Below are 143,738 nucleotides of genomic sequence, written 5' to 3'. Positions count from 1 at the left end.
GCCCAGACCAGACACTCTGACTGAGTTCTGTACTTCTGAAGCTGTCTTAATTACTAGTTTTAGTAAAATTGACAGTTTCAGTTCCCTTTCACACACATTGTGTAGATTGTACACTTCAGTAAAACTGTGTTGTTTCCTGTAGTTCAGAATTTATGATTGTTTGAAATTAAGGATACACTTAACCATCATTTATTTTCCCATTCCATAGTTCACTGTGCTTTTTAATAATCTCACTATGCTTTTAATGTTTGGTGCATTTAAATGCACTTAACTATACATTTATGATGGTATACCACTGTAAAGGGAGTTTTAAATGCACCCAGAATAATAGAGGGCGGTTCTGAAATGCTTTCACTGCATAAAAACATTTCACACAACCTGTTCTTTTCGCTTCCATTGCTGCTTAATAAACAACTTCATCTATTCTTCAATTGAGCTATTGTCTTCAGGGCATTATGGCACTGTACCAATTTAAAAACCACATTCTATCATAATACACCTTTTAAAAAACGGGTATAACAACTTGTAGTGCTTTACTGTGCAACCTCTGGTGACTATGATGCAAGAGGAATTACTCTTAGACTTCTTGATATGGCAAAGTCTGATTGGCCCGCCACTGATGACTTGTCACTTTAGTACAGGCTTTTGAAAGCTCACAGAACGGTTGTTCTATGATATAGTATCTACATACAATCAGAAGTGAGCGTGGACTAATTCTCGCTCCCTTTGCACATGAACCAGCTCTACTGGGGTTCTTTCTGGCAGTGTGCTAACATTTAATAAACGTTGCGTTTTAATGTTTCATTAATATTAATAGCAGTAGCCTATTTATAAAACTATAAAGGCATGGCTTTGCTTCTCTGTTTTTTTTCTAGTAAGATAATTCAACCTTTCATAATTAGTTTTACAGTGAGTTATTTTATTATCTAACCTACAAAAATGAACAGCTTTTGCTAACATGTTAGTAAGCTAGCTGTTAAGAATTAATACATTTTTTTTTTTAAAAACTGCACGAAATTAAAGTATGACTGAATTTGGTTGAATTGTGTATCAGGCTGTGGAATATATGATACAATATATTTGGTGGACAGTGACTGCTCAATTAAGTAACCTCACTTCAGCATGGGCTGAAGTTATTATTTTGTCTCCTAAACAACTTTATTCACAGTATAGTAATTGCAAGGTGTCAAGGTAAACATTATATATTTACATTTCTACAAATCAAATAGATTTCCCTTCCTTTAAAAAATGTATTTGTTTTGTTTATATTCTGACCCTTTTATAGTCTCTGGTTTCGTTCATCAGATAGCTTTCTGTATCTCACTCCTTTATGTTGTTTCCCAGGGTTAACATATCACTGGAAACAACTATCTTTCTCTTCAGCTGTCTGTAGCTTTCCCTAACTTTGTATTGCAATTTTACTTTGCCATGTAAATGTCTTTATTGATCCTGGAAACAAGGCATATGACACTGTGTGATCCCCATTCTATTTTTCTATTTTGTATTTGTTTAAAGTGAATGTTCCACAGTGATTAAACATTAGCTCTTTATCAGAGGGAGGGGACAAAGCTCACAGTTAAACTAACATGAAAAGTAATGCATGAATGGGGTTTAACTGTGAGAGTAAAAGGATTTCAAGCACAATTCGCTGGAACAGCATTTGGGCAGACTGGACAAACTGGGGTTTCTCTGGCGAAAGTGACTGTCCAGGTACACCTGCGATTCAGCAGTGAAAAAGGAAGCAGTGTAGGGGAGAGAAATAGAGACAACTTTTAATTCACAACAGGCTGGTTTACAATTTGGAGCTACTGGAAAAGCTTGCATCTTGCCTTGTATAAAAGTTGAGGTAAACTGAAATGTATTTAGAGAACCCAAATCTGACGGACATTCCTTAACACAAGTTATTTGCTGTCTGTCTCTCTGTCTATATTACACACTTCCCACTTGAACATTTTTACACACTGTGCACACTTTCTGATCGCTCTCATTTTGAATTTACAGCCATTCAGGGCGTGAATGACACTGATATTCTTGTCGCATTGACATCTCCATCATCAATAACAAATGTAGATTTTTAACAGAAGCCATGCAAAGTTTCCAGATGACTTTATATTCACACTGATATTTATTATTCTGTGAATTGCACTTTTAGGCAATGGAAGGGCCGTAAACAATATAGTTTGTTTGTTTATACCAGAACCTTCTAAAACAGACAGTATATCATGTGGTTTCCAGGGAAATCATTTGGTAGGTTACATTATTTGTTCTCTTTTCTCTGTCATGCAGGCCATTTAGATTATATCTGCCTTTGTACATTGAATCCACATTTAAACCTAATTTATACCAATTTTATTTTTAACCTTGGCCTTCTTACACCAGATTGACACAGCACTGCTAATGAATGGTGGCGATACCTCCCACGATATCTGGAGAATGGAGGGAGTTCTGTATATTTATAGGAGCCTTCAAAATGAGAAGGCCGGAGAAAAAAATAACCGTTACCATGCCGACTGTGCTTGGCTACTCTGTTCTAATTCATTACAGATATTTTTTTTTTAATATGCATTTGTGTGAAGTGTTGCTCAACTGCCTTCCAACAAATGGGGCATTCAAACAAAGAACTCTGAAAAATTCATTCAAAGTTTAAGTGCTTTAAATAAGTACTGTAAAGTATAAGAATAATTTTAACCCTCTGCAGTTTAGTTTAGTTTAGTTTAGTTTAGTTTAGTTTAGTTTAGTTTATTCACTTTGTGCCCACAGGCCAGCACAAGCAGAAGTGGCATATATCCACCAGATGGAGTACAAATGGAGTTCTGTCTCAAAAAAAGTTTTAAACCGTAAAGATGAACTTTTATAGCACTTCTAGAACTATATGCTTCCTGTACAGTGTATATGGTTTGTGGCTGTCAAGTTAAATTTCTGCACTGGTATCCTGTCAGAATGCAAATAGCGCTTCAGTCAGTGATCCTCATGCAAAACACAGACAAGCCATGCAAATCTACCCCACTTAATACAATACTCCTTTTATACACAGACTGGCTGTGTCTGATTCAACTGAACTCGTGAGGTTCCCAAGAAAACAGCAGGGAATCAGCCCCATAACACGATTACAGGTGTAAAGGCTCTGCAGCAATATCCTGTAAAATGATTATTTGTTCAAGCTAAATCTGTCTATAACTGGAATGTAAACTCGTCATGTATAGATTTAGTGATGTGAGGACTAAACTGCAGTAAATCTACATCAGTTTGGGCATTGTGGGACCCTAATTTAGGAAATAAATGAAAACTTTAGTTACCAAATTAAAAAAGCACCAACATTTTTAAAAACAAAATGTAATACAGGGTTATATTATTTGGAATGTGCGTGTTTCTCCATTCCTGTTAATTTTCTACACTCCATTACTTATCTCAGCGTAACTCACTGAAATTCAACTGTTGTCTTTTTCACATGTGATCATTTTTAGGAGTTCCACTAATTCCAAAACAAGGGCTGTGTTAAACAAATCTTGCTTAATGACAGATACAAAGATTTATGTTTCAGCAGGCTCTCAGAACAGCTCTCTCACTCTCCACCCTAATTACAGAGTCAATGATTTTAATCTATGGTTTGAAACATTCTTATCTGAAGCTTCTTGTCAAACAGCATTCTTTTATAACAGATGTGTGGTTTTCACTTTATCTGATGTATTAGTCGTCATTTGCCCATAATCTAAGGCTCAATTATGCTGAAGTTGACTTTGGCCATGCTGCAAGACCAATACATTTGCAGTGTTATAATGAACACATCAGCATTGCCAGCAGCATTTGTTTCTTCTGCTTCCTGTTCTCCTGATTCAAATGATTCCTGTACATGATTCAGTTACCATCACCAGTTTAACAAGGTCCTAAACGCTCTGAACAGAACCAGTTTCTCACATATACCGTATTATAAAACAGCAGCTCTCTGCAGTAGAACAAACATCATTATCAGTGCAGTCACCTGGGGTTAGTTGAGTGGAAACAATGTGAAGTATTTTGTATTGGTTTTAATGGTTTTTGACCTGGGGCATTCCATTCTCAAACCACAATCTGAACACTATTGTCTCAGGTGCCTCTTCTTTAGCACTGATTGATGATGTAAAAAATACATTTAAAAAAGTACTGGATGTGTCTTTGTATTTATAAGACCAGATTTTCCACCATTGACAAATTCCCTACATTACCACGGAATGGACAGTTTGCCTAGGTATAATGTGTTTGAATTTTCTGATTTCATCTCAGTATAGTTTGACACTTTTATGCATGAATTGTTCACAGGTTTGTTTAGAGCAGTTCCTTCTTGTTCATTCTTCATATTTTCGAAATTATATTTATTTAAAACTAATACAAAGCATTCAAAATTAAAAGAGTATTTTTCTGCCGGTATTTTGGATGTATTCTTCTGTTCGACGGTATGCAATTGAATTTGAGTGGACATTTCAAAGACGATCCTAAATAACACCCACAAAAACTCATCTCTATAAACCTTATGCATCTACTTACAGGACTTGAATACTATATGGAGAGTTATCTGTTGTATTTGGTTGCTAAAGATAAGGATATCGTCAAACGGATTGACATACTTGATTATGGCCAAGGTTGTAAGGAGCGGTACAAACACGCAATTACATTGGGAGCTCAACGATTGCAATGGATTACACTGTTGATTAAGCAATCACCTGTGGCTCCGCCTCAAATTCACAAAATGTTAGTCAAGAGATTTTATGGTCGTTGCATCAGCCGATCCACACGTGTAAGTCTGACGCTAACGGTTCAAATTATTTTGTGCTTTTTAAAATTTCATCACGTTATTTTGAGAAATAAATTCAGTCTCCAGGCGTCCTGCAATACTGTGCTGTTCATGAAGTCTGTCGGCTGGGTGTTGCTACAGTAATTGTATTCTCATTATGTACCATTCACCAAGTCAAAATTATTTACATTAAAAAAAACAACATTTACTCCATTTGCGTATGCATATTGACTCTGAAATACGTGCTTGCTTATTTGATATTCAAAACACATGTCTAGGAAGCTGTTGGCAAAAGAGTTTAAATTAATATTATATAAGTGCCTTGATAGGAAAAAGTAATCCAAACCTATATTATAGTACAAACTCCCCAGCTCCAGTTGTACTGCTTTCCTTGAAAAAGGGTCACATTTCGGGGGACCATTCTACTTGTGAAATGTTTTGCTCATTAAAATATTTAGGATATTTTTAAAGAGGCGACGATTCTCTATTCAGAGATACCAGGGTATTTTGAAAGGGGTCTGAGTGAGGAAAAATGGGCTATACACTCCCCAAACCTAGTCCTTCTGTAAATAATTTGGTTTTTTTCCATACTTTATACCAGCTGTAAATAATATACATATTATAATAAAACAGTCTTTCACCTGGCATCATATTATCACAAACGGTACAACAGAGCATATTAGCCTTTAGAGAAGTCTAGAATGGTGTCAAGCTTAGAGCTCCGTCTACTGGACACTGCTATTATTGCAGCATGTGTCCGACCAGTTGCTCTGTCTGACTGGCAGTTCCAAACACTTGGGACCCCTTTCACTGTGGCTACATGTCTGCTGCTGTGGAAAACAGACATATATGTAGACAGTTATTTGTTCCCAGTTTCCAGACCCCAGGCTCATGATTTAGACGGAGGTGTATCCACCAAGAGTGCCTTTATATTCGCGTCACAGAGCTAGATTGTGCTCACTTAAAAGGCCAGACATGGAAGGTTTCCGTCTATAGCTAGTGCAATAATTCCATAAATCTTTGCTGCCATAGACTTCCATTCGCTATGCAAGTCTCATGTGTGCAGTATGGAAAACATGTATTTTTTATACTGTCTGCATTATAGTTTAATTAACCAGGATACACTTTTTGAAAGCCTTGAAAATATTCCTTCGTCTTTACTGAATCGTGAGCGGATTCAACGCAGGTAACACAGGCGTTTTCTTGAGCAGGCGTTTGCCGCGTTGTAAGCCTGCATACAAATATTTCAATAGCATCTACTTTTTAAAACAGCTTACGGTTTTTGTCTCACGCAAGCATTATAATGCAATGAAGGCAAAGCCTTAAAAACTGCTTTCCTTTTAATGAGAGAATAACATTTACCAAACCCCTTTGAACAGAGTGTAACTGAAGGACTGGGTCCCAGTGGACAGCAGTCCACATCTGGATAAACAAGCACGCTGTGGGAGGGCCCATTAGTCGTGCAGTATCACAATCTATGCTGTGTTCTTTTGCATCATGGACAAATTGCCTAATACATTACCACAGAATGGGCAGTTTGCCTAGGTATTGTTTAGAGCATGCAGCATATTTTTTGAATTATATTTAATTTAAACTAATAAAAAATAATTCAAAATTAAGAGTATTTTTCTGCTGCTATTTTATATCTAATTGTTCTGTTCCAAGGTATGTAGCCCTTTGAATGTTTATAGAATGATCTATTAAAGGGGAGTGGCAGCATGGACAGTATATTGTGTCTAAGGATGATATATGGTCATCGACTGGTATACAGTTGTTAGGTTATGTGTGATGGGATTTTGTTTATAATGCTTTTAATGCCATTGCAAAATGAATATGAAATAAACAGAATCCTTGTGAAATGAGAAAGTCGAACTTTTTTATAAACAGGATTCTTGAAAACGAGCCGTGTGTTCATCTAAACATCGATTTATTTTGTATTGTCGAAATCAGATATTTTTTAAAATCTGCAGCTTCTTTACCTATCTTCCCGAAACTCTGATTCAATGCGATCAGTTTTAGTGATGAAGGACAAACAGTAAAACTGTTGAAGTGCACAGTATAGCAGCCCTATACATTTGCAATAAAGGGATCATGTGGACTTCGCTCAAATTAAGAGTAGGGGGTTACTATTTCAGGAGGCTAACAAGTTATTTGTTTGTGATGCATTACGGTTCCAATGAAAGGTATGGGTTAGTTTCTCTCTGTTCATCCAGACCAAGGTTATGCACAGAGAATAAAATCAAGACTAAACTCATTTACTCCCAAAAGACACAAATATACAAAACATACAAATAAAACCCCATGGTAGATTTGTAATGGATCCAGTCTGGACACTTTATTGTAGTCAAATAAAGTCTGGAAACTGTTCTCCAGGCTACACAGAATAAGTAGCAAAAACAGACAAGAGACAAATTAAAAAATCTATATTTTTTTTTAAAAAAAGGAGAAAAAAAGGGTTTATGGGTAAATAACATTGCACAGCTACAAGTAACCACTTGATTGGTCCCATTTCTACTGGCTATGACACTCACCGACATGTACCCAGCCAATCACAAACACTGTTACTGAATCAGGGCCAGAAAAGCCCAATATCTAGTTGCCTTGACACCTAACTCTTTCAATAGCCATGACCCGTCTGGTATTTTACTGCTTGATTACACACTGGATAACCCTAAATTCAATTAACTTTTTAGCTGGAGGGTTAAGATTTTGTGACAAACAAAAACATGGAGAAATCCTTTAAATGAGCTGCAATTGCACAGCACATTTACTTTGTTTCTCGTTCTTAATGTTTCTCTCCTATCAAAACATTAAATCGAATTGGGCTCCAAAAGTTGCCATAGGCTACAAGAACATTTCCTTCCTTTTTTACGTTTTGCTGGCCCTGGTGATGGCACTGTAGTTTTTGTATTCTATTTCAAAGGCTGTAAGAGATCTACAGAAATTAATGACACTGCTATTAGGGAAAGGTGCAAGGAAGTTGTCCTAGATTTTCTGTATCAAATACTAATCCATAAGAGGCAAGTGTTGGTGTGTGTTTTATTAAACAATAGGTCTTAACTCATGTAAGGCATCTTTATGCCCCGCTATAGTATTCCGTTAGTCTGAACAGACACAGTAAGCCCCTTTGGTGAATGGGAACTAATCCAGTTCCCATTTCTGAAATCTGAAGGCATGGTTTTTCAAGGCGCAGAGGAGTTTGAAAATAAAAAGGGGATACTGCTTATTTGATGAGAAAAAAAAAAGACATATAAAATGAAGCAGGCACATTCATTTACACAAATGTTATGACATACTATATATTTTCTTCTGGTCCATTCAATACAACACTAGGTTTCAAAAGAGCATCTTCAAAAGGCCCTGCATGCAGTATTTATAACATCTTCCAAACTGAAGTTTTCAGTCCAAACACCCTACTTTGAATCCTTGCTTTTTTATTACAGATAACAGTGCAATGACTTGCATGTCTTAATTTCCCCCTTCTTAATAAGCTTCAGCTTCGAGATGTTATTCTGTATACAGTTCCTTTAAGAAAACACCCTCCCCCAAAAAAGACCATAGGCGTTTTACTCCAGCTCAGCAGCGTGACTTTAATCAACAGGTTAAATGCCGACTCAGGAATGTGGCATCCACCAGTAGTGATCTCCTCTTCCACCCTCTTTAATTAACATGTTAGCAGGTGTCAGCCCACATTAAGCAGCTAATAAAAGAATAAAATACATCCAGGTGACATGGTTGACTTTTGTAGAATTATCAGCTCTCAAAAGCAGGGAAGAAAGTCTCTCCCATTAATCTCTTTCTTATCACAATTATTATATAATCTTTAAACTGGTACAGGTTCCACAATACTGCATTAGTTACTTAATTTGGGCTGGCACTGTTCATTTGCAGTCAGATCAACAGGAAACTCAATATATGCAAGTAGTCTACATGATTATTATTATTTTTGCATTTGTTTTTCTTGTTTTTTTCACAACAGTAATCATCATTAACATTAAGGCAACATGGTTAAAAAATGTAATTGGTTTAATTGGATTATTTTAAGAAAACTGCCTCTAAATCTAACTGTACACACATATATATATATATATATATATATATATATATATATATATATATATATATATAATATACTTGTTGATATCAGACTGGGACAATATTTTAAAGAGACTGAAAAAAATCCTCCAGAACTGCAAGGCAAACTGCAAATAGAATACTGTATTTACAGCATCTTACCAGCTACAGAAAATATAGGACTGGGTCCCAATCTCACTGGAACAGCAGGTAAGGAAAAAAAAAACAGTATACACAAAAATGCAGTCTCAAATGCTCAATATACATGCATATGAAACTACTATGTCTTTCAATTTGATACAGTTTGCTTTGATAGAGTTTGCCTAGCAGTATGGAAAAGCCTTTTCCTTCTCTCTGCGGGGGAAAAAAAAATACATATCTAATACTCCTCTCATGGTTCTTTAACTGATAACTTCAGAAGGCAGCTCTCGGTAAAACAGAACCTAAACAAAACAAACAAACGGGGGTGGGGGGGGGTGGGGATGAAAACAATGAAGGGAGACGAACACAAATAGCCATGCCATCATTTTCTTTTTAAACAAACATTGGATTTTACAACTGTTTCTCTCGCCAGCCATGATGTTCTTACTCTGCAGTACAAATTCATTAATTTTGGATGGTGATGCTGTTCTTTCGTAAAAAAAGGAAAAGTTGTGGTATCACTTTGGTACAGTAGGGGGCGTAGTAGTCGTAGGTGGTGTACTGTATAGCTGCTGATTCGGCCTCTCCTAATGTGAGGGTGATGCTGCTGGCCGGATTAATCCTTCCACTCCTTCTTGATGTTGAGGTTCCACTCCCAGGACAGATGGTCGTGTTTGTCGTCGTCTGTGAATTTCGATTTGATGTTGTAGGTGCCCCTGGCCAGCATGCCCTTGGGCGCTTCCTCCAGCGGCGTCAGAAACTCGTACTCTTCGGGGCGCGGCCCGTAGCTGCCAACCATGTAGTCCGTCTTGTCAACTGCATCAAAGCGAAATACAAAAAATGTAGCAATACATTAGAGCTAGGACAGACAAATTGCACATATTATAATGTAGACACAGAACAGGGGTCCTCTCCTGCTTTTCAGTAACTTTGTGAGGAGTTTTATTGCGGAGACATTTCTCAGCTGGAATCGCGTGCTACATATTACACCAACTAATTAAAAAAAAACAACGTTCCATCTGAATTTCTAAAGCAACACAAACTTGCTTGGCCTCATGTAAAGTATTTGGAACTCAAAAAGGGAAAGAAAGGAGACGGACAGGAAACAGCAGCTGGTAGTTAACAGAGCGCTACGATTCCTTCAAATTACAATGTGGTACAAACTGATTTGCTTTCAGAAATGAGCTACTGTTGGAAAGTCTTGTTTGCTTACTTAAAACAAAACAAAAAACAACACAGAACTGGGACAGACTGCTGAGTGAGAATGGACTGAGACAGTATTTTTCTTTCTGTTGCCGAAACACACAAACGGATGAGAACGTTTTAAGTGCAGGGTAGATTCTGGTGAGCAAGAAGCCAAACTCTACTGGGTTGAGGCTGTGTACATATGGACGACAGGATCCTTTCAATGAAAATGTGCATGTTGGTAGTTTTAGGTTTTTAGCTGAATGTAAATGGTAAAATTGTAAGAAATTGTGTGCCTGCTATCCTCTCAATGGTTAGATCCTGGAGGACAAAGTTTAAAATTAAAAAATAAAAAAAACAAATTAATATAAAACATAACTGCACTTTTGATGGATTTAAGTTTTTGATTGCAGCTTTTCTAGATCGTTCAAAACCTACAACCTATTAATCAAATTCAAGTTTCTTATAAAATAAATTAAAAAAACACTTAAGTAACTCATTAGTCAAAGCTTTGTGGATAGGGCGTGACAGAGGCAATGTAACAAGGCACTCACTCTTAACTCCTTTCCTGTAGGTCTGTTGGACGTACTTCAAGCCTGAGACAATATCTCTGTTAACCTGTAAAGAAACATATATTGGGTCACAATACACAATCTTGAGAACTGCTTATGTTACTGTGATACTGTATTCTCTTTAGCTCAAGTTCACTGTACGATCTAGGGTTCTATGGATTTGCCTGTATGTATGCATGTCACACTTACATTTGTACATATATTTAATGAAACTTGAAAGTTACTATGTGGAACAGAATATAAAGATACAGGATATGTTTTTTACTTGCACATACTGTATAAAGTAGTCCAAATTTGGAATTTACAAATATGGCAGGGGACATCACTTCTAATTATCCCCAACCATTGAGCTTGTGAACTAGAAAGTAGAAATTAGTGACAGAGGACTGAATTGTGGATAATTAATGATTAATTAATGATGCGTTCCGAACTGTACTGGGTGCTAAGATTGCAATGGAAGGGCACTGTCCACTTCCTTACCTTAAAACTGATTTTAATCTTGTACTCCACGCCCTCCTTCAGGACAAATGACTGCTTCTTAAAGCCTTCCAGATCACCTGCAAACACAGACACCTTATTGAGAAGCTCCAAGAACTCAGCTATATCTTTTACCTCCCAGGAGTACAGCACTTGCGCTCCATTATGACCTACAAGGTGCCATATATTGAAGAGCAAAATCTAATTTGAGAAAAGGAGCAGTTCAATTATTGTAGCGCCTTGTTAGTTTAAACACTCCATTATTGCTTTTTGCGCTTGCTTTAAAACAAGGCTGCATGAAGTCGCTTTAGGGAAATCCATTTCTATAATGCTTTGCAGTTCTTCCAAAGAGTTCATTTTTTTAGGCGATAAATTGACATCCGAGCCAGCTTACTAGGCAGTTTTACTTTGGGCGAAGCTTGCATTAATAGCTTAAAACAACTAAATAAACTAACATAAGCTTAGTCTTAAATTGTCCCTGTTCCAAGTTAAAATCATTGTGCAGATTTTTGGATCTGGGGCAGTTTGACCAGCATTCTTTAACTGGGTGTTTATGTAATGAAGAGTTGGCCAGGATATTATAAAGTGAGGTAGAGAAAAAAATAATTAGCAGCTGCCTCCCACAATACATAAATCAGAGTGAGTACAATGAACAGGATCTAGGAGCAGCTTGTTTGTGCTGCACTGCATGTTGTTGAGAAATGAGACAAAATCCTCAACAAATCAATTACATAAAAATGCCCTTTGACTAGGAGTTTTAATAATCTAATTCCAATTCCCAAGTTTACACCTTGTTAACCAAACCTCAAAAGTGTTTATTATAATTACAATTTGTGTGTTATTTCCTTGATCCATCTTTTAGAACAATTAATATAAATACACAAATACAGCAATAATCAGGGCAGATGCTGCACTTTCTGAAAAGGTCTTCAGACTGTTGCGAAGCTAGAGCACACCTGGATGTCAGCATGTTGACTTTTCTAAGGCAGCACACTGACATGAATGTTCAGACATTTAAATGGTGTGCCAGGGCTCAATACAATGACATGCCAATCCACCATTTAGTCTACAGCTATCAAATGTCATGTTTGACATTGTGCAGGCATAACAAAGCTACAGCTTAAAAATCGGGGTAACGGATACCATTGTATTGCAGCTAATGTATGATCTAAACTAGTCACACCTGAGCTTATTTAGACTTATTCACAAGCCCACAGACCAATATATAATTCACACTTTAATGCACAATCATCACGTTTTGAAAACATAAGTGACACAAGTGAAATCACATGGTTTCAACATGTGTTGATCATGCACCATTTAGCAAGTGTGCCATATGGTGTTAATGAACAGTAAGGCTGGAAATGACGAACTACAGCTCAGGTTTGGCTAATGAAGATGATGCATGCAATGCACTGGTAGACTTATCCATTACGCCGATTAAGAAATCTGTCAGCCGACATCTGGTGGTTGTAGGATTAAACAGTGGACGGGCAGGTGCTAATGCAAGCCCTGTGTGCTCTGGGCAGATTCCCAGCAGGATGAAGAAATCCTCAGCAAATTAAGCATATGCTCTGGCAATTACACAATAGACAACACGTCTGCTGTTTCTTTAATCTATAGTATCTAGTGCAGATTTGTTTTATTGAAAGTTTTTTTTTTTTTAAAGAATCTAGATATAAAGAATTCTCTGAAAGAGGCAGTAGCAAACTTTGTATTGCAAAGCAATGACTGGCCTTTATTGTTTCCACACTGTTTCACTAGGCCATTACTTCATTCTGCCACAGGGGGGAGGTGCTGCGGTTCTTTGACTGGTTTAAATCACAATGTAGGCTACTAATGGGGGCTGAAGTTAAAAGGCTTGGTTCTTATTCTCTTAAATACAAGCAGAATCAAGCACACTCCACCCTTATTTAAAAAATAAATAAATAAAAATACTGCCAAAAAAGGTTAATTTCTGTCACATTTAACAGAATCATCAAGCACAGTTGTGTACAAAGCCTGTATCTCAAAGTGTTCGGTCTTTATCATACAAAACATCAAATAGTCTATGATCAGTGTCTGTCATAGAAATAAAAATTCACTTTATAACCAATACATGTGTGTCCGGTCATTGTAATCAAAGCAGCCTTTTTACGTTAAGTTACACTTATTTGTATTCAAGTGTCAGATCCAAGATATGTTCTTCGAACACATACCTGTTCAGATCTCAACTGTAAATGTGTATTTGCTCACCTGTCAGGTCCAGGGTGAGAGGCAGAGGAGCAGTTTCACACACCAACGTCAGCTTTGTCACCTGTACATTTGGGGCATTAGGGTCAGCTGGAAAAACAACAAGAACATGCAGAAACACACATTATAAAGAATTTCTAATACAAGTGGTTCTCTGGATACAAGAAAAGATGTACGTGTAATATACGTACATGTACGTAAAAAGACACCTCCTTATAGCCCCAGGGTTTGACATGCCCAATAACTTGTGCTTAAAAGAATGTTTCCGAGTGGCGTATCTGGTAAAGGGGCTCCGCAGGGAGAGCAGGATACGCCCTATAGCCTGGAGGTCTATTCCACTGCTGAACGTGGACGGGAGTTCCCAGGGGACGGCGCACGACGGCCCACCATGCACCAGCGACCCCTGGCCCACCAGTGACTGGCCAGGCGGCTGCATGGTCCTCCAACGCTGTAGCTCTGAGGTGGCTGGCCTGCAGAGCGAAAAGAAGCGGACGGCTGGCGGCACACGTTTCGGAGAACGCGTGTGTCCGTCTTCGTCTCTCCCGAGTCAGCGCGGGGGTGGCAGCGGTGAGCCAGGTTAACATAAAAGAATTGGGCTTTCCAAATTGGGGAGAAAAAAATAATAATTGGCGATTCCAAATTAAGAAAAAATAATAAAAAAAAAGAATGTTTCATATCACTTGGATAAGCGGCTCCTCAACTACTGGGTGCTAAAGTGAAACAAAAGATAGCACAAACGTTGCTAAACCTTTCAAGTCAGGCATCCATTATCTGCTGTGAGTAACAGACGACAGAGAACCATGCCACTGTGCATGATGGATTGCAAACATCAGCTGCACTCACTCACACCCCTATTGTGATTTCTCTGCATTGCCAACAGAGCTACCCTCCTGACCTCAGCTCGCACTGGCTAGATGCTGTTCTCGCAACAAGACAATTTTGCACACTTAATTTGAGCTTCAAATAGGAATGTACTGTCATCGCCCAAGTTGACGGCAGCTTGCAAAACCCAAACTACTTCTAATAACTGGAGCGCCATATAAGAAATCACCAGTTTTCCTGTGTGTGTGTGTGTGTGTGTGTGTGTGTGTGTGTGTGTGCAGGGTCCTGTTGAGGCTGGGGTTGTTACAGAATGACAAGGCCATTGAATTACAAGAGTTGTATAGCAGTCCAAATGTTACCAATCACTGCCTCAGATCAGCTTGAAGAGTTTCCAATTGATGTTCGCCTGACATTGACTACAGAATTGAAGCTTTGCAAAGTAAACTACAGTAAGACAAGGATGTAACGGTATGGAGTACAGTGCGTTCCTGGTTCTCATCAGTATCTCAGCTTGTGCAAATCACATTAACTGTGCTCAGATGAAGGCTTGCTGGCACACATGGGCACATGCTATTTCAATGCAGTCGCTTTTGATCTGATTTTGTTATCAAAAACAAGATTGTTTAGATAGTGCCAACTGCTGCCTTTTAAGGCCTATTTCACGAGAGCATTTGTGTAATCCGATCTTATCAAAACCTACTGTACACATGCGGCGCCTAATGAGTCCAACTCCCTCTCTTCCCCACTCCACACACACTTTATAGCTTTGAAATCAAAGCAGTGTACCATAGTTACAGTACACAAACAAGTAGAATGGTTTCTTTCAAATTGACAGCAAGACTAAACCATTAGTACTGTACTTCTTATGAATTGTTAGTTTCTTCAGCTAATTACTGCTGCGTTAGACCAGACGTTCTCAATCTGTAGTTCAGAATACCCACAAAACAGAACAAATATTTAGCTTTAGATCATGATTACATTTAAATGTTTTTTTAATGCATCCTGAACACGAGTGTCAGCTTTGTTTTTACTATTACTATTCAATTCAAAAGCAGATGAGTATAAAAAGTACAGTAAACTAAAGCGAGTCTTGCAATGCAACACCAGGTAGGTTGTTGACAAGCCCTTTGTTATTCTTCAAAGTAGTTCAGCCTGCTCATGCAAAGTGCAGGTTTCCGCCAGCAATGACCATCAAATTCTTTGGTTGCATTTTTCTTTTTTTAACTGGTACACAGGCTACATTTGTTTAAATGGCATTTTTAAATGTATTTTCCTATCGCATTAGTTGATTGCTGACAACTCTTGACATCAAAGGCTGAGCTAAGGCAGGAGTGGAATTAACCTCACAATTAAAGTACGTATGACAAGCACTAAACATGTGACCCAGTGTGAACAAACCTGCCATCTCTAGTCTCAGATATTATTGGGGGGGGGTTATGGGCAAAAGATTCAATGAGATAAAATACAAGCAAACATAATTTGCAGGACAATTTCATTTGCTGTTTACACAAGTAAGCCTGTCCGCACAGTCAGTGACTTAAAAAGCACTATTAAAAACCACGCCTTCTACAAAAATGCAAGCGCTCCTGTGACGCTTTGTCACCCAGTGACCTCATGGTCTATGAATTTGATTTGGATGCCTCAATGTTAAAGAGTGCGTTTGAACTGTGCTCATCCCATCCGAGACGATGCACAGTTCCCAGAGAGCACTGGTAAGGCAGATTCCTACAGAGTAACATGAGAGCTGGCTTGAAAACCAGGCCAAGGGGTTTGGCTGCAAGCCCACTGATGATCAGGCTCACAGAAATATTCTGATTCCAGCAAGAGGAAGCTGCCTTCAAGGCAGAGAAGGGAAAATGAAAGGATCATATTTCTCCTGTATCTAAATAAAAACAGGATTCTGATGGATCCCAAGCCTTTTTTTAATGCATTTATTGTGCTGGGTGACCAGGAGGATTTTACTATGAAATTTACAAAAGAACATATTTAATATAATATCTACAAATTACATACTACGAGTCATTTTTGCCCAATCACTACTTTTATATATAATAAAAAAATAAAATTAAAAAAAACCCAACAACAACACAAACACAACACTTTAGTCCTGCTATCCTGTACAAATTAGCCTGCAGACTATAACAGCATGACAAAAAGTAATAAAGAAAAAACCCTGCGGAGGCCACTCTTCTAAGTAAAGGCCCTGCAGCTGTTAATGAAGGTTTGACTTTGCAGCTTGCAGCACAATGTTGCTCCTCAGTCCCACCCCGCAAAGGGTTCCAGGAAACGCAACAGCAGAGCTGCAGTGAACCACACAGCTGCAGCATGGCCGGCTTCTGAGCACAGGTGCAGAGAAGGCTCAATATTCACTCTCTTCTGAGAGGAGCACACAATCTCTCGGTTGGATTTTTAAAGGACTATTTGCTATCCCAGTCAGGTATTTAGGATTAGTCACCCGCACTCGTTTTATTTTTGTGATCTTTAGCTGTGCCTCACACTGGGTTTGCTCTCTCTCAAGGTTTCAATGCAGAGACTGATACATTATCAAAAGCATAGTGAATTCAATTAAAAGAGATGGTGGCAAAATCTAGGATTCAGGTTCCTGTTCCCGTTACAGTAACAATTTAGTAGATGCACTTGAACTGAATTAAGCTAATTGTAAGATTTTTAACCAATATATGTGTGTTTTAACATCAGTTTATTTAGTATCCAAGGTAGAGAACCACAGAGAAATGGTTATTGGCAATACATTCTTGAATACTGAAAATACATAAATCTAAAAATACATATTTCCACTCTGCACCTGCCTCCTATTTCTTTAAAGAAGCATGTTCTAGCACACATGTATTTGAATTTGAAATCATGATATCTGGTAGCACTTCAGAAACTCTCTTTCTATGGCTTATTCTCGGGTTATCCGTTTCCACTTGTACTCCCCGGGTCATTTCACCTCAGTAGCGTCTTCTGGGTCAAAGCATGTTACTGGCTAAAAGCATGTCGGTCAACTGGGAAGCAGCTGATTGGTTATTGACTTAAAAGAAGCCAGTGAAAACGGTGGGGGACAATTTCACTCTCCAGGTGAAATGCCCTTTCTGCCCATTAATGTGAGTGATAGTGATAAATACTGTACTTGTGAATTCTACAAGCCAATCTAAATCTCTGATTAGGTGAGATTCTGCTGTCGATTTACTCAAATTTCAGGAAAATGGTATTGAAGGAGTTAGGAAAGAGCCAGCTGTGGATATTGATACCAGCTGAAAATAATGAATATCCACTGCCTCCAAGTGAAGGTAACGCAAGGTAAATAAATATACTACAGGTAGCATTTGCAGCAACAGTATACATTTGCGTTCTTTTGGCAATACTGTATATTTATGGTAAAACTTAAGACAAAACGTTGAAAAACACAAGACCAGTTTGTTCAGTTGTCTCAAATCCAACACATTTTTTGGTTTAGCACAGTTTATTATTTTTACTTTCCTTGTAACACCATGCAGAATTTTTTTTTCTTTCCATTTTCTTTTGTTTTCCCAAAAATGCATTTTTCTATTGAAAAATATGACGTTGGAAAAATACTCATGGACGGACAGCTATTTGTGCACTGTGAACATAGATGATCACACGCAGAATGCAATCAACTTCAATAGATCAACATTTTAATAATGTACCATCATTATTACCTTGGTCAACTCATACTATATGCTAAAACCCACAATATATTTTAGATGTTACTTTTTTCTGTTTATTTTGGTTAAGCGTCTCAATTCCTAGCAAAATATTTAAATAGTCTTTAATTATAAGCAAATTATCATTTCAGTACCCAAAATGTTTCCAGGAGAGAAGAATCTGTGATGCTGTTGAAGGAAATGTCACATATAAACCCATTACTTATCCCTCAAGCAATTCTTATTCAGATTCACGTTAATTATATTTCACATCTGGATATAGTGCCCTTAAGGAAACTTGTTCACAAGTTGTCTCCCTAAGAACAGCCATCACTGTTATTCCATTCGAGTCAAATGATATTAGAATGCCGTATCCAGGGTTTCACAACCTGCCTGGTGCACTCTGATGTCTCTAGTGCTGCAAGAGACAAAAGCTTGTCGAGCTGAGTTGTGCTTTTTCAAAAATCGTCCACAGAGCAGCGAGCAAATGAAACAGCCAAAAAACAAAACATCCTGCTAGAAGAGAAACTGGCAGCACAAAAAGTAGTTTCCCACCTGCTCAAACCCACAAGCAGATTGAGGAGGTGCTCAGGCCAGGCAATCTGTGACAGTATGATCCGATCATAACCTAATAAGGAAAACACATACAGCCACTCACACGCATCACCTCCTGTCTGCTGCGAAGTTAGAAACTGACAGGGATGTCTGACATCAAGTTTCAGAGAACTCTCCATTCTAGAGCAGCTTACCATTAAATAACCTGGTGTCAGTGTGTTCATTACACACATAGGCACCACAACTTAATTTAGGGTCAGTATGCGTAGTGGATAGTGAATCTTGAAACAATTACTAATCTTGTTGATTAATCTACCTATTTATTCTTTTTTTTTTTGTAAAATTAACTAAATAAAACTCAATGGCAAGTTTGCATATTTTATTTTAACCAATACATAATCTGGTTGTGTGAACCCGATACGATTTCAGCACAACGAAAAAAGAATACAAGGATATAATGGCCTATTGTATCCCCTTTGGGCAAACCACAGGCAATTTTCCCAGAGTGGAAAATCAGGCTCATTAAGTACTAAAAATCCTTAGAATCCTTGCCAAGCCAAAAATAATAATTCTAATTAGGGGGTGGGGGTGGGGAAGCAGTACAAAATGTATTTTACAAACTTCACTCCCAGTGAAATGACAAGACTACTGGTGATTTTTATTTTTTGTAAAGAGGGAGATCAATTGAATGCATGATAAAAATATGACTTGATGACTGCAATGTATGATGAAGATTATTTCAGATAATTGCTATAATGCTATTGTTAACCATAAAGGTTACTTGGCTCCTGTATTAAATCTGCAGCAACTATGACACACTTGTGAAAGCTGTTCAACAGTTACATCTCTGGGACCACGGATGAAGTACCAATAAATAAAAACAGGTCTATTGCTCCAGAAAAAAAAAAAGCTTTTAATGCCTTCACAAGAAAAAATCAATTGGAAGTGAAAATGTCTTCTTATGGCTATCGATTTCCAACTGCTGACCTTTGTGATCTATTGGTTGACTGTCCACGTCACTTTGGGAGGCAGCAGTAAATGCACATTCTGGTTTGTGTGTCTCAGTTAAGCTGGTTCTTATCTGAATTCTTAATTTGGTGCTTGTATTTGTGTAATTCGTAATTAATTGCAATTACAGTTAAGCAGGTGTACCTTGGTCCATCTGCTTAACTAATTATACCATATAACATTTAAAAATGTATAAACTCTAAAGAAGTGGTTAGACATTGAATAATATGCTCGATGTATAACTGGTCATGTGACAAATTTCACCTTTTTCTTAATGTATTAAAGTAATTTATCATCATATACAGCAGTCCGTCACTTATCTGACAGCTGTGGTGCCACAGCAAGGGAGGATATTATAAAAAGGAAAGGGTTTGGCAATTGCCTAATTGGTGCAACAAAAAAGATCGACACTGGGTAAATTTCAGTTGATCTGGCGTTTCACTGGTGCACTCTGTGTTCAAGCTGTAGTGGGCGTGGTATGGTTCAGTCCACACGGGATAAGAAAAGCGTTTGACGTTTGTTATATATTTTAATAAAATCGCATCTCTAAACAAAGGAATGAGGCAAAGCCACATTTGGAATTATTTTGAGGAACCGGACGAGAAAACCGTGGTATATAAATTATGCCAAACAAAAAATTGCTGTACAACAAAAACACAAGTTAAATGCTTCATCATTTGAAATGAAAACATTCAGAATTACTGAGGATGGAGTTACTGAATGCAGTAAAAAGCAAACATCTATAAAAAATAGAACGCTCTAGATGGCAACTGTGAATACATACAACACAATTTTAAAAGGAAGTTTTTTTTCAATATTAATTCACAGAATGCATAAGTGTAAATAAATTATGTATAGGCTTTAATTTACCAGTACACATTTAAGCAAATCATTTGTTTAAAAAAAAAAATTCCCGTTTGTGGCACCAATCCCTGAACAGTAGAGTTAATATAACAATGTACTGGAATATCTGCATTTGATAGACTCCGTAACACATGTAAGCTGTGTTTTGTTTTTAATTATTATTAGTTTTGTTTTGTTCTTTGAATATAATATAATAGTTTAAAAAAAAAAAAAAAAAGTTTAGTTTATTCAGTTTGTGCCCACAGGGCCAGAACAGCTACATCTCAATAACGCAGTACAAATACAAACGCTTTTAAAAAGACCAAATAACCATTGGGCTGCTTTTTTTTTTTTGTTTGTTTTGTTTTTGTTAGTATTACATGCAGAAGCGCTCTATAAGATCGTTACCTTTATAAAAAATGTGCACGGATGAATCTACCGGTTAAATCAACTAATGCCCATAAATTAACTGACCAAAAAATTGAATTGATTCAATTTCAATTTCAATGTAAACTTGGGTGTGTTTGTGGGTTGTTTTTTTTTTTGTTAAACTTTGCAGTTAAGTCTTTGTGATGTTAAAACGTTACTTGCTTGTTTAGGGGTTCTTTGCTTGGGAAATACTAACCAGGGCTGTCACTATACATCAGAATGCAATATAAAGTGTGTGTGTGAAGAAATGGTTTAAACACCAACACCTGCATAGCATTTAAAATGTTCATAAAAATGATTCTTGTATTCAACCAATAATTCTAACTAATAGTAATTGAACAAAATAGCATAGTAATGTCAGCAAACAATGCTGCTGTGATTGCAATTGTAATTATACATTATAACAGACCACAGGCTGGACAACAGCACATTACCTCTTCCTTGTAAAGCAAAACAGATGCAGAAAAAACCAACACATCTAGGAGAGTGAAAACCTTAATGAACAGCCCATTATCTACTGTATCCTGTTTCCCAGGCTTATTTATAGCTTCCCTGTAATATTTCCAGCCTGTTCTCCAGGTACGTCAATAATCCTGGCATAAAGAAGGTATTCTGTGGACACGCAGGATAGAAGCGCCTTGCATTATATCGATTATCATATGAATACCTCAGATGCAATGAAGGTAGATATGTTCCTGTGGCTGAGGGAATGCAGGAGTGTGGAGACTAATCAGCTTGTCTGGTCTCTTTAATTGCACACTGTTGGAGGTGGCAAATTGATTTTTATTTCCTTGCACCCATGTGTAGAATCTGTCAGCAGCAGTGGGATGCTCAGTAATTGATATTAAAACTGCAGCTAATGTGTGAAATACAGCCAACAGGGTCAGGTTAAAACAGGAATGCTGTAAAAAATACATTATAATTTTTTTTTTTTTAATGGTTACAAATATGTTGTTAATAATTCAACCATGCATAATTTCATTACATGTTTCAGCAGTAAGATTAAAATGGGATCCCACACCCCTGATCCTTTTGCAATAGAACGCAGATCACTGGGACTGGACAGAATTGATCGAGCATGGTTTCCAAAACAGGCTGTGTGTAGTGCAGACTCCATGCCACTGTAGATACGGGACTCACTCACCCACTGTGGTGCTGACGTTTCCCAGCAGTGCCTCCTTGTACTTGCGCAGGCTCTCATCATCCTGGTCCAGCTGCTGGATCTCCTGCAGGGTTTTCTGCGCTGGCGGCTTGTAGTTCACTGAGGTCACTCCTTCCTGGTTCTCTGCCGCGATCGCTGCCAGCTGCTCAGGGGTGGGATCCTGCTCTGCCATCGTCCGCTAAAAACCTGGAAAAAGAAAAACAGACCCGTCAAGCCCGACTGTGTGATTTAAAAAACAGTTCTAGAAGTACCTTATTTTCAAATTCATGGGAAAACGCTTTGTCAATGCTATAAAGTTCTAAATCTGGCAGTCAGTTTTAAATCATGTTTTCAAATGGTGCAGAACAGCCGTTACCAAATGCATATAGAAGAGGAAGGGTACATAAATACAAACAGTACAACCAGATTATTTTAGTTCTGCACTGTGTAGTATTCATCACATTTTTGGTGCAATATATGCAGTTTTATCCTGGAGATGAAGGGTAGACTAGCATCAAATAATTCTTTAAAAGAAGCAGCTACTGTAGTCATTGTGCACTGTAACTCCTTTGACAAAAATAGATCTAATTCCGCACTGTTCTACATGCAATGAAAGTCTAACTAATAGTCTGCTTATTCTATTTAACAATCCAGTGTTCATGTAACATGCAAAACATGTACAATACATTTAATCTCACAGGCTGTATCCTAAAACGGAAATTCTCTAAAACAGTGCCCTTTTGCTATCTCCAAAACCACTGGGCGACAACTTGTAAGAAATGCAATATATTCACAACTTTTACAATGCTTTCACGTGAAAAAACAGGAACCCAGATGAATCACTCGCAGACAGAGAAGAAAGCCACAGCTATGAGCCATCCTCCTACATGTTCACTGCAGGATCCAGAATTGAATTGAAGGCTGGGAGCACTGCTGCCACACAAACATGAAGCATCCTGCCATCCCGACAATAAGGGATTCAGCCACAGCTGCATGGTTTAAATACAGGGAATGACTTCTATTCCTATAATGCAAGATGAGAAAGAAAGCTTATCTCTGACAAGCTTTAGGGGGGGTGGGTCTATATCCAAGTTGAAATAGGTTTTAGTACAGGAGATGGTTTGACTATCTCTACGGTGAATTACGTGTAAGCATTTCAAAAATCAACGAAATCTAAAGTAATACAGCATCTGCGTTTTAAGATAAAGTAGAGCAACACAGGGATCAGGTACAACAGGATTGGTTAGCCTTTCTAAAATAATGGATCATCAAGTAACCCAGGCAATCAAATTTAGGAACTAATGACTACATCCATATATACCACACACCAAGTACAACGCTAATAGGAATGTGTAAACGTTGTATGAAGATGAACTGCAGAAAGCCCCAGTGTGATGTTCCAACTCCGCCTCTGCCCTGCCGAACAATTATCCTGAGGAAATGAACCAATTAGCTCTAGCTAATCGGCTGCCAAAAGAACCCATACGGTCCATCGATTCTGGCAGCTTGGTCATTTAGCTGCACTGACTGCATGCATTGTACACACCAGCTCAGATCACTAGAACCTGCTATGCAGTTCATTAAAACAAAGATCTACGGATTAAGCAGGAATACTTTTACAATATATTTACTGTACCTGCTCACCAAGCTCCAATTCACAAGGTTGTCTTGATTTAAAAGATACAAATTAGTGTGACAGTTCTGTCATTTCGAACTGCAGAACGTGTTATCTGTTCATTTATAAGCAGCCCAAGAAAATGCTTCCCCTGAACACTGCAAGGCAGCTACCTTTAATGTCAACTTTCAGAATGAATCCTATAAATACAAAACTGACAGCTATAATCTTCCACGCTCTTATTGAATCCAACTCCAACAGCTGCGACTTCAAAAGGTGAAACCTGTCTTTGATGCAGAAACAAAGAAGTGAGCTGTCTGTGCCATGAACCAAATTGCTTTCAGAAAATGACTTGCAGGCTTTGCAGCAATATATTTTGTATGACAGAGAGCGAGAGAGCGAGAGAGAGAGAGAGCGAGAGAGAGAGATTGTTAAATGGTGTAGAAAGATGCATAGTTGGTAGCTACAGCAACAGACAAGATATTGCAAGCAATAAACCAAAGAGCCTTCCCAAATTGATAAACTACCAGTGAACACCAGGTAATTAACTTGTAAACTCCTACAGGTACTGCAATCTGCAGCATGGCTCTCCAAACATTCCATTGTCCCTCAGCCTCAAGGGCGTGTAAGTTATTGCTAGTTACAGTATAACTGGCCTGGGAAGCATGTATAAAGGCAGTAGATAAAAATGTCACACTGCAAAAAAAAAAAAAAACGCTGCTTCGACTGTACTACTAAATAAAACCAGAAATTTAAAAAAGTGCAAGCATACATAAAATTGCCAACAGATAAGAAATTATAAAAATATACATCAATATTGTTTTCAGTAACCTAACAGAATTGTCATTATACAATATGAAAAGGCATTTAACATACAATTTACATATAACATGTACCTTGACCTGCATTCAGAGCATGAAAAACAGGGTCCTAACATATAACCTTCATCGGCCCAACCAAAGCATACATGTAATAATAAGTACAGTTTCATCATGTAGTAATAATAGTTTTTGTATAAAAATACCTACACGTATACATTTGAACAGATACCTCTCCCAGCAGAAAATATATAAATAAACAAGTATGACAGTTAGAATGAATCTAAGAAGTTTTTTAATGCCAGTTAGGGTGACGAAATGCCACAAATTTGCTTACCGTTTATGCAAATACAGATGGCAAAACAGCTACAGTTTCAACAGCAGCAGGCCTTGGTGAAGCAAGAATTTGTACCAACTGCTTGTTTTAATTGGCAGGCAGAGAATGGTGTTCAGTAACTGCAATTTCCCTCTGCACCAGAATATATCTATGAAGCGAGTCTGAGTCACCGGTTACAAAACAGTGGTTTGAACAGGAACTGAGATGCTGGTCTTTAGCATCCCGCTTAAGAGAAACAAACAAAAAAAAAAAAAAAAAAAAAGCTTAACGTTGCTTAAAAAGAATACAAAAAAAATTTATAAAGAATATAATGCATCTGTCTAAATAAAATGATGATATCATAATTTTGTATTGGGTACATTGTGACAAGTACCTAGAAACACTAAACTGCACAAAATCATACCAAACTGATCATGTGTTGAATGGACAACCAAATGTTTTCAAGACGTCACTTACTGTTTCAGTCACACAGTCCCTTTTTCTTGATTGCATCAGTGTTTAATAATGGAGTTCACTTGAGCTGAAATCGTCTTTACGTTTAGTTTTTGATGCCATACCCAGATTACAATCGCCTGGGGATTTAAATGACTGTTGCTCACCTGATGGCGCCTATGTCTACTGCGTTTGATCTGCAGTTATTTTTCCCACACCTGCAGTGTGTTGAAGTTGAAAAACATTTTTTGGAGGAGGAAATCGGCTAGAATTAAAACTGCGAAATTCATATCAAGTGAATAACACATTCCTGCAGTTACAAGTGTGGCTAGCTTTGACAAGGCACAGAGAAGACTTCTACTACATAGTTTAAAACTACAGTTTGGCTACTACACCCTCAAAAAGAAGTAAACGAAAAAATAAGCCACCAGCCCCAATAAAACCAGGCTGCATCTGTGAATATTAAAACAGAGATCACTTCCTGCAATGTCAGGAGGATTCCGTTTTCTAGTGGTCCACATACAGCCTGGGCATTCTCCCAAAGCATGGGATCAGGGTATAAAAGTAGAAGGTGATCAGTCATGTGGAAAGTGGTAGTCAGAAAAACTGGAACTTTCTTGGGAAGTACCTCATGGCTCAACAGGATTAGCGCTGTTCTACTTTAATTACAAGCATATCATCATCCGCATACTTTATGTCCAGTTGGCATTGCGATTTACAGTTTTGTTTGCCAAGGCCTTCTGGCTTTGAGAATTGGAAACTTCAATCTCTTTCCCTAGCTGGCATTTCACAACTGTAAAAACTCTGTAGCCAACCCGTTTAAAATATATATATTTTTGTCCTCCTTTGAACTTGGGTGGTCTCCAATCTAGCTGCATTAGATAAACTGATATACTAAACAGGATTTAATGCGATATACTGAGAATGTGTTGTAGCCAGAGACACAACTATAGCTCTGTTTATGCTATACAGGATTCCCATTTAAACTGAAGGAGACTGGTGTTACCTGAGATACTGAGTTTAGTTCATATCAAGTGAACAGCAGTTCAATCCAGTCGATTGCTGCAAAGCACTAGTTCCAATAACAAGGTGCAAGGAATGGAGTGTTCACCTAGATTGTCCAAGAAAAATAAGAAGGCAACCTTTTTTCAAGATGGAAAATGTAAAGTTTACTCTACAGTACAAATAAACAAAGATGAGAAGGGAAGTAACTGTAATTGGGTAAAACTGGACATGGTTACTAACACTGAAGACCAACACAAAAATGACCTACCAAAATACTGTGAAGCAGCTGTGAAGTCATTTTGTTGGGTATTTGTCTAGCATTTACCAACGCTGTGCAACTATGGGGGTGTGACAGAGAAAGAATGAATCTTGGTTATAAATCTTCCTCCCGACCTGTGAGGGCGCTGTGTAAAGGGAACAGAGTGCCCTGGACTGGATGGCCTGACAATTAATTCCCAGGGTTAGGTGGAAGTCAGCCATCTAGAAAGGGGGTGGAGCTGCGGTACACCAAGTTATCAACCCGGAAGGGAAGCGATCTGGCAACCGCGGATTGGAGGACAAACGGTTGCACTCGCTAACCAAGGGGGTGTGACTGATGGTACATAAGGGGACGTAGCGAGGTGATCTGTTCCTTTGTTATGGTTAAGCTGAAACCGGAAAGGAGTACTGTGAAATTACCGGGAGTGTTTTGTTTGTTTTGTCGTGTCTAAAAATCTACTTGTTTGTTATTATTAGACAGCTAACACGATCCTGAGCAGTCACTACAGGCCAGCACTGCACCATTGTACACAAATAAATTGTATTTCACCACGAGCACTATAGCACTCGCTCTGGACTTGTTAACGTGTGTGTCTTTGTGTGTGTTCTACTGTGTTTATTATTTACGAACTGTGTATTATTGTGGGACTGCAACCCGTTGTTTTGGAACAGTGCAATACATATTGCTGTGTATTGCCTGGGATTATTCTTTGTGGTCGCCACACCAGGTTTACAAAATAAAATCTGTTTGGATCGTGAACTTTGTTGTCTGTCTTCTGTTTTCTAATCACATCACCACTACACCTGCACACTGCAAACCACTTTGCCACAGGGGGTCACAAATATGTGTAACAATACCAAGGGCTACTAATCCTTCTGGCAGTTGATCTAAAAAGTGCAGCAACTTCAAAAAGCTATGCAAATTATTATTCTTCCAGTACAGTTTACTGTGAGAAGCCCAATTTGTCAAATAAACAGACTACTTTATCCCAATCTGTTTTCTCATCACAGGCAACAGAAATCACACAGCACTGGACTACCAAGATCATGGCTAACAAGGATACATGTTTGCGGTCAGGATTTAATTTAGCACCCTAGAAGTAGGATTCTCCATGTGGGATTCATATTCAAATGGTTTTGATGTTTCTGGATACGACAGCTACTTTTTCTGAAACTTTTTCAAAAAACATGTGTTTTGTCAAATAGGGAGCTGACAATTTACAAAAACTTACATTGAAAGACAGATGTTAGTTAATAACTATCATAACATCAGTGTAACAAATTATTACACGTCACGCCAAATCTATTCATGTATTACACCACTCCAAGTCTTACTGAGAAAGAAGGAAATGGAGTAGGTTTCAGTGATCAATAAGTTCTTGAAATGTTTCATGTTGTAGATGATTTGTTCCAGTAAGAGTATACAGAGTTCTTCTATCATACTCCATCTGCAAACTGTTCAAACAGATCTAGTCCTTTCCCTACAAGGCATATTACATGATCTGTAAACCATGGTAACAGCACTCAATTCACACAAGCAGAGGAGGCTGATGGGAAATACATCAAGATCAACAGAACTGATAGCTCAAAACAAAATTATTATACCAACTACAGTACCTTCTGTTTATAAGCCTGGCAGCAATGAAATAATGAACTCAAGAAATCAGTCTGTAATTCACTTCAATAATTACTGAGAAACCAGCAACTTCCTTAATTAAATTGCAATTCTGCGTCCCTTAAGCATTATTCAACCGTCAGCTAAAGATGACCAGGAAATCAAGATGGTTCAGCGTGGGGAGGTTCAACGTTACCCTGGTATCAGTAAAGACATTAGACTCATGCACTGAAGCATAATGTTGATCAGCTCCTTACTTTTGGTCTTGAATTTGAAAGGGAACCAAATCTGCTGTTGGGATTTTTTGTTAAATCCTTGCGAGGTCTATGGTCTTTAAAATGTGCAGAACTAATTAACGTTGTCAGCTGCTGGCTCCATAATGGAGCACACTTGTTTACTTGGGTATGGAATCTTGCTCAGGGCAAAACCCTGCACATGTTTCCATCGACCCAAACTCCAGCAGGGACATATTGTATTGCTGGGCACCATTTACTATTGATCTCACAGCACTCACACTAAGAAGGGAGGTACAAACATTACACTACTCTTTGTAAAAAAAACAACAGAATATAGAATATGAATCACAAAGTGCAATAATCAATTAAGTTTACATTTAAAAAGTATCCTATTCTGAGATATGGCCACAGGAAGCTTTCCAATAAAACAAGTAAACAAAGTGAGTTAACTAAAATGATGCAGTAATTATGCACTGTTAAATTTCATTTTTTAAGTGAGCTTTGATTTATTTTATTTTGTATTTTTTTTTAAACATGTACAATTAGGTATTGAGACAGTCACACAATTTTTTGTTTTCCATTATTTTCTTTTCATTCACGTGTGGTTTCTGTTTGGAAAAGATTGAGCAATAAGAACAACAGGGAAAATGAACCTACAGCCCACAGTAATGTCCCGCCCCAACGTCTGTCATCCCAAGATTCTGAAGCGGTTGCTTGGTTACATACGCATTGCTCAACATTAGTGCACTGCACAGTTCCATAGCAGGTGGTGTACAACTATTCATTACAAGCTTAAATTCCAATATCATTTTTTTCCAAAGTTTGCGTGATTTTGGCATTTAAGAGATACCAATATTTTAGGTTGGTTGTGGCTGGGGCCTTGTGACCAACAGATAAATGGAGCCTTGCGGACAGATGTCTTTTCTTTGACAAACCCAATCCCTTTCCTGCCTCCACCTTGAAGCAGAACTGGGTTCAACTATAGTAAGTGTAGAAGGTTTGCTGAAATTACAAAGATATTTTGTTCAATTACAATTAGTTACAATTATGCTGTTGTAAAATCACAATTATAACTACAATTGCACCAAAAAGTAACAAAATAGCTACACACATTACTATATTACTTATTTTTCAAACAAAGTGGGTCACTAAAAGTGGTTGAAAATGGAAAGGTGTGTAATTGACCAACTATACAGTATTACAAATTACAATTACACAGGTTTGCCAAGGTTCAACTACAATTACATTGTAATTACAAATTATACACAATTGTAATTGAGACCAGGTCTACCTCACAGTCGGCTCGCTCAGGGAAGACAGGCACCACCTGTCCTGACAGCTGGTATTTATAAACTTCTGTATTTTCATTTATATTATCTGTCTATTTCTTTGTATAATCTGCTTATTTTTTAGCGCAGAGAGAGAGAGTGAGGAACAACTACTGTTTGTATTCTCCAGGATAGGGGAGTGAGCCAGAGTAATTCAATAAATAAAAATCTATTTTGGTTTGCGGGAGTTTTCACTTCTAAAAAAAAAAAGTTATCAAATCAGATTTTTTACTAATATATTAAAATACATGAAAATGTCAACATGCTGCTTGACCCTTACGCATTAATGAGAATCTCTGAATGAGAATGCAGTGTGCTGCAGTTCCATTAACCCTGGGTGCCACACAGCCCACCAGGAGCTTAATAGAATGAGTCAGACCTCCTTTTGTACTCAAATAAACGGTTTGAATTCCCAGCCAAGCACAGGTCAGGGATTAAACATCTGTGTATGGAGCAACACCCTCACACACCTGTGCTTCTACCATATGGCATATTCAAAGACAGCTTTAACCGAAACATTTGTCTGTATGACCTAACTTGTACAGCTGTAGTTAAGGCAGTTTTACTGCCACTATGACAAGTACTGTGAACAAACATTTTGGCAAAACATGTGTCCACTTGATTAGTTTCTTGTAATCATGGGTGACAGCTCAGGACCTTGACAAAACACTAAGCTACGCATCCATTGTTTTCGTTGTCAAGGTATTGCACGATTGGTTTACCACAGTGCAGTATCTTCCATCAGAAAGCATAGCTTTTGATTTTTCAACAACAAAAGGAAATTAAAATGGGGGGAAAAAAAATTACATTTCAGCACTTTCAGTTGACAGGCCTTCTGAATTTAGACATACCTGATCAGAAGGCACAGTTTATTTAGAAGGGAGTTACTTTTGCAAGCTCATGGATTTTGTTTTATTTATTTCAAATTATTTCAAGGACAGCCAAGACCTACAATTAGGTTGTTCAACAAGACAAGGTTGTTGTCAAAAAAGTGAGTTATAAAATCGAATGACGGAAATAAAGTTATAAAAACTAAAGCACCAATTAGTCACAACAGTTTACATACTGTACATCATATGTCCATGATGCAGCTTGGCTTTTTTCAATTTTATTTGAATTTCAATTTTTTTACCACAGTACTACTAAACAGTTTCCAAAACCGTTCTGAAAATGAATTCAGACTGTCAGGTGATACCCACAGAAGTTAATTAAAAACACATATGCTAAAAGACAAATCATTCACTTAACTCAAAAGACAGACGTTCTAGATCTCCAAAAAGGGTCTTAACTGCATTAAAATTACAAACAATCATATATAGACTACACTGACATCAAAACAGTGCAAGCTGAATGATACTGTAAAGAAAACACTTCAATCAGAATAAAGGGAATGTATCTCAGTACAGTAGGTCCCAAAAGCATCACATTTTCATAGACGCTAGACTAGACAAAGCAGGCCCCAGGGATAGTACGACAATAAATGAAAAATTGTGCATTCAGTGCACGCTTGTGAAAATGGAACAGCTGAGGACTGAACATACAAAACAGGCAATATCGACAGAGCTTCTCCTTGAACCTCAATTTAGGTTACCCCCACCTTCACTTCCTAGGGCTGCCCACATTGTTACTTGCTCGGGTTTATCAGCTTGAAGCACGCCTACAGTTTCCTGTCTCTTACAATGGCTTGAAGTCCTCTGCTGCAGGGAGGACCCGTTCCTTTGTTAAAGCACAGCCAAGTTCAACACGATTCTCAAGAAGACAACAATCTTAGAGGGATCTGCTGAACATTCACGCGAAAACAAATATATAAATATATCCGTTTGGTCAGTCTTAAAATGGAGTGGGACTGTGTTAGAAAAGCTCACACAACAGCTATGTGAGAAATCCTAGAAATAATAAAAAAAAGCAATCTGCATTACTCCAGCCCAGCCCAGTCCCTGCGGCAAAGCTTGAATTAAAGTAGATAATCATGTAACATGGTTTACATGAAAGCTGGGTTTAGAGTGCATGTTGCGGGAGAAGGTGGTCTCCGATTCAGGGGCAAGGAATGAAAGGATGGCATGCTTGTAATCTTAATTAAAATCAGTCAACGTGTACAGCAGGGGACTCTGACAACTGAGCCGCATCAGCAGGGACAGGAGTCAGGCAGAGACATCCATCATAACAGCACTGCGGCCCGTTCACCACAGTGGTAGCCTGGAGTGCCAATTAAATATCAACAGTGCTTGTGATACTGGTGGACATTCTCTGCAGGATAGCTAACCTCCCCAGCAACAAAGAGCATGGTGCAAGAAACAGGCAGGGGCTAGACACCCCCCCCCCCCCCTCAAAATAAAAAAAACCTACAATCTTCAGTACTAAGCAATAATAATGGACATTCAGGTGAGGTCCACTCTCTCGTTACGACCTCCATGCCAGGCATTTGGTTACAGCACTGGGAGAGACTGTGGATATCTTGTCTGAGAGCTAAAAATCAAACCAAGCATCAGTGTATTCAAGCCCTATGGCTCAACAATATTTTTCAAAGCCAGGCTGACTGTACTCATTGTTCCCTGCACAGAAATCTGTAAAGTTGGATGTGAATATCATCGTGTGGTTTCAATCGTTTAAGCAAATTGCACTGCAGAATAAAAAAAAAAATCAATATTAAAATGAGGTCATTCTGGATACAGGAGTAAATGTTTAGATGGAGTGACTGTATATTGCAAGGTTCCACGAGACAAACAAACATGATACACATTAACAAACACTTTTTCCATAGTCACGCAGTGCTTCCCTTTCACAAGAGGATGGGTAAATACCAAGGCTTGAAAGTGCAGAGTACCATTAACTTTACTGGGAACAAGCATTTTCACATGCCCTATATGAGTTAAAAAGGAAGCTTTCAATACCCAAGGCTAGCAAGTTGCTATTATGTTGTTCTCTGTTAAAACTCGACTCTGGGGTTCATCCACACTAAAAATCCACGGAAAAATCTACATAGAAGATGTAGGCAAATGTTTTCACAAACGCGTTTATTGGTGTCCCCCGGCAAGATCTTAGAAAGGTAGATACAAAAGAAACTGGCGCAAAGGGAAAGGAATTGCGTTCCTCCAAGTTCTAGGAAATTCAGATTTTTGTTTGAAGTTTCAGTCTGTATTGCTTCCCAAATACTTTGCTTTAGCTGCCACACAAAGTCTGAGATTTCAAACGGTCACAGTGATTGCCTTATAGTAGGCCTCCATTCTATGTACTTGAGGTCTGGGGATCAGACCCCCTGGCACTGATCCAGACAAGTACACATCAGCTCAGTACTCCTGAATGGCAGACCAGCTGCTCTGATGAATTCTCCATGGACACGACGCCAGCCAGCTGGCCCCCAGGAAGGCTCCAAGAGCCAGCTTGAGCTCTGAGTGCAGCTTTCCTGGGGGCTGAGAGGGACCTCAAATGAAGGAATGTGGCTCAGCAGGTCCTGGCTCAGTCAACATGTGTCCAGGGGGGGTTCAATTCGGAATCAAAAGGGCTGATTAACCCCTGAACATTCAGCTGTCCGACTGTGATTACTGAGATCTGGAGTATAAAGACTTGCATGTTTTGAGAAAATAAATATTTTTGTTAGAAATCTGTCTGCTTGCTGCTACATAATGTAGTTCGTACATCGTTCACTCAATGTGTTTTTTTTTTTGTTTGTTTGTTTTTTCCTGGTGCATGTATTAGGCAACGTTGCTTTCTGTTGCAACCGTCCTCTAAACTTACAGTATGAACTTCTCTTTTTTGGTCTTTCTGGTTCTGAACCTTCCCCAGATAAACTAACTGTTATTTTGACTCTTTGTACCAGTTTTACTACAGTACCCTATAACAGTGTACATTATTTATTTATTTTAAACTTTCATCTTGGTCGAATTGCTACTCGACTACAATATTACATCATAGCTTTTAGGTATTTAATTCTGAAAGGCTTTCTTTTTTTTTTTCACAAACCTTCTCTCCCAGCATCCTGTCATAACCTCCACAGCACTGCGGTAACTGTTGCTTTCCAAAGGTCATAGTATACAATGACCTTCCTTCTGAATATACTGTAGAAATTAGGCGTAGATATGAAGAAAAAAAAAAAAAGTCCTGAAGAATGCACCCAAACGCTTAAATACATTTGTTAACTATGAAGAACAGTTAAACAAACTGCCAACTAAGGAAGTGTAAATTCATGTTTATATATATTGTGAAAAGGTCAGGGCACTACAGCCAAAAGAATAATATCTTCTCAAATGTCAGCATTCTACTTTGATGGGGGTTGCTTTATAGATAAGACCTCTGATCTAGTAAATATCCTAGCTCTAACCAGGCGGAAACAAGATCAAAAGAAACTGTGCTGGATCATGGAGGTGTCCGAGCACTGAAACCCATCTTCAGTGGTACCAACTTGTGGATCTACCGGGTCAAAATCACGTTCGGACCTGGGTTCAATTAAACAAGAGTTGCAGGTTGGACCGGATTCCTGGACTAGAAAGACGTATATACAGCAACTGTAGCTTACAAACCAACAGCAACAACAGCGATCAGCTGAGAGCCAGGAAACAAAGGCATCACTAAACAGTAATAAATGGGGTCAGCAGGGCAAAAGATGTGACCACATCACGTGACTTGATTTTTCTGCTATAGGCTCTAAAAGAAGAGCACCACAATGAAAGGGATTTGTTTTAAAATTGTGGTTTGGCAAGGAACTTGCTTTCGTTTTTAAATGGCAGATGGCTATAGTATAGCTGCATGGGCCTGTAGATTCAGCTTACAGTGTGTAATTTAACTTTATAACATATTATATAAACATGTGACATATTTTATTTTGGATTCCACTCAAATATAAGCAGTGGGAAGGTGTGGAGCATTGTCGACACGTTACTAGGATAGTGGGTAATATTCAAAGCTTATGTCATGGGAACTAGTCATGGGAAGAGGTTATCTGAATTCACTTCATCCATCCTCCAAAAACATGAAAAGATCCAAGGCAATGGCTACAACCTAATGAATGGATCCAATTCAGAGTCACAAAAGAAAAAGATAATGTTCTAAACACCCTTCAGCTAGCAAGTCCATTACAGCTAACCAGATCTCAAGGCTTGTGTTATTTTACACATTTTTGTTCCCCCCTCCTACAATACCTTTACTTCTGGAGGAGAGGGACGCACAGGGGTGTCATCAGTTGACTGGACCCAGTCTATAGTGCTGAAACAAGGTAAGTAAGCAGCAGCTCCCCAGTCAAAAATAAAACCACAACATTACAGGGGCCAAAATATCCTTCAACTAGACACCTTGTCTTTAACTCAGCATGCAGAACAACAGGTTTCATCACAAGCTGATGTGGCACTTAACGCAATGTGTCGGTCTTTAAGAACATTCATTCCCAGGGGGAGAAATTCGAAGGCACAACACTAAAAACTCTCCAATTGTGGCATCCAGACGCTTACATAGGTTTCTTCTGAGTTAACAAGTGTTTTTATTCAAAGTTTAAAAGTACAGCTGAATGAGACAGCTACTTAAAAATTGTTACCATTATTTTTGGAAAGATGGCATTTAATGAATATATAAGCAATAGTACTATGTACAACTGAATCACCAAAAGTTGTATTTTGCCATCTGCACTCACTGTTAATTTAAAGTGCTCAGTTCATTCTCAATGGATCTTCTAGTACTTTACCTATAAGCACCATCAATAAGCAGGAAACGCCCTGATTAACGCAGATCTTCAGCTTAGCACTCTGATCAGATAAAAGTCTGGCTTGCTTGATCAAGCGACAAGACAGAATCTTTGACCACCTGTGGTCTCAAATCACAAACCCGAAATAGAAATGATAAAAAAAGCTACCAGAAGGAGAACACAAAGATCTTGATAAAGGCAGCACTCTGAAAGTGTCTACTGCTCAGAATCAAATACCAAACCATGGCCAAGAAAGACTTGGCTCAAGCCATGCAGGGATAACACTTGACTTAGCCAGTGCTATTGCATCTTAGAAGGCAGACGCAGCATGGTACAGGAAGGGGGAAGCAACAAAAGGTTTTCTTTCTATGGTCTTTAACTTTAGTGCATTGTATAGTAGATGATGATGTAAAGTCTTGTAGGCTGAATGTACTTTTTAAATGATCATGGGTAATCAGAAAGAATCTACATCAAGCTGCTGTAATCATTCAAGAGCTGTTGTGAATGGCACTGAAAATGCTGCATTTTGCGATTTGTAATGCATTTTTAAAGGGAACCTTCTCTTCAACAATGAATGCCCTACCAATTACTTTATAATGACTTTTGCATATTGCAAAGTGTCTTATTGACTTCATAACCCCCCAAAATCTGTCTGCTGTATTTTAGTTTGTCATTTAATTCCACATAGAAAGTCCACACTAGTACACTGTAGAATTTATTCTGAATCATAGCACACAAGGAAGTAAAACTAAAATACTAAGAATCTCAATAACTTACACAAGACTGTTTGAGGAATACTAGAGTATTTTATACTCAGCTCTTTAATTCACAAAATACAGCTCCAAAAAACTAGTTTAGCAAAGACCAGCAAAATGAGCCAATAATTAAATTTTGATTGCAAGGAACATGATCGTAAACCTGTTTTCACTTCTAGTTCGCTGCATTTTTGTTTCTCGTTAAAACCGAGATGTGCATCACCCAGATGGCCTGGGTGCCAATACGCTGCTCCAAGCTGCATTGACTTTAACAAGAAACAGACTCCAGAAAATTAAGAAATTGCCTGCCAAATTTCCAGATATTCCCTTTTACAAACACAGGACTGCTCAAACAGGCCCAGGCAGACAGTGATTGCTGCTGCTGCTGGGTAAAAGACAGAAGCAGCTTAATCTCAAATCAGAGGAGTGAAAACAGCAAAATCTTACATAGATTTAGCAGTTCTGCAAAATTACTACACAGTAAAAATCTTTATTAAAAGATAGTCTGAACAAACAAGGCACATCAATACCATACAGATCCTCAGCCAGGGAAATAAAATACAGGATTCAGCAACCCGAAAGGGAGGTCAGCCATGACCTACATTCATGCACATGTAAAACTGCACCTGTTAACGCTGCAGCATAAATACAGCAAACTGATCAACATCCAACATGGGATCAGGTGTCAGAAAACATTTCTTCCATTAGCAAAAGTGCAAAATCGGTCATCCTATTCCAATAACAAAGAGAAAGCAAATAATGTATGTACAGTACAACCCCACCCTAGCCCCTGGTATATTAAACACCAAGCCTTCTATGCATTAAGCCTTCTATGATTTTGTTTCAGACTAAACTGCTGTCACAGGAAACAAAGCCAATATTCTTTCATAGCTAGAGCCAGGACATCCGTAAGCTAGTAAAGCATGCGTCAGTATAATATTACTGCTGTTCTGAACACACACAAGGTCGGCCAGGGTGTCCTCGGCTCACCGCGCACCAGCGACCCCTATAGACTGGCCGGGCGCCTGCGGGCTTGCCCGTAAGCTGCCCAGGGCTATGTTGTCCTACGATGCTGTAGCTCTGGGTTGTCTGCACTGCAGTACAAACATACAAGAATCTTTAACTTGGCTAACTTGAAAATAATTTGCCAAGACTACAATAAGAAAACAGCTGCAGGATTCATATTTGTGATCTATTTGGAAACAACAAGACACCATATTGGTGATGATCTACATTCCAAGAACCCTTGCTTGTCTAAGAGCAGAAAAAAAAAACCTCCCTGCAATACATGACATGGCTCATACAGGTCACCATGCAATGTACCCAAGTCTCTTATGTCCAAAAACTCCCCCCCCCCCGCTCTTGTAATAGCCCACTCTGTTAAATGCAAAGTTAATTATATACACTGCCAATGTTATACTTTTATTTCCTCGTTTTTTAATCAGACAAATAGGAAATATGATAACAAGGTTTGAGAAATCCGTCTTTTAGTGTTGAGCGGCGGTTTAGGAGCCTGGCGTTCAGGAGGTGTCACATCAGACATTTACCCCCCCCCCCCCCCCCCCCCGGTCTGTGGAGGATGAACTAGAACGACCGTCGTGATTCTGAGACTGGACGAGGCGACAATGTAAACGCTAAATCTAAAGCAAAGGCAGACACCAGGAAAATGATCAACGCCACCTTCAGAAATTCGATTTTTTAAAAGGCCATATGCCTTCACAATACACGTTTGTCCATTCTGCATTACAATAACAAATACCCTGCAGTGAAATATTGAAGTTTTTATTTATTTATTTTTTAAGATGTATGTAAAGCAGGTGACGCCCACCCACTAAAAGCACACACGTGTTAGCTACTGAAAAGAACAAAGATCACAAAGGATCTTGCCATCCATTCATACCTGTATTTGTTATTATTATATCGATTTCATAGCTGCTCGATTCACATATCAAACAATGATATGTATCTGCGTGACAATACTATACTAATAGCATCCAGACATGCATTCATTAGAACATGTAGTATTAAATGAATCGCTCTTCTCTGCTTAGTCGATCATACCCGCAGTCTCCTGGAACAATCTTAAAATACTCATTAAAATAAGTGATCCTCGCATAGTCTTAAAACCAATATCTTTACATTACTCCCTTAAACCATAACAGCCTAAGACAAGGGGCACTATCAGTTAGTATATCTGATCTTGACACCACGGAACAGGAAATGCACCAGGTCCAAGTAAGTAGTCACATTTCATAAATTACAGATTATATCTACCGAGGAAAAAAAAGAAATACATTAAACTGAATAGATAAGAGAATTCTGATTTTAACGATCGTTATATTAATAAAAATCAGATTAATTAAAATTGCAGGGAATGTAGCATCTACTAACTTTCATGTAATTTAGCAATCTACTTAAAAGTACTACAGTACTTGGATACTGGTGTGCAAGCATAGCATTATTAGATTACATATATAAACTAGTTTAGTTATGTTGCCCGGAGATGATCACTTTTTTTTTTTTTTTTTTTTGCAAATTATCATGTACTACGAGACATATGTGCAAATGTCGAATAGAAAAAACTAAAAACTGAAATCAAATACATTAAAAAATTTGTATTTTTCATAACAAAAGCTATTGATAAGTATTTTACTCTACAATATAAACTGGACTTATATACAAATGGTGTTCAAAAATACGGTAACTTAGCCATAAAAAACAAATATACTGCCCAAAAAAAAAAATTGGGATGTATTCACCCCGAAATCTTCATCAATTGGAAGCCCCTTGCTGACAACAATGATCCAGGTATGGCTGTACTCCGACCTTACCTTTCTAAAACACTTTTATTTGAATATTTCTGAGCGTCTCAGTCCCCACGCTACCAGCTCGCTTCCCCAAGCAAGAATGGCGAACAAGGAGTGGAGCACCCGCCCGACACGCTTCCGGGACCTAGCCGCCGCGCAAGGGGAGGGGCGAGCGAGAACAAGCAGGGGCGCATGCGCGGCCTTGAGACGCCCGAGGAAGCGCGCAAGGAGTGGAAACGGTGACGTCAAAATGTTACGTGCAACTTTTTTTTTTAACGTCTTCATAAATAATATACACAATACTACATTAGACAACTTAACAATTGTACAAAGAGACTCAATTTAGGTAAACAACAACTGACTCTACATTAGAATACCACTAAGTATTAAATCTGCTGTTATTTCTAAGGCATTTGCTGAATAGCATTCATAATTTATTAAGAAAAATAGCCACTGGGTAGTATAATGCATCAACATTGCCTGGGGAGAGCACTTGGGTGTGGAAGATAAAAGATCTTCATGAATAACAGAGGCTGTCAACTGGTTTAAAATGTTTGGTCTGTGCACCTTTTAGTTTAATTAGAGACAACCAAGGGAAACATCTAGCCACAACATGGCAGGTGTGCCTATATTGCAAAAACAGTTATAACAGACTGTCTCTTCTGACTATTATGCTCATTTCAAATGTTTTGAAATATGAAAACGCAGTTAATTCTGGAATACATGACCAGCACTATAAAATGTCTTTGTTCAATACAGGTATGGCACAAGTCATTCTATAGCAGACAATATTATGGGCATATGTCTATAAAAGGATACAGAGGACTTGCACTAAACAGCCATTTTCTCCGATACAATGGCTATGTAGTATATTAGTAAAAGAAACATTTTGGACTTAAAGACCTATGAACAACTGAAATGATGTGAAGTTGTATACACATTCATAACGCCAGAAACATGTACAATTGCAGATTATTACAACACAGCGTTACCCCAAAACACTCACCAACAGGAATAGATCTCTGATGATTATCAATAACATTTTAGCAGATCATGATTAACAAACATTATTCAAACTCTCACCCGAGACCACATCTACTTCCCAGCATGTCATTTAAAGAAATGCCCCCCCCCCCTCGTTCAAGACTACCACATGGCTGCACTAAAGTAAAGCAGCAGAAATTAGAAGATCACAATTAACCAAACCATGCAGAACACAAGCTCTGTTGTAAAAGTCTGTCCCACTTGGTGGTTGTAATTGTATTTCCAGTCAAGTCATTCTCACCATGTCAACATGGGATCCAAAGATAAATGGAGTCTGGCTCAGATTGATGTGGTTTTATTGAAACAGGTATTCCTGCCCTGATAAGTGTTAAGTGTAAATGTTAGACATGCTTTTACAATAGCAGAAGACAGCAAGCCAATAAAAAATAAAAAAGGAATTCCTTTTACGTCAAGGAATTTAAATACACACTTTAAAAACCTGTATTTTAAATCGTAACAAAGTAGATTGATCTTTTGATCTTACAGAAAGCAGTTAACATCTGGAGATACAAAGTACTTTAATCACCCCCCCCCCCCCAAAAAAGAAGTCTGAGGCAGTTGTGTTTGGTTAATATACACTGTAGGTTTATTACAATGAGTGGGAGCAAGCATACCCCCTATACACTTCCCACAGTAGCAGGCAACCAATAAAATCCCCCCCCCCCCCAAAAAATAAATTCAGTACAAAACTTTAAAAAAAAAAAAAAAAAAAAAAAAAAGAAGAAGAGGACAACTACATGAGTTTAAAACCTATTCAAAAAACAGCTACATGTACAACAAATTTGCCACTCCGTGTCCAATTGACGCACCGATCTTGTGTCTGAAGTTGTTAGGTGGTGTCCATCTAAAAAAACAACACAAGATTAAATAAATAAAAGCTTGACTTGGATACCCTATTGTGCATTAGAATCACATTTAGAGTCATATTGGCAACTTTCAAAAGGGGTCTCGTATGAAAAAGTAGAAATGAGCCACAATTGTTGAAGCACATCAGAATTATAAACTAGGCCAGTTTTTTGTATCCAGCTTCAAACTCACCCTTGCATTGTAAGCATCCAGCTGTGCATCCAGCTCCTCTGCAGACAGCGGCTGTTTTTCACTTCTGCCTCCCCTTCCTCTGCCTCCTCTTCCTCTGCCTCTAGAACCACCACGTCTATTAGGGCCTCCAAAGCCACCGGCAACAGCACCCACTCTGTTTCTGTTCATGCCACCACCACTGCCACCTCTGCTTAAACTGGGGAGGGGGGAAAAGAAAGTCAAAATCCTTGTCACTATCATGAGCGACTATAATATACATTACACACACACACACAAAATAAGGCTGGTCAGAGAAAGTAGAATGCCTTCAATCATTAGCAGACGCCATACAGCTGTATACAAAAAAAAAAAAAAAATTACCGTACAATTAAGAGCAAGACCCCCCCCCCCCATGAAGTCTGTATATTCGATGTATACGGACGCACTAAAAAAGGACCTTATTGGATTAATAATCCAGGTAAAATAATGGATGGTGGGGGGGGGGGGGGGAGAGCATAAATATCCTTTTGCCAAATAGTCCCATGTATAACTCTGAATTACACACCAAGTTAAGGAGTACATTCAATTAAAAACATGTAAAAGAAAAGAAAAGTCATTCAATAGTGTGCACATTTCCATTAATTAACTGGGGACGGAGTTGAGACAGCACATTTAAAGTTTTTTATCCCCCCCCCCCCCCCCTCCCCTCAGTGGAGACACACCGAACAGAAATAAGGAATAAAAAATAAAATTCAACGACATCTCGGATTTCAGTAATTTGTTCAAGATCTGTGTCTACTTACTACTTTGGGATTTTTTGCAGGTAATTGGTCTCTCAGTTTCACAGTTACAGCTATTATCTGCAAGGGAGTGTAAGCAAGCTGGCTACCGATATTTAGTTAATTCTATGAGGGAGCGCAGTGATTTAGAATATGCAACAAGGCTCCAACTGTCCCCATCCATCCAATATACGGACAGCTGACATTCCATTACGATCCCTGGATTTTTATATATATATATATATATATATGAAATCAGTGATACACACAAAAAAAGCGGTTTCCATACACACACACGTCCTGTATCTTACCTTTGGACTGGTGGTCTTCTCTGTGTGTCTATCTGTGACGTGACTAGCTGAATATTCATTGAGCGACCTTTATAAAAATAAATAAAATAAAATTAGTCCAATGTAACTAAGACAGAACACCTCAGTCATGCTAGTGTAGCCAGACTAATCCTCAACTTGCTCATTTATGAATTTCAAAAGTATCAAGCCAGGTTCTGGAAATGTAACAATAACTTACCATCAAGAGGGACCCCGTTATACTGTTTCATTGCTTTTAATGCATCTGCTTTCCTCTCAAAGTGTACATCTGCTGTCCCTAAACTCCGTCCCGACCGGTCGTAATGTACTGCTGCTTTCTTTAGGGTGCCAAACTCTGCAAACAACTCCTGGAACAAAAGTCCAAACTGTTAAAACTTTATCCTAAAGACAACTTAATTCGGCTTCAAGTTTGCTAAACGTAAAGCCAGGACAGGATTCAAAACAAAGTGAGGTTATATTAAAATGGGCAAATATTAAAACGTATGGTTTAAAAGAGACAAATCAGTTCCTGCAACAGAGAACCTTTCAGAAAGGCCCTTGTATACAAGCAAAACCATATGTTTCAATAGAAAAGTTGGTTTACATAAAAACCTACCTGGATATCCGCATCAGAAACACCAAAGTCAAGGTTGGAAACCAAAAGCTTCCCACCAGTCTCTACTCCAGCACCGCCGCCACCTCCACCTCCTCCGCTGCTGAATCCATTGTCAAACATGTCATGTTGCCATTTGTCTGGAAGCTGCTTTGGCTGCAAGAAAACAGAGATAAGGACCTTGCTGACTTCCAACTTTAGTCTTTCTGCAAATATCCCATTGCTTCCAAGTTCTAAAAATGTAAGACTATGAAAATAGAGTAAGTGAAGTTTCAATAAAACAAGTGCATGGGATACTACATGAAAAGGAAATGTAGCACAATGGCACTTGCATGTTCTCAGACAATGCAACTACATGAACATCAGATCACTTCCCATGCAGATACCACTGAAACAAAATTTCTGGCACAAGAAAAATAAATAAACTTGTGTTGAGTGGAATCACGTTTCACTTTGGGTGCCACATTAAGTTGCACAAGTTTGACTTTAGAAAAGTGAAAACCATCCCCATGTATAACAAAGCCAATATAAAACGTGGTTTTGTGCATGGTGTATTACAATAAAACCACTTTATAAAAATTAAATATTTCAAAAGATTTGTACCGCTTACAATTTGGAACAAAGTGAACACAAACACTAGATATTGCTTCATGTTTTGCTTTTCCCCCCTACTACTCTATTTAAGTGGGAACAGTAAAATGGATTAGTGTAGATCAGGGCTCCCCAACCCTGGTCCAGGGTATCCATGTGTTGTGGTTCTCATTGCAAACAAGCTCTCAATTAAGCAAATAATTTGCAAAATAGTCCTTTAATTGTTCCTTAGTTGCATAATTCAAGTTTACTTATAAAAATAAAAAAAAAAGTTAGCTAATTTGAAACTGCAACTGTTTAAAGTGAAAAATAAAACAGGGTCTAATAAGGCAAGTTAGTTCAATTGGGGGTTTAGTTAAATCACCGAGTCCAGTTGTAATGAAAACCAGAAGACACAGGGGTTCCCCAGGCCCAGGTGTAGTGTATTGGTTTTGTGCATTAAGCCTACTGCGTAATCCTACCCAGTCGTTGCCCCAGCCAATCCTCCCTCCCTTGTTAGAAATCAACTTTCAGTTTACGCGTTCACACAGCTGCAGCGGGTATGCCCCCAGTGCAAAACAGCCGTTCTCTGCATCTCCCAGCAAAAATCAGCAGGTGCGGCCATATCCACATTGAGCAGAGTGCTGAGAGATCTTGCGTTATCTTCAACGTTTTCTTCTAGGTGTTAGTCGTTGCAGCACGTCCCCGGAGACAATGGTCAAACATCGAGTGGCTCACGTCGTCGTCGGTGATATTGATGTGTTCTCCTTAATGTTGATATTGATGTGTTCTCCTTAATGTTGCTTTGCACTCGAATAAAGTCACTTTAATAGTTGCATCACTTGGGCCTTTAATAAGGCAGGGCCCAATCAAACGTGTTTCTGACGTTTGTAATACTAGTTAGGTCCACGAGGTTTGTTGTTTTCATGCTAAACCCATGCTGTTTTGCAATTTAGCTCGATACTGTAGTAGATAGAAGCAGAGAACAGTGGAAAAAAAGAGAGTTTATGGTTTTGTTATCGTCTCAATTGTAATGTCCATCGTACCAAGCCAGGCTGGTTCTCCTTGGCGCCTCGTTAAGCTTCCATTTTGTAGCTGCGCCATTTTCTCCTTCACTGTGTTATTCCGGAGTCTCAACTTTTACACTGTCAAAGTCTTTAATTTATACCCAGTTGAAACAAATAAATCACTGCCCATTGGAGAAGCACATGCAGGCCGTTTTGCTGAGAGGAGATTGTGTTCGGCGTCCACGGTTGCTTGTATGGCTGCAAACAAAGAGATCCCTTTCTTTCTTCCTCGGTGCCTCGAGAGAGAAAAAAAAAAGCCACACCAACTTCCCCTCACGCACTCTTCATTTCCCGATCTTACACAAAACGCCTCTCGTTGGTTATAAATACTCTTATTTTTCTACAGCGAGTTAGACCTAAAACGGGTTATACATTTAGGGCATTTTTCACTCGACAATTAAACGAAGATGGCGCCATATCCGCCCGCTTTTCCTCTTCTTCGACTTGGTTAAAAGAATGGGACGGGTTAAACCGCTATCAAAAAACAAAATAAACGCATTCGTTACGACTTCCTCCTTACACAAGAATTTTTGAACTTTCCCCAATCAACATTTTGCTTCATTTACGCTTCCAGACAGACTCCAGGATTATTAGCTACCACGTTTAAAATAAAAAAAAAAGAAACTTGTATGTGAAAGAAGACCAAGCGTTTCAGGTGCCATGATTTTCTCTGCCCATCTTTCTTTTTCTCCTACCCTGCTGTACGGTGTAGGTCTGCTGCTTCTTCCCCGGCTGAGATTCTGACGACTCCGCATTGGGCCCGATCCGCCGCCGCCGCCGCCTCCGCGTCCCCCAAAGCCGCTTCCCCCGAGTCGGCCTGCTCCAGCACCGCGGCCTCCGCCAGATCCTCCCCGACCCCCGCCTCTCCCGCCACGGCCTCCACCGCGTTGCCGGTTCTGCTTGATGATATCGTCCAAGGACATATCCATTTTATCAGCCATCGTATGACGTGCCCGGATTCAAATTAACAATTCAAATGACAGCTCTCAAATTTTACAGACACAAGAGCAGTTCAGAGTGAAGAAATGGAGCAATGGTATCTTCTTATGTAGCCAGGCTGTGACTCCGTTGTTAGTGACGTCCTACACTACACAGGGCATGCGTTGCTACTGATTGGTCTGTTGGGAATTGTAGTTTTTGTAAACCTGTAGGACACTACGCTATATAATCTAATATACAGTATTCTAAAACTGTACCATATTTTTATACGGTAGCCTACTATGTGTTTTGTAATCCTAATGTTTACTAGTTTGAAATATTCTGATTACATTACAAAAAATACAACTGATAAATAATTTGATTACACGTAATTTACTTCACCACTGTGTCACACTGGTAAATAATGAGACATTGGGTATATTCTTAAATAAAGGAACGTTGTACACTCCCCTGGGTGTGATGGAATATCATGTCTTGCGATTGTGCCTACAGCAATAATCTTAACAATACTTGCAATACATGTAGCATATTTTTCCATTTTAATACAGAATTTTTGTGGGCGTTCTAGAACAAGGGGTATGGGTTTAGTAAGGGGTTACTTAGTTTTAAGTGTTCTGTTTAGATTTATATAGCATGTTGTTCAGCATATAGGAATGGATCTTCAGTGTATTGGAATGGGTTTTTATAAAACTTAAATGTGCTAGACGATGTCTCATCCATATGTGATCATTTTATACTGAAAAAAAAAATCTGTCATAATAATAGCTAAACATAATAAAATAATAGCCGTTTATTTTAAGTGCATTTCATTCGCTAATATGAAGTACCGGTATTTTCAACACAGTGCTTAAGTGAAAAGTTTGCACATTTGTAAAAGAAAAATACAATGCAAATTATGAAATGAATCAAGTGTGAGTCCAGGCTTTGTGAAATGGGGGAGTCTTGCACTGCATTGATTGGCAATTCTAAGAAGATACATAGCTACCTGTCTGTCAGTCCATTCAGCTCAATGGACCATGCCTGGGGAGAGGGTGTAACACGGGGAAACAAAGAGCAAGTGCGAATGGGCTGGCAAGTGCTGGTATGCAATAACACGAACTTAAAGTGGGACAGAGAGTCATGTTTTTACATGAAACATGTATAATATTTACTTTGAAATATACCACTTTCTAGATTAATCTCGAGTCCTAAACTGTAAAACACAATTACAAAAAACCGAAATATTTCGGGGACTAGTATTCACAAAATTTTAACTCACGATTTCCACTGATTGCTACATGTGTTTCCACAGAAACCGCTGGAGTTTACTTTACGCAACATTAATGCAATTTACAATTTTCTATACTTACAATTTTACAGAATACCAGAAAAAAAAGGATTTAATTTCAAATCTGTTGCTCGGTAATCGATTCCATAGCCGAGGATAAACAGAAACTCGAGTAGTCGATTAAATAGTCTCAGAGCAAATGACTATATCATCGACTCAGAACTGCTAAGGTAAATGTGGGTAATGTATCTGTTTGTATCGTTAACGTATAGAAGTGCCAATTGCTCGGCGTGGTTGATTATTATAGACTATACGCGTAGCCTGTTATACTAAAATCAACGTCCATATTATTATTTAGTTATAGGTTACTGTGCAGCAACTGTGGCCTGACACATGCCTTTCAAACAAATCTATTTATACAAAGTATAAAGGTTGACACAACAATCGGGCTCGGGTAGATAGCCAGATACGATTTTTAATGCAATAAGGTTTTCAAATCTCTTTGTTTAGATGCAGTGCCATTTTCACTGCAACAACTCTGAAGGTGCAAATAGATCAAATACATGTATTTGTGCAATCCAACTTGACTGACACATTGATGTTCAATAAATCTACCCAGCGTAGAGCATATGGGGACTAGCACATACTAAATCATTAAACAGTCCTAGTGGAGTTTGGCTGTGGCAAAGGCAACTCAAGTGAATTCATGTCAGGCAAATAGATTTGAAAACCCTTGAGACCATCATGATTCATTGATTAATCCTGTTATAATGAGAGGTAAGGTGCCGGGAGACGATTGCCCGCTGGTATGGGAGCAGTGTCCCATGTGCTGGCAGGACCCCACGGTGCCAGGGGTTACTGCTTGGGACTCTCCTAGCAGCGTCCACACTTTCCAGCTTCAACTGGGACTGCTGGAACTAAGCTTCACCCAAAATACACTGTGCTTTAATCAATAAAGGATTTTGCCTTCAAACATAGTCAGACTGGCACAAATTCCTGGGCAAATGACACCTTATATCATAATACTAGTTCAAAGGCCCTAACATTTTGGATATCATTTTCAATTTGAATAGTCAAGACAAATACCCATGGGGTTTAAATTGGAAATATGGCATCGTTGTCCTTATAGTCAGGTTTGTTGTTTGTTTAGAATTCTTCTTTTAAATTTAGGATAGTGGTGCCATAGTCTTTAGGATTAGTTATAGAATGAAAACACCTGTCATCATTTTATAACCAGTTCGTTTTTATAGTACAGTACACTTGTTTTAAGCCACTAGTCTGTCACATATATGTATTTCTCAAGCCTTAGTCTGATTCTGCAAGTGCTTTTATAATCGGTTCCACTACCACAGCTGTTTTTTGTAGTTGGCTAAAATGGTCATTCAATCCAAAAACCTGTTGATTTTAATACTTTTTCATTTCCATGTGAAATGTATTTGTTGCAGATTTATAGCTGCTGAAACAATGCTATCACAGCACAGCTAAAAAGAAAATGACACTGGATATTGGCTTATATTTATTGTACAGGATATACATATATACAAATATATATATACAAAGTGCTCTTGTGTTATCAATAATAAAACAAACTCACTCTACCAACCGGTATTACTGTCTTCTGTGTATATAGAGACTTATTGGTTACTGTTAAATATAAACTCCATTCAAATATATGTATGTTAATATATAATGCTACAGTAAGTGCTGTTATGCCATTTATAGTGCTTTTAGGATAAGTTAGTAAAATATTTTAAAGCGGCAAAATACTACTGAGGTAATATACATTGTATATACACATGAAGACACTGAAAGATATCTCGTCAAATAGTTTAACTAGTTTCTTTTGAAGACTTCATATACGTAACTGTAGAATGTCTACATATATTTTAGCTTCAGTGGCTGTATTCAGCGTCAATCAGTTCAACACAACGGACACCAGGGGGCAGTCAGTGCAACAGCACATGCAGACATAATAACCACTGTAAGAACTATCCCTTTTGCAAATTTAGGCAGCTTTTATCAACTGGGAGGCGTTCCAGTAATTCATTTCAATAACCTTTAGACTTCTAGTCAATATAATTACTTAAATAATACAAATATTGTGATATAAAAATGACCAAATCCCTGACAGGTTGTATACTCTATATATAGACATTACATATAATACAATATTATTCAATTCACATTCACGTCTAATTATAAACTGAACAGGTGTAGACACCTTGAAAAACTGTCAGTTTTTCCTCTCAAAGGTTTTTTTTTTTTTCTTAAATCTTCACCGGAGGTCTTGTTCGATCCAGACAATCTTTTTTTGTTCTTTGGCGACAGCAGCTTTCACGCAGCTGATAAGCGACTCCATGTCGCTCCAGGTCTCTGAGGAAATGGTTCTGGTCAAACAGGGCAGTTTATCCAGAAGTGTCTCCGCTGCTTTATAACATTCTAACAGATGCTCTTCTGAAGATCCCTGTTTCTGTAACTTTTTCCTGCAAAAGGAAGGAAAAAACAAGTTGCAATTAGTAATAAAAATGTTTGTACAGCCTTTGATACCAAACAAATATTTTACAGACTCTTGTTAATCAATTTGGGAATGTAATGTGTACCATACTAAAAATGCCTTGTCTAGATTTATGTTTTTGACGCTTATTACAATGTTTCAGATAATTATTAATTACTCTGTAATCCCTGTAAATCGTGGCCTATTTAATATGAAGGGAGATGAAAATTGTGTGTCAACTAGATGTTGTCCCTTGTGTTAAGATACAGTAAGCTACCATGCTCAGTCTCGTTCCGAGTGTTTATCTTGCTGCGTACCTGAGCTTCCTTGCACTCTTCTCCGAGGTCACGATGAAGATAATGATGGGGAAGATTTCAGCTTTGTGCATGCGCCTCACACAGTCCAACTCCACCTCTAGCAGGCAGTGGGCATTCTGAGAAAGAGGCACAGAAGCATGGCAGACAACACATTTATTTATTTTTACATCCGTTTGTCTGCTTGATTACAGGTTGATTTTATAAACCTATACCCTGCTGGTGGACCACAGCTGGGTTTTATTAGAGCATTTTAAAGCACTGGAAAATTACCCTAGATTGCACCTGCTTATCCTGGGATTACTACACAAAATACTGTAAGTGTTTGATGTAATCCGGATGGGTTCCCTGGTACTGTAAAATGTTCAAAAAATACAGCTGTATCTTAAACCAGCAGAGTAAAGGCAGAACCAGTGTTAAATAATACTATACCCCCACACCAAGAGTGCTGTGATCTTACTAAGTATGTTTGCAGTGGTGTGTGAGCCACCAAATGAAAGGGAAGAAAAGTTCAATTCAATTATTGTAGGATTGTACTAGAATAGAAAGCTATACTGTTTTCTTTATTATTAATATTTTATTTAAATAATTTAGGCATCTGAAGTCAGCTGTGTATTTATTTACAAGTACTAGTGAACTGCCCTGAAGTATCGCTTTGACAAGTCTCCAGGGACATATTTTTCATTGATATTATTACCTTTTCCATGATGGCTTCCACTGCTTGTTTTGTGTAGCAATTGTAAGTGTTCTGTCTTTCTTTCACCCCCAGTATGTCTCCAAGCTTCAGTCTCTCTGCAAACTCACTGTCTGAGAGAAGCTCTGCAAAACGAGAGGAAGGCAATGAGAATCACGTTGCATGAAACTTTATATTGTTTAGTCCATTTTACTATTGGTAACTATCCTGGCTGTACACAATAAATGGCTTGTGTTTTCCACATAGAGAAATACAATTTGTGTACATGCTCCATCTTATTATTTATTTCTTAGCAGACGCCCTTATCCAGGGCGACTTACAACTGTTACAAGATATCACATTATACATTAATGTGATATCTGATCCATCTCCTAGCACCTGCAAACAGGGTTGCCACCACACTCTACAATTGTAGGTAACCGATAATGTAGATGTCCCTTTTCAAGGTGATATGCCAAAGGAATTGGAACATGCTTGCTGTGTATTTTCTGATCCAGCATGACAAGTTAAAAACCTGTACTAACACAACCAATGCAATTTGGGCTTTTCAATTGTATTGCCAACCCTACTATAAGCAAATTCCTTCAAACATCCTTTTCTTGATCTGTTATGATATTTGCAATAATACCATGTATATTACAGAAGAAGGTGGAGTTAAAAGGAATGTTCTGGAATCTGGAAGCAAAGACAACGGCCAAGCGAACACACACACCAAAAGCCAAGTTAGGACATTTATAGAGATTACGACTTAGAACTCACGAAACATCATAAAAGGTAAATGTAAATACAAAAGAAATCAAATTACATTTGAAGCCATTTATCCTTTATAACTTCTATGGTGTAGGCCTGTTATTCTCCAGCAGAGGGCACCCTACCTGACTGACACAGTTGGAATTCCTGATACTCTTGGAGCCGTTCATTGAGGAGATGGCCAAGAATGTTGGGAAGGATGAGGATCGGGCGCTTGGAGGGAGGGCGACGAGGTGTCACCAAGGTGTATGGCATGAGAGTGATACAGCTACCCAGTGCAGCACACCCCACACTGCCCCCTGCAGGTGAGAGTACAAACAACAGAAGTTAGCAAGGGAAAGGATTGAGTATAGGGGCACAAATAACTCAGAGACAAAATTAACTGGCTGGTTTTAATGGGCCATTTATATGGAACTTACATGTAGAGCAACAAAACACCAAAAATGGATCACCGCATGCTAGGACACCCACTAGAGGTCATGGTGTTGGCATTGGTTGATGTTTAACTACTTCATCACCTGCACTTATATGTTCTGGTGTTTTTCCAGCATGTCCCAAATATGGAACTCTAAGTTTCTACAATGAACCAATTATCCCCCACCACTTATTTCAAACAGAGACACTTGCCTTGCCCATTGCCCTGCTCATTGCCTTCACAGTCATTGGAGAACCAGAGTGGATTTCGTTGTGTCCTGCCAGTGCTCACAATCCTGACTGCCTTCTTCTTCCCTGCCACCTGATTCTTGTCCAGCTGCAAGGAAGAGTGCAGGGGATCAGCGCTACCAGCAGACCACACAATGCACTACCGTTACTCAGGGGCTGTACTCATGCTCAACCTTGGCTCTGAGATCCGAACCAAGGTGTAAATGACAGTACCTGAACAAGATCCCTAGATTCTTACCTTTCTGGTGATGTTATGTTGAAGACACATGTTCTCAATCGCTTTGATCAACAGCATCTGAGCTCTGGAGAGGGGAACCAAAGACACTGTCATTCTTGGTATCAGTTTTATAGCTATCTTATTCTTATGACTGTTTCATTTCCTTTTACAAAACTGGTGTAAATTGAACACTGGAGGGAAAAATCTTTCATTAGCTTATTTGCATGCTATTGAAATAAAACCAACCCCCAAATCTCTAAATACCTAAATCTCTACATATGAGTCCATCTTGTGACAGACAGCGAATGAATCCTAGTCAACAATCTCCCTCCCGACCTGTGAGGGTGCTGTATAACAGGAACAGAGTGCCTCGTACTGGTTGGTCTGGCAGTTCATTCCAGGGTCAGTCGGAAGCCAGCCATCCAGGAAAGGGGCAGAGTCACAATGCCCAATGTCATCGCCCTAAAGCGGTACACGATGTGTCAGTCATGGATTGGAAGAGACGTGACTGAACTAGCCATTGCAGGGGGCGTGACTAAGGGTACAATTGGGGATGTGACGAAGTAATCTGTTCCTTTGATGTGGTTATGAGAATGACCGAGAAAGGAAACGGACTGTGATAAGCGTATCGTGAGTGTTAAGTGTTTTGTTTGTTTCTAACTGTCTGTGCTTGTCATTATAGAAGGCTAACCTCCGGGAGCTGTAGCTAAACCGGCAGCAATTAAACCCGCACTCCACTTCATCATTGTACACGAATAAACCTGTAAATCACCACCTTCACTAAGAGCAAAGAGCACTCACTCTGGACTTGTGACCGTGTTGTGTTTGTGTGTGTCTTGTTAAGTGTATTATTATTTCAGGACTGAACCCCGTGGTTTGCCTGAGCGATACACACTGTTGTGTAGAGCCAGGTAGTATTATTTGTCAGCAAATAAAGAGCTGCTTTTTCACCATGAACTGTCTTGTGTCTATCATTCCTGAGCACCGCATCACCACTGCACCTGTGCACTACTGTGACAGAGATCGAATGAGTCTTAGTGTTAGATCTCCCTCTCGACCTGTGAGAGCACGGTATACGAGGAACAGAGTACCCTTAATGAAATGGCACGACAATTTATTCCGTAGGGTAGATGGAAGTCGGTCAGTTCGGAAGGGGGCGGAGCCATGGCACCCGAGCTCAGTGACCCAGACGGTAAGCGGCGTGGCATCCGAGGACTGGAGGAGCGGATGCGCTCGTTAACCTCGGGGTCATGGGCGAGGGTATAAATAGGGGGCATGGCTTGAGTGATCTGTTCCTTTGCATATGGTTAAGTTAAATAACCGAGAAGGAGCCCGTACTGTGAGGAAACCGTGAGTGTTCTGTGTCTGTGTATTAACACTGTGTGTCTTGTGTGTTATTTGTCACAGAGGATTACTGAGCACGATCCGGAGCTGCAGCCGCAGGCCAGCGAAAAACCCGGACTTCACCACTCACCTTTCACTACCAACTGTCTTTGTGTTTGCACCTTTTAGCACTTGAATCACGCACTGTCTTTTGTGTTCGTGTTTAGTGTGGGTGTCGGAACGGGACTTTGGGGTTGCGGGTCAAACCCGCGGGATTATAAATTAGAAGTGATACACGCCGCTGTATCACTTCCAGCACTATTATCATTTACAGGTTTTGCCTTGAGGCTCTGGACATTTACAAAAATAAATAAACACCCTTGCACCTGTACCAACGTCTGTCTGTGTGATTCTTCTGCACTGCACTCACCTGCACGTCATTACCACTTTGCCACAACTACTTACCACTTTGCCACACATCTATACACAGGATTAGGTATCTCAATAATTTTAGAGGCCAGTGTATTTTCTCATGTCTATAAAAGTGGTCTTTTGATCCATAACCTTTAAGTCACGTAGCCACAAACCTTCTGAAAGCCTTTGACATGAAGCCTGTGTCCTACCTGTAGTAGTTGGGGATGGTCCCTGTGTCCAGGTCCTGCATGCTCAAGGGGTCGGTGCGGCAGGCATTCCACTGCCCCACTCCCCCGTACAGAGTGTCTGTGATGTGAAGGATCTCGTTACACTGGACCTGCAGCCCAGCTCCACTCCTCTTCTCTATCGACAGGTTCACACGGATATAGAACGAGTCCCCAGAACTCACCCCCCTGCTCTCCAGCTTACTCAGCAGCTTCTGGTAGCCTGGGTGTGGGGCACAGAGATCCGGTATAAGAAGGGGTCCCCTCCATGCTTCTCAAAGTTTCATTGAATGGGATAAGTGATTCCCAATATAGACTCATCAGCCCACACAATCAGATAGCAAAAGATTAGATTCTGATAGCTTCAAGAAACTAGTGCCAACCCAATTACCATGAGCTCCAGCACTGTGTCCCTGCTCCATATCCCTGTTAACAATAAATACATGTTCAGTTAGCATGGAATAATGAATGAGAAGAAAGCATTTCCCTCACCATCCATGTTGGGTCGGATGGTCAAGCAACAGAATCCCTGGACCTGCCTGAGGGCCCACATCGCCTCCTCAAGGGTGCTCTCCTCCAGGACAGCTTTGAACGTGTGCTGCTGGAGCTCATACTCAACCTGCAGGAGGAGGAGGAACAAGATCAGGATGAGAACATTCATCTATGATGATAAAAAATGGGTAGAATATGTAGATATGCTAAAAGAAACTTAAAATCATTTGACAGACGTTTGGTCTACAAATCAATGAATAGCATTATCTGAACTGCATTGTTCTTATTCAGTCACAGAACAGCTCCAGCATTTCTATGTAAAAGATTATTGTGGTGGAATCTTTACCACATGTCAGTGCATGTGGAAGAACCTTCTGGAAACTCACAGCGGACTCAGAAAGTGTATATCTAACAGTGATCAGTGTTCTGTACAGTGCTGAAGCTGTCTCAACTGAATGATGTGTAGACAACAAGAAAAGTCCTGTTAAAAAGCAATTTTATTCATATGAGTGTTGCAGAAACTAGAGCGACTCAAATTGCAAGGTGGTTTTACAAAAGAAAGAGCCTAGCTCGTTGTCTGGTTATATAAAGCCATTTGGTCAGGAGTGATTTAAAGGCGGGATGTGATGCACTCACAGCCAGGATCTGGGAGCCCGGGCTGAGCCCCATCTCATCAGCAGCAGACCCCTTGGAGACAGAGTGCACAAAGATCCCCGTCTCGTTCCCGCCCACCACCCGGATCTGCCCCAGCAGCAACCCCCCCTGGAAGGCGATGGTCATCACGCGGCTCTTGATGCGCTGGGCTCTGGGTTGCTTGGGCAACAGAAACACCCTGCACACAAACCGAGGATAGCAACAGACAATGAAACAGTGACCGTGCACAGAGGGGATAGCATGCAAGGAAGGAAGAAAGAGAGAGAAGTTAAGGGAATGAATAAATCATTGCTCAACATTCCTTTATTTCCGCACTATATGATATTCTTATCAAACCCACAATGGAATGGTGTGTTTAAAAGAAGCAATCTTTGCCTGGTTTGACTTACCCACTGTTGGGGTCACAGGTTCCAGTTGATGGAGGGGGTGGGACTGTAGCATCTGTTAGATCTACAACCAAGAAAGACACAGATGTCTCTTTAGACCCTTACAATTAAGATGGGGATTTTGACATCAAGACCATAGTTTTTAAGGGCAGAGGGCTAGCTAGTGACCTAACGCAAATAAAAGTGTGTCACTGGTGTCTCAGCCCTACGAAAATACTTCTGACTCCTTTAATTACCAGCACTAGCGTTGATCCTGAAAATACCATATACTGCACCTGCACAGCAGGGGGCACTACATCACAGGCAGCCACAAATTTAAAATATGCAACTACGTATACATCACTGTCCATTTGCAAATCTATCTGTATATTTTATCATAAGGCCTACCAAAAAAACTATACTGTGTACCACCATAGGTACACTTTGGGATTATTCTGTGTCTTGTAGAGAATGTATTGCATTAGTCTCCCCATGTAACCTTTGGTAACTGGACGTTTAGTATCACATCTCTTCTGCGAACTGTCGAAGCACACTACCTTTGTTCACCAACACAAACTCATTATCTGAGTCCACCAGTGAGTGGCTTGAATCACAGTCTCGAAGCACTTGGCGGCTGTAATTCAGACAAACAGAGAGTCTACAGTTAGAAAAATGACAGCCAGGGTCAACGATGAAGCTCGTTAGATTACAGGGCATGATTAGACATTTAAATAATGCCGCCCCCCTCAGCCCTATACCTCAGTGACATTCCATCCAGATAGCCTTCTACATCCCTCTGACTGATGGACTCGCGGCTCGGTGGCTCCACCATGCTCGACTTGAAACTGTTGAACTCCTCGGAGCTCCAGTCCTTGACTCTACCGAGAGCGCAGTACTGCACAGAGAAAAAAAAACCCATCACTGTCACAGGCTGCAGCAACTAGAGTGTACACCTATATATTTATATCAGGAGGTTCCAGCTACATTGGAGACACCACCACTGTCTTTTGCAGTCTGGTCAAGTTTTAATCTGTCTTAATTCACAAGCCAATGGAAGTTTGGCCTAATAGTCTAACCCATAATGCCACACAGTTTGGGATCAACACTTTGAAAAGGTGCCCTCTTAGTTCTTTTTTTTTACTGCAGTGTTTCTGTTTGTGTCTGTGGTATAGAGGCGAAAGCTCCTTTCCAGTTCATCTAGCAGTAGATCCCAGGATGGCTCTTACCTCATTGCTCTCCATGCTGCCCTCACAGTCACTGAAGGAAGATGAGGGAGCAATGGCCTGCATTCTCCTCAGCTTTGGGCGCTTCCATTTCAATTCCTCTGTCTCAGTTTCACTGCCGTCCCTTGACTATCAGAAAGAAAGGTATAAATACAGGAGCTGTGAATGTGTCTAATCTGAGTTTATCCACCTAAAACCATGCTACGTGAGGTGGGATATGTTTGTAGTTTATAGCCAGCACTGAAGCCAGACTGAAAACTAAACCTTGTCGGTGCAGATCTACCAAACTATTATAAACCAGGTAGGAGGTTTATTCTGAGAATCTGAACAATACCAAATAATCTTCAACCCCAATGCAATGATTACATATTGGTAAAGGTAGCCTGACAGCTAGTGCGATTACCAAATACCTAATGTATCACAATGGTATAAACCGAAAGACAGTGGTAATCCATTGCAGTTGCCATATCAAACAACACATAGTATTTTCTGATACTTTTGTGGGAGGGGTATTATTTTAAAGTAACACTCAAAGATGTCATTTCTATCACAAAGTATTATGCAGGCGCTAAAAAAAGTGTGTTTCATGACATAAATCAGGACTTTCCATGTACCAATGTATAGTTGTTTATAAATGTTTATTAAGTGTCAGGTATAGCAAACAAACAAAACAGAGAAGCATTGTAAATGTATAGTATAAGCACAGGGAAATGACTGTTCTAATTGAGTGTGCTGGGCTTACCTCCTGCCGCTCCATTTGTCCCTTCATCTGCGTCGCCTGCTTGCGCAGCTCAAAGATCTGTCCTTGGAGCTCCATGACCTGCAGCCGCATCGAATCCTTCTCAGACAAGCTCTGTGAGATGCCGGATTGCGCCTCGTCACGAGCCAAATATGCCTAACAGCAAGCAGAGGCAGCGAAACTGTTTTATCAAACTTTTTTATCAAACTGAACAGAGGCAAAGGCCCAGAGTAGTGTCAGTCAGACTAACCTGGTCTCTCTCCTTCTGCAGCTCTCTCAGCTGCACTTGAAAGGCTGCTGTCTTCTCCTGGTACATCTCGCAGTCCAGACGCAGCTTCTGACACTCCAGAAGCAGAGCCTCCTTCTCCTCAAAGTGCTGAAGGACAGAGTCGATAGCCCAGTTAGTGTATGAAAAGCATGTATCACAAAAAGATTGGCGATAAGACTCCCATTACACAACAGTTTGAGATGGTTTTTCCAGGCTCCTTTAGGTCCACTGTCACCTGCTAATGCAGGGGTGTCCAATCACGGCTCAATTAAACCATTTAGAACAGGGTTGGAACAAAGACCAGGAGTGGAAGAGCCAATTTTGGACACCCCTGCACTAATGGTATAAAAGAACCTGTCTCAAGCTGCTGCTGGTAGGTGGCTATGGAAAGGTGTCCCCTGGCCCCTCTCACCTCGTCCCGCTCACACATGGCCTTCTCAGCCTCCTCGCGCAGGGATTGAATTTGCTCCATCAGCTCCAGCTTGCTGTCCTGCTCCTCCACCAGGTTCTGCACCAGGATGTCCTCTCTTGCCTGTGAGTCACATGACATGGGTGTGAGCTTTGAGGTCAGCTTTCAAAACATTTTTTAAACAATGTAAGTTGTGCCATTTTTAAAAAATGTTTTAACAAAATATATCTGTAATGTTATTTGTCTCGCGATTCCAGTTTCTTTACAGGTTTCCAATGAGAAGTTTTGAAAGAAAGAAAAAGTGCATTTTCATTTTACTCTACTTGCTGGGTTTTTTTTACTGTTTCACTTTCTAGGTCATTTTGCCTGAGCAGTGTCTTCTGGGTCAATGCATATGACCAAGGGGGAAAACAATTTGTTGGCTAATGACAGGAAAGGGGGAGGGTGAATCATACACTAAAAAGTGTGTGTGTGTGTGGGGGGGGGGGGGTGCACAGATACCTCTGCAGTGCCTTAGTTTAAAGGTGCTGTGCAGTCTAGTATTTGCAGTGCTATCCCTGCTCTCACCGGGTCAAACTGCAGCAGCTTGTGGTTCAGGCTCTCAATCTCCTCTTTGAGCTCCACTGCCTCACTCCGACGCCGCAAATCCACTGATTTCTTCCTCTCAAACTCCGACTCTGACTTGGCCTTCTTCAACTCGAACTTCATCTGGTAGAGCTGGAGAGAAAGAGGCAGGTTAAACCAATGAGCAGTTTGCCAACAGCTATGCTTTCACCAGTGTTATGCCACTGAAAACTAAAGAGCTGCCCTGAACTATGAAAGTATTTCAGAGCTTGAAAGCAATCTGGTGTAAATGATACCATAACAGGCATTCACTTACAATCTCTCGGATTCAAAAATGCGTCTTGTGCAGATGTACCAAAACTCTGAGTTACTTTACCTCGAGCTGCAGATCACGGCAGCGTGAGGCCATTAAGGAGCTCTCCTCCACGGCGCTGGTGTAGCGCATGCATAGATTGCACTTCTCGTCCTTCACCCGCAGCAGCTCCTGGTAGCGGAGGTTGAATTCTCTCTGGAGACGCTTAAACTCTGCGTCCAAGTTTCCCAGCTCCTCCACTCGCCGTTTGGCCTCGGTCAGCTCTGCCTCCAGCTGGAAGCAGCGATTCTCCATCAACAACGCCTTGCTCTTCTCCTGGCTCTGGACCTGCTGCATCTCTGTCATCGCCTTCACCAGGTACTCTGTCAGCTCTGAGTGCTTCATCACACCTGCAGCGGCAGTACACAGCACAGCTCAGTCCAGAACAAATATACTATAGGATGGTTACAGTAGGGTTTTTTCCCCAAATAGTGTATTGTTCTGTAGTTTGAAGGAAGTAAAAATGATCAGGATACTAGAACATTACATATTTACATCCCTATAATTAAATTTTTGGGTAGTGGGATGCATTTTCTGCTGTTACATATACATATACATATCCAGAAATCCCTGTATAATTTTACAAAAGGGTCAACAGTTGTTCCTTTTTGGTAGGCCAGATTGACTAACCATTTACTCTTACCATAACTTACAAAAAGACATTGAGAACGAAACATTGACACTTATACCCGATCTTATAAAGCACGTATATATTTCTTATTTAAAAAACCTTGTGTTTTCAAGCTCTAACTTGGTCCAAAAAAGTTTTCAATTTCCACATTGTTTCTTTTTTTCTCACCTTGATACAGCTAACAAAACACTAGCTTCTTTTAGTGTTTTTACATTGCTTTAGTCCTGCACCAGTCAGTGATTCTTACCGCTAGAGTGCTCCATGGTGGGCTCCTTGCCTGTCACCTGGGTGTACAGCTTTGGGAAGTGGATCATCAAGCTCTCCAGGAAGGCAATGGCCCCATTCTTACCACGGGTTTTCAGAATATCCAGCATGTAACCTAAAATACAGAGCATTAGTGAGTGAATCCTTACAAAAAAAAATATCAGAAGGTCCCAACTGGTGTCTCCCCCAATGAACATGATTCCACATCACAACACAATTCTTCATGCTTTCATTGTCCATTGGCCGCACTCTCAACACCAGCGGACTGACTCACCAGTCCTCATGCAGCGGTTGATGTTCTTCGGGCAGTGCAGGATCTCTTCTTCATCCAGGTCGCTGAGCACGCAAGCCTGTCGCAGGTATGCAGTCAGCATACATGGCTTCACTCCCAGGGTGATCTTGTCCCGGTGGTTATTGATCAGCTCCCAGAGTTCCTCTTCATCCAGGTCGTTCAGCTCCTTGCCAGACAGGTCTACCCCCCCAGCCATCACTAGCCCAGGCTGAGGAACGAGAGTAAGAGAGAGAGTTAGAGGATGAAAACAACACTCTGTACTGTATCCCCATAAATAACCTTTTTTTTTTGCTCTTGCTCTTGTTGTGGCGTTAGGCTAGGAAGGTCCCTTTTTAAAAGTACTTAAGTGTTGAGAGGTTTTTCTTTGGGGGTCTTTCAATCGGGCCCGGAGCACCCTTGGCACGGCACTGCTTAAGATATCTGAAAAATTTTAATCTGTCAGCTGATGCTTGTAACACATACTTGATTACACTCTTAGCCACGCCACCTCTACGTTGCAGATAAGCTGCATTATTTTTCTGTGTTGTTAAAAGGTGATTTGTTTTAATATAGAATGCACTTCCTTGTGCTGGAGACTATATTTCCCAGAAAAAAAGAGCTAAAAATAATTCTGATGAGTCATATGACAGTGTTGTTTATATTCTGGTGGAATCTCCTTGGAAACTGCACAGAACAATTAGACGGGGAAATAAAACACTAATGGTGTGCAAACAATTCAGTGGTGTAGTTTTGCAGTATTATCTACCATCCTTTATTCAATAACAGTTACTAAACTGAATGAAATGACTCTGGTTACATTTTTCTTATTATTTAAGAATTGAGGCCTCATGAGAGCTGAGGGACATTGCATTGGTTACTGTATGGAACGGTGCTACAGGCACTACAAGTTTCCTATTGCAAGTGCATCTCAATACTGACCTGGACACCCTGACACTCGAGTTGTGTGGGGGTTATGTAGATACATTTCCACTGTACTGCATGGGCAGCAGTATGGAGTAGTGGTTAGGGCTCTGGACTCTTGACCGGAGGGTCGTGGGTTCAATCCCCAGTGGGGGACACTGCTGCTGTACCTTTGAGCAAGGTGCTTTACCTAGATTGCTCCAGTAAAAACCCAACTGTATAAATGGGTAATTGTATGTAAAAATAATGTGTAAAAAAAAAAAAATGTACTTGTATGTAAAAATAATGTGATATCTTGTAACAATTGTAAGTCACCCTGGATAAGGGCGTCTGCTAAGAAATAAATAATAATAATAATAATAATACTGAAATTCTCTCCGGAGATGGAGAGGGCATTTTAAGGTTGGGGGGCTGATTCACTAGCCTTTCATGGTGCCTTCAACCCCCCAGAAGTCAAGGTTTAAGTCTTGACTGGTGTCTCCCTCATTGAATACTGATCTATACAACCACCACATAATCTGACCAAACTAATTTAAAACTCAAGGCACTTCAGGCAAGGTATGAAGCCTTCAGACTCGCCATTTAAGCCACTTACCTGCAAGCCCCCTAAGCATGGCGTATAAACATAATTTTTTATTTTATTTTTTATCTTAAACGTTGTGACGAGACAGGCAGTTTAAAAAAAAAAAAGTACACTTACCGTGCTCAATCCAGGAAGCGCAGCAGTACTAACATTCAATGCTGTCAACGTATTTTCAGACAGTTTGTTTATTTAGTGTCAGAAACAGACAGCCTGTATCAGAAGGTCCCAACTCATTACTCATTTTTTCCCTCTAGATTCTGTGTTATCAGAAGAAAGATTTTTTTTTTTTCAAGGCTTCAATCAAACTGCTTGTATGCGAGGCCACACTTATGAAGCTGACATTTTGTAAATCAATGGTACACACAGTGCATAACGCGAGTACAGCTGCAAGACTTTAGTAACTGTGGTAGGTACCATTCTACTTATGGCTTTGCCCATGTTCTACCATTGTTTCCTGAGCACAGCAGCACTGCATTGAAAACAATGCAGATAAAATGGCAGCAAATTGGTGAAGTCGAACTGCCAAAAGAAAGAAATATGACATCCCTTGGGGTGAATTGCTTAGATAACACAGCACTCGAGCCTGGACTTTATACTTTCCAGAAAGCTATTAATAGCACTTCAGTGATATCTCCAACACACAAGTACACACTTAAAACAATAAATCATGACATTGTAAACACAATACCATTAAGTAGACTGCTGTACTCACACTAATTCTTAGACTATCCAGCTGTCAAACTATATCCACAGAATCAAGCATAGCCCTCTATACAATTACAGTTACATTATTATCCAGACTGTCATTTCTACCTGGTGATCCTTTCCAATAAGCCAGTCCTTGTTGTGTAGAGATGTTACGGTGGTGTAATATCCAGACTGCCACACGGGACACTGTCAGTGCCTCTACTATTTGTTAATCTAATCCTTTTTCTCACACACAAACACACTGCTAGGTACTTTCCCTGCAAGTGCATTAAATACAAAGTCCAAACACGCACGGTCATTCCATGAGGAAACAAACAAGGAAATAGCCCGCTATCAGCTTCAGCTAGAGAAGCATTGAACTTGTTGCTTTAGTCAAGGGTAAAAATATAAAGGTGGAATAGCTATCTCCTCACACTCTACCAAACCTTGGCATACATAATACTGGCACTGTAGCAATACGGGAGCATACAGTTAAAACACACGTCAGGTTGGAGATTCTAAACACATGTTTTCAAATACAAGCTCATTGACTTCTGTCAACATTTGACTCCCTTTAACCCTTTAATGAATGCTTTATAACTCCTACATGTCCTAATATTTTTGACCTGTTTAAATATCCAGTTATTAAAGTTCTGAAGTGATGGATGAGGGAAAACTTATTAGTGTTGCACTGTGCACTAAATCCCATAGGTGAAGTGCAGCACAAAGTAATATCCACTAGAAACTGTCCTCAGGGCATCCGATGGTTCTAGGGCATTTGTCCAGCACTCCCTCCTTTCACTTCCAGAGCAGTGCACCTCTCCGACATCAACCCTAACCTTAACCAACCCTAAACTTAACCCTTTAGAATCATTTGATGCCCTGACGACAGTTTCTAGTACATATGACTTTGTGCTGCTGGGTAAAGCATTGTTCACTGATTCCTGTACAACACTTAGATGCTACCCCACATCACTTCTGAGAATAAGAGTCAAGCCTTTTCAGAAGCAATTGTTTCTGAATTAGTTAGTACTCCTGACAAATGAAGGTCTACGCAGAAACGACAACAGAGCAGGCTTGAGAACACACATACTAGGATGTTAAACAGACAAAAATGAAATAGGAAGAAAATGAAGATGGTACAGAACTCCTTCAATTCCTGAGGTTGGTTCTCTACTTGCTTGATTACATGTGGCCCTACACCTGTAAAACCTATGAAGATTTTAAAAAGGATCAGCAAGTAAAACTATGTGTGGTGCGTGAGACAGATGGAGAAACAGAAGAAAGTGGTGCTCCCCTTGCTGTCAGTACTTCTGCTTTACATTTAGATCATGCCTCTGTTCTTTATTTGTATGCAGCATTTAAAGTTATCTCGATCTCAGATAAGCTTGATCTCACATAAGAATCTGAAAGAATCTGAAAAGGAATTTTCTTTACAGGAACAGCTTGGCATACCAGTAACAGTTTCAAGAACCCCAACAACACAGTGTCTTCTGTCACGGTATGAAATGTCACAGCAACTTAGCTAATGTATCCTCCTTGTAGTTTAGAATCATATAATCTGCTTCACATCACTGCATCCTGGTGGCTTTTAAAGAAGACTCAATGCTGGCTCTACAGAGTTCTTAGAAACATATATTATCCCTAAGATAGGGTTGCCACCATAGGCAGGATTACAAGATGCCTTCTTAAACGTGTTGATCTAGGCTTGCACATACTGTACTCCTTTTAAGAAGTGATATCAATATTGAAACATTCAAAACTATGTTGCCGGAGATAGGTTGATAGGTGTATTGGTCATCACTCCACTTCAGGAATTACACCTAAAGAAAAACAGTATACATTTTTGGAACAGTTAACTTTGATTATTAGTAGGCTTTGTAAATACTGTAGTAAATAGACAATAACACTGTCTTTAGTGCTGTCCATGTTTTCCAAGACGATTTTGAGAAAGGTGTCCCAGGAATTCAATATGCCTTCTCAGACACTAAATGCCAGTACCATAAATTGAGCACAAGTTAAATATATCAGGATACAATATTACTGCAACAGACAATTGGTTGTCAATACTGTAGTAGTGATATTATCAATGTTTCCTATTAGATTTCTAAACAGAGTTTAAAATTTTCACAACCCCCCTTCCATTCGGAGGTCCTGGTTTTTGAGGAGGCAACCCTACCCCAAGAACAGCTGGTACACTCTGGCCCCTTGTGGATTGTGTGATATTTGTAACTGAAGTATTTCTTACATTCACTGTGGACAGTGTTGCAGGGGACAGGTTGTTGCTTACACTCTGGTGTATTCAGAGCTGTTTAAAGCTCTGTAAAGACATAGGGGAGCTTTCAACTTCTGAGTTTGACTGCAAAGTCACCTGGATTTATTTCAAGCCCACACCAACATTCTTCCTTTAATGGAAATAATGATCTGAAATTATCTAACCTAAAGTATGAACCTCAATTGGTCAATGAATAACAAATCCAATTCCTGTATTATTCACCATTACCAGTAACAACCTGTGAAATCATGACATTCACTACATAATTGCAATTCCACAGGCTTAATCATTAAGATCTTATGTGTAGCTTTGCTTTCAGTTTTTACAGATTTGTAGTTAAAAATTCCCCACCCAGAATTTGGTACATTTAAACATAAGGAGGTACCTAAATAAGGCCTAAATAATACGTTTAATGCAATACCTAAAGCATGTACCCTACAATCCCTTAACGTAACTATAGATAACTAAGGGGCAGATAATCCCTTAATGGGCTATTGCCACCTACCATGCAGCTTTAGGGTACAATAATGACTAGGTTTACACATCAGACTCTACTTTTACCTATCCTTCCGCATACCTGTATCCTTGACTACCTTTCCACATCATACAAACACCGAAAAACCTAAAGGGGTTTTCCAATTCAAATCAAATATTTAAGTAGGAGACACAAATTCAAGTTTTAAGATTTCGGTTATTTTTTCTTAGTTGGTTTTGACCGGTAATAATTGACCAACTTTATTTTAAAATTATCTTAGTCTTTGTCAGAGTATTTAAAAAGACTATACTAACTATATTTGATTATTTTAAACAAGGCATTCAAAGTACTAATTAAAAAAGGAGAGACTAACACTAATAACTAGATTAGAACTCAGGAAATAATTATAACTGATTGCTCAACACTGGCTTTGATAATTACTTAACCTCTGATATGGGCAATCCTCAAAAGAATACCATTATCATTATAATAGCAGTGTGTTATGTTAGCTTAGAAACCTTGGCAAAACAGCAATGGCACTAAAATGGACTTGGGACCAATACTGAACAGTGGTCCGGATACGGTACCATATCCTTTGACAATGCAAATGGCACATACTGTGATAGCTGCCCTAGACCACCACCTTTTAGTACAGCCCCATTACATTGTCATCGTTGTATAAGGTCCCAAAGAGTCATGGAAATTCCCATTGCTGAGAACCAATGGAAAGCGAGACTGAGCCAAACTAGACATTTGTCTTTTTGTGAACAACAATAAAGCATGCCCCAGGATGCATAGCATAACTTAAATGCCATCTACTTAATTGTGACGGTACTGGAACAAGAGATTAACTGGTAACTAGATATCCACGTTAACTTGTTGTTTTGCTTGGGGGGGGAGGGGGGGGGGGGGGGTGGCTACAATCTCAGTTAAAGTAGCTACGTTGTTTTGCAGGTATGAGTGTTACATGGTCTAGGATTATCATATTAGAAAAACAACACTGTGTGGTACAGGGCACTACCATGGAACCACAAAGGCACTGTTTTACAAGCTTCTTATCACAATACAGTCATGATTGGAGGGTATTTGTAAAATGAACATGTGTTTTTGTTTTATTAAAAATTACAGATTGGGATAAACATTCAGAGAATGCTCACCCCTTAAATATACCACCATTATATTATTATTTATTTCTTAGCAGACGCCCTTATCCAGAGTGACTTACAATTGTTACAAGATATCACATTATCTTTACATACAATTACCCATTTATACAGTTGGATTCTTACTGGATCAATCTAGGTAAAGTACCTTGCTCAGGGGTACAGCAGGAGTGTCTCCCACCTGGGATTGAACCCACGACCCTCCGGTCAAGAGTCCAGAGCCCTAACCACTACTCCACACTGCTGCCCCTACATGCCTGAAGAAACCCTAGAATAATACATTATACAGCCACCAGGAAACAGTGGATTTGGTACTGATACAATAGCACACATGTACTGCTATGGCACTGTAATAATTACTGTTGTGCTACTGGTTCACTAGCATGTCAAAATATACAAATGTTACCCTGCTTACCATTCTACCAATATCAACCATGGTAGCTAACAAGCTACCTTTTAATACAGAGCTACCGCATTGTCATTGTAGTGTCACTCACACTGTCCTAAATAAATCCCACAAATCCTTGCAGTAAATAAAGCATCTTGCACGTGAACATTGTGAACTACACCGTAGGGATTCTGCTGTAAACCAAAACAAAATGTCCAAACTTACTTTTATAGTACGCTAAGAAGCCTTGATGATTGTGCACAGCTCAAAAGAAACGTTATCCAACACTGCTCAAAGAGCGCTTCAGAAAGTCAGAGACGCATATTCAACTAAAATGAAATCACAAGACTGCAATCCTGTACAGCGGACAAGAAAAACTGGTTAGTCTGGCTAATCAGAAGGAGGAGTTTTGATTATAGAGAAAATTGTTTTACGCCTGTGATGCAATGTTCAACCATAAACTCACAACAACAATGATTGAGCTATTTTCCTGTCAAATACAGAATCCTAACAACATTGATAATGATTTCAGAGGAAATATTAAACTCGTTTCGTTCTCTACATCCCCAGTTTCATTACAGCAGCTTGCCTACTTCATCTTGCTAACCCCACCTTCCATGGCAAGGGTCCTGTAAGAAAAGCAAATAAAATGCCTGTTTCAATGAGTAGTTTGTATTGAACTCTCTTTAGCATTGATTGTATTTATATTCACTAATAAATTTAGATGCTATTCAAAATAAAGTTTTTTTTGTTTGTTTTTTTACACATCCCTAATTATTCACTTCGAAGTTGTGGGGCAGGAACATTTTGTATAAAAGGACTGTGATTTAATATAAGAACATAAGAACATAAGAAAGTTTACAAACGAGAGGAGGCCATTCAGCCCATCTTGCTCGTTTGGTTGTTAGTAGCTTATTAATCCCAGAATCTCATCAAGCAGCTTCTTGAAGGATCCCAGGTTGTCAGCTTCAACAACACTACTGGGGAGTTGGTTCCAGACCCTCACAATTCTCTGTGTAAAAAAGTGCCTCCTATTTTCTGTTCTGAACGCCCCTTTATCTAATCTCCATTTGTGACCCCTGGTCCTTGTTTCTTTGTTCATATAACCAGTAATCATGAATGTATGACACTACACTTATGAGGCGAGGAACCAGCTACTGTATGCATTCAATTGCATCTGTAAATCAAAAGACAAACAGTGTACATACATATTGATAGCAGTGCAAATAAAAACACAATTAAACATAAATGAAAACATTATTGGAAACGCATCAGACAGGGAAGCAGGAATGTCCCTTTGTATGATTCATTGTATAATTCTTTAAATAGAATTTAAATAATATCATACTGAATTTCATGAAGTTATTCATAAACAACGCCCCACAGAACAAAACAAACATGGTTACAAAACAGGAGCTCATACAGTGTTGATGAAAGCAAACTGCACCTTGTGCAGCAGAGGCCTTCCAGGAAAGGCACACAGACAAGCGAAAGCCAAGACACCCAACAGGGACTGTAGTTCAAATTACCATGGCAGAGCTCAATTTCAACTGTGATCTTCTTTTTCCCTTATAACAGTTTAACACCGTAAAAGTGCATGACCATTTTGCTTTATTACACTTTGCTATGCTGTTCCAACTTTTAGAAGAGTTATTATGGGGTGTTCTTCAATACCCACCTTGTTTTAATGTTTTTGTTCAATGATATTTTTACAGACACTGTTTCTACTACCTCCAGTGCAAGGATTAATAGCTCCCCCACAATAAAGTGGATTTCTGCAGTATGGAACAGCTCAAGGGTTTGTTCCACCACAAGGTGATTTGCAGAACTCTTTCATTCAGCACAGTTCAGAGTGGTCACACCGAGTTCTTTTATCATGCAGAGTGGTGTCTAGCTCCTGGCTCTCTCACTCACACCTCACTTTTCACACCTGTGCTGGCCTAGGTTGTGGAAAAGATTTAGTATGAGACAGTTTGCTACCACAGATTACTTCTGTTTTTGTATAATAAACAAACAAAAGAAATATTTTTAAGACCGTAAATAAGGCAAGTTTCCCAGGATAGTTTTAAGCTGTTGTGTATTACCATTCAATATAGCATTCAATGTAACATTAAACCTTTACTTTATATAGGTTTCCAGAAAAAAAAAGAATGAAACGGGTTTCACAGTAACATGTTAAGTGACAGTATTTAACAGCAGTTAGAACTGTTAGGGTAATATAAAGTGACCATTTTAAAAACATATTTAACATACAGTATATGGTGTATTTGTTTCTCACCCGATTTCTAGGACAGGTTTCACAAGCAACATTCCTTAAAATAAATTAAGACATCACAGCTTGGGTGACAAGGCTGCCCGAAAACACTGACTCATTGTTTTCATAAATCTGTGCCTGTGCATTTCAAATGTTTCCGTAAAACTGAGTTCAGTTTGAAATAAACTACAAAGAAAGTGTATTAAGGCCTAATCCTAATTTGAAAATGATTTGGTACCATCAGCCAATCAGCTTCCAGTTCTAGAAGTTTGAAATTGAAAAAAAAAATGGGAGTGAGTCTGACCTACAGCACATGGAATTATAATAACCAGCAGTTGCAATGTTTCCTAACCTATAGTGTTGTATTGCTAATGCTGCTAAAGTTAATAAAGAGACCATCTTTCAGAAGTTTGAAATGAAAGCTTCTTAAATCAAGCTCTGACAGTGTGATGGGGCTTCTCAGAAGTCTTGGCTCTCTATTTGAAATACATTATATTGGAAATGTGAATGACCCCTAGAATAACAAGGCAACAACCCAAAGGACAATATATGATGGCAATGCTCCAAAGCGCTGTGGTCAAGAAGCTGAGTATGATGCACCTGGTTTCCTGAAAACTTGTGCTTCTTCTTCTGGGAAAATAATGAGTAGCATAGTGATGATGGAATTCCAGAGCATTCTGCTGCTGCTATGTACTCATTGGAATTTGTATTAACAAACCCTTGATGGAAAAAAACTAATTTACATCACCTTGTTTAAAGTGTTTATTGTGCTTTGTTCTGCGTGTGTGGGAGGACAGGTGTATATGATTTTGTTTCAATAACAGGGAAGGGTGTGCAGGGAAATCTAATTTATATGTGAAGACCAAGCCTTCAAAAAAACGCCCATTTCTCATTGTATATCAACATTGTTAAAAAGCCCACCATTGTTTTCACCATTGAACTGCTCACGTGAAGACTATTTATTCTGCCATGCTTGGGATTCCTCCCCATTCACTGGTGTGTTACATGCAATAGGGCCCCATCTGACACCACATACTGCCCTATGTGCAGCTAAAAAGGTGAGTTTATAACTCTGGGAAGGGTCCTTTTCCTGTGACACAGGAAGGGAACCTATAGTGTTATAGCAGGGCAAAGTGACAATCAAGACTGTAAAACAAACGCAGCCAAACAATATGGAATGGTTCTTATACAGTATCTACCCCTATTCAATAAACCATTAGCTGTGAAAAAGAAAAACATAACATAAAGTGGAGAAGTGTGTACTTTGATTCAATTAATGCATCATCAATGACCAATCAAAAAACATTTTCCCTGTGATAAAAAATGAGGTTCTTTGTGAACATTTTTTTCCTAGAACACTAACCACAATTCTTTAAACAAAGGCAAACAGTGTGAGATTAGGTTTGGATGCAACGTCTTTAGGTTTTTGATCACGTGTACAAATCAAAGTAAGCAAAAGTAAAGTAAAAAAAATCGGTATGCCAACATTTCTACACTATGGGATATTACATATATCATTGAGCTTTCGAAGCCGTTTGTAACTACAAGCACACCCTCATTGTCAGTGTTTTGATATCACTCTCTGCATTGAGTAAAGCATATGAGCTGCACACACGCTCACAGGAGAAATTGTTTTATTTTTTTATTTTTCATGAAATAAAATAATTGTGAGTGATCACAAAAGAGAAACACAGGTTTGACTATCGAAATAAGTCTGGAATATCCAGCATTGCCATTTAAATCATAATACCAGATATACAATTATTTTGAGAAATAATGAACTAGGCAGCTTCATTTGCGTATAGCTGCCTTATAATTACAGTTTTCATCCTTAACATTGAATCTAATGCTATGTATCAGTGTAGTAGATTTCTATTAGCATTATATCTTTATAGAGAAACATATCCACACAGATTTGTCAAGTGGGGTTTTACGCAAAAATACCAGTATTTTCAAGTACTATTAAATATCAGGTACTAATAATTTCCCTAAGGATTAGTTCATAAAGCATTAACATGCAAGTTCATGTTTTGCAGTCCTATTTAGTTACCGGCGTACATCGTAAATAAATCTCTGAATTATTCAATTCCATGGGCCTGATTTTTCAAATAGTTTTCATTGTGCAGCTTGGGATGGTGTCAATCACAGTAACTGGATTAAACCACTTGACAAAAGCACTGATAACTGCAATCAGTTTAACTAACTACCCACAGCAATCACAGCCGTCAATATGCAAAGTGGCCACTGCATAACAAAGCAATGGCGTTTTTTTTTTAAATGCATCAAAACAGGACCGGCTGGGGAAGTTCAGGTATCAAATGCTGCAGCTCAGAGAGCACAAAGAGCAGACTGCCCTGTCTGCTGGTGCACACACTCCCAGAGATGTCTTCAACAGAGCGGAAGAAACGAAAAGCTTATTCTGTCACTGAAAAGCTGGACGCAGTGGCGCTGGTGTCTGGTGGAACCCCACAGAGGCAGGCTGCGAAGGACTTGGGGATCCCAAAGGAAACCCTCCGGGGCTGGCTAAAGATTCAGAAGAAGCTGCAAGCCAGCCTGGACCAACAACAGATGCAGGAAGAGATGAAGCGGAAGAGAACGCGGCCCTCTTACAACGATCTGCTGGACAGCACGGTGTACGCATGGTACCAACAGCAGAGGCAGATCGGCGCTCCTCTCTCAGGTTCCATTGTGAAGCAGACAGCCAGACACTTTGCCAGAGCCATGGACCCCGACAGCAGTTTTGCTGCCAGCAAAGGTTGGCTGTGGAGATGGCAAAAGCGTCACGGTGTGGGTCAGCTGGCCCGGAAAGAGGGAATCTGTTCCCAGGAGCGCAACACAGAGGCAGAGTTCCCAGTTCAACAAATTGCTGAGGATGGGAGCTACCTTGAAGAGGACAAGCCCAGGACTGAGGTGAAGAACCAGTCCCCAGATGTCCCAGCAAAGGAGGATCAAGAATGGGAAGCCGTGGATGAAATCTCTGTTTATGAACGTTCGCATGATCTTAACATTGTCCAAGACATTACTGTGAAGAAGGAGGTCTGCACCCAGGCAGGCCTTCCTCAGCTGTCTGAAATCATCTCCTCTTTGGAGACTGCCCTGCGCTGGTTTAAAACGCAACGCAAGCTGGAACCGGAGAGGCTGTTACAGTTCAAGTCCATGATTGACTTTGCTCGGAAGAAGAGAAACGACAGCATAAACCAGAGAACCATTTCAGACTTTTTTTGCTAAGGAATATCCTGTGCAGGTGATGTGATGCATGTTGCAGCAAAGTTCTGTGTAAAAATGTTCAGCTCCAATGTTTTGCTTCCCAAAAATAAACTTATATAGCTCTTTTTTCTTGTGTCCCTGTGCATCTGGAGTGTTTTCAGAATGAACAGATTGACCTAATTGTAATAGGAACCTCAATTAATTTAATGATTTCCCCTATCAGGCATCGAGGCGTAATACATTACAGTGTCAGTAACATAAAAGGTGCTGGGATAAGTCACAGCTGGATTTTTACAGCATTTTACAGCAAAGGATTCCACATGGATCAACCATATGTGGGACAGTTAAAATCCAGGGTGATTCCTCAGAGATCTAAAATGCTATAAAAAGTCAGCTGTTTCTTATCTTGATCAAATTACCAGTAGTATCCATTTTTATGATTTTGATATTTTCATTACAAGAACAGTTTGGGAATGATAAAAGGCCATTCGGCCCATTCAGGCTCACCCCTTGTTCGCACCCCATTCTGCCCTACTGGGGAGATTTCATTTAAAAGCACAGAATCGAGTCTTTTTTAAGTTCCCAGTGTTTTAGATCCTAAGTCACCTGGGAGGCTATTTATAATTCTCTGTATACCTTCTTACCTTTACTTAGCTTCCATTTATTACCTTTTGTTCTACTCTCTGTACTAAATTTATAGTGTCTTGAGCTAGCTTCATCTGCACCATTTATGATTTTATAGACGTCAATCAAGTCTGCTCTTTCCTTCTTTTTGTCTAGGCTGAAGAGATTAAATTCTTTTAACCTTTCCTCATAGCTCATGTCATTAAGTCCTGAGATAAGCCTGGTTGTCCTTCTCTGTACCTTCGAGTGCAATGGTGCCTTTTTTTAGTGAGGTAACCAAAATGGCATACATTATTCTATGTGGGGTCTAACTAGGGCATTGTATAACCTTAGCATAACCTCTCTAGACTTCTACGCCTTTCGCTATATAACCTAATATGATTATATTGGTTCTTTAGGTGTAATTAAGTGGAGACACCAAGCATTCCTTAACTCATTATTACCTGTTCCAGCAGGTTTCTGATGCTCATAAATTGTAATTCATCTTTATCTAGAAGTGATTGTGGTTATCGCCACAGGATTGTAAAGCTTTCTCCCATTGTTAAAGATACTTTGGACAAACTCAGGACCTGTACAGGAGAAAAAAGAAAATGTGATGTCATGTGTGTCAATACACACACAGATACTGCACAAGAAGCAAATCTGACAAGCAGTTTTACAGGCACTACAGTGTGACGCTGCTCAGATTTTTAAGCATACAGCTTCATAACAACTTTACAGCCAGATTTGAATTCACAAAAAGTATTCATTTCTCTGCACACCACGTGGAGGGATATTATACAATACACTGTATAAGGAGAAGACTGTGCCCATTAACAAGGAGGAGGGGATACTCCAAATACCCAGGCCTGCTCCAGCTGGAGCCCATCAATCGCACTGCTCAGGGTGAGAGGCTCGCTCACCAGCATGTTCTGTGGTTAAATTCACAGGTTTTCATTGGGGGCAATTCACACCAGGAGCAGTGTAAGAAGTGGTGTCACTACTGTTCTTACCGGGAAGTGTAAGGTGTGATTCAAGCACAGTACATAACTGTGAAGTTTAACTTAAATCATCATCAAAGCTGCGAAAGGTGGTAGACAACAATGCTGTTTCCTCCTCTCAGGCTTTTACACACTAGCCTTGTAACTGAGGGTAATGTTTGGTGTGCAGTGTAATGGTGGAGGTGCTGTTTGTACCAGTTGGATGGATTTATTGTGGAGGGGGGGGCAGTGACTCACTCGATTGACAAGGAAGAGGAATGTAGTCTCCCGTCTCGAAGGTCTGCAGGCTGTCTCTGTCATCCCAGAACAGCTCCCCCGGGGCAGAGCCCTCCCCGGACAGTGCCACCATCAGGCAGAAAGGGTTACTGTGGGACTGCAAGGTTGTAAATCCTGGAACCTGAGGGGTAACACACACAACACGCAGCTTAAAGCAAAAAGAAGCTCATTTCTGCCTATTAAACAAGCTACTAACGTAATCTTGCTCTGTCTATATCAGTGTCCATTGTTTCTGATCATTTTCCTCTATTATTGAATTGAGCAGCCCACAGCCTTGTTCCAGCCAGGTCTCACTGTTTAAGTGAACCTACATTTTCAATTCGGTGATTAAGGCTGGAACAAAATCCTGGACTGGAATAGACTGACAGAGCCCCAAGTGAGGAACACGGGTCTATATGATAAGTCTGCACTCACTTGCTGTGGTACGATCTGTCCTTCCTGTACATGGATGTTGATAGTGTATAAAGGTGCTGGTAGAATCAGGTACTGTCTCTTACTGTAGATAGCAGAGCCATACAGAAGATCCAAAGCAAAGTTCAGATGAAACGATACACAGGCCGTGTATAAACTGTGATCTTAATGTGCAAAGCGACCCCTTTTTCACCATAATACTGATTTGCATCAATATTTAAGACATTAACAATTATCAGATGGTTCAATGAATCATCATGGCAAACCTATTTCAGTAAACATTTCAAATATAGTATTTTGAAAGATTCAGTGGTACACCTAAAATAGTGTGACTAGCTCCCTCTATTGGTGAAAGGCTGTAAAGTCTTCAGCTCACAGGGCCTCCTGTTAAAAAGCACCCGTAAAATGACATGTGGTAATATTACACTGCATTACAGTAGCAAATGCCCTTATAACCACTGTCAGGAAAACCTCATTACCCTGTACTAAACTTGGTCTTATATTTAAACATGCCCCACATCCCGCTACATGCAAAACCATTGCTTACGTCATGCAGGTTGTACCATGTCGAGGGGGGTAGATAGACAGTCAGTTCTGTCACATTGGACTCCAACACTGGACTAATGAGCAGAGCCTCCCCTCACATGAACTGACGGTCCACTGTGTGGGAATTTGCATCCGTTTTTAACAGTACAGGTAAACGTGTCTATCTTTGGACAGCTTTATAGGAGAGGTGGGCCTGGCGACAGTCTGGGCAGTGAGACGTGCGCTCTGTGAAACAGTGTGTACAAGAACGGCAGGAGAGTGCCAAATTTGGGGATGTGTTTTGGGGACAGATAAGGTCCTAATACATCTTTCTAGGGTGGGTATGTCATAAGCAATGTGGTAAAATAAAAAAAAAATTAGAGGCTGTTTTTCATGTAATATACCTGAAATTAATATTTTAAAAAGTTAGTTGTGGTGGTAAGACAAATGGCAGTAACTAGAGTTTTACACATTGGATTAATACAAAAGTGGTATCATTGCATTGAACAAGACCTGTGTTTTCATTGACTATGTAACAGTGTGGGGTAATATGATCACGTGACATATTCAGAGGTCAAAGGGCACATAGTCATGTTTTTACCTGTTTTTACTTTTTGAGTTCAAATGGCTGAAGAATGTGTTTCACCTGAACTAGAAGTGTTTAACATACTAGAAGGATGTATTAGGGCCTTGCCTGTCCCAAAAACACAGAAATAATTACCTCTACCGGGGGTTGAGCTTTTTCAATTGAGATGACAGACCATAGCACAAGACCACAGCTTTTCTCATTGCGTCCTAGGCCTTCTCGCTGGACACAAACAGCTCCTGGGGCTACAAAAAAAACAACAACCGATTATCCAGTCTGCTGCCTATCGTGTTGGGCTGGTCATTGTGGTTCCTCATAAAGGGGTAGAAGGCCCCCAGTTGTGTCCAGCGCACGCAGAGCTCCTCCAAGGTGTTACCCCCGAACCTGCAGATATCAGCCCTGACCAGGGGCACCCCATACAGGTTAAAGAGCAGCACGTCTGAAAGAGAGGCGCACTATCACTGTGCTTTCACAGCAAAATTCAGATCCACTTCCAATGTTATACTAATGAGGTGAAACTGCAGATGAACTGTTCTGTTACACTGCAGTTCCAAGGTAAATACAGCGTTCCAAATATAAATTATTTGCTACAATTTACATCACACACACACACTAGCCAGCCAAGTACAGTTTCATTGGGCACAGCCAGTTCTGCTTTAAACATTTTTGGGCAGGATAAACAGAAAACATGATTGTTTCTGCATCGGTAACACTAAAATAAATCCTCAATTTCTTACTATTTTTGTAACAGATACAAAATGATTTGTACAAATCAACAGTGCAAACTAAAGAAAAGCCTGATTGAAAACATATGTTTATTATTATTATTATTATTTATTTCTTAGCAGACGCCCTTATCCAGGGCGACTTACAATCGTAAGCAAATACATTTCAAGTATCACAGTACAAGTAATAATACAATTAAGAGCAAGATAAATACAATGACTTTGGTTCAAGCAAGTACAAGTGTGACAAATACAATTCAATAATACAGCAGATAACAGTGTCAGTGATAGTTACATCAGGATATGATTAAATACAAAATACTACAGATTAAACACTTGGCAGATTACAGTACTCTGAAGTACAGGATTAAATGCAGTAAAATAGGGGGCAGATAAGAGCAAGTAAAGCACATTTAAGGAAGGGTGATAAGTGTCCCAGGGGAAAAACAGAGGAGTTCTACAGGTGCTGTCTGAAGAGGTGAGTCTTAAGGAGGCGCCGGAATGTGGTCAGGGACTGGGCAGTCCTGACATCTGTAGGAAGGTCATTCCACCACTGCAGAGTGAGGGTGGAGAAGGAGCGGGCTTTGGAGGGCTCTGGAGATATGTCTTTATCTTATCCTTCAACAGGGAATTGACGCTGCACTTTAGACAGGCAAAAGTTGTTGCATATGATGAATAAACACCCTGGCACCACATCTCTTAATAGAGATCTAGGGACGACCAAAAGGCCAGACGGCATTTGCGGAATCCAAACTACGACAAGGCAGATCTCTCAGATACGACAGGCAGTGTAAGCTTAGAAACAAGAGGCAGCAAAACTTTACTGGTAGCCTCTCCACAACGCTGCAGGTCACTTTGGTGAAAGAGTAACCCCAACGACAGAGATGGAAACCCAGTCCCCAATACGGGGGCATCAGGGGGTACCCTGAAAAAATATTCAGCGTCAGAATGCACAGAAGAAACAATTAAGATACACCCTACGCCATGCAGAGTAAATATTCATGAATCTTGACACACACACTCCACAGTCTCAAACTGGAGCACCTACCTATAACATCCAGATACTGCCTGGATAACACTCTTTGGATCGGGCCCCAGAAATACATAAAAGTCAAATATCCCCCTGATGGTCCTCCAGGGCCGGGGCAGGCTGGAGAACAACATCTTTTTAATACAGAAGAGCTCAATAAATGTCACGTGTCACATTCCTGTGATTAATTATTGCTGATGCACAGGACTATAACCCTCTGTCTGTGTAGCCTCTACAGCATGCAGGGTTGGTACTAGTTGCAGAACTGAGTTTTGTTTTTAAGATTCACACGATTCAGAACCGGTAAACGGGAAGTAAATGTTTTCAAAGCTATTCTCTGTTCGGTCAAAGTAAAATACATTGCAGGCTGAAGATTGACACAGCATATGAAAGCTCACTATTCTACAGTGTTTATAAATTCTCAGTTCAGTGCTTCCTCAACAAACGTAATAATCCGGAAAGCACGCAAACCGTCTCTTTCATTAAATTACTGCTGAACACATCCCGTGTCACAACGATGCATGTATTAAAAACTGACAAATATATCTACACTCGCTAGACGTTTTACAAAAGCTAATTCACCGAGAGATCAAATTGCAGATTTTACATTTCTATAAAGGACACTTCCATATAAACCACAAAGGTTAATAGGGTTCAACTAATGACCATACATTAGTGAGGATGTTATTTCGTCTTATAATTGTGGCTTAAGTACAGTATGTGTATGTTAGTGTGATAGTTTTCTACAACAAAGGCCTTTTTTTGTACCTTCTTGGGACTGTTTTTTCCCCCCCAATTGCAAAATTCTTATTATATTTCTTAAAAGTTGATTATATTTGTAAAAAAAAAAAAAAAAAAAAAACTAAAGAAAATTTTGTTCTGCAAAAAATGCTTTATGAAAAAATGGCACATATAAAATACAAATGGAAGCAGATTTTTATTTATTCCATGTAACAATTTATTCTTGAAGAGATCATACAATCATCATCATTACTCTGTAGTTAGTATAATAGGTTATAGATTACAATTCAAAGTCAGGTGTTTAGAAATAAATAAAATCACATGGTTTCAGACACCTGAGATTTACTTTTGGTTTTGCTCTGGAAAAAACAGACTGGTACTCAACAAAACCAATTCATGTGTGCAAAATGTTGTATTTAAGGGTTTCGGTTAGATAAAGATGTAATGTTAACATTTTCTTTTGGTAACAACACTGAAGCAAAAACTTAGAAATGATGTTGCCTCAAGCTGTCTCGTCTCGAGCCTGCATTCTCCCTGCCAGGGCCAGGCTGACTTTGCGCAGCGCCCCCTGGTGTTGGGGGTACTCATGGCAGATGCGGTCGATGATGGTGCTCACAGCATGGATGCGATCCTCCTGTTTCTGGATCTCACTTTCCAATGCTTCTGTCTTGACCAAAGGGGAGTACGTGCCATCCTTGACCGACTGTAAGTGTTTTAAGCGGGTCTGGAATGCCAAGAACCGTGAGAAGTTCTAAAAAAAAAAAAAAAAGAAGGTTTTAATGGATAGATTAACTATTTCTTACAGTTTTTTTAAGCTGTAATGTCCCTCAATCATACTCAATTCATTTCATGCAACAAATATTATTCTTTGATGTTCAATACATTATCCCCGTCTGTGCATATCTAATTCCTAATGAGCTTACTGGTGCTTTTTTTTTTTTTACAAGATCGCTTTGATACATTCTTTTCACACACTGTGAACCAAAGAGGCAAGCTCCTGCTACTACCAGTGAAAATGAATGTGATCTGCTATAGCTATAGTCTAGGGAAGCAAAGCAAAGATTTAGATATAAAATGAAATAAAAAAGGCTTCCTTTTTTAACATGCTGTTTTTGTTCTACTGATAACATATTAGACATCTACAGATCTGAAATGTATTTCCATGGTCAATGTCAAGTGGTAATGCCCACTACAACAGCCTGGTTGTTTTATACATTGTGTTGCAATGAGTAATGCTGACCCTCTCTTTCTTGTCTTGAAGTTGCTTGAGCTCCTGTGTCATCATGTCAGTAGTAGCCTGGAACTCGGTGACCAGCTTGTGTTTTTCATCCAGAGTACTGCTCAGTGATTTCTGTGTGTCCTGCAGCTCCTGGATCACCCCATTACACTCCCCTGCTTGCTGGAAAACAGAGCAGAGGATCCTCTTACCTTAATATCTATAACGCACAAACTATATTGAAATATTAGTGTCTGTAGATTTTTGGGCAGTCAGGTTTATTTCCAGGGAAATCCTGCTACCACGCTGGGGTGAAGAGCTAAAGTTCTTTGAGGAAAAACTGTTATAATTAAAAAGATAATGAAAAAAATATAATGCTAACATTACCAAAAACACCTAGTGTCTTTATCAGAGTTTTTATTTGATTTGCTATTTGGTTAGCGGCTCTATAATCCTATAAAATCAAACCATTCATTTTTGCCAATGGAAAGTGTGCTCCTCTGCCAGTCTTGACTCCTTACCTTCTGTGTTTCTTCTATCTTCTTCTGGAGAGCCTGCATTTTATTGTGGAACTCGCTGCGTGTGGGCTGCTTCTTCTCCATCTTGTTCTGAGCATCCCCACGTGTGACAATGGTCTCCCTACGCGCCACCACTGCCTCCATCTCTCTTATCAACTTCTCCTGCTGTTTCATTAGCTGCCCATAACGAACCTGCACATACAGTACATGTGGGGCTTCAGTGTTATTTATTTACTAGACACTCGTTCCAGATGAAACAGAACTCCGAGTTTAAAAAAGAATCAGTAAAAACAGAGCAGTAGAAAGGTAAGCCACCTCCATCCTGTGTATCTCTGCCCTCATGGAGCGCATCTCGCCTTTCCCAATGTCTGAATCCACAGCATCTCGAGTCTCTTTCCCCAGCTGTGTTTTCTTCTCCCACAGCATAATCTGACGCCTGTCAACAAACAGCATGTGCATTAAACCATCTTAAACTAATGCAACAAGTTCACTTTCTTTATTCACACTTCCATGGTTTCCAGGATTTCAGTTTTGTACCTTATTAATTCACATTATTGGACAGTTTTTAAGATTATTCTATAGATTTAAATGGTGGGTATTGTAAGGCAAATGCAATGAATTGTGTTTAATTTTTTTTTGCTTTTCACTAAAAGATTGTTTTACATTTCTTGATGGAAAAACATTTTAAGAATGACTCAACAGGTGATGTAATATTCATGATCACCGATGTACGTACAATGTTTTTGGTATTTTATTTACAATTTTCTTTAATTGCTTGTAGGCATTGCTGTTGAATTAAAATGTACTAATGCAAGGACGTCTTTGATCCAGCAAAAAAAACATGCTGTTATTTATCCATTTTAATTGCACTTCATGTCCATAAGTGCTTTTTTTAAACGTAAATTGTAAGTGTACACTCTATCGTTGTAAGAGCCCATTTGCAGCAGGCTTTTGGGGCTTCTTATCCTATTGTGACTCACTCTGCTTCCACAAGGCTATTCAGCAGTCTCTCCTTCTCCTCTTGCAGACGCTCCAGTTTCATCTGCATCTCAATTGATTCCCACTCTGCTTCCTCCATTTAGGAGAGACACAAAAGAAACAGATTTATCCATCTTGAATATCTATGGCCAGTACAATTGTAGCTATTAAAGTAACACATTGGATTTTTTTATTTTTCTGAATGATCCCATTAGGCTATACAGCTTTCCTTTCAAAGAGATTACTTCAAGATTCTAGCATTCAGTCATCTTAGCCTAACATTTTTTTTTTACTTAATTAGAAAACTTAATGAGTTTTTACTCCATGCATAAATACATGAGCTTTTAACTGAATGCATTAATTATTTTGATGGTAAAAGGTTTAACTGTCAAAAGCCCTCTTTATTTTCACCAGTATAGTTTTTAAGAGTGACTCACGATACAGTTCTTCTCAAAATGTACCTATCATGGTGAAAAATATAAAATTGTATTTTATCTTGTAAAGGCCCAATTATGTGTTTTATTGATAGTACCAAAGTAATATTTAAAAAATATCAAATTACCATTGTGTTCTGGTTATAGCTCTAAGCAATGTATTTGAATTGAATTCTCCCTTTAGCGGGCTTACCTTCAGCTTGTGCACAAACTCGGTTTCCATCAGGCTGTTGCCTTGCTGTAGCGCCTCCTTCAGACTGTTGTTCTTGCTCAGGAGCATGTTGAGTTTCAACATATCGTTGGAGAGGTTCTTCATGTGCCTTTCAACATCTTTCTGCTCATTCAGTTCCTGTTGAATCTCACCTACAGAGACACAGGGAGTCAAGAAGCTAGCTAGTAGGTCTCCCAATTTGTAACTGTTGCACCCTGCAATCTTGTATGCGTTTCAATTGAACTGTTCTTACGATCTGCAAGCCATCTGGTTAAGTGTTCTTCACATATCAGCAACAATCTCCATGGAACCATTTTCAAAGCAGTTCATACCTAGATTTTGACTTTCTTTGTTTGAAAGTTTTTTTTTCTAAATCTATATTTGGGATTTTAAGGGTATGCTCCAATAACTTTGAGGTCTTATGTCTTTGAGTGCTTGTTTATGCCTGTGGCTGTCTGCTTCTGTTGTCTTGCCAGAACCTCCTGTAAATAAGACCACGGCCTAATAAAAGTACACATACAAATCCTTAAAACAGACCTTTTCTTCTACCACTAGTGTTTTGATGCAAATCTCTTTACCCACCCCACACATTTGATTAATGGACACTCCTACCTAAGTTCTAAAAAGAAGGTAAGGTTTTTGCACTTACTCTCGGTGCGTACTTTCTTCTGCTGCAGAATGGTAAGATGTTTCTTTAAGGTTTCCACTGAGACAGCCTGCTCCTCCCTTTCCTTGGTAAGTAAGACGAGTTCATTCTGTTGTCGCAGCCAATACTGCTGCATGGATGAAATCTCTGAGCTCTGTTGTTCAATCTCTTTACTCAGATTCTTGATCTGGATCGCCAGGGGCCCTAGCTCTTCTCCCTGTTGAAAAAAGGAACACTACCATCAGTTAAGGGCAGCTGTGTTAAGATTGCTAAATCAGGTAGTTTTGTGACCAGCCTCTACCAGTGATTGAGAGTGTATTATAAATTGCCAACCAAAAAGTAATAGGATAACACTTAGGCATGGTATGCACACAGTATGTATGTAGATAGTAAGTTTGTTTGAATTCAGAAATGAATTAAATCATGTTTAGGATTATTCCCATTATATTCAAAGCCAAACAGTAATAATATTACGTGGTTGGTACTGGGGTCAATTACAGTTGGTCAGAACTGGGGAGTGGACAGGGTATGACAGGAATGAGGATTATTTACTAATGCAGTAGTAGTAGTACTTGTTCCAGTCTGAAATCCCTCATTTCTAACATTGCTTTCTGTCAGCCTATGACTGAGTCCTACCCCAGTCTTGGCATGGATGTTATCGATCTTCTTGTTGTAGAGGTTGATGGTGCTCTGCTTGCGCTCGATCACTCTACAGCACTTGGCAATCTCGGACTCACTGCGGGAGATCAGCTCATGTTTGTGGTGCATCTCTTCGTCCAGTGCAGCCAGTGTCTTTTGCAGAGAGCTCAGCCGCATGTTTGAGTTGTTGGTCTCCAGGGTAACCTGGCCAAGATCATTCTCCAGTTTCGTAAGCTCTAATTCCTGCAAACAAATAGAATAAAACATGAGGTATACTAATAAAAGCTTACTTAAATTAGTGTGAGTGTATTTATTTGTTATAATGTCAGTACCATATGTCCATTAAAATAGTCTTACCTGGGTATTTTCAGGTCAAACAAGATTTGTCTGCGGCAAATTCAGAAGCTTAATTATCATTAAAAGTTCTGCCTTAGAAAGACAGTATATGCACTCTTCATTCAAGTCAAATGTAGCATAAACCTAATCAAAACCAGTGCTTTATCTAGGACATCCCATCACCCATTGTTCATGTACATAAACATAACCAAATCTTGATTATTTATAATAAGAATTTTTCCTGACTTCTTGTTAAAATCTATATATAAACAAATGTATCTTGTGGTATTTGCTATGACATTGTTAGATTGTTATGTGAAATAATGGGCAATTCTACAGAACTACAAAGCTTACATTAAAAAAATAACTCAAACATTTGATTTTTTCTTCTTCTAAGATGAATTGACAAAATAATTCAATCTTGCTTGGTCACTGATTATGGTCAACTCTAAAAGCAACAAAGTTTGGAGAGCAGAGACAAATGTTCTCAAGACTAAATGTAGACAGCAAACAAAAAATAAATCACAAGTCCTCAAACCTGTTACACTAGAAGAGCATACGGGCTTGCCAAGCACTGCAAATACATTTAATAAATAATATGCTTCTTGTACCATACCAGCGCTTGTTTGCGTGATGCGAGTTTCTCAGTCTGGCGGCGGGCGTATTTTGCTGATTTGTCCAGTGTCATCTGTTCTTGCATCTTGCGCAAGATCTTGTCCCCCAGCTCTAATTTGGTGGCACACTCCTTCTCTATCAGTGTCCTCAGGAGAGTCAGCTCACTGAACTTCTTTGCATGATCCTGGGGAGAAAAATGGATGAGAGTTAAATAACAGCTAAATAAATAAATAAAACAGATGAAAACCATCCTATTTATTATTGTAAATCATAAATGCTGAATTCTTAATGTTAAAACAAAACATCAATATCTATGTATTTTAATATTGGGATTACGTTTGAATGTGTACATATTTGGAACTAGTACCAAAAAATCCTATACAAATCCCTTACCATATTGACCCTGATCAGAGCCTTTTCGGTCTCATTCAGTGTGCGTGTGTAGGTGCTGTACTCTGCCTTCAATGCCTCCTGCCTGGCCAGACACTGTGAGATGAGCTTCTTCGACATGTTGGCATCATACTCTGCACGGTTCAGGATGACTGTCAGCTGCTCATTCTGCTCCTCCTCCTTTGTGATGGACTTCTTATAGCCCTCAATCTCTGTGTCCAATGACTGGACCTGCTGCTTGGACTGCCTGTTAACACGACAGGGGCGAACAAAGTGATGATTACATATTAAGCAATAGGTGAAATAACACTTTGTCAGCTATAAGTCCTGAGTGTAAAACCTCATAGCCACTATTAGCCCAGTTTTCTGCCACCAAGCATTTTACCTTCAGGCTCATCTATATCGTATATCTAGTCAATTGTCTTTTTCAGCGTCTGGTTTTCTTTACCGCAATGCTTCCTGCATGGCTGTATAGGCCTCATCCCGCCGTCTCATCCCAATCAAGCTGCTGTTCCACTGCTGAAAGAGCTGCTTCTTCTCAACGGTAATAGCCTCAATCTCCATATGAGCCTGAAACATAACCGCCAGGTGAGCCAGGCCAGGGAGTGTTTTCTTATTTTTAATAGTGACTTGCCAATGAGACTGGCTGTATCGAAAAGTGAAAAGCAAGAAAAAATGGTCAGGAACCTTACCTCTGATAGAGCATCTTTTGCTGCTTTAGTTTCTTCAGCCTGCGCCACTGTCTGGACCTCATACATAGCAATCTTTTCCCGCAGGTTATCTACCTCTTTCGTCAGTCGGTCCACAAATAGGTCCTGAACAATAACAAAATAAACAGGAGGATGTTTATGCTGCCTAGAATGTGTACTACAGTGATTGTAGCTGGAGCATTTTAGGTAAGAAGAATGATTAGGAGCAAGAAAAACATAAAAAACTCAGATCTGTTTTTTTTAATAACAGATATGGCTACTGTGAGTATTTAGGAGTCTGCAGCCTCTTCTATGGATTCCTCACCAGCTCAAAGAAGTACAAAGTTAAACTAAGCAGTTCAAGACATGCTGAAATTACCTATCTCAGTGAAGCCTAAAAATATGCTTTGCTGAAAATAAAAGGCAGCAGTTTACCAATGACACTGGTGTTCAGTTAACATTAAATTGTGTTTGCTTGCTTCCACTAAACTGAACAGAAATATATTTATACAGTTGTACCATTTTGCACTAAAGACAGATTTACCTGCTTCATTTTCTGGTCTTCCACTTGGGCTTTTTCTGTCTCAGCTTTCTGTGTGGCATGTTTCATGACAGAGATGTCGGAGCGCACATCCTCGTTTACATTCTGCATGTAGAAGAGACGCAATGCCAGGTTGTCAACCTCTGTCTGCAGCTTTGACACTGGAATACAGTGACAAAAGGGGTATTGTAAGCTATGCTAGAGAAATACATTTGTTAAACACTTTGACAAGCTACATCAACAAATAATTATGTATTTTAAGTCTTCCGTATCTCTTATCCATTGATAGCTGAAGGTCTTTAAAATGAGCTGGAAGACAAAAGATCTTGGTTCAAAGCCATTGTCTCATCAAAAGAGAAGCAGTGAAAGCTTTAAAAGATGATTGTGTTTTCAAACCTTTTGAGCGTTCGTCGTTGGTGTTCTGCTGCATTCTCTTGAAGAGCTGCCTGGTGTTCTCCAGCTCGTCCTCCACTCTCTTGCGCATCGTGGCGGCCTGTGTGTTCTGGTCGTGTTGTTTCTCCAGCCCCATCTGCATGCGAGCCAGCTCCTGCTGCACACCATACAGCATCATTCCCAGCTCCTCACGCTCAGTCGTGTGCTTCTTCATCAACCCCAGCTGTGCATGACAAGGCCAGTCATTCATATACGTTTTTTTCAAACTCTGAAGTCCATTTACACTTTCACAAAACAAAAAATACATTACTGCCTAAAACACTGATCTACTTTTGCTAAATTAATATTAGGCATCTCTATTATAATTTACTACATATTTTGTAATTATATTTTTTATTCATTTCAAATACAGTACAATAAATATCGATAAATCCAATAAATATATATATGCACAAATAAAATGCATTAAAAGAAAACATAAATAAAATAAAAACATAACATTCAGATATTACATCCAGTTCAATCTGTATTAGTCAGATCTTTACTTGAACATATTATAATTCATAACAATATAGGGTTAATATAAGTATAGTATAACTATGAAGAGAGTAACATGGGTTATTCATACATGTCAGTGTATTAGTGAGATAAATTGATGCCTTATACCATATGTTTTTTAAATTCTCAAATTTGTTATTTAAAGAATAGGAGATTTTTTCTAGGTTTATATTATCTAACAATAAATTCTTCCATAGTTATAAAGCAGGTGGCTTGGAGTCTTTTCAGTAAAGTAATATAGCTTTCTTTGCAACTAAAAGAGAGGAAAGGATTAATACTACATACATTTTGATTGAGAGCAGAAATTCGAATTAGAAACACTCAATATGGTCGCAAGCACAAGACACAAAGACAAGAGGAAACTTTGTGTATATAACTTACATAGAAAAGGATACCTGGTTACATTTAACCGTAAGTTATATGGTAAAAAACAAACTGTACCTCCTCCCTGAGATTCAGGTTTAGCTTTTCTAGCTGTCTGGTGAGGTGGTTCTTTAAAGCAGACTGGAATCGTTTCATCAGGGGCTGCAATTACAGGACAAAGAAAAAAATAAAATAATCATTAGTACTTGCAGTATAGGAGTACTAGGAAAAAATATAGTGCATCCTGATCCAATTCAATATACTACAACCCATAAAAAGCCCTAGCTAATTCTTTCAGTGTGAAATCTGAACCCTTTCAAAGTTATATATTGACATTCGCAGGTGTTAACTTCAACTAAATTGGAAAGTTAACTCAACCATCTTTGACTGTAACTGTTACTGGTGGGAAACAAACTTAGACAAACTACATCACAGACTAGAGCTATTCTTCAGTACAGTTTGACATAAAAGAAAACCACATCCAGGAATCATAACGTTCATTAATTTAATGTTGTTCAGTTTTATACTCCACCCTGGCTATAGCATTACTATCTATGCCCCTAGTTTCCTGCCTGGTAAAATATTTACTGTGAAATGTATAACTATCAACCCACTTACATGATTGGGGTCCATGACCACCAGTTCTGTGTCCTCCTCCTCCTCCTCGGTCTCTTGTGTCTCAGCAGCGTGGGCCCCATACTGCTCCTCTTCATCCTCATAAGGCTCCTCTTCCTCACTGCCCGAGTCCCTCGAAAGCTGCCCGGAGAAGTGGAATGCGGAGTCATCTTGCATGGGTGAAATAACCACTCCTGTCTCTCCTAGGAAGCAAATGTTACACCCAGAAAAAGGCTAAATAAACCAGATGTTTTTCGAGGACCATCTCAATTTATTTGGACAGACATAAGCATTTTATGTGATCGACAATGGTAGTCTGCCTGCAGTAAGATATGAAATACTCCTCCCATATGTAATATGATTTTATTTCTGTTTACAGGTGATGATGCTGGGACATCCACTAGTATTTGGAGGAAGAAGGATTGAGCACCAGACTTGAATCCTATTAAACAAGCAAGGGACATTATGGAAAAATGTGGGTAGAACTTATTAATACTGTCTATGGCCTTGCCTGATAACCAATTCAATGTTACCATTCGTGTGCAATTCAGCAGTACTTCTTGTTTCTCTATTTACTGCTTCTTTTCTTATGTCCCCTTGCTTTTGAACTGATATCACAATAAATATTTCTTATTGAGATTTACAGTGCACAATGTTGTGACTGCACTTAAGGATTACTGTTGGTCTGTCCTTATAGCAGTCCCAAAGTTGGCCCTTCCAGTTCTGGTAATTGTTCCAACCCTGTTCTAAATTGTTTAATTAAACCAATTAAACCTCCATCCAGACCCTGAAGTAGTTCATAATCTCACTGTACCTGTTAAACCTGGAGTTGAATGGCACACTGTCTTATAGTACTTACCTGAGTCTCTCAGCTGGAGACTGTGTACTGATGCAGGATGAGTATCCATGTTGGGTTTATTGGTCTCTTTTTTCTCCGCTTGGAAGTCATCTAATTCCATCTGAATGGGGGGAGTCCAGGTAAGTTGTTTGTTAAAGCAAGCTTTAAGCTAGAATTTATAAAACAATTAAGCTGCCTTAAAGTGCTTGTGACCAACCTTGTGAAAGGCAATATAAAGTTGATGTTGTTTTATGAACTCATAAAGTAAACTGAATATTTACTATTAGGAGTGTAAGATCACAACCATAATAAAAGTGTCCCAGAGGACCCTGAACTGTCCCCCATGACTACCTTTCTAAGCACTCGTCCTGTCATTTCAGAAACCGCATCTGGGACTCCCAAGGGCCTGGTTCCAGCAGTAGGAATCTTCTCTGGTTCCTCCTCACTGCCTTCTTCAAATGTCTTCTTTTCATCTGTTTTTGTAGGTTCCACCTGCTATCAAGCACAAAACACCACTTTCAAACTTGAATTGTAATGAGAGAGTATCCATTGTTGTGAGCCAGAGTTTAAAATTGTCCCATTGTTAGTACCTACCTTCTCTTCACCTTCAAGCAATCCATCTTTAGACCTAGGGCTGGAAGAGAAAAGAGGAAGAGTATAAGTGCATGATTAAAATTATACAGTAAGTCTTAACATACTTTCACCACAAAAGCGAACAAACTTACAATTTTAGGAACTCATGCTCTTTTATACAATATACTAGGCACAAAGACCAATTTCAATGTTTATCTTTGGAAAGTATTATTATTATTAATAATAATAATAATAATAATAATAATAATAATAATAATAATAATAATAATAATCGCTATGTCCGTTTTTAATTTATACCTACTCCCATTATCGAATTCCATGACTGTTGTATTATTATCATTAAAAAAATGAATGCAAATAATTAATTACAAATTAATTATGTTTGACCTTTTTAACCCTTTCATTGCATGGCGACCCCATATGTGGACGGATTAAAAAAAAAAAAAAAAAAAAAAAAAAAAACTCTTTATAAGGGGAAATGTTGGAAACCCAAATGCACCACAGCTCAAGCGTATGACATTTTCCCCCACATAAAGCAATGGAAAAAAAATGTAAAAATTAAATTACATAAAAATATGTTCATTATGTGTCCAAAAATAATTTGTTCATCTATTTAAAAAAAAATATGAAAGCGCTATTAGTATTTTAATTTTGATTTTAACTCCCTGTAATTGTGTAGTCAGCCTACAAAAACTCAAAGAATATAAAACTGTTCAGTTATTTACTAGGGACTGCGTAGTAACCAGATACTAAATCATAATATGGTTTATTTTCTAAAACTATATATTTAGTACTAAAGAAACTAATTAAAAATAGCAATAAAACATTTTAAAATAAATTCGATTTCAGTTCATTGCTACCTGTGTTTATCTGCCATTCTCCCCGTTGCTAGGAAACAATGTCAACTTCCGCCCAGCACCGGTCAAGCTAAGTATTTACCAAGAGGAGGGGTGATTATTGTGTTGGTGGACTGTACCATTTTAACAAAACTTTTTTTTTTATGCTGCAGATTTTAATTTAGTCATCTTTGCACTCCCATCAATACAGTTGAACTCCTATCAGTACAGCAAAAACTCATATGGAACTGCTCCGATATCAAATCATACTGTGTATTTGTATTTGCTATATATATATATATATATATATATATATATATATATATATATATATATATATATATATATATATATATATATACACACACACATTCGCTTGTAAAATGTTATCCGTATCCCAAAAACCTAAAACATAAACTATTCATTTTCACAGAGCAAAAATAAAGCTTACATGTATTCATCCTCCCTGCATCAGAGTGACAGAGGAAACTGTGGATTGTGTGTCCACTACAAACTACATTGAAAGGATGCAGATAACTGGTAATTCAACAGCAACTGCTAAACTATGGGGAAACATAGTCAGATTTTTGGGCAGCACTGAACCAAATTGTGTTAAGAAATGAAGCCCTTCTAAATCATATTTTTGAACTGGTGGGGTTAACACTGAAACTTGTGTCCCAATACTTGATGGAAGGGTGATGTGTGTGTGTGTGCGTGTTTTAAAGAAAGGGTTTCATAGGAGTGTTACAAAAAGGCTAACGGATCCAGTGGTCATGCAGGAGTATGAGGTTAAATCAGGCTGCATTAGATAACCTTCTGTGACGTCTGGGGGTGCAGGGAATCAATAGTTCTAGCATCTAGCTCAGCCCTTCATTATAAAATCATTATTTACAGTCAGGAACATATGTTCAACTATTGGCAGGGAGGGTAAAAAATGCTTCAGGAAAAATGCTTCAATAGCATATGGATACCATGAAGAAAAAAAGAGAGTATGGTCACATTTCTGTTCCTGAGGAATAAGGGTGACTTTAAGAATAAGTGTGACAGGTGACTGCTTACCGGTGCTTATACCAGCATTGTTTCACTTGAGTAGTTGTAGTGGGTGGTAAGGCAGTGGTCTGGCTGCACTTCAAGCATGTTAACCCATCGTGTAGAGACTCCAGTCCTCCGCGTTTCCTCTTGTTCTCACTTTTCACTCGTTGTTGATAAGGAAGAGGATTGTCATCCCGGAAACAGCTGAGGGGGGCCTGGGTTAAATATTAAAAACCAATGTGTCAGAGGTTACAGAACCGAAGACAAAACAAAATAATAATACAGCCCAACGTTAAAAAAACGGGTTTGCATACGGTCCGGGACAACATGGGAGAGCGTCACTGACTGGAAAACACGAGGGGTAAGAATGAACATTTGAATGACCCAGGTATGCTATCTCTGATTTTGTACATACAGGGCTGTATTACTGTCTCATGTATAATTTAAAGAGCCTGTATTATCTTACACTGCTGTCATACTGGTAATTTTGCTATATATAACATGCTGAGGATAAAGTTTGAACAAAATGCAGCTGTATCAGGTAAATTAAAACGCTGGATGGGATGATGAGTAAAAAACTTACATTATAAGAAGATGGAATGGAAACGCTAGCTTATAGTACTGTACTACACTAGTGTTAGTGTCCTGTCGTAGACTAATTTATGACAGAAAAAAAACAAACCACGCTAATTAAAATACCCAAATAATCATTTGTCCAAAGCTTTTGAGGTTATGATTTTGAGGTTCATATGGTAAGGACAAGGCTGGTGTGATATTCGGTTCTGTCTGTAACTTGATATTAATCCGTTTGCATGTTTCAACAAGAGAGAATAATCAATGTATTGATTCGTTTATTTTATCATGTCATTCAAATAGTTTAAATTCTATTTACTAACGGTATGAAATAAAAAGTAATTAATAATGGGATTGAATATAGTTATTTTCAGGGAGAACATTAATTTGCGGGTGCCATTGTTGTTACTAACTGCGAGATTATATTAAAATTAACTTCAGAATGATTTCATTACACATGTTAAGGATGATCTCAGGATTTATTTATTCACCAGTTTATTAATAGTTTGGCAACAAATTAAGTTGAACAAAAGTCTTAAACCATGAACAGTGGAATTCCACGTATGCTAGAAATTATGCAAATTAGTGTTTTAACCAAAACTTACAGCTCTCTGTCTAGATCACTATTTGGCAGTTTTTAGTAAAACAATAGCCAGATGCAGTATCAATTTCCACATACCAGTTTGAACACGAGAATTAACTTTTGTGAGGTTTGGGGTGGAAGTACTACTGAAATGTGATTTGTATCCATAAAAATAAATAAATGTGCTCATACTGGTTATTTTTTGTTATGCTTTACATGCATTGAGATATTTAGAAATCAGTTAATGTAGCATACAGTTTCATGAAGTCACCCTACAGTGCCTTTACCTACTAGGCCATTGAGACTTTGCTGTGTTGTTGTTGAATTAATCAGGTGTTAAGCAAGTGTGTTAATATGTTCCAGTATTACATTTTCTATTTGAACGCATCCATGCTCAAGGGGATAGCGTGTGTGTGTGTTTTTAATTAACTTATATCAATCCAGTGAATAATAACATTAGTTTCACCTAGTGATTTACTCTTTGCTTCTGTGCATGTTTCTGTGTACTCTTACTGTAGCAGTGAGTTGAGTATCCATCGGCTCTAAACAGTTAAAAGCTTTGGAGAGTCTAATTTGCAATTCTGATTTTCACAGCAGCAGGCAGTTGCTATGCAAATACTAACATGGTGAGGAATAGTTTGCCACACAGACAACTGGAGGTCTTTGTAGTTACTAGAGTATATGAAACAGTAGTAAAGTAGATGATTTAAAAAACAAAAAATAATACAAAATAAATAAATCGAGGTTTGTAAAAGCTGTACACAACAAACTACAGATTGGGTTTGTAGCATCATTCATGGTTCGCAGTTTGTAATATTTATTTAGTGTTTTTCAGGTTTCTTTTTATATATAGCATATTTCTTGTACCACAAAATGCACTAAAATGTATTGAATACTAGAAAAAAAAAGTTTTTTATGAGTTTAATAAGACACACCTGAACTTGTTGCCTATACACTGCGACTAATCAAAAACGTGGAACTGGTGAAACTGCTGTGCAATCGAAGTCTTATTTCCATTCCTGGATTAGGTAATGTCATAGAGCTTTCGAATTAGTCCAATACAAATGTTCAGGTATTAACTTGGCTTAGAGCAGATCGGTCCAATTTTTTAAGAGCTATGCTGATCATCAACGAGTTCTTACAGAGATTGCATTTCATATTTTATTGTAAATGTAAAATGCTGCTATATAAAATACTCTTATTTCAACACGTTAGCTGTATGTTTTGATACCCCTCCCAGTTTAATTGAAATGGTTCATGCATTCAGCCACTGTAAACAAACCAGCTGCTATTAGTCTTCACTTAAGAATATTGTCATCCAGTGCAGTATATTTGCATGCTAAGCGCTTTAGTAATAGTACATAACTGTATTGAAATATGAATTTGCATGCTTACTGTGTTTTATTTATTTAAACTAAAGTAGGGCTTGCTAAAGAGTGCTTGCATACAGAACATACTGTACTGTATTAACTTGATACAAAAAAATACCCCCCTTCCCCCCCAAAAAAAAATAATAATCTTAATACCAACATAACAATCTCTCTCCAGAGGCAGATGGCTTTTATTTTTCTGTTTACATTTCCCATTTTATAGTACACTGAAAATAAAAGATCATTAACAGCTGTCTGGCGTCTCGATCTCCTGCAGTACTATAAAACCCTAAGGCTTGTGCAGTGTGTGTAACTGGCATGCAGCTCCTATACGCCATCTGATTCGTCATACTTGCCTTCATGACATATCTGAAAATCACAATGATTTACCCATTGACAAATGTGTTTCTTCAAAGTTCACTGCATGTTGTCATTACATTTGAAAACAGAGGAATTCTGAAATGTGGAACCCAATTGGTCTTTTCAGATACTTTATGGTTTGGAGGGAAGAGTGACAAATCAGGTGGTTAAATGCATATTATGCACCATTTAGCACATTTCATAGATCAGCTTTATAGTGTACATGTGTTGTACTGCAGGAGATTCAGATGCAATACCTTAGACAGTTTTACAGAATCCTCTACCCCATGCAATAGCTAAATTGTTGAACTATGGGCCCCTTGTTTAAGACTATTAACAAGTTATTGCCATTTAAACCTGACTTTTTCAGAGTTTGCATAGGTTCAGTGAAAGCTCTATCTCCCTGAAAATAAAGCAGCTTGGATTATAGCATAATGGATTAGGCTAATTGATAAACCCTGCTCAAATACTGCGATCATGACAGTAGAGTCATCTGCTGATCCTGCATGGAATGACTGAGTGAGCAGGTGCAGGGTTTATTTACATGCATTTGCATTCTTCCAGTGTCATTGCTTAGGTACGCCAGATCCTAGTATTTAGAATACAGGATTCCATAAATAATTCAGCTACAGCACGTGAAAATAGGCGAAATGGGCCCCTTGGTTAGGCAGCAATTCTTTATCAGACTTTCCTTCTTGAGGCAATGGCCTTTGGGTTGGATATGTGTATCCTCTTTAATTAATAATTAGAGAAAGCTATTGTGCAGTTTGTGCATTTAATTATTTTGTGAAATAACGATAGTAGGTTGTTTGGAAAAAAAAAAACAAAAAAAAAACAAAATGGCAACATACACTCTGAGAAGAGCAAGAAGAACACAGAAGTGTTGATGCAATAAATATGCCTGCCTTGCCATCAAGGTCAAATATTGTACTAGGTATTGCGTTTATTACAGTAGTGTTCATTAATAAAACAATGTTAAATGTACAGTCCATTACACTGTACATGTACAGCGCATTGTAATAATGGAAAACATGTTGGAACATTTCAATACTGTACAGCAACTTGCATGTCAACCTTTTAATATCATTCTTTTATTTCTCAATATCAAGTGAGATGGAAGTCAGTTGCATGTGTTAAGTGATTTTAACTGGAATGTGATAATAAGATAATTTATATTATTAGGAACAGGGATGTGGTCAATTACTGCTTTTCAATTCAAATTCCATTTTAAATCAATTCCCAATTCCGAACCATATTGTGATTATTCAACTGCTTTCATTTGAAGCCAATTTAATTGACTAACAGTGACTTCAGTGTAAGTAATTGTGAGAAGCTCATTTTAACAGAATACTGCTTAATTGCAATGTTGATCAATGATGTGTAGGAATTGATTAAGAGGGAATGGGAATTTAAATTGGAATTTGGAATAGTTTTTAAAAAGGAACTGGAATTGGAATTGAAAAAAGGAATTGACCCCAACCCTGATTAGGAACTTGTCCCTAATGTCTCCCATTATATTCTGTTCGGGACATTTCAATGTGGTGATATTAACAGGATTGATATAAAGCAGGGAGTTATGTGAGTAGAACTTACGTGTATCAAGCTAATTTTGTGTTAAGGATACATTTATTTATTTTTTTGACAAACTGTGGTGATGTTGGATGGAGGCGACACTAAAATGACTTTTGGACTGAGTGATTTTTGGGTGGGTGGGAAAAGCTAAAACACCCTTTCTTTTTTTAAAACCTGTGTTCTAATGAGCTGTTTTTAATTGTATTGCATGCTGTCATTCAGTCTTTTTTGGCTGCTTCAGATCAGCTTGCCTGTGCTTTTCACTGACCTGTTATTAAACTGGCTGTGAAAAACTGCAGCTGAAATGTATTGCTGCCAAGTAGTGTTTGCAATCACCGTTCTGTTTAAAGCACAGAGCCAGCAAAATCATCCCAGTAATTCTTACCTAACAGGCTATGTATTGATCTCTCATTTTTCCATTAGAAATGACACACACCTTTGTACATGATTTTTGTATTGCTATTTTTTTAAATGAACATAATTTGCCATTGGACCATTAGAAGAGATCTCGTGACTGCATTTTTGCTGTGTCACTGTATTCAACTTCAGTAGGTCACAAGATTGCGCTGACATTTAAAATATGTAAGTCTTTGGACCGATCAGGCATCATATACGTGTGCATCTTTTATACTGCAAAATACGAGACCAACAAAAATGTAGGTAGTATTTCATGGAATTATTTTGTTAGCTCTATGTATTACAACTGGGATTTGGAGGGATTGAGTTGTTAACCCTAAATACTAGTATTAGTATTTAGGGTTAACAGTTCTATTCAGGGCTGTGGGCTCTTTAATGTCTACAGTGTAGACAGGGAGGTTAACCTCTCATCTGAAAGATGGCACTCCTAGTGTCCACATCGGTTTGTGCTGGTCTCCTACTGTACACAGCCACCAGCTCGGTATTTAAAGTGCCTTGGGACGGCTTTGGCTGTGAAAGGCTCTAAATAAGTCCAAGATTATTATTATTTTTGTTTGATCTGACGAGATCAGGCTCAAAGTCAACACTGTCTGTTTTGTTGACTGCACCATTTTTGCTGGCATTAAATGGAGCTATAGTAATGAGAATTGCACTCTGCGTTTTAGATTATTATTATTTTTTTATTAAGGACATGAAGTCAGACGTGTGCAGACTTGCAGTCCCGTAGCTTTTGCAGCTATTGGAAAACAAACTGCATCTAAAAGGGATTTTGCAGATTTGTTCATAGATGGTAGCCCAGTGATACTGTGAAAGTGCTTGCTGATCTATCCTACACTGCAGTCCCATCCTTTTTTGCAAACCATGCTAAAGAAACACATCTTTAAAAGGCCTTGATTAACTGAAGCTTGAATGACTATCTTGACTTTATTTAGAAATGGGCTTGAATGTGAAGCTGAGTGCAAATTAAAGCTGCAGGGGCTCTTCTTTGTTTTGATCAACACAGATAAACTGCTGCCGTGTGTGTTTTTGTCTTTCACATGGATGAAGTAAATGGAAACCGACTGCCCAAAAAAAACACGCAGCACATGGACCGTGCTTTCTTAGGCTTGCTTAGGTCTTCTAAATCCTGTGCGAAAAGATTATAATCTAAATTATTTGAGCTGGGTGCAGAAACAAGTTGAGAAATCTGGTCAACAAAGGATCTAGCCTGACAGACACTGGTCTCAGTTTACTGTTACTGTAAACTCTTGTGAAAGACCCCTCACCATGAAGACAGCTTTGTCAGCCTCCTTCAATTTCAAAACCATCTGTAGACAGCCTCTCTGCCAAGACCATTATTCAGGCCATTGGGTGGCTGCACTGTAATAAGAAGGATTCCTTTAGCTCTTTTCATATTCACCACCATCTGAAGGCCATTAAGTAAGGCTTCTTATTTTCAGGATTTACTTTGTAATATTTTCAGGTTTACAGAAATCTGGCAAAATTTTGAATTTTAAAAAGTGGTGCGTACAGCTAGAGAAGGAAGGAAATTTGGTCTACTGTATTTGTCATACTTTGAACAAATAATATGTCAGAAGCATTACTTGTTAATATACTTCCTCTTAATACATTTTAAAAATAAGGAAATACCGGTTCTTATTTTTACAAAAAGGATCCTTATCATTGTTTAAGGAAACATCTTTGATAGTTGCATGACATGAAGGGATGTCTCAGTTTATGAAGTGCAGTTTTTTAAAACTACCTTTACCCAGTAGCACAGTAAATTTGCACAATAATTTTGCAGTTTTCTTATGCTTTCCCCATGGTTATACTATGCCTTTACCACGGTTTACAATGGTTTGCCATGTTTTCTTTTAATACCATGCATCTTTGGACCTTACAATGCTTACTTATACTTTAGCACGCTTTCACTGTGCTTTATTACACTTTGCTATGCTTTCACTACAGGAATCTTTTTTTTAAAATTTTTTTAAACAGGCTTAATTTTGTCTAATCTTATCAAATACAGTATGCAGCTAATAAAGCAGCAGTTGAAACATATAATCTGCCCTCAAGGACTGTTTTAATAATATAGGTAACAAATTGTGTGGTGTATGGTTTAAGATTTTGGGTTGTTTCCCAGACACAGATTAACACTAATATTGGGCTACCTCACTTACTGTAGTGGTGCACTTGACCAAAACTTGTGCTATCTACAATGTGCTGAAAAATGTTTTAAAACCATGTATGTGTGCACACAAGGCTGTGTTATATATTATTATCACTGATTAATTATTGACAGTTCAGATCTTCACGTGTTCGTAGTAAGAACGCAGTGTCAACATATCTGTTTCAGTCACTATGCCAGGTCATGGTCAAGGTACAGTCTCTCTCTGTATACACGGAGGTGTGCCATGCATTTTGTTACGGATGACTGTAATCTACAAACCACATCCTGGTTCACCTACACTTTTTGTAAGAATGTTCCTTAACTCAAGCGAATCTAAGAATGCGGTTTTGACGTAAGAACTGAATTGCATATACAGGTAGCGTTTATTTATTATTATTATTTTTTATGCTTTCTGTTTAAATATTAAACCTGGGAAGATTGTAGCTCTTTATGTTACATATGTCTTTTTTTTTTTTGCTCTGTGGAAATGCAAATCACAGGCTTTTTTCAATCCTAAATTCACAACAAACATCAAGTTTCAAATTTAGTAACAAAGGAGTGGATCAGAAGCATAATGAAGGTTTGTTAATGTTTTCATTTTAAAACTCAACTGAGATATTTGGAAAAGAAAATAGGATCAATGTGTTTTCGATTCAAGGCAGGATGGATTATACAATATAGCTCTGTATAACAAGGTTACTGTAGGCTTTGGAAAGAATTGCTTTTGGTAGTGATGACGGTATCTCTTTAAATTGTTTCATAAAGTAATCGAAGGGCTATCCAATATATAATTGCTGCTGTTATCTGGTAGCCTTTAGGTTTTCTTTTTTGTTTGGAGGCTCTGATGTCCTGTGCTGTGCTGCCAGTTACAGAATGAAGAAAGGGGAAAGTGTCATCTTAAACACCCCAGCTCTTAGTCCTCCCACAAGCCCTAATGTGTTGTGTCAGTTTAAAAGAGCCTAAAGGTGATTTGCATGAATTCTGATGGAGAGCAGGCCAGACTGCAGAACAACCACTTATTGTGCTGCAAATCTTGGAACAAGTGGTTTTGTTTTGACACTCATCTGCCTTAGGATTTTTTTTTAAAGGGTTTGAAGTTAATCTGCGTCGAAGTATAGTCTGTTGAGTAAAGATCCTCCGGATGAAATGTACTCATTTTATTGCAGTTTATTTCAAATATATACCTGTGGTATACACAGAATATCAAATGATTGTTCGTGGTATACGTTTTTTATTCGCCTTAGGAAGATGTCCTTACCATGAACAATCATTCAGTATCCTCTCTATATCCTTACTCCAAATGAAGATGTGACATTCTGAACTATAGATTCTATTGCACATGCTGTGGGTGCAGGTCAATACTGACCTACTTTTCCATGATATTAATGTATCTGTAATGTATTTTGGTAAGGAATATATGACATCCCTTAAACTTAATTCACTATGTGCTACTTGTTTTCTGGCAAAACAAATAATTTTGTCTGAAGAACAGAATTGTTTTGCTTTATTTATTCAAAGTGGACATTTGTCTCTGTAATTCCAGATCTTGCACTGGCATTTTAAGGAGGTCTGTTTTATGGCTGGATTCAGGCAGAAGACACTGAGCAGCTTTGTGGCCTGTGTTCTCTGTTCTGTGGCACTCAATCAAACTGGCAAAAGATAAAGGGCATATCCCTCCAAAAATGCAGAAATATCATGTTGGCACAAATAAACTTCTAGTCCTAAATGAAAATATATAACATTGATGTTGTCTAACACAGAAATGAAGCTCAATGTGAATTCCTACTCCACATCATATCCTGTTATTGTCTGCATTCTCCCTGACAGAGTTTATTGATAAGAAATGAAATAGGACTCTGCTTCTGGCATGCGGCTCGTTTCTGCACTTCAAGCTCTTTTTATTCTTTTCAGCAGCAGCAGCAGCAGCAAGCTGAATTATTTATTAAGCTTATAGCTGTAATTAAATGGACAGGGCCCTGATTTTAATCTGAATCAGTGGGGCTAATCACACGGCCATGTGCTAATGTACCATGTGCTGAACATGTGAGAAATCATTATTTAAGCTAAAATGCCCTGAAATTATAATTACGTTTTTTATATATAACTTCCTTCAACAAAATGTGACAAGCGACAACTTAAAGGAAAGCAATAGGCAGTGGCATGCTCTGCTTCCAGCTTACACGTTGTTATAAAAAAACTTTTCCTTTTTTTCACAAAAAAAAACAAATTCACTGGTTTAACCTGCTTGCAGGATACAGTCATGGGAGTTTGGCATCTTTTGCTTGGTTCTTCAAGGCAGACATTGAATCTGTTGATTTGAAGCTCAGCCTATACAGTATAGAACATGCTTTCTTCAGGTCTTATTTTTAGGATATAACATCTTTGTATTAATTAGTTTGTTATCAAAACATACAGTTTTTCGTTACTGTGTCAGATTTGAAATACAAAAAAAAAAATGCTGACCAAGTACTTTTTCTGAACTAAATACAACTATTATTATTATTATTATTATTTATTTCTTAGCAGACGCCCTTATCCAGGGCGACTTACAATTGTTACAAGATATCACATTATACATTATTTCACATTATACAGATATCACATTATTTTACATACAATTACCCATATATACAGTTGGGTTTTTACTGGAGCAATCTAGGTAAAGTACCTTGCTCAAGGGTACAACAGCAGTGTCCCCCACTGGGGATTGAACCCACAACCCTCCGGTCCAGAGTCCAGAGCCCTAACCACTACTCCACACTGCTGACCGAGGCCTTAAGATCTGCATGAGAAAAACGCATAAAAGCTCGCTTACATAAGGAAGCATACTGTATATGGAGTGCTCTACCTGTTGTGATGTAAAATTACAGTATTGTTCAATGTATTTTCTACATTCAGTATATACTGTACTGTCACAATGTATTCCAGCACTGGTTAGAGAAGAGAGAGAATGGTCCTTGCATACAGCATCGCTCCAAGGAAGACCATTGCTGACCCAGTTTATGTGAAGATATCATAGCTTCTTGAGCAACTTTAGCAATAAACACTTTCTTTGTTGTTTTTTTAGAAAAGGCCACATATTCTGCAATATTCTTCTAGTGAGTGAAGTTTAAGGAGTCCAGGCTTCATATATTTAATTATGTAGCCTTGTTTTAACCACTTTAATCACTGAACGTGTTTCCCGTTGCAACAACAGGATGGGAGGGCACTGTGAACTCCTGGGTTTTAGTAAAGTAAGCACTTCAATCAAGATGTTTAGTCTGACTGGGTCAGTCACATGTCTAATTCCAAATTAGTGGCCAAACTATTTAGTTGCAGTGTTAAGAACCCAGGAGCAGAAACCTTTAGCTGACTTTGTGTTTAAAAAATATCCCAAATAATTTGTCTCAAGTACCTGTGAATGATTATTGCATTTGTTTGTGTACTTTAATTATGATTGTGTAGTAAAGGTTGATTTTACTAGCAGAACATCATCAAATATTGCTATATAGGCTAAACTATAGTATGAGGTAGCAAGAGTGCTCCAGGAGTTCTGGTTTGTTGTAGTGTCGGAAACGATTGCCGGACCCTAGTGCTCTTGTCCCCCCACAGCCCCCCGCTGTTCCTCCGCGCTCCGCACTGAAGCGTACAGATAATGGAAACAGGCTCCTGGAGATGTCTCTGGGTCGGCTCCTGCGACGTGCCTCCTCAAAGGCCTCTGACCTCCTGACCTTTAACCCTGGCTCTGGCGGCTCCCGCTCTGTCCTGGATGGGGAGATCATCTACTCCAAGAACAACGTGTGTGTGCATCCCTCAGAGGTGCTGCAGGGGCTCGCTGAGCACCACCCAGGTACCACCTGACTTACTGAGCAGGGAGCAGGAGTGCTTACAGGACACGCATTCTGCAAAGCCTGCTGTCAGCCTGGCCAGACTTACTGAATTAGGGAATTATTCAATCTTGAAATAACGAGAAAGCAAATTGTTGTTGTTGTTGTTGTTGTTGTTGTTGTTATTATTAGCAGTTACCAATAGCAGTTGTTATTGGTATTATGATGTTTTTTTCAATAAGTAGTGATCTGCAAATGAAAAGCATTACATTTAAATAAAATGTATTTTATTTAAAATGCATCCGTTGATCCAATAAGTTTTAATTTATAGTGAATTCCTTTTTTAATTAAATAATTACACTTTTTTTTAAAATTGCACCAGTAAAATAACTTGCACAAAATAATGTATTAAATGTGAATTCATGAAAACTCATTTGCATAATTTGCTTTCCTGCTAACAGTTTTGAGATTTAGAAGAATCCTTTCAGCATCCTTTAAAATGAAAGTAATTCAAAGAGTGTGTAATAACAGAGCCTGTTTGCCTGTGTGCAGGGTACCTGTGCATCCACATGGAGAAGGACGAGTTTCTGGGCACCACGCTGGTCCTCACCTGGGTCCCCAACTCTCGAATCCAGCGGCAGGACGAGGAGGCGCTGCGCTACATCACTCCGGAGAGCTCCCCGGTGCGCAAGGCTCCGCGCCGCAGGGGCAGACACACACAGGGGCACGGCCGAGCCCAGGCCGAGAGGAGGGAGCCAGTGAGGATAGGCGAGACGGAGCACATCCTGAGCGTGTCTCCCAGAGTGACGGATCCCGTGCACCTAGCCGATACCCCTTCTCTGGAAACCAGCTCCACACACACCACACACAGCGACTCAGGAATCCTGTCGACAATCAGCGGCGCCTCCGGAGAGGAGGAGGAGGAGGAGCTGCCTGGGGACGGAGCCCCCGGGGAGGACGAGGGCTCGTGTGACCTGTCTGCCGACGACGTGAGCAGGGACAGCACCATGGGCTCCGACTCGGACACTTTGTCCTCCCCCTTCTGCCTGTCCCCCATCAGCGAGGCCCTGGGAGAGAGCAGCAGTGTCTTCCTGGACAACGAGAGCAGGTGAGCTGTACTGGAAAGGGTATCCACTGACAAGGAGTTGGCCTGAGCAGATTGGTAGTTTGTGTGCTGGATTCTTTTTGCTGAAATAGTCGTTCCCAGTTATTTGTTAGAATTTTTTTTGTAGCCCATTTGTGATTGTAGTTCACAAAATAATTCCATTAATCTTCCCTGTCAAGCACTTCCAGTTGTTATTGAGGCTTGAAAGATGTACTTTTGAAAGAAACACATGTTATAGCTTTTAGGTCCACCCCTGTCATTAATCAGCCAGCTGCTTTCTCCTATTGACTAACTAATCCAACCAATTAGTCTGATATCAATGACTGAGCAGTGTAACAAACTGGAATAGCCCTTTTGTGCTGGTTTTGGATAGTCAGAGCAAAGTGCCCTGGAATAAGGAAGGCTTGGACTTTCTCATTTCTCTGTCGATTATTATTTAGCAGTCAGAGTTGTCTTTCTGCATATGGAGAGAAGGTGGTTGAGTCATTAGAAGTAACATTTATTGTTTGCCAAGGGTTAATCTTATTTAAGTTCATACTACTTTGGGTTTCTGATACAGACATGCAGGTTTCCATCTGTGTCTGAGTATTATTGTCACATTAATTGCTGTTCTCTCTGCCTGGAGTTTCTTTGTTTAATAAGTGGGTGTTGTCCACTTAATGATCCATCAACTCCGATAATGCATTAAAAGAGCAGAGCAGGAAAATCTGCTTGTGCTAGAACACCCTTGAGTGTTTTGTATTTGGAAAAACAGCAATCTCCTATGAAACTTCAGGACCAAAACAGAGAATGCATACATTTTTAGGGGATTGGGAGAAAAAAAAAAAAAACAGCCAGTTAAAATAATGTGTGATGTGCCATTAGTATTACAAAGAGAGAAACACATGGGATGGTATAGTGATTTTCTGACCGATCTGCAACATTGGCATTCAGTTTTAAAAGATCAGTCATTTCATTAGCATTTTAGTTGGCGTGTATTAAACATTAATTTTAATTTAGAAATGTAAGCACCAAAGATCACAGAATAATCATTAACATAGACATTAGCATGAATTTTTATCACTGTTCCTGGCTACTGGGTGAAATGGTTGTGGAGGCGTCCTAATCTATGCGTATATGACACACTTTTTGCCACTTCTTGGGAATGAAACAGTCATGTAACGGTTCTTGTGCAAAAAGAAACATATACTTGGAATAAAAAATCATATGTATATATTTACATTTTCAAAATGTGACTACCTGGAATGATTGGTTTAATGTTTCATTTAACAATTCCATCATTGATGAAAAGAATATACGGTGGTTAAATTAACTGAAATTACCCTCAGTTTGTCACTAGAGGGCACTCGCATCAGCAAGCAGAATGAAATAGAGCAGTCTGCTGTTGATTTACCATAGAAAGTACAAAGGCCTTATACACATTTAAACTAGCAACCGTGTATTAAACCCAGCTTAAAGCAGGAATATTTTAACCCCATTTACTTAGATTATTTGCCTCAATTTGAGAATATATTTAACTCTAAGTGTGTATAGCTGTGTCCAGGTGTATTTTTTTTTAAAGGTTTCAGCAGCAGCCAAATAAAGGGTGCAGTAAAAAAAAATCTACTGTGACTTCATGTAAACCTTTTGTGAAATCCACAGTATGGTAAGCTACAGTTGTTACATAGGTCTGAATGGCATTCTTCTTTTTCTGATCAGTCGAACACCACAAGTAAAAACAGCACTTTAAAATCAGTTTATAGATTAAGAGAAATACAGTAAGCGGTCAAAAAGCAGAAAAGATTGCAGGGTTGGAAACAAGACACCCCTTGCATAGCAGTGTGATCCATTCCTGGTTTTACTGCGAGTTTAATAAGACACGCCCAAGCTTGTTACCTAACCACTGGCTAATCAGGTTTGTATTAAAATCTGAAATGGGTGAAACTGTTATGCATTATTATTATTATTATTATTATTATTATTATTATTATTATTATTATTATTATTATTCTCATCATTATTCTTGTTATTAATTGATCATTTAGCAGACACTCCTCCAAAGTGATTTACAGAGACTAGCGGGTGAACTATTCATCACAACTGCTGCTGCAGAGCCACTTACAATAGGACCTCAGTTTTACATCTCATCCGAAGGACAGAGCACAAGGAGGTTAAGTGACTTGCTCGGGGTAACACACAGTGAGTCAGTGGCTGAGCTGGAATTGAACTGGGAACCTCCTGGTCACAAGCCCATTTCTTTAACCATTGGACCACCAAGCCTCCTGAGCCACTGGTGGTGGTGGTGGCTCTAAGAATGTGTAAAGCAGGCATGGGTTTAAATCCTGGAGCATTTGTAAACTGTTTACCCACAGGACCAAATCACCCCACTGACTAATTATTTTGTCACAATGACTGGGAGGCTCTGCTAAGACTGGGCCCAGGAGTCTTATTTCCATCTCTGTATTGTCTGACTTCACTCACACTGTTTCACTGGGTAATTCAAAACAAAACATTCCTGCAGTAAGTTTATTTCAGCAGGATTTAGTGCACTCATCCAGGAAAGACCACCTATTCCTGCGAGGATTTTGTTTTTAGGCTGATTCTGTCCTGGGCCCAGTCTTAAAAGAGCCTCCCAGTCATTGTGACAAAATAATTAGTCAGTGGGGTGATTTGGTCCTGTGGGTAAACAGTTTACAAATGCTCCAGGATTTAAACTCATGCTTGCTTTACACATTCGAGAGCCGCCACCACCACCAGCAGCAGAAATGTTAATTTTGAAATTTATTCAAAAGGGCTTTCCTTATTTTCTCATTATCTGTGGTGTTGGATGTTAGGGCTGAAGACTTGGAGACTGGCTTCTTTCTTTTAAATCTCCTCACATCACAGGAAGCCAATTGCCCCCTGGTGTTTCCAAAGCTGGACAGGAGAACATCCCTGAGCTTCAAACATGTCTTAAAATGGAAACTTCCTAACCCTATAATAAATATTGCGTTCAAGGCACCTGCGAAAGGGATATAGTGGAAGCGCCCATCTGTCCATTGACCAGTAATTACATTTACAGTTAACTACATTGAGACCCGCTCCACCAAATGTGATGAAAATTGGTATGCACATTCCTTAGTAGTATGCCTAATATCAGAATGTATCATAGCTTAACTAACACATCAGAGTACACCTGTTTGCCCTATTGTTACTTCTGCTCAACTGTTAAACTGTGGGCGCTGTGAGTTTAATAAATAGAAACTCTCCATACGTTTTTGCTGGAATAATTTGTCTGTATAGTACATAGTGATCTAAAGCAGACACAGCAGTAGAGTATTTAACTCTGTGCATTACAGACTGGGAGGCACAACCTCAAACCTCACCTGAGATATTACACAGCTTTGACCTCATTACTGGAGAGTAATATAAGAAGCAAAAGGTTTCAAGGATGTCATTAACTTCAAGGAGGTGAATGAGAGCTTGACATGCAAGCCATCCCCAGTCTCATAAAGTACTTCGGAACAGAGCCCATATCTTGTATTTCATGCCATATTAACTAACATACAAAAATGCACCAGGAACATTGCCAATAACAATTGCGCAACACCAGTGCACGCGTTTCAGTATGTTGTTTTGTACGTTTAGTATTTTACCTCCTATTATTCCGCAGTTTATATGAATTAAAAAAAAAAAAGACTTAAATTAGGTCATGTTTCAGACTCACTAATTTCTAGCAGAAGGCAATTTTATTATTATATTTTTTAATACTCCAGAAATTCACATATCTCATTCTGGTCTGTAATTAAGCACTACAATACAAGACAGATGTTTCAGAAACAGCCTTTATAATCTGCAAACTCTAAAGGGGCTTTGTCTTTGCTTTCTCAGTGTGCAATTTTAATGTAATTAATAGTAAAATGGAACACCGGGGGAAAGTATACCCTCTTGTGGTGCAGCTGAATTACAGCCTGACTTCAGAGATCATTATGGCTGATGATGGTGATGAGGCAGTAATTTACCAGTTTTATGCTATTGTAGGTCAGGACCAAGGCCATCCGTTATTGCTCAGAGGGGCAAAGAGGTCAAAGAGTGCAGTTTTTAAAGGGCCAAAGGGAGGGAATTAAAACAACAGCACATGTTTAAATTGCATTACTGTGCATTCAATTCACAAGCGCTCTCTCTCCTTTATCTATCTATCTATTTATCTATCTATGAATGAATCAAATCATTTACCAAAATTAAGTACAGGATTTAATTGTGGTATTCTCTATATATTACGCTTATTCGTCCTAAGTGCAATCATACATCTTTACTGCCACAAACCAGTATAAAATTTATTGTAAATAATACTGGAAGACAGACTAAATGAATGAGTATTATTTACAATTAATGTTATACTGGTTTGTGGCAGTAAAGATGTATGATTGGACAAATAAGCGTAATATATAGAGAATACCACAATTAAACCCTGTACTTCATTTTATAGTAGAAGGTTGGTAGGAGATTAACATGAAGGTATTTATTTGATGAATTTGAATTAACGAATATGCAATGGAATTGTTAGATTCTGTTCGGGTAATTAATCTTTGTACATTTTCTGAGAAATGAAAAGTTCCTCTCCTTTTTATCGTATCAAGTACAGATATCACATTCCCTCTTTCCCTCTTTCCTCAGGCTCCCACCCTCTGGATTCAATTGTATTGTATACATCTGGCACATAGCAGTTGACACAAACATCTAAAGTTTTGTTTTATAGCTTGTGTGGTTTACGCGAGACATGTATCCTGTCTCGTCTAACCCAATCACAGCTCAGACCTGTTTTCTAAGGAGACAGGTTAAAGGTTAAAGTTTTCTTATCGGAATTGTTTGTCAGTTAGCATCAGTGGATTTCCACTGAAGCAGACCCCTGGCAGGCTTCTATGTGGAAATAACTTTTGCAGATCTCCACTGATCAAAACTGCTTACCAAGTTTTGAATAACCCTCTTCTAGTGCAAGCACCAAAGCAATACAATTTAGATTACAGAGAGATGAAACACATGATATTCATCACAATTACTGTTGTCTGTCACAGTAGTAGATAAACCTAATGCAGGGATGGAAATAAGACTCCTACTGCATAGCAGTTTCATCATTTCCAGGTTTTACTACGAGCTTGATTATCCACATCACATCGGTAACAAGATCAGGTGTATCTTATTAAATTCTTACTAAAACCAGGAATGGATGTAATTAGTAAAGTGTTGGCTTTATTTATTTATTTATTTATTTATTTATTTATTTATTTATTGGATTGAAAAAGCTGAACTAAGAGATTGAATAGGTCCTGACCAAACTACTGTAGTGTTGGAATTGACGGCTCTGTGTTGTATGTCTTATAGTGATGCAGAACAATCAGTTTGATTTGCTCCTAGTAACCAGCAACAAAGAGGGCTTCTTTAGATATTCAGAAGTGCGTCTAAATGGATTTGTATTGGTTTGTAACAAATGTTTTGTTATCTTCCTTTTACACTGTGATTATATGTGCATATGCATGCGCCTTCTGGACAATAATTACAATTATTACTTTGAATACTGTACTTCTGTGTACTAAATTTGGCTAATGAGACGAGTGATGTGTTGTTTTAATTTAAAGGAAAATGTCTCGATTGTAACACCTGTAGATTAAACATATAAAATAAATGTTTCATTAGGATCGGACAGCCTTTAGACCCCTTTGTTCTGGAGGGTTCATAGCTTGTTTTGCTTGCTTGTCGTTAACACATCTCAGATCAGCAGCCCCAGAGCTTCTCTCTCTGACGTCCTCGCACCAGGATGATACAAACACAGCGAGGCCTCGGCGGAGCACTAAATTGCCGTTTAGTTCACAGGGCTTGGTCTGTTAGGGAGAGTGCGCTGTGCCAAAGGGAATCCTCCCTGGCACTCTTGCATCATGCCACCTGAGGGATAAAATGTGTATCAAACACATGCTAAAAGACGGTGGCATGATATTTGCATGAATCTGTAACATTTATATCATTATATATATATATATATATATATATATATATATATATATATATATATATATATATATAATATATATATATATAATTGTATTTGTTTATTAACAATAAACAAATACAATTAAACTAAAACCAGTGTGCATTTTCACATGTTTTCTGTGCAGGGAGGTTTTAACCCCCTCCCTGCTGTCTCACATAATATATATATATATATATATATATATATATATATATATATATATATATATATATATATATATAATATACATACACACACGTGTGTGCGTGCTGAGGGTTAAGTATAAAGTGTACTGATGATGTACATGGTCAGTTTATTGATACACTGAAGCCTGAATTAAGAGGACACCAAAGGAATTGAATATTCATAGAAATTACATAACTATCTTAACTAATGTACCTTTGTCTTGTTGTCTAGATTCACTTAGTAACATTTTCTGTTTCAGTCTTTTTAAAAACTTTAAGCACCTTTAACCAAAAACCTGCCCCCCTGCAACACTGTACTCCTAGTGAGTGAAATAAATACCACACTTTATCTACAGCACAGTATATGGTATCATTTGTATACCGAGGCATTTGTAAACAATACATAGTTGCTTTTTATGTGTGTTTTAGTGTTTCATTTTAATGTAGCTATTGATTTTTTAATTGATTAAACCCCAATAATAGTAATATACATCAAACATTCATTAATTCTCACAAAGCATTTCACTTCCCTAATTACCAAATATATATTTTATTATGCAGAGTACAATTAATTTTATGGATTAGCTATGTTTTTGGATCAGGGAGTGTGACTAACACAAAATTCCTAACAGGAAATGTAAAAAAAAAACTAAAAAAAAAAAAAAAGAAAGCAAACCAAACTGCTGTACCCCACTCTATTGCCAGGCTGCAGGATTGTAGTGTTCAATCTCCCCCTAATTTACCTATCTTATGCTTTTAAACACAAGGCTTGCAACAGTTTCAGATGGCTACGTGCAGAGGGAGTAATAGAATCCTGCTATGTTCTCCCAGAGGGAATGATGCCAGGCTGACATTCAGCAGTGTGCTGTGATCTTCCATCTCCGAGACTGAAATACTGGCAGCAGAGCTCTGCATTGTCAGTCATCTACTCCACAGGGGAAACCGACAGCAAACTTGAAAGATTCACAATTCACAAGTCTGAACTGAGAACAGAGGAGCAGGGCTGGATAGAAACACACTGTCTGTGCTTAGAATGAAGGGCCTGTTAAATCTGTCTTGGATCGCTTCTGTTGGGTTCTTGTTGGTCAGGGATGGGCCACTGTGGGTTTCAACCCACTAAGGGACTGTACAGACAGAACCAGTGGCTTTTTACACGTGAACGTTAAAAAAATCTACATTTTTAGTTTTTAGTTTTTTGCATGTAGTAATGCAAATAAGTGGGTCTGTAAATCACCCCAGGGGGAAAACCACAGCAGTTTAGATAATGTAACCCTTTCATGCATGGCGACCTCATATGGGAGACATATGGAAGACTCAAATGCATGATCTCGTATGAGGATGCCATTTTTTAGCCCCATATAAAGCAATGGGAAAAAGAAAAATGTATTTATGATGTCCAAAATGACTTTTTTAAGCTATTTTCAATATTTCATGCATGAAAGGGTTAAATAGACCCCTTGAACTTACAGAACCAGACTTGAGTCCATTTCTATTTCTTACTTTTTGTTGTCCTCTTCCAGAGAGACATGTGACGATCCCATGACTCACTCTGCAAGCTCTGCCTCCAGTCTAGACAACAATGCCTCCTTCCTGGAGAACAGCAGCCAATCACAGAACAGCAAATGGGAGGAGCAGCAGAAGGCGCTGGCGCTGGAGCAGCTGTGTGGCGTCTTCCACGTAGACCTGGGCCAGATGAGGTCACTAAGGCTCTTCTTCAGGTGAACCCTTTGACCTTGGACAGGGAGGAGGTTTCTAATCGTGACCAAACTACCTGAAATAAAGTTTCTCTTTAATACATTGATTATTTTTTTTTATTTTGCAAAACTTTAAGAAACAAAGGGATTGGATTGAACAGCCTACAGCGCACTGGGATAAACCACTGCTAGGTTTTACAGGATATACCCTGGGATCACCTCTAAGAAGTGCTTGATACAATCCAAGTGAATTCCCTGGTGATGTAAAATGCTCTTAGAAAAAATCAGCTGTGGCTGTGGGGGGTTACAGATTGATGAAATAGTTGCACAGCTGCTTGTGATTATTGAGTTTGACAGATTTATTGCTGATGACTGAAGATCAGTGTTAATCAGAAAGGCTCAGGCATGTCTTAACATGATGTACAGGAAACCCAGCTAATGGGAGATCCAAAGGCAACTCGGGGCTGGGGCTCTTGGAAACACAATCTCCCAGCAGCCTTTGCTGCAACATTTCCTATGAATCACATGATAAACATCCAGGATAGAACATTAAAACACTCTGGACCCTAAAAAGGAACATTTTATTAAAGAAATAAAATCATTTTAACGTTGTAAATTGTGGTTCTGAGAAATGCATTGGTAGTTTTACACTGTTAAAATTGCTGTATTCCTTTTAGAAAAAAAGTTCTTAAATTGGGTTCTTGACTCAGTAGTGCTGCATTTAAGGTATCGCTTGATTTACTAAATGCATCTATTAGCTTGAAGTGTGTTAACAGGCCCTGCCTCTGCTTGTACTCCAGTGACGAGGCCTGTACGAGTGGGCAGCTGGTCATTGCCAGCCGAGAGAGCCAGTACAAAATCTTTCACTTTCACCACGGGGGCCTTGATAAACTCGCTGAAGTGTTCCAGCAGTGGAAGTGCTGCAGAGAAACCCAACTGAAAGATCAGGTAGGTGAAGGAATGACCTTTCTGTGAGCTTATCTGCTAACAGCCTTAGTCTTTTATTAATTAGTCAATAAACCAAGCCTTTTATTAGCTGTAATGGGATGTTGGGACATATTCACGAAGCACTTACAACAGTGCAAAATTTACACGGTTTTATTTAATGTTGCAAAACCTAGAACAAAAAAGTAATGAGGTGCACGTAGGAGCTCCTCAATAATTCATGTTTTCAAGGACATGTTTATTATTAATCTACTGTACAAAACAAATTCTGTGCATTTCTGGTTGGTAAGAGCAGTTGACCAGAACAAATAGGGTATTTCTCTAATTCGCTCGTGGCTAAAGCTACACTCTGGTGTACCAGATGTGTTTGCAGGTTAAACATGTCACCAGGATGTGATGACTGCAGTACAAAATGATGCAAAGTGAATCTAAACAAGAAAAAGAATACATTAATTAAAATAACTGTGTGTCAGGGCCTTCTGCCAAAAAAGGATTATGTGTTATTATATCTATTTATTGGAGAATTAGTCAAATAAATGTACTTTTTTAAAAACAAAATTTTAAGAAGATTTTAATTCTTCCCATAGCAATATTAATACACAAATAATATGTTCCCTGTCTGTTTTTAATAAGCACGTTTTATATTCCACTCACATCTAGTTTTTTAATAAAATATGACTTCCAGGAAATTCTATACAGGCTCTCATAATAATTTCCTTATAAAATGAATTTTAATAAAATGCCTTTCTTTCTGTTTGCTATTGGTAAAAAAAAAAAAAAAAAAAAAAAGAGAAAAAAAAGAAAACCGATACAACTCCAACATACCATAAAAGGTAATATTGTATTGGTATATTTTATTGATTTACTTTCCATTTTGCCAACAGCATAAAATGAAAAGATGTTTTAATGGGACTTGACTGGAGAGTAATGAGTTAGACTCATTTCATGTCGCTAATACTTGATGTTTTAAAAAGTGTCAGTAAGATTGTTTGCTTTCTGTTCTTTCGTGTAAGGGGTTACTATAAGCGTACCTGAAACACACTAATGTAGAAATGAAGTGTAGGGCTGCTTCTAATATCCTGATTCTTCAGTGTTGGATCAGTGTTCTCTAGAGAACCAGTGGAACTCTATTTGTAACATACGTATGGCTATTTAGCTGTGGTTTGCAGAAATGTTATTTCTGGAGCCATTTTGGTGATGCTTTGAATGGGGTTTTGTGTTGGCTCAAGGCATGAAATTGACCACATTCTAGCTTGGTGCTGCATGTGACTTCTGTTCCTAAATGATTTTAACTTTATTCTGTAAAATGACTGTGAGGTCCATACATTTAACTATGCTCAGGTATTTTGACATGGTGCTCTGTTTCACATTTGAAATGTTAATAAACTTGAGAGTGCCTTAAGAGACCTTTTGGGTCTATTCGCTTGATCTTAATAACAGATCTTAATAACCCTGCCATTCAAGTGAATACAACAAACTACTCCCTGAAGTGTTCTATGTTGTTACTGAAAGAAATACACTATATTATAATTAAAGACTTTGCACCATTGTTTTTGTATTTGTCTTTTTAAAATTACCACTATATAGCTAGGGTGAGCTTATGGGTTCAAATCAGTTTAAACCTAGACCTCCAGAGAGGCTGGATAGGAAGATGACCAGGTATTTCCAGCTTTCCTTCAGGCCTGTTTCCTTCGCTTGCAGGTGGCAGATGAGAAGTCATGCATGCAGTTTTCAATCCGCCCCAACCTGCCTTCCACAGAAACACACCCAGAGGAGAACATGTACAAGCGGCTGGACGTCTCCACCTGGCTCAAGCACCTGAACGAGACAGGGCAGGTGGAGGAGGAGTACAAACTGCGCAAGGTACGCCTGCTTACCAGTGGCTATCGTTTAAATCTGCATTTTTTCTTTTGCTGCTGGAACCTAGAATCTATTTCGCTGGAGGATCTTTCATTCGGCACAGGGGCTGAAGTGGTCAAGCGTTTTCTCGTGCGCAAGCATGTATAAATGTATAACTGGTGATATCTCGTCCCACTGTCGCTCTCTCTGTCCTCAGATTTTCTATGTTTCACTGCATCGCTAGCTTGCTGTTTCTGAAACGATTATGGTAATTTCTTCTGCCTTGGCAGGTGGTGTCACTTTGATTTGTCATCAGAGAATCCCAATGGAATGTCCCCTGCTGTTGTTGCCAGGAGTTACAAACTAAAAAAAAAAAAAAAAAAGTCATTATATGAGTAGTCTTAATTTTTGTTTGTTTTATTTATTTGAAACTCAGTGGTCCTCATCAACCCCTGCAAAAAATATATATATACCAAGGGTTTAAAATGTATGAAAATGAATTTAATAAAAATGCATAACTAAACACCAGAAGCGCATTGTCAGGAGGATCTAAAAAAAAAAAAAGTAGTTGTTTCCTGTATAAGCTAATGTGGAGGGTCAATGTCTGTTTGCCGCTGTGTCATTGATTCATTGAAATGCTTTATCTAGAACTTGAGTTTTAAACTGTTTTGCAATGATTCTTTTTCCCCGTTCTGTCTCCTCTGTTCCAGGCCATTTTCTTTGGCGGCATCGAGCCCTCGATCCGCGGGGAGGTGTGGCCGTTCCTGCTTCGCTACTACAGCTGTGAATCGACCTCGGAGGAGCGAGAATCACTGAGAGTGCAGAAACGACTGGAGTACGAGGAGATCCAGCAGAGGAGGTAGCAGGACATGGAGTCCTTACTGGCCTTGCACGCTGACTTGAAACCCCCCACTGTACTGTTAAGCTCTTTTGGCGTTTATACATTTCACCTCATTTAAATATGTCATTATGTTAAGAACTGTTTTAAGGATTCTTTTAAAGGCCAATTTTGCTTAAATAAGGTTGAGAACAGAGCCCAATGTTCCATAGATAACATAGATAAGGGGCGTTCACACTGTCGCTCTGTGTCGCCGCAGACCACTGTTCACACCAAAGGCAGCAAGGGGAAAGTCAGTGGGCGGTCTGCTGTTACGTCACAGCTACATGTACAGTGACTTTTGGTTGCCAAGCAACAAACAGTAAATGCCAGCGGGAAGGGAAAACTTTTTTTTATATAGAAAATACAAAGCTAAATATTTCAAGTAATGAGGAATGAAACATTATAATTTTTTTTTTTTTAACACCCCCACCCCACACCATCATAATCCCCCCTAAACATACACAAGGTACTCTTGTGTATGTTTTTTTTTTAAATAAAATAAAAACATGTTACTTTTAAAAATGGAGATAGTTTCTTTCTTTGATTTGTGAGTTTTTAGATTTGTCTGGCTTGCTGGGTATGGGCAAAGAGAGTGTACGGTAAAAGGGTTCATTATACATTAATATTATTGAACATTATCGTATGAACATGATTTTAAAAAAATCCAAGTGCTGTCATCACGTCATGTCAAACTTTTGTGAGGGAAACTGTAAAAGCACCAATATTCAGTAAGCGCCTTTGACAACCCGATAATTAATTTGGAATCATGAGCAGCAATGAAAAAAAGATAATTGTGATCGCTTTTTTGTTGATGTCCCTATACAGTTGAGAGTTGTGTTGTACAACTCTGGGAACTCCAAGACAGTTCAAATTTGCTTCTCTTCCATTTTAATTGCTGTCTGTCTTCCTCGCAAAGGAGCCTCCTACTTTCCCCTGATTGGTTGCTAGTGGTATATGTCACGGTGCGGCGTGCCGCTCTGAGCGCCGCCTCCCTCAGCCGCTGCGCGCCCCCGTCAGTGTGACCGCCTTCAAACAATGGCTTAAACTTTTTTTTTTTTGCCGCACGGCACCGCGTTGTCTATTTAATCTCTAACCTGAATGTGTTGCCTTCCTTGTTTAAATAAAATATATTTATAGCAAAATGATATGTACCATTCAAAACCCCATTTTTTTGTTAAAAAAAACCAAAAACTTGCAGTGGAAAGTACAAAACATCACTAGGGTATCTTCACTCTAACCCAATCACTGTTCTACATTGATCGTAACAGACAACAGGACAGACATTTCCTATAACAGTAATGTATCTCATCTGCAATGCCTAAGAATGTATGTACAAATAAATGCTTTGTTCCCTCTTTGCTCAGTTTCAGTTTGAACAAGTCTTTATCTGTAAGTTAAATGAGCCGGATTCTTTGCAAGAGTGAATTTCATGTGGCAGGGAATTCCGCAAATGAAGTGTAGTTGGCCTTTTGCCAGAAGACAAGGGGTGGGGGGGGGGGCTTGTGCTAAGTACTGTTTGTCTTAAAGAGAATTACGTGCTATTATGGTGAGCCAAGGAAAATAAATGCAACACAAATGTTGTGTACTAGACCACCTCTTTCGTTTAGGGTGGATGCTGGGAAAGATGAGAAGGTTAGTTAGCTGGCTCACTTAGGAAAACACAGTGAAGGGGAACGCTCTGCTATCATCCAACATTTCCAGAGTTGCTTGAAGTTGCATCAGGTTTCACCGGCAAAGTTGCAGCGAAAACAAACAGGCTAATCAAATCACTTCTGCTATTATTACTCTCCCCAGGAGTGAAAGCATTACCTGGAGGTGAAACAAACAGACATTTTCTCACGAAAGACTGACTTACACATTAGTAAAAAGGCATAATAACTTACAAAATGTTTGTCCTTTTTAATGAGTAATATCGTTAATATTGTTATTCAGAATAATAATTCCAACTCAATTAAGGTGGCTGTAAATACAAGTTTTATATTTATATTTATTATTATTATTATTATTATTATTATTATTATTATTATTATTATTTAAGCATTTATGTCCAAACAATTGCTCAGTAATTGGCTGCAGCAACTGTTAGGTGTCCCAAAGTGAAGGCGAGAGCACTTGGGAAAAGATAATGACCGCTGCAAAGGATAGCAATGATATTAAAAACAAAACAAACGTGTTTTGCTTAAATGTGATTTTAGGTTTTACTCTGGACTGATGGCTTAACCTGCTTGAAATGTTTGTCACTGTGTAAACTGAGGCCAATTTATAAAGGGGAAAAAAACGACTGCAAAAAGCCATGTAATGTGCGTGTTCAGTACGGCCGCACTCTGTGTCAAAATAATGACCTATTTTATAAGACTAATTAGGTAAAGCAGGCGATTCTGCAATCAACCAATTTAAATACCCCTCACCGCAATTAGCGGTGGAGAATTACACACCTCTCACAATAAATAGCGGGTTTCGGTCAACCCTGAGTGTTTAGGCTACACATTCCAAAAGAAAATGAAAGGCACACAAATACCTCAGCCTGGTACTAGCCCACAGAGACATTGCCCCCACAAATCATGTATTAATTGCGTGTTTATGCCATTGCGTGTGTTTTATAAATCCCATCCAAGAATTCAGAACCCTCAGCGCCTGTTTTACGGTCGTAAAATATGCGCAATCCTTTTATAAATCTGGGCCTGAGTTTGGAAATTCTAAAGATCTGTTAGCATTTAGAAGGCATCTATCTGTCTGTGATAATGGTGGCTGTACTCTGACTGTCCTGATCCATGGTATTTATAATACTGTTTATTATTGTTAAGCACTTAGTATGTATAATAATATTAATTACAGGTTTCTACATAAAAATGACCAGAAGATTATTTAAGATCATTTGGGAGGTTAGACTACTGTCTGCAGGGGTTGCAAATCCAGACTGATGCAAGTGCTATTCATGTTAAAAAAAAAAAAAAAAAGGGGGCCACTTCCTACACTAAACTTCAGTGTTGTAAATCATGAAATCAGTACAGTGCTCATGTTGGGTTCCTAACGGCTTCACTGCCTGGACTGTACCACTTAAAAGAATCCAGAGCGGTGGAATCCAGCTCAGAGGCAACCCTCCAGCCTATAAATCCAGCAGTGTTAGCAGTTTGGACATGTTTTCTCGTAACAGTGGAACGCTCTGGGCTTTTTGCCTTCAGGCTCTGATGCTTACTTAAAACCACTTTACTGCTTGCTGATTCATGTTTCTGTCAGATTTATATCCTCCACCTTGCCGCCCAAGCGTTTATTTTAAGTTATTTCTCTTAAATCCTTTTCTTTTTTGTTTTGTTTTGTTCTCCCATCCCTCCCCGGCAGGTTATCTATGACTCCGGAGGAACACAAAGAGTTTTGGAGGAAGGTCCAGTTTACGGTCGATAAAGACGTGGTGAGGACAGACCGCAGCAATCAATTCTTCAGAGGAGAGAACAACCCCAATGTAGAGATTATGAGGTAAGGTCCAGTCTACCGAAAGGACCCAATAGACAGAAAGGCTGTAACTCTAAAAGCCTGGGCATTCAATTAAGTCATTTTTTCCCAACATATTTAGTGTATTAGAATATCATAGGTTGTGTTTTAATTTTTCCTTTTCCATGATGTGTGTGATTAGGGGTATAGTTTGATTAGATCCCCTTTAGATGATAATCATTCTGGCTTATCTTTATGTGCTCAGAGCATTTCAAGAAAATGTTATTGAGGACCATAGGAACACTATTTAACCCTGCATATTCACTCTTTTGGGGCCTGATTTATGCAAAGGTTTAAAACAATTGTAACCGAATAAAAATTGCGGGAAACCGCTTAGTTGCAGGAGTAGTTTCTTCCTAGTTTTTATAAAAGCGGGGGGAGGGGATAAGCGAACTAGAATCAGATTTTTCTCTCTCTGCGGTGTCACCCCAGACGTATCCTGCTGAACTATGCCGTGTTCAACCCAGAGATGGGCTACTCCCAGGGGATGTCGGACCTGGTGGCTCCCATTTTGACCGAGGTTCAGGATGAATCTGACACGTACTGGTGCTTTGTGGGGTTGATGCAGAACACCATCTTTATCAGCTCTCCCAGGGACGAGGACATGGAGAAGCAGCTTGTGAGTTACATCACTGTATTTCTTCACCGCTTGTCCTCACTATCCCCTCTCTCTCCTCTCACCCCTCTCTCTCATCCCTCTTCCCCTCTCTCTCCCCTCTCTTTTGAGTCATTTGTTAAATACAGAATTCATACCCATTATAATAGTTACCCTTTCTCTCTCTCGCACTGTTTTTAGCATATCCCTAGTGTTTGTGTTGCTCACTGCTGTGTGTTTCAGATGTACCTGCGCGAGTTGCTGCGATTGATGCATCCTCGTCTGTACCAGCACCTGGTGATGCTGGGCGAGGATGGGCTGCAGGTGCTGTTCTGCCATCGCTGGATCCTCCTCTGTTTCAAGAGGGAGTTCCCCGATGCAGAGGCCTTGCGCATGTGGGAGGCCTGCTGGGCACACTACCAGGTGCGGTACCATCCACACACCTCCATACAGCTAGAGATGAGGTTAGTCAGGTGCGGCACCCTACACACACCTCGATACAGCTAGAGATGAGGTTAGTCAGGTGCGGTACCTTCCACACACCTCCATACAGCTAGAGAGGACGTTAGCTTAATTTGACTACCGCTAAATAGTATAGCTGCTAGTATCTCGGGGGTTGTATATCTGCTTTAGTCACAATTTTTTAATTTACATTTTTGAAATTTTTAAACAGTTTGTGAATTTGAGAAGTTGCCCTGCCAAAACCTTGAACTAACATATATGCATTATAAAATAGATACATAGATAGGAAACTTAACATGGTACAATTATGCACGCAGTGACTGAAAGGGGTATAAATGATTAACCCATAACTATAAGGCACTCAATCATAGATATAAGGGAGATATGGTAAATGAAAGTAAAATCCTATGACAAACATTTTGTCTTTGTCAATGTCAGTGTCGTCATACGAGGATGATTGTGTATCCATAACTATAAAAACGCTGTGATAGACTATGTAGTAATATTAAAATAAACTTTTCACATTCTGTGACGGGTGTTTTGACTAGACGTTTTCAGAGGCTTAACTTTGTATTATTGTAAATCAGCTGCCTTAATGCTAAAGGCTATAAATTATGAAGAAAGTGCATAAATACTGTAGGATTTCTCCATCTGGTATTTGTAATGCTTATGATAAATGTCACTTCACAGCATTTTTTTCACTGCTTGTTAAATACATTCAAACCCATTATATTTATCCATTCTCTCTCGCACAGTAACAAAAAGATCTACATTTAAGTAAAAATACACATGCAGTTTGTATTTTTCTATATTTCAAATTGCACATTAATCTAGACCTTGAAAAGGGTACACTGCCCCTTTAAGCTAGGCAGTGCCTGTGGCAATGCAGAAGGAGAAGGAGGTCAGTCACTGGCAAGTCATGTGACTGTGTGCTTTCCTCCCAACACAGTTTCAGGAGTCACACTGTGGTATAATCTGCACATCACAGTTCATCCGGATTCACAGTCTTTTTCTCTAAATGACCTGCTCTTCACCCACTAACCTAGTCTTCACATTACAAGTGCATTAGTACAGTGTGAGCTGCCAGGTTTTTAATGCTGCATGATGGGCTGGAAGCCTCTTTGCTTGTGTTTATGGAGACTATTTCTCAGCTGTCTGTCAGGCAATTAGGTTTGAAACCTTTTATATACATACATACATACATACATACATACATACATACATATATAGAAGAAATAGTGCTAAAAAACAATAGAATGATCATCCAACTGTACACAGTAATGGCATAGTAAACTACAAGAAAAAAGGTGGAGGTGGTTTATTGGTGCCGCCAGAACCCTGAAATGGAATTATAAACTAGTACTACTACGTTTGTGTATATTATGCGCTATAATTGTAGAAAACTGCAAGGTTGCAAGAAAGAACTGTTTTTGTTCTGAATAATATGCTACTTTTTTTTTTTAGATCAATATTCTCTCTAACATATGGTCTTTGCATTGCTTCGAAACTTTAAAATATATATTTTATTATGATTTCATAAAGGGTCTAAAGGGTTTATAATAGGGTCCCAAGAGATTTTCAGTACCGCTGTTATTCATGAAAGCACCGGGTAAAGAAGCTTCTGTTCTGCTTAGTGCTAACGATGACATGTGAGGGCTAAATCCGCAAGCTTGTCTCTTGAAGCACCACTCTTAATGTATTTTATATCTGACTCATAGCAAACACAACAACACTTGAATCTGCATTAATGTAGTGTTTGTGACATCTTGGATACTAGAAAAGCAGCTCTGTAGAATTGTTGTTGCACAGAACCCTGTATTACACGGCTACTAAGTCCTATGAGATGATTTCTTTAATTGAACATACAGCAAGACAAGTGTGGCCAAAATCACACTGTTTACCATTATAACATAATGAATCACTTTTAGCCTCCTTAAGAGTCAGGGTTACGGTTAGGGTCTGAATCTCAGTTCTAATATATGCATTACTGGGTGTCATTAAGAATAATATATGTTTCCAATCTCTTATTACATATTACAAGGCAGGGGAGACAGGAGCACAATAGTTCAAATCACACACGTTCCAGAAGTATAATAAGAGAATAATAATAAAATAAAAAAATAATCCTTATTATTCTGTAATAATTGTAATGTTAATTGTTTTTTTTTTAAATATCAGTGTGATTCATACTGCCTTGTTTTCCATTTAAAAACATGTAGGTGACCTCAGTGTGTTCATGCATGGTTCTTGTTTTGTTTTTGCAAGCCAGCAAATTCCATGCACATCATTTTCATAATGATAGCACTTAGTGTTTTGCTTTTACAGACGGACTATTTCCACCTGTTTATCTGTGTGGCAATTATAGTGATCTATGGAGATGATGTCATCGAGCAGCAGTTGGCAACTGACCAGATGCTTCTCCATTTCAGCAACCTGGCTATGCATATGAATGGGGAGATAGTATTGCGCAAGGTAGGTGTAATAAGTCAGCGCACTGTCCCTAGTAATATTGATGTCTGCAAATTCAGTGCACTAATATACCATTCCATTCCAGATGATATACTCCAGAACCTTTTATCAAAAATGCTACATTTATCAAAAACCAGGTCCAGGTCCACACGGTGGCAGTGGCCCTCAAATTACAGAAAAGTGTAGTTACCTAGAATTATCTCAGAGACATGCTCAGTGCGCTGTTTAAAAAGCGACATGGTATGCTTCATTTCACTTTGTATTGTTTTCGGTTTCATTCGTTACATCTGGTGACTTTTTTGAAAGCTCAGATGTTTAAAGCACACCTGTGTAATAGCCATTAGCCTGCCCCCCTTTACAGCTCTGACCCATGTGGATGTATTATTCCACAATGTTCTTTATGGTATTTCTTACTGTATATCCACTTGAGGCAGAGTACTGCAGGGGGGCACGATTCCCTATTGGGGTCACAAGGGATGCTTTTTAAAGTTTGAAAAGATCACCAGGATGGGTTGGTGGAAAATGTAAATCTAAACAACAGAAATAATTCATTTGATATCTCACTCCCATACCAAGGGTCCGTCCGTAGACAGCAACTCAAAACAGCAATGTTTTATAGGTACTTACTAATCTCTGCTGATGATATCATTTAAATAATCCTTCTGCCCACTGCCAAATCATAAAACACAATTGAACTCAGACTGTCATAAACTACCTCACAGGTGCAGTTATCAGTCTGTTATCTCACGATACAGTGTCGGCATCTGTCCTGTCCTGTAAGCAGCTCTTTATTGAACAAGTCTGCCAAAAAAAGAAGGCTGCAGAAAGCTTATTTCTGGAAATTCTAATTTGGCTTTCCTCGTCAATAGTGAGGTTTTGTTGGCCACCAGGTGGTGCCAGTCGCTAAAATTAAATCCTATTAAACTCAAAGGAAAACAATAACACCTGAAAGGGGCAAGTGAATTACATCACACTCTATGCTTACCCAGATAGTTTAGTATAACCAGTCTGTGCACTGTGCAGCTATTTGTTGATAAATACTGAGAGGGCATTGTTTGTTGCAAGGACAAGGGGAAGCTCACTCCATGGTTGCCTGCGCTGTTCCTGCTGTGTGGATGGCAGAAGCCATGAAACATTTTAAAACAGTAAACCGCTTTACATTTTCTATACCCTGTAGCATAGATATTTCTACTGTGCTATGCCAGTCCCTTTAAAACCACAAATGCATAACATTGTTAATCGGTATACATCTTTGCACACAAGTTACACGCGTATTGAATTTAATAGATTTTTGAATACCAGTTCACTGAATAATATCAAAACAGAATTAAAATGGCAGAAATATTTTTTTTTCAGAACAATGTTGAAATTCGTCTTCAGTTTCTTGTAACCTTGTTCTTTTAAGGTAATACCTTTAAGCAAATCGGTGCTGACGTTTGTCTGCTTAGTTTCCTAAAGTTGTATCCTACAAGGTTTCTGATTGAGTGTTTTTGAAGTTGTGGTCCTTGGTTTCCCCTTCCAGGCCAGAAGCTTGCTGTACCAATTTCGCCTCCTTCCCAGAGTCCCCTGCAGCCTTCACGACCTGTGCAAGCTGTGCGGGCCGGGCATGTGGGACAGCCGCTACATCCCGGCAGTGGAGTGCTCGGGAAACCACCCCGGATCAGAAAGCTGCCCGTACGGGGGCACGGTGGAAGTCCCCTCCCCCAAACAGGCCAGAGTGGGCAAGAAAGGCTCCAAAACGCGAGACATCTTCAACTTCCGTAAGCAGTCCTAAAGCACAGTGGGCAGGGCTTCTTTCAGAGGGGCACCAACTACACGCTGAGTTCCGTGGGCCTGTTTTTCAAAGCTGGGCCTCTTACTATACAAATCTCATTTGAGTTGCTTTTTTTTTTTTTAATTTATTTATTAAAAAAAATAATAATAATTTATAGCTAGTGTTTTTTGCTCAAATATTGAGTTATTATAATTTTTCTCTAAATTTACATGCTTTGAGCTTGTCTGGAGAGTCCTAAGTGCCTGGACTGAACATACTTTCTCATTCCAGTAAGTGGGCCAGGTCATATTTGTACATGAATGGAATGAGGAAATCTGTTCAGGCACTTAGTATTTTTCAGACACGCTCAAGCTAAAAGCCAGGTAAAGGCATATTTAGAGAAATATTATTATAATTAAATATCGGAGCCTAGAACCACTAAGAATGACTGTGCACCCACTAAAACAGTAGGATAAATGCAAAAAAGCCATTTAAATCTATTTGAAGATACTTGTTCTTTAAATTAACTGGCAAAATGTCCATATATGATTAATTTTAGGACCCTCAAGTGCTTCTTGAGTTCTGACCTGTTTAGTTACATTATCTGGTTTATTTTTTTCTTTCAGAAAAAATCAAGCACATTTTTGCAGTGGTGCTTCAGAAATCAGCATGTAAATGTTTTTTATCGTGTCAATTTTACATCAACAATGTAGCTTACATGAGCAAAATACTATTTTAAATGATTTTGCTCAAAACTGCCCTTAATCATTTGTAAACAGCTTTTGAAAATTGGCCGCTACATTGGGGGACAGGTGGCTTTGTGTTTAGGGCACTGGGTGACTGTGGAAGGTGGAGGGTTAAACAATCGACAGATGTCACTTCCAGGGTGAAGGTTAGCTGGTGTAAAATGGGTACAGTACAGCAAGTACTGGTTTATAATACTGATACACAGGACTCTAAATTGGAAGCTGCTGTGTTAAGAAAGAAATCCAAGACACGATACACTCCTCCATGGGTAGCTGGTGCCGCTTAATAAGAAGTCCTATTGTTGGAAGGAAATAAGGACCCTAAAGAGGAAACGCTTGTTTAAAAAACACAGTGTTTAAAGTAAGCTCTTTAGGGGGACCCTCCTTCTAATTGAGAAGATACGAATGCCTCCACATCACCTCTGCACTCCTGTTTTGTGTGAATACAGTATAGGAACAGTTGCTTTGCTGTTGAGAGTCCTCATTTATGAACCAAACTAATCAACAGGTACAACACTAAACAAAAAAAAAAGCTTCAGTGCAAGAGCTTGTCCACGTGAGCCCCTCTTCCATCGGCTCATAGCGGCCTTGGAAGATTGTTCATTTACTCAGCTTAGTTTGTTTACATTTTTTGTTTTGTTTTGCGACCTTGTGTAAAACTAAGCCTGGAGATAGATATAAACTAAGCCTGGAGATATATATATATATAATATCCAAGGAAGCCCAAAGTCTCTTGTAAATGAAAAGAAAAGGGCTGGATAAAGCATGCTGCTTGGTGCTTTTAATGCCCAGAATGTGACTTATTTTTCATTGTAGACACTAGGCAGGAAATGTAGATTTTCGTCATCTCATAGGAAACTGGTGCTATCTGCTTTCAATCGCTGGAAGAGGTATTTTCTATAGCCTGCTTCAACCGTGTATCAATTTTAAATTGATTTGTCTGGATTTTTACTAGATCTTCTCTTCTCAACACCACAGGGCCAGTATATTGGATTTTGGTCACCATTGTAATAGATATGTCGGACATTAAGGGTTTACAAGAAGAGATCTAGTAAATAAAAGCAGACAGGTTATTCACGTCCAGTATTTTGTATTTATATTTGCTTTGCGTTTTTAAAGCACAGTATTGGGATAAATGCACACAAAAGCAGACTCACAATGACCCACAACAGTATTTTACTAATATTTTGTTGTGTTGCATCTAGGCTTAGTTTTCTAAAGGGGAAGTATGGAAGAAAGGGAATCGGTGAGTTTTAAAAAAATAAATAAATAAAGGTTTGTTATTTTTTTCAATGGCACTGCAAAGATGACTTTTGCATCAACTGGAACATGAAGGCAATATACAAATGTAGATGTAGTTCAGTACAAGGTAGTTAAGATTAGGAATAAAGTTAGTAAAACACTAATATTGTCGTCTCCATTTATGACCATATTTCAGTAAATGATATATACATATATAAATAATTGCATAACTTTAGAATGTTGTTCTGTATTTATTGCACATCATATGGCCCTTGCATGTACTTCGATATAAAAAGGAGGACTGGGTTTTGGGGCCTCTGAAAATGACGAAAGAAAAGAAAAAAAACAGTGGATTGTATGTGTTTTGTTATAAGAAAACACATTCAATTTATATACAGTATATATGGTGTGTTTCAGCCCAGATAAAACTGTTTGGATTCATATGAAAAACTGTGGTCAAAAGCTGTACCAATTTGGCAAAAATGATCAGTCAAAAATATTCCTAGAGCCTCAGTAAGGAACGGTTTGAAAGTTACAATATGTAACCAAAAATAATCTACAAATTTGAAAAATGTGATAGAATAATTACTCCAGAGAGTATTCCCAGGATTTAAACATTTGACGTGGAGGTGATTTAGTGAAGTGTGTTTTACAGCTGGACCAGCGTTTCGCATCAGAGGTCCGCACGGGGATCTGGTGTGCAAACCACTTTCTGCTGTATTTTTCGGTTCATTTATTTGTTAATAAAGTGGGTTGGTTGTTAACTCCTCTGGCAAAACACCTCTAGGATTAACAATTCTACAGCACTGTGGTTTCCAGGATCAATTCCACTCCAGACAGTTTTTTCCAACCAAATCCTAGCTTATGCTGAGGGTCAATGGATTCATTTAGGACTTCATTGGAACAAAGTAGTGGATTGGACTGGAAGTAGTGGTATTTAGATCTGCGATTAATTTGATGAGTGGTACTAATTGAATCCATTCCAGTACAGGCCCTAGTTCCAACCATACCCTACATTTTGAATTGAGCTTCCTAGAACTTTGTTTCAACAGGTCTTTAATTCTTTACTTCAGTAGTTAAGGTCCTGAAACCATGTGAATTCATTCACAATTTTCTAAAAGTGATTTTTTGCACATTTATTTAGGCAGAAGACGGTAAAAAAAGCCATAACAAATTAGTCCCCTGAATAACATCTCTCTACAGGAAATACAATGATGTGTGTTCTAATTCTGAGTTTCCTGTTATCATGAGGAATGGTATAAACCCCATAGGTAGAGCAACTGCTGTGTAAATGTGTCTAAAAAACTGCAATTAGAAACTATATTACATAGTATTGTACTGTTTTATGTGATGTGGGTAAAGAATCTAGCACGGGGTGGGATGTACCAGCATTTGCCAAAAATCAGACCTTCTGTGAATTGTAATTGTAGGGAAATATCTGTTCGAAGACACTGACTTTCCACAGTTCACTAATTTGGTTAATTCTCGGTTATGTTGACAGTAAATTGTACAAGTACAATATTTTGCTTTAAAGAGCCCTTTACTAACCCGTTACTGTCAATATTTCATGCTTATGTGTAAGATATCGCTGTACCTGCAGACTTTTTGATTGAGTTTGATTGAGATGAAATTGGTACTTGGCACCTCAGTTGTTGGCTTTGGCAGATGCTTTCCAGGAACTCTCAATACCAACAAAGACCAAAAGTTGAAAATACAGATATGCTATTTGAACCCGTGCTTGCATTTTGTCATTTTTAATAGTCCTTGAAATTAAAGAAAGACGCTTGTGTTGAGTCCGGATAAACAGCTTTTTCTCATTCTTTTAAAGGCACGTCTCCTTTCTTTTTTTAGTATTTTCTATAAGAGGCTACACGGCCCTTTACAGGCTTGTAAAGGCTTAGATTTATTGTTTAAGGTGTGGTTTAAGACTTTAAGACTTTACCCTTTCAGAATCGAAATATGTTTTTGTTTTAGTTTGTCTCTAATTGACTTTTCGCATGTGGTAAACCCATCCAACTTGGCTAGCCGAGTGGTCAGGGATTGTGGATGACGTGCAGAGCAGCTGCAGAGCTCAGCACTGGGCTGGAGGGACTTTTCTGCCTGAGGAAGATAAAACCAGGCTGATGTAAAAGGCCGTTGCCTGGGGAATGGGGAGTGGAGACTGCACTGGAAGAGCACCTTTCACAGGAGACACAAGGGAGGTTATTAGGATAAATTGCAATTAACTCTTATGTTTTTTATTTACTTGGAAATAAGCTGATACTGCCTTGACTCATTTTAAAAGGCCATATTAGATTTTAAAATAAATGGCCACTGTATGATTTCCAGTGGAATAGCCGGACATTATGGAAATTCTTTTGTGCCTACATAAATAGAATAAACAAGAAATGCAAAAACATTGAAATGATACGGCCGTTTGTACTATAAGTGAATACAGAATGTAAGCAGTCCTGTCCTACACCTTTGTAATCCTATTCAAATCTTTCTCTTCAGATTAATCCTTAGACATTAACCTAGCCCCCATTCTGTTGCCTTTTACCTTAACAAGCAAACACACAATATAGTGGTACAGCATGAAGTGAGAAGACTTGGAGCATAGCTGTAGAGCATTGTGGGAAGCCTGGTACCAAGATAGCTTGTATTTGACATGGTTCACTAAGCAATTGAGGGCTGTCTGTCAAGCCCTCATCTTTCAAAGGTATTGCATAGTGTGTGTTTTTTTTGTTTGTTTTTTTCCATTATTATTAATGGAAGCCCTTGCATTTAAAAGGACAGTGTCCTCTTGCATTGTGATAGTTATGGTTATCAGTAAGTGTCATTCTCTGCTATAGGGATACTAAAAGAGTGGCCGAGGATCTGTCCAAAGAAACACACAAACATGTTTTTATCAGGAAAACAACTTTTAATTAAGCACATTTGACAAAAGATAAACTGCTTCTTTCACAAGTTAAAAGATACCAGTTTACATTCATTTTTCTTAATATGTTTGTTGTAATTTAACCTATCTGTTTTAACTTGCTTTAACAATAATTTTATTATAGTGGAGAATGACACACAAAGCAGTTTTTATACATAGAGTATTTCACAAATAGCCCGGTCAGATAGGAGAGGGGGAGGGTATAGGAGATTGTGGTTTAACCTTTAAAATTGGCGGCCGGACATTTCAAACCACAAGTGTATTCACGTTGAGGAGAACATGGTGCTGTTATGTTGTTGCAAGGTTATGTTGTTTTGTCTTTATTTTCACCGGCAAGTCAACAGAATGAAAAAACTAGCAAACTAAAATGTATTCTCTCAAAAAGAGACAAACAGTTATGGTCTTGCATCCTAATACCCAATTGGAGCGACAGACTGCAACAGTAGCTCAGCAGAACTAAACTGTACCTAAAAGTCTTGAAGATTTAAGATGGAAATTTATGTCGATTTTATAAAGTTTGTTTGTGAGCTAGTTTAGACACCACAGCTAAAACTGGTGTGGATGGGACTGCATAAGACCTGAGATCAGAGTCTCTAATGAAATCACTATGAAACATGGGAGGATGAGGAACCAAGACAATAAGCCACTCATTCTAAAACTGGGTTGCTTAACAAGAGACAGGAATGATATTGAGCATTTGTGTAAGGGTTTCCTTATTGCACTGTTCTGAGATAGTGATCTCGGGTCCTCCTGATAACATATAACACAATCCAGTTGCACAAATATGATAAAACAAAATCCATCAAAAATGTCAATCCGATAATTTAAAAGTAGGTTACTAAAGATCCCATGTAAAGAACCCAGACACATAGAGAAGGATTGCTTCATCATGTATACACCAGTACTGTGTGCCTGAGATCTGATAGGCATTACCACACATGCAGTGCTTGCTCCCTTCACTATTATTCATTTGATGTTGGGTGTAACAATGCTTGAAATATAATCAGAAAGAAGACATGAGTACAGTAAACTCTGAATGAATTGCTTCCCCCCCCAAAGAGGGAAAGACATGTTTACCTCATTTCCAGCTGCTTTGGAGACAGCCCCTGAATGCATATTGACTTGCAGCAAAGCTTAGAATACTCCAGAGGTAGCTGTTCTACCCTAATAACACTGTACACACATGCACCTGCCATGGCACTGCCAATAGTGTTCAAGGCCACCATGGGCAGTCAAACAGGTGTTTCTAATTGTTTACAAGAGCTGCTTAGTGGTAGTGTCTGGGTCTGTTGTGGAAAGCTTGTTTGAGTTCTACTCACACACTCCTCCAGCCCTGCCCAAAAATAATCTTGGCAAGGTTTTGTTTTCTATTCTCAGTATTAAGTGGCAGGTAAATAACATTCGCGTGGAGCAAGGCAGGGAATTTGAGCAAAAAATGATCCGTAGTGCTATGACATATTGTTGCTGATCAGTTTCGCAGACATTTTCAGTTCTCTGTGAAAATTGATTCAGCAGCGACTAACTGATACTGCAGCACACGCTGCAGCAACATCTGTCACCTGGTTTTGTGAGAATATTTCTAAGAGTAAACTCATTTTAATGGTGTGGTTTCTGTGTGTGTTATTACCTTTCAAGGAATGTTGTGCCTAGAATAATTTTACTTGCATTAAAGTGACTTGAGTTATTGCAGAGGTTTTTTTTTTTTTAGTTTTCTAATAGTTGAGGAAAACCTTCCATTTTGGCTCCGTTCTTGGTGAACAGGTGTCCACTTCACAGAGTCACATACTCATGACTACTAATGGACAGTATTATGAATAGATCTACAAGTACACAATCAGGAGGGTCGGTAGCAATGCTGGTTGTAGGACAAAGGCCTGTTTTTTGTAAAATATTATGAGTATAACAACATTTTTTATTTGTTTTGCATCAAGTGCTCTAACAGAGTTTGGGTTTGGTGTAAAGGTATGGTTTTTGCCTCTTGAACTATACCACAGCCTGGCTGCAGGAGCATGTCATAGTGTGCGGCAAGAAGGGTTCAATGAGTCATATAGTCATGGGAGTGTAAGTTCACGTCCTGGCAGTGCCTGTCTTCAGTGGGGATTCTGGAGGGAGCATAGCAGTGGCCTTGGCACTCCCGTGGGTTAGGGAGGCAAAACCGTAAGGGACTGTTTCTCCTTGTCGTCATGGGATCGGAGGACGCCCACTGAACCTTCAGTTCCCTTGATCTGTGTGCAGTGAGGGGAAAAAATTAAACGAATAGGACATTCTAAACTGTGAAGAAAATCAGGGGTAAAATGATCGGGCCCTCTAATTAAAAATAAAAAAAGGTTTCAATGAGGATCAAGTCTGTGTCCCTACAGTACAGAGAAAACTAAATTTGACCTAGAATGTTATAACTTTCTTTTAGTATTACAAAAAGTACCACCATATTTTCTAGTACTCTGTACATTTTAGGGATGTCAACCAACTATAAACATCAAGGCCTGCTAATAGAGGGTGGTAATAAGGTTGAACTCGGGGAAAAAGGTCATAAACAGAACCTGATTGTGAAAAAAACAACAGCAGCAGCAAAAACAAAATATAAAACTCCACAAGAAGGCTATTGTTCTAAGCCTACTTAGATTGATACTGAAAGCATTGCAAATACCAAAATCTAGCAATGTACTTCTGGGCATGCTTAACATGGCTAGATGAAAGAAATTGTCAGAACATAGATCCAGAATTCAAAAGAACAGGAAAGCTGCGTTCTATATATGGCAGTATCAACAGGATGTATTTTTTAAACAAAGAACATTAGCATTAAAAGGTGCTCCATGCATGGGAATACAGTAACCTTTAAAGTGCATCCTTTTTAAATTGTATTACAATGCTGAAAGGCACTGGTTTACATTGCAAATATGTGAATACCGGTATCTTTTAAAAACATGAAACCGTGTAACATTTTAAATGTGTTCATTGTTATTAGGTACTATTTTATGGTCATATTCTATGCAGTGATGCATCCCGGTTTTAATAGAAGGCTTTTTTGAAATCATATTCTATCCAGGTTATATAAGATAATTATCTATCATGGCAACCTTACCTCGTCGCCGTCATCGTCTGGCATTCCCACGTGTCTAAAAAATGACTGGAAATGGGCTAACTTGTTCTAGACTGATGTATTTAGAACTTGATGTATTTGAACGGCACAGCAGCACTGAATGTATATACTACACAAAGATTATCAAAATGGTAGATTTAAAAAAAAAAAATGTATTTAGGGAATTAATAGGTGATTAAATTAAAAGAAGCACTAGGTAAGAAAGGAAGTGAATTAATAGAGACTTAAAGGGTGGCTGTATTTAGATCTGCCACTGTTTAGAGCATAGACATGGATGTGTTTGTTTAAAGGCTGCCCAAGCTTCGGGTTTTATCAATTTCAATACATCCTTAAACCAGACCTCGGTCGCTTTGAAACAGAGTTGCATCATCTTGGACGACACAAGAAAGGAGAAGATTTTCTTTACTTGAAACAAATCTGCTTTTTGTTTGACACACTGCGGCTCTGTAATATTAGAGGACAAAGCTGTAATTGTTACTCCATGCGTGATAAAATCTGTGGTCTAACTGTAAGAGTTCAGTGGCAAATGCAGTTTACAACAGCTCCAGCAGTTGACATTAAAATCAGAAAGTCAATTTCTAGGGTAGTCTTTGAAATGTCAGGTGTTTCCTTGTTTGGTAATCTTAAGATATTTTGAGCAACAGTACTCTTCCTTTTCTGATCAATATCAAACTCTTATCTTCTGTTATTCTGGAGGTGCAATTTGATTGGGTATCTTGCTTTTTATATTAGTTACCCCTGTTAGGTATGTAATTATATTGGTACATATTTCCTATCCCACAGCTACACTTTACCTATATATAATATGTGGGAAATTTCAGATTAAATGGTTGGTCTGTAGTACTTTACAAAACCTCAAACCATGAAAAATGTGAACTAGCAGTATTTTTAAATTGAGCATAATAAGGACATTGTTATGCCCATCAGAACCATTATGCACTGGCAGTAAGTAATCCTGCCCTTAATGTATTTCTAAAAATACAACAAACTCAGCAATTAACCAGACTGACAAAAGGCAGGTTGAGCAGCTGTAATTCTGTAAACACTGGGTTATGCAAGAATCCCAATGTCTTCCATAAAGCTAGAGCACATTATTGCAAAGTCCCTCTTGACTACACTTGCAGAAGCTGTTTGTGAAAGTACCTGAATCTGTTTCCTATGCATTTAACTGTGCAAGTTCATATTTGTTTCCAATACTAAAGAGGCTACAAGAACAGATCTCAAGAGGTAATGGATGTTTGTGTCGTGTGCATTCTGGATTTCATCTTGAAACCCACCCTCTTATAACCATTTCTGGTATAATGTAATAATTTGAGATTAATTCATTGTTGAGGTGCATTGATCACAAATAAGTACAGTGACTACCAGTGCAAATTAGAGTTTTAAATGTTGGTGTCACGACCACCACAGCGTATTAATAAAACTGGTCGTAGTCAAACAATGTCTTCAGATTGTCTGCAGTTTGGGTGGGGCTGACCTGAGAGTAGTCTTGAATGGGGAGCTGGATACAAGAAGGCAGTTCGCTGTAGCTGAATGCTGCTGGGACACCAGTCAGGTGGTTATGGTGTTATGAACCTTGACATTTCCTGTCAAGCTGTTGTGAAATGTTTGAGATGTTTCATCAGGTGTTTTTTTTAACCAAACGAAACCTGTAGCAAAAAAACCTTTCAGCGATTTATTAAATCAACAAACAAAGCAAACACCACCAAGTACGGGTTCATGTTGCAATGCATAAAGACACTATGACTGACTCGCAGTTTTGAGTTCCTGAGAAGGCAGGAAACATCCACCTGACACAAATATCAGTAAAATCACTGGAAGCCGTTTCGCAAAGCTTCTGCTGCACCTCCAGTTGGATTCTCAGCCTGTAGACTGACCCCCAGTTAGATCTATTGATTTCTCCACCAGAAAGATCTTACAAGGAAGAGTCATTGGTATTGCAGAGCAGCCGTTGTTTCAATGGCTCCCATAAGACTTCTGATCTGAAGGCTTTAAGTATATTTTAAACTGATTAGACAAGTGGGGCCAGTCTACTGGGAAGCTATGTAGAGCAACCTGATGAAGAGATACTGATTTAAAAATATATAGCTATTGATTTATGACAAACCGTTCTGTGCACATTGCTTTTTGAGTGCCTGCTCTATTTTGGAAAACCACGCAGTCTGTGCTAAGTCTGCTTCCAAAAACAAAGCAAGTTTTGTTTCTGTCAATTTGACTGAGTCACATCACATGTTGGTCAAATATATTAAATTGTACTAAACAGTGTTGGATCTAAATACCACCAGTTTGCATAATAAAAATAGGAACAAACCTGACCTTTACCTTAAATGTACTGAATAGAGCTTGCTTTCTACAAAGCCCCCTCTGTTTAATGATTTTGATGAAGGTGTTATTTAGGTCCACCACTATTTAGATTAATGAAATAGACCTGGTTGTTCTGTTGAAATTCATAACATACATATCTTAACAGGAAAGGGAAAAACCTTATTATGTAAAATTCATGTGTCACAGGAGAAAGGCACAGCTTATTCTTTCAGTTTGGCATCTAACTAGGTATTTCGATTTGAATTGCCTAACTAGGTGTTTCAAGTTTCATTTGAACACTATTTAAAATGCTTCTTTTTTTCTTTTTTTTGTCCAGTTGTGTTTATCAAATCCCATTCTCACACATCTCATGCTTTGTTTTCTAAACTAACCTTACTAAGGTGGGATAAGGGTTTCTTTTCCTTTTTTTAAATTCTCATCCTTGTTAAAACAAAATGAAGTGGCTTCTTCTTCTGTCCTGTCTTGATCCTAAGGGGTAAAAAGTGGCTGCACATGTTGTTTATGTTGCGTTGTTTTGTTTGTTTATTTTTCAGATTTTGAATTGGAGTTGTTTTAACCTTGAAGGCATGTCATTTATGATTCTGTTGTAATCGTTTGCACTAAAGGTACTGTCGATTACTACAGAAAAGCACAATAAAATGAAAAACTTTAGAGCATCACTGTCCACCATCGCCTATCTGAATGTGAGCAAGTGATATTATAATACCTGTTATCGATGAATGAAGGATTGATATATTCCATTAAGAAGTCAACTTTACTTAAACTCTAGAAGGAGGACAACAGACACTTTATTAGAAAAAGGTGTTCCACAATGTTTTCACAATTAAAATCCTAATCTGTAACAACCTATCATAATGGTTTTTGAAGTAAAAAATAAAAAAAAAACTATTAAAGAAACTATTTCTGTATGTAATTTTTTTCTCATAAACTACTGTATACATTTTCTTAACTTGCAGTGCTTGAGACATCAGTTTTCATATGCAGTCTTACCCAGGCTTTAGAAGTTTCATCATTACTAGATGGTAGATCTCCATGAACACTGTAATACACTGGCCCTTTCATTAGGACCTGTACCTATACGGGTTTGTCCATTGTTTGCCTGGGTCATAGCCTTGTCAGTATGTGCTGTAGACTCAAAAAGGTGCTGGAACGTGTCTCTGTTAATATTTCATGCAATCGGTGCCTAGAAGTGGGCAGAGGAATGTGATGACAAATGCGTCATTGAAGATCATCCCAAACATGCTTATTTGGATTGAGATCTGTGGATTGTGGTGGCCGTGGAAGATGCCTAAAGTCTCTGTCATGCACCTCAAACCATTCCCATTCTCACTCAGGGTATAAGTGCAGCTTTGTCGGGTGGACTTGATCCACAACGATGCATAAGTAAACTCCAATTCGGCCCTCCAGAGTAATCCAGGAACCTAGGGTATACCAGGAGAACACCAGGGCAATGCCAAATCCAATCTGGTAGACAGGTTCCATGGAAGTGCCCGTCTTTTACAACATGGTGTTAATGGGCACTCTGCTGGTGGATGTTCAGTTTTATAGATGAGCTGCTGAACCACATGTTACAACCCCTTACCATTGCAATGTTAATGCAATCATTCATATGTCCCTTATTTATAAAGTATGTTGTTTAGACCTTGTTGGGAAATATCCTAGTTGCTTTGCTACTGTCTCCCCAATTCCAGGAAACATATGCAAGACTTTGACCTTCTATTTCTGGTGGCTCCATCTGCTGTGTGTTCTTTTTGGAAGCAAAGACCAAGCAACACACTGTCCTGTACCACGCTAAGAGCAAGGCATTCATATAAAGAAAAATGAAATACCATAACTCTATTAATTATAATGAAAAATATAGAGGATTTGAAGGTATTACTACCCTCTTTTGAAACACAAAAGGGTGTTACTTTTCTGGACAGGTTTTGTGTTGTTGCACTTCTGCCATGTATTCATGTTTTAAATTACAGTTAATCTGTTGTACAAGATTATATATGCCTTTTTTTCCTATTTCTCAATCATCCAGGTTTTGCATATATATACTGTGAAAGCTTTCTAATTTGCTAAAGAATGTGTTTGTTTGGGAGGGGGATATTTTACATGGCTATTTTGTATATAGAAAAACAACTGGCATAGCAAACAAACAAAGCAATTGGGCTGTACTTGCTTGGCTGTTTCAGTCACAGTTGTGATTCATCTTTATTTTTAGCCATTGTAATCAAGCAGTGTATTTTGAAACAGTAAATCTTAACAATACACTTTAAAAAAATTGAGTCGGAGAATCCGTTAATTTATTCTCTGTAATTACATTTAAACATCTTGTAATAGTGTTTTCTGGGCTATAGCACAGGGAGGCATCCATGCCATTGCTGTAACTGAGTTCATGTTTACAAACCAGCAGAAATACATAGAAAGTAGTTTTGTTTTGAGAAAAACAAACAAACAAAACAAGTTTGACACACCATGTCTTCATGCCAAGGTAACATGGGAACATTCCACATGTAATTGAATGATTCATTAAACGTTTAAAAGGGCTGCCGTGACAGCAAGGTCACATTTCAGCCAACATATTATAAGGGCAAGAAACCTGATTATTAAACAATAACTAAAAAAATATACATATACAAGTAGTGTATTATTAAAGGGAGTCATTCACATTAAGAACTCTTAAATGAGGACTAAGATTCAAATTGCATTAATCTAATACAATTAATAGGGCTAATAAGAGGTAAGAGAATATATTTTAAAACAAGCACTTGGTTAACAATTTAGTTTATCAGTATTCAACTATGGCTATGAAATCCTAGTACACATTACTACAAGCATTTCCCAGTCCTTTTTTTAACTGGTATGTTTTTATATGAGACATGTTATATCACTTAAATTTGCATGCTTTTGTATTTATTATTTTTTAACATGTAATGCTTGAATGGACTTGGCTTGTCAAACCATCTCAAGTTACAATACTATGGTTTCAAGGTAACAAAAATGTTCCACACACTGCTCTTGTGTCTTTGAAAGAGAGTGGCATGGTGAGTGGACAGGATGATGGAGCTTTGAAAGTAATCAGTGTCTCCTGCTTCAGGCACAGTCAGGTTTCATATAGACCTACATACATACTGTGTTAATCTCATCTAATCAGGGTTGTCTTTGGAATGCCCATTGCACTAGGGAAAATACCTGTTGGATGATGTATTGATTCACTTATTAAATATTGTCCCTATTATATCATCAGGGTTCATGATTGCTAGACTGTGGATACACATTGGGGTACCACTGATCATTAGAACTTCAGAACTTTCATCCACCAATCAGGAAGCTCTACTGCAGGGCACTACCACAAGGTAGATTACTGCGGAATATTCAGGTAGAATGTCAATGACCACACGCTGATTTCCACTCTATTGCTTGAAACAGTTTGCATAAATGTGAGGAGCGAACCCTGTCTTGGGGGGGGGGGAAAAGAGGCACCAAATGCCTTTAAGCCCAAGCATCAAACCAGAGTACAATTTATATTTGTAATAATAATAATAATAATAATAATAATCTTGTGTGCCTACATGATTCCAAATCTTTGTGTATAAAGTCCTTTCTCAAGTTGCAAATTTAAGCAGACTAACTTTAACAGAGAACAAGACATGGGGCTGTCAGTTTAATTTGAGGCTGGGTATAAATTATACCTACCTCCTTCCCAGGGGATAAAACTTTAAAGCATTCCTATGGAAACAAACCAAAGTGTTCACACATGCCAACAAAAATTATCATTCCTTGGTTTGCAAAATTGGAAAAAAATCTACTTTGTTTTCCACACTTGTCTGTGCATTAAATTTACTACAACTCAATTTGAGCAATTAACAAGAAAAGAACATGGCTTGCACAAGCCCATTCTTTCCCTATGCTTTGCTCTCTGAAAATAGAATTATTTTAAACTGAATCATGGATAAATGTTTTCCTAAGGGCAAAACGATTTTGCAACAAGCAGGGCTGCTAACTCGCTGAAACCTTTTCAAATAGTTATTGTGATAGTTCCACGTTAATGAACACCATTTTAGTAAATATGAATTATGGTGGTCTTTAAGGCATGAAAATGTTTCTGGTACTTATCTTGATTGTTAGTGATTCAGTGTAACATGTAGAGTAAACGTCTAAGCCTTAACACAAATACTCATTGAATAGACACTCTGTGACGCATGCTTCTGGAAAATATGTGCATGTGTCCTATATGCTACTGAGCCTAAGTGAGAAAAAACATATGGACCCTTACAACTACAGTGACAATCAGTTGGTTAGAAGAATCCAGGAAAGACCAGTGTGTTTCTAGATCTGCATAAGCTCCAAGGTCTAAAGAAGTCATGTAGACAAGTTCTGACTTAACCTCGACATTTCAGTAGCAAGTGATCTCCTAGCTTGACCCCTAAACATCAACTATTTAAACACATTGATTAAATTTTGTGTTTGCAGTTATGCATACCTCTCTTATTAAACAATGGTGGTCTTGAGAATTCTAAATATCAAATGTTGTTTTTAAGCTAGTTCAAAATGTATACACTTTTTTTTTTTTTTTTTTTTTTTGGAAACACAAAAAATGTAAAGCAGCATTAAAATGCTGTTAGAACCCAAATGTTGGGAACTAGCTTTATTACAATATTGTAAATTAACATTAAAATTGTATTTCTTACAGAAAAGATGACAAACTGTAATAACAAATCCTGCTGATTCTTTTAGGTCTTGGGGACATGGCAATTTCTCAACAACTACTTTACTTCCCTGTTCTGTGGTGGCATTCGGTCACAGTTTCCAGTGTGTGTGATTGGGTCGTGTTCTGGAAGTTTGTTTAAATAGTGTCATGCGACAGGCAATAAAACGCTACTGTAAGTTTTGATTATTTCAAGACAAGAATAAAAAAAAAGAAGTTGGGGAATATATCATCACTTTAAAATCATAACCCCCAAATTGTAAGAATTCCAGTGGAATGGCTGTAATATTCCTATTGTGTTCCAGACTCCATTATTATGAATATCGATTCTACAGCAATTATCTGTTACCTGTCAAACTGCAACATTCATTAGAAACAAAAAATGAATTTACAACCTCACTGCTGCAGTGTTACAGCTCTTACCAATAGGGCTTGTTATGGCTCAGTAGACCAAGAAAAACTTTTAGATGTCAGATGGGTGTTTTCCTCCTTCTTAGAGTAATATTTCCATTTCTAGATACATGTTTCACAAGATACATGTTTCTAGATACGTTTCCTCACGTAACTGTGGTACACAACAATGCTTATAAACATGACATTTGCCTTTGCACTTTATATTACAACAATACACTAGCAAAAATATTATGCCTTTTATGAAAAGCCTCGGGTTGCCCTGTATATTGCTCTATAAATTACATTGTACTGCACAAATAAAGCTATGTGGTGAGATTCATCCAATATCACGTCTTGCTGTGTATATACCAATGGAAAGCTATTGATATGTATTGGCAAAAGTAAAAAAAAAGAATAAATGTTAGCACAAAAAAAAACCCCGACATAATAAGAAATAATAATCTGTAGGGGTTTACACCTGCTTGAAAATAGTCTGCAGTATATTTGATAAGTTTCGTTTTATAACCACACGGTTTCTCAACGAGAGAAATGATGAAACTGCACTTGCAGTCAATGCAATAGATCCTGTTGTCTCCGCTGGTATGATGTAATAGTGGAGTAGCAGAACTCTTAATGGTTAACACAGCGGGGACGCAAGGAAACGGTGAAGCCTCCAATGAGGTGTGTGCGTGCGTCCAGGGATAAGGCAATGACGCAAGCACGGGACCGCTGAGGACCGGAGAAACAAAACAAGCCGTGGCTCCGGAGTCAACAACACGGCCGCTGGTGGTGTGGGTGCGGATGTCATGGTTTCAGGGTATAAGACAAGAAACACATGTGAGATAGGTAGAATTATTATTATTATTATTATTATTATTATTATTATTATTATTATTATTATTATATTACAGTTTCGTAGTTTTAATATTTCGATGTCATATAGACAATGCTTTACAATTATATATTAAGGCTTTGGATATTAAATACATATTATAAATAGAATGTTTAGAATAATAAAATAATAATGTTAACACATGTGCTCTTAAATGCAGACAGGTTTATCTTAAGAATGTATATGTAGCTTTCAAATATGAATAAAGTCTAATAGTGTCCATGTAGGTTTAGAAAACTGTAAACTTCACATCTTAACTTGTGTTTACTTCAACATACATCTATCAGCAACACTTATTATATGATAGACTTTTTGGAGACACCCGACCCACTTCCTATGCTGTAGGTCAGCTTCACTCCCTTGGCCTACCAGTGAGGCTGACCGGCCAGCTGTTAAGGATAACACATATTTTGTGTACTGTTGATTCACAGTTGCAGGCAGACATGGGAGCATTTGCAAAATGTGCAAGCTATAAACAGAGGAGTTGGTGCTTTGCATCAGCAAGAAGGTGTGAACTCATTGTTTACATTACTGGTGGAGAGGCTGGGAAAAAAAATAATCTACTGGGAATCTACAGTAGTGGTCGGGAGAGAAGACAAGCAAGGGATGGATACCACTGGAAGTGAGGAGCCGCTGTGCTGATAAAATGGGTGACTTGTTTAATTCAGTGGCTCCTATATTATCAACACAAAAGTGGCCCCTTAATTATGGATGTGAAATGTCAGAGCCATCTTATGTATTCTTCTTGTTTAGATTCCTTTTGTATATCTGATTCAGTCATTGCATCCTGGTGACTTTTTAAAAGTTTAAAGCACCTCTGTGGCCTCACTAGGATTCTCAGAATTGAACTTTCAAGTACATCTGCTACACCAGAGAGTAGTCATTAACCAGTCACCCTGCAACTCTCTAGTGAATGTAAGTAGTACATCACTAAGAAGAAATAATGTGGTATTTCTCAAATCTATGATCTTAATTAGGGGCTTGCAAGGAGTACTGAGTGGTTTCACAATTTCATAATGCTCTTAACGATTTGAAGTTAAAAGCTTTGAGAATCTAGCTCACTTTGTGCTACAGTACCAGGTTAGGTAAGAACCACACAGGATGATTACAAACATCAGAAAAAAAATTTAAGGGGACTGTTATTTACAAAGTGGAGAATTTGTTGGGGGAAAAAAGCAGCACCACATTTTCAAATCAGAAAAGGAAAGTTTGTCTTTGTAGAGTCTGGTTATGCGCTTCATTCGTTCATTCAAATATTTACCAGTCTGCAGAGATTAAATGTCTCATTTACATAGGTGACCCCGTTCATCAACATCCGCTACTGAAGGGAAAAGAACTAACAACACCACAGCTAAACAGTGATGCCAGATTCAACACAGATAGCGTCAATGATTGATTATGTATCCAGGATTATGTAAAAGCTGTACTGTACTGGATTTGAATTCTAAGTACCTGAGATCTGTTGGTTTTTCCAAGTGAAAGGCAGTTCACATCAAACGAAGATAATTAATATCTTAAAGGTGTTAACAGTTTAGTATTTGCATGTTCGCTAAATGTTAGGCATTTAGGGCACTTATACAGACAAGATTAGCTATGGTAATGCCCTCTGAATTAAAACCAGTAACCCGGGCCTGTATTACAATTGTGAACATTTACATTACAGATTTATTTTCCTTCTCAATGTCGTTTCTTCTGTCTCATTCATTTTATAAAGACAATGGCAAGTCATTAATGATAAGATACAACAGCAAGTGTTTGTCTTTATTTGTTAGGTTTCATAAATAATTCCAAGAAGGGACACTGCTGTAAGAATCCTGTAGTGGAAGAAAACAAAAAAAGCACACACAAAATATAAATTAAACATCTGAGGCTTGAAGCTGGGATTCTTGCCATGTTTGCCAGCTGTTAGTAGTTGGGTTTTGCAACCACTACGACAGTTCTACTTTCCCCCTGACCTGCTTGTGAATGCCAGACAAAACATTTAGAAAATATATTTGCTGCAGGAGGTTGGATGTAGTTCCAGCCAGACCCCTGCTGTGAATTTGGCTTAGACTCACCATTCTAGTAAAAGCAAAGTTACAACAGCATATTTGTGTTTCATATTGCACTCCAGTGTTAAAATCTGGAGGACTGATCTACGATATGTCAGACTCTTTTTTAGTACAGTAATTATTTTGTTTAACCCTTGATGTCTTGGCGAGAATCAAAATGCTATAAAAGAGTGAATATGTGCAACTTAATTGCAGGTATTTGTTTATGTATAAATATTGTATAAAAACAAATTGCTGTAATTCTGCAACTTTTGCGGCATTTATATTTTGCAGATTTTCAATAAATGCTAAATTAGTGAAATTTTGCAAATGTTTCATGTTATAGAGTATAATATTTAAAACAGATTTAAAACAGTTCTTTATTGTGTCATCCTGTGGATTGCTGTATGCGTTGTTGAGGAGTTGTGTTTCACATCTTTGTGACTACAGTCTCAACTTCCACAGTATTTCTTTAACCTGTCACTGGGAATTACTTGAAAGCAATTTCACATCAGACGTCTTCATTTCCATCAGCAGCTGATCGAGATCAAATCGTTTTCAACTGGGACTCTGGCTGGCAGAGCTCGATCGCTCCATCTCATGCTGATGGTGGAAGTTACTTAATATGTTGGCTGAGCATGAAGGCTGTGAATATCTTAAACTTTCAAGAAAATATTAGTTCAGTCAGGAAACATGCCATGGGTTATTTATTAAACCTTAGTCTAGACAACATTACTACGATATACATATTTTTACACTACATTCTTTGGCCTTTGGGCCCGCCTTTCGAGGTACCCCTGCCCATAAATGAGCTTGCAGATAAGTGGAGAGGCTGACCGTAAGGGAAGCCATGGGCAGAGGGGCAGGGGAGCAGGATAGCTGCCCTCCCCATTAGACAAAGCCAAAAAGCAGATGGAGGCTGGGAGGAGGAGGCAAACTCTGTCGCACAGGAGGGACGTAATGGGTTGAGGTTAGATATAAATCCCTTCCTTGCCGAGTATTGGATGTATTGTTTATCGAAAGACAAATAAATACTAGCTATTCCACTGAACTATCTGTTCTGATGTTGGATGTGCCTAAAATATTCTGGATGTGTATGTGATTTGATCTAAGGTTAAAAGTGAGTTTGTTGCCTGAACCACCACTGCTTAATAGATTGGTGAATTAAACACAGCAATTATACAAAAACATACATACAGGTGAACTTTCATGTAATGTCCGGTTGCAGAATTAATTGCAGATTGAAGACTGCTGATTCCAGCCACAGTTTGATATTGATAGGATGGGATTGAGCTTCACAGACTGGTTTCATGATGAAGATGGAAGTGTGTCATTGGTACAGAACTACTGCACTGCCATTGAAGATAATTTGATAAGGGCGATGCAAATGAGAAGCAAAGAATATCAGTCATTCAGCGGCCTCAACTTGCTACCTTTCTGCTGCGTCATAACAATGGGAGCGAACAGGAGTCGAGACCAGACGTCAAACAATGCAAAGCATGCAGCTGAGGTCTCAGTCCTGTCCTGTGGAGCGTGGCGCATCCTAACTGAAACTCAGCGAAGTGAAATGGAAAAAACTTCTGTTTAGACCTAGATTAACAGCAGGGGAACCCCCAGGAAATTAGCCATTTCTTACCGACTGAAAGACAGCTGTTACTCCAAGAATGAGCCTGACGTCCCCCTCGAGACCCAATCTGCAATCAACAGGGCCTAAAAATAGAACAGGCTTCCTACTGATGGCCCCCGCAGCCATCAGACAAACATTTAAATGTAGTTTAGACGCGCTTTGCCATCTCCGCGCTTAAATTAAATTTATCTTTTATCCCCTGTGCAGGTCTGTCATGCGAATAAACCAAGGCCTTTTTTATCAGAGAAACGGAGATGCCTCTAAGATAGAATGTTTGTTTGGTTCAACAGTAACATCATGCAGGCATTTCTCTTGCTTTATATGGAGAACAGCTTCTTCTGACATTCAGATTCAAACATAAAACTGAGACACACATCACGTAAACCTTTGATAATGGAGGCTGTGTTACTCAGAGCTGGGACAGACAGTCCCTGAAGAGTGTCTTCATGAGCAGTTTGACATTTCCACAATGGAAAACATGAAATATAGGGAAGCTGTTTACTTCAGCTTGTGTGTGAGTGTGAGTGTATGTGTGAGTGTGTGACATCTGATACATATTCATAGAATTGCATGGTGTCTTACTACACTGTACAGTGGCACAATAATTACTCAGGTAGTTACTTTCAATATATTTTTATTTATAATTTTATAATATTGTATAACCAATCGTTCCCAAACCAACTCCATACAAGATAGTTATCTATATTACAACAAATATTAAAACTACATTCATGGGTTAAATAAATGACTTACTGAAATTTTTCAATAACAAGGATTAGAAGCTAATATAAAATGAAATGGAATTGACACATGATTTATTATTTTAATAATGTTTCAGACTGTTTAAGTGGCATAATTAAATTTTTATTGTACAAATTAAACCAGTTTCAGTTGTAGAACCTGTATTAGCAATTGACAAAATAAAGAGCTATACTGCAGCCCTAAAACCAAGCGCTAGTATATCTCAATACAGAAGGCTAACCAGTGAGGAAGCTGCTTTTACACAGCCTTGTCAGCACAGCTGTCTGTGTGTGTTTCTTGTTGATGGCTTTAGAGGAGACTGGCGTGTGAAAGGCTCAAACACTGCAATGAAACATTTGACTAATTTCATATGTTATGAAAACACAAATATGTTATGAAAAGCAAGGTCATATTATGTTAATGGCATCTAAAGTGTATTTTAATATATTTACATTTGCTTACAAAATCCTTCTCGCATTCTAATTTCCATACCCATTTCCCTGTGACACCTCACTGTGGGGGCCGAGGAGAGTTCATTAGGCCTTGTTTTCACTGTGCAACTTTTGTTATTTGTTTTGTTCGACTTTGTTAAAAGACTTTGTTAAAACACATGCCCTGAGTGGTCGTTATGAGCCAGTTTGACTGTATGTCGCAAAACACTGATGTAATTATTGCTTCTCAGCAAATCCTAATCTCTGTTGGTTGTGATGTAACCTATGCATCTTGCAATGTATACACTTCACAGAAAAGCTTCCTAAAAATAGGGTGCTTATCACAGCAGAGTATAGG

The 143,738-nt window shown here is 38.7% G+C and overlaps 5 protein-coding genes across 11 annotated transcripts; 1 reads left to right on the top strand and 4 right to left on the bottom strand.

The window, feature by feature from the left end:
- Positions 1–7,073: 7,073 nt before the first annotated feature.
- On the bottom strand, positions 7,074–38,960 carry LOC117423583 (rho GDP-dissociation inhibitor 1-like). 3 transcript variants are annotated; one of them, XM_034039625.3, is made up of 6 exons: positions 38,814–38,960; positions 21,916–22,119; positions 13,453–13,539; positions 11,221–11,297; positions 10,723–10,786; positions 7,074–9,799 (listed from the first exon to the last, which is right to left on the bottom strand). In XM_034039625.3, the coding sequence occupies exons 2-6, from the start codon at positions 22,103–22,105 to the stop codon at positions 9,600–9,602; spliced, it is 618 nt and encodes a 205-aa protein (XP_033895516.2). In that variant the 5' UTR covers positions 22,106–22,119; positions 38,814–38,960; the 3' UTR covers positions 7,074–9,599. The 3 variants fall into 3 exon arrangements, with proteins under 3 accessions (XP_033895516.2, XP_033895518.2, XP_033895517.2); XM_034039627.3 differs by having other exon boundaries at positions 38,742–38,915; XM_034039626.3 differs by lacking the exon at positions 38,814–38,960 and adding an exon at positions 24,683–24,823.
- A 1,431-nt stretch (positions 38,961–40,391) lies between these two features.
- LOC117422979 (THO complex subunit 4-like) lies at positions 40,392–45,257 on the bottom strand. The gene is made up of 6 exons (XM_034038252.3): positions 44,883–45,257; positions 42,554–42,706; positions 42,158–42,305; positions 41,941–42,007; positions 40,872–41,067; positions 40,392–40,677 (listed from the first exon to the last, which is right to left on the bottom strand). The coding sequence occupies exons 1-6, from the start codon at positions 45,126–45,128 to the stop codon at positions 40,663–40,665; spliced, it is 825 nt and encodes a 274-aa protein (XP_033894143.3). The 5' UTR covers positions 45,129–45,257; the 3' UTR covers positions 40,392–40,662.
- Positions 45,258–47,896: 2,639 nt separating this feature from the next.
- Positions 47,897–66,550, bottom strand: LOC117423009 (caspase recruitment domain-containing protein 14-like). Of its 3 annotated transcripts, none has more exons than XM_034038337.3 (21): positions 66,436–66,550; positions 59,722–59,947; positions 59,431–59,562; positions 58,577–58,902; positions 58,204–58,353; positions 57,640–57,759; positions 57,210–57,335; positions 56,963–57,115; positions 56,224–56,349; positions 55,756–55,892; positions 55,555–55,631; positions 55,022–55,082; positions 54,615–54,810; positions 53,979–54,105; positions 53,472–53,709; positions 51,547–51,610; positions 51,273–51,396; positions 50,771–50,944; positions 49,899–50,020; positions 49,205–49,320; positions 47,897–48,876 (listed from the first exon to the last, which is right to left on the bottom strand). In XM_034038337.3, exons 2-21 carry the CDS (start codon positions 59,933–59,935, stop codon positions 48,669–48,671), a joined length of 2,991 nt encoding a protein of 996 aa, XP_033894228.3. In that variant the 5' UTR covers positions 59,936–59,947; positions 66,436–66,550; the 3' UTR covers positions 47,897–48,668. The 3 variants fall into 3 exon arrangements, with proteins under 3 accessions (XP_033894228.3, XP_033894229.3, XP_033894231.3); XM_034038338.3 differs by lacking the exon at positions 66,436–66,550 and adding an exon at positions 62,036–63,073; XM_034038340.3 differs by lacking the exon at positions 66,436–66,550 and adding an exon at positions 61,340–62,013.
- Positions 66,551–77,739: 11,189 nt separating this feature from the next.
- LOC117423257 (coiled-coil domain-containing protein 40-like) lies at positions 77,740–89,065 on the bottom strand. Of its 2 annotated transcripts, none has more exons than XM_034038777.2 (20): positions 89,004–89,065; positions 88,144–88,183; positions 87,901–88,044; positions 87,571–87,670; positions 86,715–86,914; positions 86,175–86,258; positions 85,179–85,398; positions 84,786–84,943; positions 84,245–84,367; positions 84,001–84,122; positions 83,556–83,799; positions 83,164–83,346; positions 82,209–82,454; positions 81,576–81,789; positions 80,909–81,078; positions 80,284–80,375; positions 79,619–79,739; positions 79,307–79,495; positions 78,810–78,968; positions 77,740–78,320 (listed from the first exon to the last, which is right to left on the bottom strand). In XM_034038777.2, the coding sequence occupies exons 1-20, from the start codon at positions 89,018–89,020 to the stop codon at positions 78,072–78,074; spliced, it is 3,075 nt and encodes a 1,024-aa protein (XP_033894668.2). In that variant the 5' UTR covers positions 89,021–89,065; the 3' UTR covers positions 77,740–78,071. The 2 variants fall into 2 exon arrangements, with proteins under 2 accessions (XP_033894668.2, XP_058845861.1); XM_058989878.1 differs by having other exon boundaries at positions 87,901–88,041.
- Positions 89,066–90,044: 979 nt separating this feature from the next.
- On the top strand, positions 90,045–133,467 carry LOC117423380 (TBC1 domain family member 16-like). Of its 2 annotated transcripts, none has more exons than XM_034039029.3 (13): positions 90,045–90,399; positions 100,627–100,864; positions 101,394–101,949; positions 109,635–109,832; positions 110,609–110,756; positions 112,455–112,616; positions 113,303–113,451; positions 116,812–116,946; positions 117,394–117,580; positions 117,800–117,979; positions 120,344–120,490; positions 122,010–122,247; positions 133,104–133,467. In XM_034039029.3, the coding sequence occupies exons 1-13, from the start codon at positions 90,391–90,393 to the stop codon at positions 133,124–133,126; spliced, it is 2,370 nt and encodes a 789-aa protein (XP_033894920.3). In that variant the 5' UTR covers positions 90,045–90,390; the 3' UTR covers positions 133,127–133,467. The 2 variants fall into 2 exon arrangements, with proteins under 2 accessions (XP_033894920.3, XP_033894921.3); XM_034039030.3 differs by having other exon boundaries at positions 90,046–90,372.
- Positions 133,468–143,738: the final 10,271 nt, after the last annotated feature.

The sequence above is a fragment of the Acipenser ruthenus genome, chromosome 17, assembly GCF_902713425.1.
Source record: "Acipenser ruthenus chromosome 17, fAciRut3.2 maternal haplotype, whole genome shotgun sequence".
Lineage (NCBI taxonomy): Eukaryota > Metazoa > Chordata > Actinopteri > Acipenseriformes > Acipenseridae > Acipenser > Acipenser ruthenus.
The sequence above is the reverse complement of the archived record's forward strand: the minus strand, read 5'-3'. Positions and strand labels throughout refer to the sequence as shown.

Bases quoted from the DNA above. Each gene is read 5' to 3' on its own strand.
- LOC117423583 (XM_034039625.3), bottom strand. From the start codon at position 22,105: ATGGCAGAGCAGGATCCCACCCCTGAGCAGCTGGCAGCGATCGCGGCA. The intron at 13,540-21,915 runs GTGAGTGAGTCC...TTGTTTTTCCAG, and splicing joins AAACGTCAGCACCACAGTGG to CTGACCCTAATGCCCCAAAT. The intron at 10,787-11,220 runs GTAAGGAAGTGG...GTTTCTTTACAG, and splicing joins AGATTAAAATCAGTTTTAAG to GTTAACAGAGATATTGTCTC.
- LOC117423257 (XM_034038777.2), bottom strand. The intron at 84,944-85,178 runs GTTTGAAAACAC...ACTGTATTCCAG, and splicing joins CAACGACGAACGCTCAAAAG to TGTCAAAGCTGCAGACAGAG. The intron at 78,969-79,306 runs GTAAGGAGTCAA...TCTGTTTTCCAG, and splicing joins AGATAGAAGAAACACAGAAG to CAAGCAGGGGAGTGTAATGG.
- LOC117423380 (XM_034039029.3), top strand. The intron at 112,617-113,302 runs GTACGCCTGCTT...CCTCTGTTCCAG, and splicing joins AGGAGTACAAACTGCGCAAG to GCCATTTTCTTTGGCGGCAT. The intron at 113,452-116,811 runs GTAGCAGGACAT...CCTCCCCGGCAG, and splicing joins GAGGAGATCCAGCAGAGGAG to GTTATCTATGACTCCGGAGG.
- LOC117423009 (XM_034038337.3), bottom strand. From the start codon at position 59,935: ATGGCTGGGGGGGTAGACCTGTCTGGCAAGGAGCTGAACGACCTGGAT. The intron at 54,106-54,614 runs GTGAGTGCATCA...CTCCTCCTGCAG, and splicing joins CGGGCTCCCAGATCCTGGCT to GTTGAGTATGAGCTCCAGCA. The intron at 51,397-51,546 runs GTAAGAATCTAG...TCTTCCTTGCAG, and splicing joins AACATAACATCACCAGAAAG to CTGGACAAGAATCAGGTGGC.
- LOC117422979 (XM_034038252.3), bottom strand. From the start codon at position 45,128: ATGGCTGATAAAATGGATATGTCCTTGGACGATATCATCAAGCAGAAC. The intron at 42,707-44,882 runs GTAGGAGAAAAA...GTTTTCTTGCAG, and splicing joins GACCTACACCGTACAGCAGG to CCAAAGCAGCTTCCAGACAA. The intron at 42,306-42,553 runs GTAGGTTTTTAT...CTTTTGTTCCAG, and splicing joins TTTCTGATGCGGATATCCAG to GAGTTGTTTGCAGAGTTTGG.